The sequence below is a fragment of the Bos taurus genome, chromosome 23, assembly GCF_002263795.3.
Source record: "Bos taurus isolate L1 Dominette 01449 registration number 42190680 breed Hereford chromosome 23, ARS-UCD2.0, whole genome shotgun sequence".
Lineage (NCBI taxonomy): Eukaryota > Metazoa > Chordata > Mammalia > Artiodactyla > Bovidae > Bos > Bos taurus.
In genome coordinates, this window is record NC_037350.1 from 7567076 (window position 1) to 7690722 (window position 123647).

Below are 123647 nucleotides of genomic sequence, written 5' to 3' on the forward strand. Positions count from 1 at the left end.
CCTCTGCCTTTTCTAAAACCAGCTTGAACATCTGGAAGTTCATGGTTCACGTGTTGCTGAAGCCTGGCTTGGAGAATTTTGAGCATTACTTTACTAGCATGTGAGATGAGTGCAACTGTGTGGTAGTTTGAGCATTCTTTGGCATTGCCTTTCTTTGGGATTGGAATGAAAACTGACCTTTTCCAGTCCTGTGGCCACTGCTGAGTTTTCCAAATTTGCTGGCATATTGAGTGCAGCACTTTCACAGTATCATCTTTTAGGATTTGGAATAGCTCAACTGGAATTCCATCACCTCCACTAGCTTTGTTCATAGTGATGCTTCCTAAGGCCCACTTGACTTCACATTCCAGGATGTCTGGCTCTAGGTGAGTGATTACACCATTGTGATTATCTGGGTCATGAAGATCTTTTTTGTACAGTTCTTCTGTGTATTGCCAACTCTTCTTAATATCTTCTGCTTCTGTTAGGTCCATACCATTTCTGTCCTTTATTATGCCCATCTTTGCATGAAATGTTCCCTTGGTATCTCTAATTTTCTTGAAGAGATCTCTAGTCTTTCCCGTTCTATTGTTTTCCTCTATTTCTTTGCACTGATCACTGCGGAAGGCTTTCTTATCTCTCCTTGCTATTCTTTGGAACTCTGCATTCAGATGGGTATATCTTTCCTTTTCTCCTTTGTTTTTCACTTCTCTTATTTTCACAGCTATTTGTAAGGGCTCCTCAGACAGCCACTTTACTTTTTTGCATTTGCTTTTCTTGGGGATGGTCTTGATCCCTGTATCCTGTACAATGTCACGAATCTCAGTCCATAGTTCATCAGGCATCCTATCCTCTTTACCTATCCACTGTTGGTTTTTTCTGGTTTCCTTCATCACTGCTCACTCTTCAGGCTCCTTCTCCTTGTAGGTTTCCTAGGATTTCAAAGGTTGGGGGATGTTGACAGGGTTTTTGAGGCACTGTGTTTCCACACAGTCTGCTCCCCTCCACAAGCACAAGTTTGAATTCCAGTCAAAGCACTGAATTAGAAGATAGGTGGCTTGAATTCCAGTTTGGTGTGTCTCCAATTGCCTTTTCATACTGTTTATGGGATTCTCAAGGCAAGAACAGTTAGAGCTGGACATGGAACAACAGACTGGTTCCAAATTGAGAAAGGAGTACGTCAAGGCTGTATATTGTCACCCTGTTTATTTAACTCATATGCAGAGTACATCAAGCAAATCGCTGGGCTGGATGAAGCACAAGCTGGAATCAAGATTGCCAGGAGAAATATCAATAACCTCAGATATGCAGGTGACACCACCCTTATGGCAGAAAGTGAAGAAGAACTAAAGAGCCTCTTGATGAAAGTGAAAGAGGAGAGTGAAAAACCTGGCTTAAAACTTAACATTTGGACAACTAAAATCATGGCATCTGGTCCCATTACTTCATGGGAAATAGATGGGGAAACAATGGAAACAGTGAGAGACTTTATTTTTTGGGGCTCCAAAATCACTGCATATGGTGGCTGCAGCCATGAAATTAAAAGACACTTGATCCTTGGAAGAAAAGCTATGACCAACCTAGACAGCATATTAAAAAGCAGAGACATTACTTTGCCAACAAAGGTCCATCTAGTCAAAAGCTATGGTTTTTCCAGTAGTCATGTATGGATATAAGAGTTGGACTCTAAAGAAAGCTGAGTGCTAAAGAATTGCTTTTGAACTGTGGTGTTGGAGAAGACTCTTGAGAGTCCCTTGGACTGCAAGGAGATCCAACCAGTCCATCCTAAAGGAAATTAGTCCTGAATATTCATTGGGAGGAGTGATGCTGAAGTGGAAACTCCAATACTTTGGTCACCTGATGCGAAGAACTGACTCAATGGAAAAGACTGGTGCTGGGAAAGATTGAAGGTGGGAGGAGAAGGGGACGACAGAGGATAAGATGGTTGGATGGCATCACCCACTCGATGGACATGAGTTGGGGTAAGCTCTGGGAGTTGGTGATGGACAGGGAAGCCTGGCTGTTGCAGTCCATGGGGTCGCAAAGAGTCAGACACAACAAGGGGAATGAACTGAACTGTGTCTCCAATTATGCATAAGACAAAACCCTTAAGAATCCGCTTTCAGTCTAATAAATAAAATCCCTGCCCTGCCTACCCCCAGGATTGGTTGGTGACTAGGGGGTGGTAGAAACACTCTACAAATTATTCACAGGTCAGGGGTTGTTGCTGTTACTAAGAATATTAGAAGTATTGTGAGATAACCGATATACCTTGCATTTTGAAGCTAGTGGAATCTAGATTCAATCACACTTCCAATCAGCAGTGTGGTTCCTTACTTGTGCACTTGTTAACTTAACCTTTCTGAACCTGTCTCCTTTTTCTGGTTTGCGGATAAGAAATGGAAAGCACTTGACACATATTACTGCTACTGCTAAGTCACTTCAGTCGTGTCCGACTCTGTGCAACCCCATAGACGGCAGCCCACCAGGCTCCCCCGTCCATGGGATTCTCCAGGCAAGAACACTGGAGTGGGTTGCCATTTCCTTCTCCAATGCATGTAAGTGAAAAGTGAAAGTGAAGTCGCTCAGCCGTGTCCGACCCTCAGCGACCCCAGGGACTGCAGCCTACCAGGCTCCTCGGTCCATGGGATTTTCCAGGCAGGAGTACTGGAGTGGGTCGCCATTGCCTTCTCCTGACACATATTAAGAGCCCAGTAAATGGAGCCATTTATCTGAAAAGCATTAAAATATTCCATAAACGGAAGCAGTAAATCCTCCGTGCGTTCTAGCCTCGGAAACACTCAAGTCAGTTCTCCAGCACCAGTAACAGCGCCCAGGTACACAGAGGAGGTAAGGCGTAAAGGGTGACCGCAGAGAAAAATCCCCTTCCTCTGTACCTCGAATCCCCACCGTCGAGCTTCCATGCAGCGGCCAGCAGTACTCAAGGTCCTGAAATGTGGTGAGAAACGCCAAAGAGACCGGGGAAATGAGCAGAATCATTCACTCTGACAACAGCAAGCGGGATCCAGCTTCGGGGATCAGTTCTCAGCAGCGCGGGGACGTCGCGCAACAGCCGCAACCCCACTGGTCCAGTTTTTGGCTCGCGAACGCGTTTCCTACTGCCGCCACCGTTAGGAGGCGCTAGTCCGGTCCCGCGCCCCGCACAGGTACTTCTGCGCAGGCGCGCCTCCTCGGAGCCGGCGTCCCCGCCCCCACACGAGTTACGCTCGGGCGGCGCGTTCCCGGCCATTTCTGACGCTGCGAGCGGTGGCCGGGAGCCGAGCGGAAGCGCCGCGCGCCTCCCGCTGAAGGAGGGGTGGGGTGAGGGAAGAAGAAGGGTGCCGGAAGTGGGGCTCAGTCTCCTGCCGCGGCGGGAGGGGGGAGAAGGAGGGAGGCGGTGGCGGCCAGGCGGGGTGTGGCCTCGGGAGGCGGCGGGCGCTGCGATTGGCCGTGGGTTGTGGCGACGGCGACGATTGGCCCCAGCGGGCAGAGCGAGGTGAGCCCGGGTGGCGGCCGTTGAAATTCAAAAGTGGCGGGTGTGGCAGCGCAGGGGCCCGCAACGCAGGGACCCGGAGCGCGCGTACCCTGTGTCGCGAGCGCGCGAGAGAACGCGGGTCCCCAGAGCCCCGGCTCGGTGTCCTCTTCACCGCGCTTGCCCGGCGTGCGTGGCCCCGAGCCGGACATGGAGCCGCAGGTGAGTGGCGGGCGGCGCGGGGACGACAGCCGGCTGCCGCACCCCTCAGCGCTGACCGGCCGGAGGCCTCGGTCCGGCCGGCGGGGCCCAGATCCGCTCCGTGGGAGGGATGCGGAGTGGAGAGCGGAGAAGGCAGGCAGCGGCCCCGGAGGGCAGGGGCACGTCGGCCTGCCTTCTTGCAGCTTCAGGGAGCCCCCGCACCCTTCCTCACTTTCATGTATCCAGGATTTCCCGTTTCGAATCCTCAGGCTTGTCTGAACACGTTCCCTCCCGTTCATTCAGTGTGAGTTCCGAGATGGCCCTGGGGAAACGGTGACTGAAGCCGAATCCTTGCTAATGCCTTTTCGTGTCCTTTCTCTCCTTTTTGCAGCCGCTTGGGGGCATCGGAAGGGAAGAGGGATGGAGTACTACTCTGAACTGAGGACTTTGCATTATCTCTCCTTCCCCAGGTTTTGCAGAGATCTCTGCTCAGTGGGACTGGTTAACTTAATGTCTTCTCTCATCAGTACCCTGCGGCACCCCAGGACCTCCTGCAGCCTCTTCCCTCCTGCGGAGAGAAGTGTGTTTGTGACAGAGTGGATTGACGTCTGGTGCCAGAAAAGGGCTCCTGCCAGAATCCTCTGTTTACTAGTGTTTGGCATTCAGATTTACCCAAAGTCAAGTTGCTACAAAGAGATAGTTTTTGTATCCTGCCAGCCAGACAGTGGAGCAGTGTGTTGTGACAATGAAAAAGAATAGAAGCCGTCTCATATTTATTCATCACATATTTACCAGGCACCTAACGATGTGCTTGGGAGGCAGCAGAGATCCCTGTCGTCATGGAGCTGCCATTCTTTGGGGAGACAGACAATATATGATAAGTAAATCGTCTAATGCTGTTAAGGTTTTAAGGGCTATCCAGAAAAGGAAAAGTTTGAGCAGATTAGGAGGGGAAGAGGGGAAGCTAGCTGGCAAGTCTTAGTAAGCTGGGTGGTCTTAGTAAGCTCCCAATGCAGAAGGTGAGAGGTGAATCAAGACTTGGAGGAAGTGAGGGAAACAGGCAAGGGGTTATTAAGATCATTCCAGGCAGAGGGAATCCCCTAGAGCAAAGTCCCTAGAGTTGTATAGCAAAGCCGGATTGAAATGAGCAAGAGGGAATGTTATGGTAAGGGAAGTCAGATAACAGACTTCTTGCACAGGCCACTGTGAAGACTTTGGTTTTTTTCTCTGAGTGAGGTGGTGAATCACTGGATGGTTTTAAGCAAAGAGAGACAAGATCTGTCTTACATTTTAAGAGGACCATTCTAGCAGCTGCATTGAGATTAGCCTGTAAAGGAGCAAGGATAGAAACAAGGAGAGCTGTTAGGAATGGGGCAGGTTTTCTCAGCTTTCAACATTATTGACATTTTATTGGGGGTTGAGGGCTGTCCTATTCATTGGCTGATTAGCAGCATTCCTGGCTTCTACCCATTAGGTGACAGTTGCAACCCCCACTTAACCATGCCAGTCAAAGTGTCTCCAGACACTGTCACACATCTCCTGGGGATGAAGTCATCCCTAGCTGAGAACCAGTGGAGTGTGATAATCCAGGTGAGAGATGATGGCGATTTGAGTCATGGGAGTGGCAGGGGAAGTGCTAACAAGTGGTCCGATTCTGGATCTATTTGGATGATAGAGTTGGCCACATTTGCTGACATTGGACTTTGTGGTATATAAGAGAATGAGAGGACTTTAGATGTATTTGCTTGAGCAGCTGAAAGAGGGAGTTATATCAACAGATGGAGGAAGCTGCAAGGTTGAAAGGATTAGATGTCAGGCGGTCAGAGTTTGGCCTGTTTACTAGGATTCCAAGTGGTGACATTGAGAAGGCAGTATGACTTCAGAGTCAGTCTGGGCTGAAGGTGTAAAGTCAAAGTAAGTTTGGGCGGTGGCAGCATATGAGTATGCAAAGCCATAGGAGTGGCCTAGAACACAGAGATTAGAAAGACCGCTGTTAAAATTTGGGGAGATGAAGAGGATCTACCAGAGAGGTAGGAAACCAGGAGAGGATGGTCTCCCAGGAGCTAAGTGAACTTAGTAAGAGGGACTGATCAACACAGGGTGACTTGTGGCCTTGAGAGCAGTTTTGGTGGAATGGTGGGATTGAAATCCTGATAGGGTTTAGGAGAGAAAAACTCTTTTTGGTCGGAAGCAGTAACAGCATGTGTTGTATACTGACTGGAAGGATCCGGGAGAAAGGGGAAGTGATGGTGCAGAGAAGGAAGGATTGACTGGGTGCTCTTCTTGAGTGGATGAGGGGTGGGAGCAGATGTGCACATGGATAAGTTAGCAGTAGGGTGCCCATCTCCGAACCTGGGAAGTGGTATAGGAGGGGTCAATGAAAATCTGCTTTTATGTTATGGAAGGTGATGTTATGGAAGGAGCTTATGTGGAAAGTTGGGAGTTGTCCTGTGCAGCTTTATAGATGGGAGAAAATTAAATACTGTGCTCTTTGGAGTTGTCCTGAGTAAACAAACCTTTGAACACATTTTCTGAACCCACACAAATTCCCAGGAGATAGGTCTTTCGGTGATCCACTATATTAGCATAGGGAGAACAATGGGCACGGCTGATTAAGAAATTGAATGTTTGACTTTGAAATACTGAAAAGAAAAATTTAATTTTCATGTTACATTTAATTAAAAATTAAAATCAGTATTTTTTGTGCAAAATTCTGCAAGTGGCAGGAAAAAAAGAATGCAACCTCTTTTTTTTTTTTTCGTTTTTATTTGTATATGAGCCAGTAGTTTGAATCTCTGCTGGTAGATGGGCTTCCCTCATAGCTCAGTTGGTAAGAATCCACCTGCATTGCAGGAGACCCTGATTCGATTCCTGGGTCAGGAAGATCCGCTGGAGAAGGGATAGGCTACCCACTCCAGTATTCTTGGGCTTCTGTTGTGGCTCCGCTGGTAAAGAATCCGCCTGCGATGCGGGAGACCTGGGTTAGATCCCTGGGTTGGGAAGATCCCCTGGAGAAGGGAAAGGCTACCCACTCAAGTATTCTGGCCTAGAGAATTCCACGGACTATATACTCCATGGGGTCACAGAGAATTGGACACGACTGAGCCACTTTCACTTTCACTGCTGGTGGCTATCTAATTTCATTCCTTTAAAACTGTATTGAGTCCTACCGTACAGCAGACATTGTGCTAGACACTCTGGTTCTGTAGCTGTAAACAGAGCAGACATATTCTTGTGATGCTCACAGTCTAATGTAAGGAAAGATAATAAACCAATAAACTTCAAACAAAAACAAAAAAACAGGATATCAGATTGTTTCAGAGTTTTCTCTGTGAGCATCCCTGAACCTCTTTGTATCACAAGTAGTTCAGCCTCACTTCCCTGAAGTTCAACTTAGCATTTCTTAAAAATTAGCCTTCATGTACTCTCAGATCTCTTCGTGTTACTTCCCACAACTGCATGTGAATCAACAATATTTAAAAACGAGAAGTTTTACTGAAAAACAAACACAGCTTTTCCTCCTGTGATCTTGGGAAGCAGGGCAGGCTTCTTAGAGTCAGCCAGACTTGGTCTCCTTCATTGCCTGCCCTCTGCTCCCCGGCCCCATGCTACCTCTGCTTAGCCCTCAGACTCTTAGAATATCCCCTCTCTACTGAGTTCTGGGGAAGTAAGCTCTAATGCCCTCAGGCATCTTTGTATCTAATGAATTAACTTTTCTCTTGAGCTGTTAGAATGGTGAGAGCTGTTTACATTCTTGGGAGAATTGAGAAGACAGTTCATTTTCTTTCTTTGTTTTTTTTTTCAACAAATACATTTATTTATTTCTTGAAAGTGAAAGTGAAGTTACTTAGTCGTGTCCGACTCTTTGCAACCCCTTGGACTGTAGCCCACCAGGTTCCTCTGTCCATGGGATTTCCAGGCAAGAATACTGGAGTGGGGACAGTTCATTTTCTGTAGAGCTTTCTCTTGTACTCCAGTTTGGAAAGACTGCCCTGGAAAGTAAGCTATGGGCAGGCAGGGACTTTACATTCGTTACTCTTGCCCCAGGGCCTACAACAGCATCTGGTCCAGAGCATCGTTCAACAAACCTAGTAGGACAGACCCATGATGAATGGATGGATGAGGGAATGATGCCATCCCTCTGCTGTGATAACCCTCATCTTCTATTTCCATTCATTCTTTGCATTGGACACGGTTTGCTTTAAAAAAAAAAAAAAAACTTTAAAAATATGCCTTAGTTTATCTTTTTTTGTATAATTGTGTTTATTTATTTATTTTTGGCCATGCTGGGTCTTTGTTGCTGCTCGGGTTTTTTCTCGAGTGGTGTGTGGGGGCCACTCTCTAGTTGCTGTGTGGGCTCTCATTGTGGTGGCTTCTCTTGTGGAGCTCGGGCTCTAGAGCGCAGGCTCAATAGCTGCCAGACCAGGGATGGAACCTGTGTCCTGCACACTGGCAGGCGGGCTCTTCACTACTGAGCCACCAGGGAAGCCCCTAAACCTTTTTAATGTTTTTATTCTTTGGCTGCACTGTGCAGTATGCAGCACCATAGTTCCCTGACCAGGGATCGAACCTGAGCCCCCTGCAGTGGCAGCACGGAATCTTAACCACTGGACCACCAGGGAAGTCCACAGTTCACTTTTTCAGTACAAATTGAATCATACTGTTCTCCTGACTAAAAATGTCAGAGTCCTCTTGCTTTCAGTAGACCCCAGACTCCATGCTGGCATCCCAGCTGCTGCAGTCTTTCCCTCCTGCCTCTACCCTCCTCTCCCCACTTTCTCTGCACATCCCTGTGTTCAGCTGAAAAGAATAATCTGTCGTTCTTTGCACATCCCTCTCCTTGCTTTCTGCCTGGAATGCTCCTCCTTGGCCCAAGCCCATCAAGCCAACTCTTTCTCATCCTCAAGGCTCAGCCTAAAAATACTTTGTAGGATTGTGTCTAACGCTCTCTCCCCATCTAAACTGGATGCCCACTCCCTCCTTTGGGGTCCTTTTCTGATAGCACTTAGTAAGATTTAACCATCTCTTTATGTTTTACTTGCCTACCTTCCTGTGGCCATCCTGAGGACAGGGACCACTGTTACTCCAGAATCCAGATCATTTCCTGGCATGTAATAGGCATTTTAATATCAATAACCTCAGATATGCAGATGACACTACCCTTATGGCAGAAAGTGAAGAGGAACTAAAAATTGATGAAAGTGAGAGTGAAAAAGTTGACTTAAAGCTCAGCATTCAGAAAACGAAGATCATGGCATCTGGTCCCATCACTTCATGGGAAATAGATGGGGAAACAGTGTCAGACTTTAATTTTGGGGGCTCCAAAATCACTGCAGATGGTGACTGCAGCCATGAAATTAAAAGACACTTCTCCTTGGAAGAAAAGTTAGGACCAACCTAGATAGCATATTGAAAAGCAGAGACATTACTTTGCCAACGAAGGTCCATCTAGTCAAGGCTGTGGTTTTTCCAGTGGTCATGTATGGATTTGAGAGTTGGACTGTGAAGAAGGCTGAGTGCCGAAGAATTGATGCTTTTGAACTGTGGTGTTGGAGAAGACTCTTGAGAGTCCCTTGGACTGCAAGGAGATCCAACCAGTCCATTCTAAAGGAGATCACCCCTGGGTGTTCTTTGAAAGGAATGATGCTAAAGCTGAAACTCCAGTACTTTGGCCACCTCATGCGAAGAGTTGACTCATTGGAAAAGACTCTGATGCTGGGAGGGATTGGGGGCAGGAGGAGAAGGGGACGGCAGAGGATGAGATGGCTGGATGGCATCACTGACTCAATGGATATGAGTCTGGGTGAACTCCGGGAGTTGGTGATGCACAGGGAGGCCTGGCATGCTGTGATTCATGGGGTCTCAGAGTCCGACACGACTGAGCGACTGAACTGAACTGAATAGGTATTTTGTAAATATTGAATGAATGAAGGAAACTGAAGGGCAGAGAGAAACTGGCCTTGGAATTAATAGTTATCCATAGTGAAAATCAGAAATTGATCTATCCGTGGTGCTTTCCTGAGGGGATAGGAGAAGGGTGACCACGTGTCCCAGTTTGCATAGGAGTGACCTGGTTTTAGCACTGAGAGTCCTGTGTCCCAAGAAACCCCTCAGTCCTTGGCGAACCAGGATGGTTGGTCTCCCAAGGCAGGAGTAAGCAGAGGTTGGGCACGATCCCCAGACCCTGAGCTGGGCTGCTCAGAGGAGAGGCTCTTCCTTTCCCTTACCCCCACTGCATCCCTGTCCTTGGTACTCTCCAAACTGGTCATGCTGCTACTTTCTTATCTTCCCCTTGCCAGTCAGCCTACTTCCACCTCATTATTATTATTTATAACAACCTCTTGTGTATATTTTTTCACATGCCTTATCAGAAACTGTATCTGACTCTCCATGCATGCAGGGCCCAAACCTAAACTCCTTAATGTGGCATCAGTGCCCTATGAGACGGTGTGGTCCAGTGGTTAAACACACAGCCTCCAGAACCAGACTGTCTGGCTTCTAACCCCAGCTCTGCCTTTTATTCATCAATGACCTTAGACCAGCTCTTTTACTTCCCAGAGCCTTCCTTCTCTCATCTGCAAGATGGGGCTAATAATAGCATCTCCTGGGTGGGCTGCTGTGAGGTTTAAGTCAGTTGATACAGTAAAACGTTTGAAACTGTTCCTAATAAATGTTACCTACTCCTCCCACCCAGCCTCAGCCTGGTCTATTTTCTAAGTCACTCCCTTGTTTATGATTCTCAGCTCTCACTAAAGAGTTTATCGGTTTCTCAGCCATGCCATGTGCAGGCCGAGTTTTTGCCTTCCAAAAGGAGGGTTCCTTCACTGCTTGTTTAGGTCCTCCCCTTAAAGTTAGCTGAAGTCCAGCATGTGTCTGTCTGTCCTGTCCCTTAGGGACTGTGTCATGTCCCACCTCCCTCCGTGGTTTTTGGCTGGCACTTCATCTGAGAGCCCCAGGGTGTGGCCCCAGGGGTACTGACTTAATGCGTGTTGGAGATGATGTTGACAGTCAGGCTCAGGGGCCATAAAGGGGAACTCTGGGACATTGGGCCTCGGGGTGTGGTCTGAAGGGCCTCTCTCTTCCCAGCAGAGGTCCCCGTTGTTGGAAGTGAAGGGGAACGTAGAGCTGAAGAGACCCCTGGCTAAGGCTGCTTCCCGGCTGCCTCTCTCGGGACGCAGGCTGAAGAGGGGGCCTGACCAGATGGAGGAGGCCTTGGAGCCGGAGAAGGTGAGCTGGGTTTGGAGATCCATGGATGTGTGTGTGAAACCATCACGGATGGAGCTGTGGACCCCACCCAACCCTTGTCTTTCCCCAGAAAAGAACACGAGGCCTGGGCACCAGAGTGACCACGACCCACCCCAGAGCAGCAGCCCTCAGCTCCGCGCCACAGACACAAGGCCAGACCGCAGGTGGGCTACAGGGCTGGAGAGAGAGCCGGTCCACAGCTCTCTTGAGCTCACGTCTGTCTTTGTCTTTTCTTTCAGTCGTAGCTGATTTTGAATAGGTAACACGCTTCACGGGTTTCAAAGTCCCAAAGGCACAGGAGTTCTTATGCAGTGAGAGCCTCCCTCCTGCCTCTGTTCCCCAGCCAGCCAGCCCCCTCCCTGGGGGCAGCTGCGAATCCTGCCAGGGGTGCTCCGTGGGTCTGCAAGCAGATATGGGCATGCTCCCCAGTGTGTTTTACACACATTCTAACATACTTCACACGTCGTTCACCACCCCCCGCCCTGCTCTTTTCGCTTGTCTTGGTCCAGCTTGTTTCTTGGCATGTTGGTCCTAGGAAGGATATCTTTAGGAGTTGGTCAGATTTAGAGGAAGAGGAAGGTTATCTTATTTATAATCTTCTTAAAAAGCAACTCCTCTGTCTTTGGACGCACTCCCATCCTTGCGAGTCATGACTCTGCTTTTCCTCTCCCCTGTCTCCCAACAGTGCCCAAAGCTCCCAGGAAGCCAGCACCCCGATGTTCCACGGCTGTTGCCCCAGGTAATAATAGTGTGTGAGAGCCAGGGCTGAGAAGGGGTTGGGGGTGAAGGGAGGTGGGTAGAGGTGGAGGGACTCTGGTGTTATCACCCCTGATGCCACCTTCCTGGTTCTCTAGTGCTGAAGACTCAGAAGCCAGGTCCTGTTGTTCCCGTCCAGAAGCCTGGAAGTAGGTAACAAATAAGATCTTGGGTGAGAGGCTGGGCTGGGGAGAGGAGGTGTGCCCAGAAAAGTCCTTTTGGTCCTTTCCCTGCCTGAAGGAGGAGCCGGAGCCTCAGGTGTGGAGCCCTAAGGCGAGGAGGGAGGAGGGAGACAGAACTGGGGCTGCCCTGACGTTTGTCTTCTCTGTGTCCATCTTAGCGACAGCCGCACCTCCCATGGTGGGAGGGAAGAAACCCAAACGTCCGGCCTGGGACTTAAAGGGGCAGTTATGTGACCTCAATGCAGAGCTGAAATGCTACCGTGAGAGGAAGCAGGTGCTGGACCAGGAGAACCAACAGCTGCGGGACCAGCTCCAGGAGGCCCAGCAACAGGCCTTGGCCCTGGGGGCAGAGCGTAAGACCCTGGAAGAGGAGTTGACCAGGGTGCGGGCCCAGGCTGAGCAGGGCCAGCGGGAGCTGGGGAACCTGAGTGCCCGTGTCCTGGAGCTGGAAGAGCGGCTGGGCACGCAGGAGGGCTTAGTGCAAGAGCTCCAGAAGGAACAGCTGAGATTGCAGGAGGAGCGCAGGGGACTGGCTGCCCGGCTGGGAGAGCAGGAGGTGAGGGCTGGCTTCTCGTCTAACGCCACCCTTCTCTCTAGGTGGCCCAGAAGTCGCTTGGGGCTTTGAAGTCCTGAGCGCCTCTGTCCAGCAGCACCGTCCCCCACCCTGCTCACTGCTCGCCCCCGCTCTGCGCACTTCTGACTGTCTTGCTTCCTGCCCCACTTCATCCCATTCTGTTGCCATAACCCACCCCTCTCCCATCTGCATCTCCTCTACTTTTCCACCTCTTTTCTTTCTGTCTGTCTTCACTGATAAAGGTCCCCATGCATTCTCTCTCCTGCTTGTCATCCATTTGGCTCCTTGGTGAGCACCAGCTAAGAATGAGTTACTTGCAGTCTGTCAAATGACTCGATTCTCAATTCAGGGCATTTGGCGTGTGCACATCCCTCTTTGTGGAATATTCTCTCTGCACCCCATCCTTTCTTGGTTTACTCCCACGCTTTGGGGTGTCAGCCTAGATATCCTCGTCCTTGTGCCCTTTCTGGTGCTCCATGTACTCCTTATTCTAATACTACGATTTACATTCACTTATCTCTTCTTTACCAGACTCTGAAGTCCTTGGGGTCAGGGGCCAGCCTACCTCTCACCCCCAGTCCTATCGTGAAACTTCTTACTCTTGGTTGCAGCGTCTCACCATGCATGTATGTTCTGTTCTGGACAGCGGAGGCTGCAGACCTCAGAAGCTTCTCTGTCGGACAGCCAGGAAGAGGTGGCATCTCTGCGCCAGGAGGCTGCAGCCCGGGAGGCCATACTGGCTGAGCGGGAAGACCGTCTCCACGGGCTCGAGATGGAGCGCAGGCGGTTACACAACCAGCTGCAGGAACTCAAAGGCAACATCCGTGTGTTCTGCCGGGTCCGCCCCGTCCTTCCAGGGGAGTCCACCCCATCCCCTGGCTTCCTCCAGTTTCCCTCTGGCCCCTGTGGACCCTCTGACCCTCCAACCCGCCTCAGCCTCTCGCGGTCTGACGAGCGGCGTGGGACCCTGAGTGGGGCGCCAGCTGGCCCTACCCGCCATGAGTTCTCCTTTGACCGGGTGTTCCCACCAGGGAGTGGACAGGATGAAGTGTTTGAGGAGATTTCCATGCTTGTCCAGTCAGCCCTGGATGGCTATCCAGTGTGCATCTTTGCTTATGGCCAGACAGGCAGTGGCAAGACCTTCACCATGGAGGGTGGGCCTGGGGGAGACCCCCAGATGGAGGGGCTGATCCCTCGTGCCCTGCGACACCTCTTTTCTGTGGCCCAGGAGCTAAGTGGCCAGGGCTGGACCTACAGCTTTGTGGCAAGTTACGTAGAGATCTACAACGAGACTGTCCGAGACCTGCTGGCCACTGGGACCCGGAAGGGCCAGGGGGGTGAGTGTGAGATTCGCCGGGCAGGGCCAGGCAGCGAGGAGCTCACTGTCACCAACGCGCGCTATGTTCCGGTCTCCTGTGAGAGGGAGGTAAGCGCTGAGGGCCACTAGGCCTGGACATGGGGTTGGAGGGCTGGGGCGCAGGCAGAGCGACACAGGACACAGGTGGGGGAGCGGGCCAGGATGAGGAAGGGCGAGTGGCGACGGTAGATCGGATGTTTGGCTTTGGCTGGCGGGCTGTGAGGTGCATCCACCTTCATGGAACCAAGGCGTGGAGAGCAGTGGCGTGCCTCATACGCAGGTGACCCTGGGCCCCGCACGGTGAGCTCGGTCTCATCTCCGCCCATGCTGCTTGTTCGGTTCACGACACCCTTACTGGCCTCTGGACTTTTCCTCAGCCTGCTCATCACACCCTTGAATCAGGGCTTTGTACCTCCTCTCCATTGCCTGACATGTGGTCTTACGTTCCTTTCCCAGCAGGGTTAGATTGCTCCCTCACCACCTTAAAGATTTTAAGGTGTTGAGGCCATCCCTGACCATCTTTTTTTTTTTTAAATTTTGGCTGCACTGCATGACTTATGGGATCTCAGTTCCCCAACCAGGGATTGAACCTGTGCCCTGGCAGTGAAAGCTCTGAGTCCTAACCACCAGACGGTCAGGAAATTACTGCTGGTTATCCTTTCTAAAATTGAAACCCTCACCATCGCACACTGCTTTTCTATTTTTAATTCCTTGATACTCTCAGATACACTGTGTATTTTAATTATTTAGTCTTTCACTGGCTAGAAAAAAAGCACCAAGAAGGCAGGTGCTGGGTCTTGCTTATTGCCATATCTGACCTGTGGGTTCCCAAGTGGTTCAGTGGGTAAAGAATCTGCCTGCAGTGCAGAAGATATAGGATACGGGGGTTTGATCCTTGGGCTGGGAAGATCCCATGGAGGAGGGCATGGCAACCCACTCCAGTGTTCTTGCCTGGAGAATCCCATGGACAGAGGAGCCTGGCAGGCTACAGTCCACAGGTTGCAAAGGGTCGGACTAGACTGAAGCGACCATGCATGCCTGACCTGGCTACGTGCTCACCACTGCCTGACTGCACCTCTTGCTGCCCCAGGTGGAAGCCCTGCTCCATCTAGCCCGCCAGAACCGCGCTGTAGCCCGCACAGCCCAGAATGAGCGCTCGTCGCGTAGTCACAGCGTGTTCCAGCTGCAGATCTCTGGGGAGCACGCTAGCCGAGGCCTGCAGTGTGCGGCCCCCCTCAGCCTGGTGGACTTGGCTGGGAGTGAGCGGCTAGACCCCGGCTTAGCACTCGGCCCTGGGGAGCGGGAACGCCTTCGGGAAACACAGGCCATTAACAGCAGCCTGTCCACGCTGGGGCTGGTCATCATGGCCTTGAGCAACAAGGTAGGAATGGGGGTGGGGGCAGGTGGGCCCTGGGAAGCAGCTGAGGCTGGCTGTCCCCAGCCCTGTCCTAATTGCCTGTCCCTCTATCCTGTAGGAGTCCCATGTGCCTTACCGGAACAGCAAGCTCACCTACCTGCTGCAGAACTCTCTGGGTGGCAGTGCCAAGATGTGAGCAGAAGGGGTGGGCTGGGAGCCACTGTGTCAGGGTCAGGGTGGGGGCAGCGACGTACTGGAGACCTGGACACTGATTCTGGGGTTTGCCCCCCCTCTCCTCTGTCCACAGGCTCATGTTTGTGAACATTTCTCCCCTAGAAGAGAACGTCTCCGAGTCCCTCAACTCCCTACGCTTCGCCTCCAAGGTGCGGTCACTAGCAGCCCCGTCCCCGTCAGGCTTCCTGCTGACTGTAGACTTCTGCACCCTGGTCCTTGGGGCCAGTGGCACGTGCATCCTGAAAGGATGTACATTTGCCAGGCATTTAACTATTGACTTCTGGGGGGGGTGTGAATTAAGGTTTTAAAACTAGGTGGTTGAAAGGTCAAACCTACGTAGAAAGCTGTATACAAGTGAGCTTTAGCCTCTGCCCCGCCCACCGCGTTCTCCCTCTCCTAGTAGTCGTTCTCATCCTTTATCCTTTTACTTCTCTTCTCAGTGTTTCTTTTTGCAAATACAAGCAATATGCATGGGATTCCCTCTTTCTTACAGAAGACATCTCTTCCCCTCTCTCTCATGTATTATATGTTGTCCTGCCTTTTTTTTTGTTTTTGATTAACAAGACAACCTTAAGGACAGGGCGGTGGCCAGGGAGAGTGGGGGAAAAGAAGAAAATCAGACAGCCCCAGGATGATTCCCCACCAGCACACAGAGATCATCCCATTATTTTTACATTTCTAGGACTCCACTGTGTGGATGCACCAAAGTTTATCCACCAGTTCCCTCTACTGGACACTTGGATTCTTTCCACCCTTTTGCTAGTACAAACAAGCCTATGTTGACTAACCTTATACATATCATTCTATATTTGCTTGGTTACATCTAACTATCCAGAGAGAGATTGTTTGAAATGGGATTCCTGGATCAAAGACATACAGGTTTTTCAGGCTATTCCAAATACACAGCATGAATTCAGGCTCCAGTCCCCACAAGGGTCAGCTGTGTTCAGGCTATGAATTCTCTAAGAAATTTAAGCTCCCTCCACAAGAGTTAAGTCAGGAAGTTTCTTTACAGACTGCCTTGGAGAGTAATGGAGTCCTCTGATAATTCATTTTCTTGAGGATATAGCCTTGAGATACTTTCTGGCTTTGCTCAGGGCCTCAGATTGCAGATGTTCTTCTGCACTCTTGCTGCTGTGGAAGTAATCGACCACCTTAGCGCCCTGCCGTGGTCTTCTGCTTTAATCAGGATTTCCCTTGCTACCTTACAAGTTCAGTTAAAGTTCTACCAACATCATTAATACCCAAAAACATGAACTCTTTGATATCCTCTAATACCCAGTTTATATTAAATTTTCCCTGATTGTCTCAAATGCCTTTTATACATTAAGATTTGTTCCATTCAGGATCAAAGCAAGGACCACCCTTTTTAGTTGAAATGGTCTTTTGAGTTTCTTTTAATCTGTAATAGTCTCACCCCCACATTTATTTGTTGAAGTGGGGTGATTTGTCCTATAGAACATATCATATTCTATATTTTGGCTGGTTGCTTCCTCTTTCCTCCACAATTTTTGTTTTCTTGTAATTAGGTTTGGAGGCTTGATTTGAATCAGATTCAAATTTCTTAGCAAGAAAATGGCATGATACATTTTATTGCATCATATCAGGAAGCACCTAGTATTGAGTTGTTCCATTTTTTCCCCCTCCTGCTAGTTGTTTCACCTTTAATGATATAAAAATTGATCATTGCACTTGGGTATTGTCAGCCCAATCTATCCATTTAGAAACTCCCTTCAACTTTCCCCCCTAATGATTTTATCAGCGATGCTGTCTAGATCTATTGTTTGTTGTTGTTCAGTCACTAAGTCATGTCCAACTCTGTAGTCCACCTGGCTCCTCTGTCCATGGGATTTTCCAGACAAGAATATTGAAGTGGGTTGCCATGTCCTTCTCAGGAGATCTTCCCGATTCAGTGATTGATCCCACCTCTCCTGCATTGGCAGGCAGTTCTTTGCCACTGAGCCACCATGGGAGCCCTAGATCTATTATTCAGTTCAGTCGCTCAGTCGTGTCCGACTCTTTTCGACCCCGTGAATTGCAGCACGCCAGGCCTCCCTGTCCATCACCAACTCCCGGAGTTCACTCAAACTCACGTCCATCATTAGGGAGTTTTAAAATGGTGATTTTCTAATTTTCTCAGCTGTTCTACATTTATTAATCACAATTCTTGAGAACTCTCCCTTGTCATCTATTTGGTTATTCTGAAATTCAGTCCATATAGGTAAGATGGGATAAATGCTATATTCTTCATCAATTTCCAAGTTGGTATCCTGGCAACTTCCAAAGGTGACCAGTGAGTTTTTATCCAGGAGGTAACATCTTATCTGTACTTTTGATATATACCCTTTGAAATCATTCTTTCTGATGCCAAATTGCCCGCCTTTGGCCAGTGGAAGCTCCAACTTGGCTCCTGTGCCCTTTAGACAAGTTCCCAGTAGTCCTTTCTCCTTGTACATTTTCATCTTGTACATTTCCTGCCATAGACTGAAGATCATTAATTTTCTAAGGAACTTTGGTTCCTATGTTTATGTTGACGTGTTATCTAGCTTATTGAGCACTAGTCATGGGAGGGCTTTAGGGGTGTCTAGGAGAAGTGCTCTCTCTGCTCCTGTGAGGGGCTTCTGTCCCTTCTCTGGCCTTTCCTCCTCTTCCAGATCTAGTGTGCCCAGTGGGCGCGGGAGAACTGGGACCAGCCTGAACCTGCTTTCAGAGCCCTTATTTCAGGACTCTAAGGGCAGCCCTAACACTGAGGGTTCAGAGGTGGTTTTGGGGAAACTGTTCTTTTGGTTGCTCTGAAAATTTTTTATCCTGTTTGTCTAAATCCCCTGCCCGCAGGTGAACCAGTGTGTTATTGGCACTGCCCAGGCCAACAAGAAATGAAGATGGATCTAGATTGTGTGTGTGTATGTGTGAGACACACGGCGGGGTGGGAGTGGGTGGGTGTGCTTTATTGGGAGTGGACGCTGATACCTGGGCCTATCAAATAAAGAAGAGAATTTTTTTGTTGTTTTTAAATAAAGGTTTTATTAGCGGTTGTCCAATAAGGGGGATATTTGTCATATCCATGAAGATGGGAGCTGTGGCTCTTCCATTCTGCCAGACGTCTGTTTCACGGGGACAGGGCTTCAGCTTTTCTAACGGGTCACTCCAGAGTCAGGGTAGCCCCCTGCCCCTCTCCCGTCCCTATCCACTTTCTGGGGGGTGTGCGCACCAGGTCTTCAGTCACTAGTTCCGCTTCCTCCGCCACAGGCCACCCTCGCCCGGGGCAGGAACTCGGTGAGTGCGGGAAGGTGGGAGCCCGAGTCCGGGGTGGGGCCGGCGCGCCCGCCCACAAGCTGCGGGCTCTCTCCTCCCGCTCTTTCTCTTCCTTCCCTTTCGAACCGCCGGGGCTAGCTCCGCCCGCCGCCATTGGCTGGCTCTCGGCGGCGTCACCGCCTCGGTCCGAGCTCTCCTAGTCGGTGCACCCGCCTTGGCCGCGCGGGGCGGGGCGCATGGGCTAACTCCCTCGCGCCAACCGCCGAGGGCCGCCGCCCCGTCAGAGGAGGGCTGGGTCTTCCCAGGTGCCGCGCGCGCGGGAGGGGTCGCGCGTGCGCAGAGGCGCGGCGACAGTGGGCGGGGGTTGGGGCAACTAGCTCCGGGGAGGGCGGGGCCGGGGCAAAGGCGGGAGGGGGCGGGGCCCGCGGGGCGGGGGCCATGGGACGGGTGAATGGAGGGCGGGGTCGTGAACTAGAGCGCGGGGCGGGGCCCGGAGTGACCCTGCGGGGCCCGGGGCAGTTAACGGATGTGGCGCGGGGCGGCGGCCCGGCCGGCGGCCTAGCGGGGGATTCCCTCCTGCCCCGAGGGCAGGCCTCCCTCCGGAGGAAGGGGCTGCGGGGATTCCCTCTCCCGCCGGGTCCGAGAGCCCGCCCGCCCCATCCGCGGAGACGCTTCCCCTCGCTCCGCGCCCTCCAGGCCCGCTGGCCGTGAGGGAGGTGGGGTGAGGAGGTGCCCGCCCCCCCCGGCTCCTCCTTCCCCCCGGCCCTCCCCTCCCTCCCCCCTCCCCCCGAGCCGGTTTGTCCCTCCCCTCCCCTCCCCTCCTTCCCCCCGCCGCCTCCTCCTGCCGCTGCCGCTGCTTTGGCTGCTGCGTCATACGCCCCAGAGCCGCCGGGACGGAGGGGCTGGGCCTGGGGACCCCCCGGTCTCTGCCTGCACGCCCCCCCGACGCCCAGCCGTGCCCTCCCCGCGCGGGGGTTTCACCTCAGTCTCCCACGTCTGCCTCTGCCCGGCTCCCGGCGGCCCCAGCTGTCACTGGTAAGGAGGCGGCGGGAGGCGCCCGTGGGGGGGCAGGGAGCCGGGGGTCGGCGCGCAGGGCGCGGGCGGGAGAGCCGCGCTGCCCGGGCGGCGGGTCGGGCTGGGCCGACTCAAGTCCCCTCTCGGACTCGCGGTCCTGGGGAGAAGAGACCCGGACTGGGACACGCCCCCCTCCCGGGGCACTCAGGGAAGTTATCTAACCCGGGGGCAGGGAGCCCCGAATTTGAGGGTGACCTGACATAACCTAGCACCAAGATGATTGTTCTGAATGAGACACGGGGGCCCAGGAGGCAACCTTTTCCACTCGAAAACATCTCCAGAAAAAGCTCCCGAAACACATCTCTGGGAAACAGCACCCCAATTGTAATCCCTCTGTAAACAGCGGTAGAAGGTGACAGCAGAAACTGAGTGGCAACCTTTGCCTCTGCAACCATCGTTTCTGCTAAAATCTCAAGGCCGGGATACAACGTCCCAGGGGAACTCTGGCAGCTGGGAAACTAGAGAACTAGGTTGGTGGGGTGGGGGGACGGTGGGGAGAAAAGAACCAGTGATGACTGTTGGGAGAGCTGGAGTCAGGAAGGCCGGAAGGGGTGCCCAGGGGTTTCCTACCCAGGTGTCTCAGGGAAATGGAGGTTGGGCACACCTGCTCAAGTCTTTGACAGAAAAACAGGCAAAGAAAATGGGGGCTGGTTCCTCAATATTCGTAACTTTCTCCTACCGTCTCACCTCTAACTAGGCCCCCCCAGGATGCAATGGCACAGCCCCCCCGGCTGAGCCGCTCTGGTGCCCCCCCACTTTGGGACCCAGCTTCCCCTGCTCCCACCTCAGGCCCCCGGCCTCGACTTTGGGAGGGTCAAGATGTGCTGGCCAGATGGACAGATGGGCTGCTATACTTGGGGACCATCAAAAAGGTAAGACCTCTGACCTGTCACATTTTCTCATTCCCCTTATCTAGTCTGATTTCTGTTCCATCTTCTGTGCTCACCCATTCCAGGTGGACAGTGCTCGGGAGGTGTGTCTGGTTCAGTTTGAGGATGATTCCCAGTTTCTGGTTCTATGGAAAGACATTAGCCCTGGTGAGAAGCCTGAGATTGGATCCAGTGGAAAACAAGCCTGGCATGGGGGACAGAAAGGGGCTGGAGGCCAGGCCCTCTGACACTCTGTTCTCTCACAGCGGCGCTCCCTGGGGAGGAACTCCTCTGCTGTGTATGTCGCTCTGAGACTGTGGTCCCTGGGAACCGGCTGGTCAGCTGTGAGAAGTGTCGCCATGGTGGGTGAGAGGGCAGGACACCTGAATGGCCTAGCTTGCCCTAGGTCTGCCAGGGTGCCTCTGACCCTTCCCTCCAGCACTGGTCCTGATACTGTCTGTCTTGGTCTGAGTCCCCAAGCTACTGCTCTGGCCAGTCTCCACAAGCCTGTAACCTCACTCCCTTCCAGCACAGGGAGAGGCGGCCTTGGGATAGGATGTATGAGCTCTGCGGGCAGAGGGTGTGAATGAGCAAAAGTCTCTCAGTTGTGTCTGACTCTTTGTGACCTCATGAACCGTACAGTCCATGGAATTCTCCAGGCCAGGATACTAGAATGGGTACTCTTTCCCTTTTCCAGGGAATCTTCCCCACCCAGGGATCAAACCCAGGTTCCCCACATTGCAGGCGGAATCTTTACTAGCTGAGCCACAAGGGAAGCCCACGAATACTGGAGTGGGTAGCCTATCCCTTCTCCAGGGGAACTTCCTGACCCAGGAATCGAACCGGGGTCTCCTGCATTGCAGGTGTTCTTTACCAACTGAGCTATCAAGGAAGCCCCAAATGCAGGCAGAGGGTAGTTCCAGTACGGCTTTTTCTAACCATTTGACCTTGGGCAAGTCCCTAAACTTCTAAGAATCACAGCTGCCTCACCTGCTTTTAAAATAAAGGTAATACGCCCACCCAGCAGGACCATGGTCAAGAACAAAATGAGATGGAGTAAGACTTTTGTCCCAATACGTAGCGCACACAGGTATGCAATGCAATAAGTGGTCTACTGTCAATATTCTCATTATTTAGCTTATCACCAGGACTGCCATGTTCCAAGGGCCCCAGCCCCTGGAGAGGGAGAGGGCGCATCCTGGGTCTGCCGCCAGTGCGTTTTTGCCATCGCCACCAAGGTAAGGGCCCCTTCCTGTGGGACCTCCCACCCCCAGCCTCTCCTGAACCCTTCCTTCCCCCACCTCTGAGGCCACCTGTCTGTTCCACCTGCAGAGGGGGGGTGCGCTGAAGAAGGGCCCCTATGCCCGGGCCATGCTGGGCATGAAGCTCTCCCTGCCGTATGGACTGAAGGGGTTGGACTGGGACGCTGGGCATCTGAGCAACCGGCAGCAGAGCTACTGTTACTGTGGTGGCCCTGGGGAGTGAGTAGTGAGGGGCGGGGGTTAGGGAACAAGTGATGGGGGTGGGAACAAAGGAGAATTGGCAGGGTGGCGGGAGTGCTGAAGCGGCGGGAGAGTGGTGAGCAGGGTTTGGGGCAGTTAAGGAGGGCGTGTCTGGGGGTCGCTGGTCCCGTTTCCCTTCAGGTGGAACCTGAAGATGCTGCAGTGCCGGAGCTGCCTGCAGTGGTTCCATGAGGCCTGCACCCAGTGTCTGAGCAAGCCCCTCCTTTACGGGGACAGGTGAGCCTGGGCAGACCCTCCAGGAGCTCTGCCCCCCATCCCAGACCAGGTGTCTTCCTGACCTCTGAAGCCTTGCTTACCGGTTAGCTCCATCCTTGCTCGGAACACCCCTCCCTCCCCCGTGGGCAGGTGTAGTTTCCTGTAAAAGTGTATTCTCTTCCTCTTGTCTATGTCCAGGTTCTATGAGTTTGAGTGCTGTGTGTGTCGGGGGGGCCCTGAGAAGGTCCGGAGGCTACAGCTTCGCTGGTGAGCTGGATATGGGGCACGACCTCAGCATCACTCCTCTTTCCGTCCCCCTAGTTTTTCACTTTACAGGCCCCAGCCCCCTACCTGGGGGACACCCCTGCCTGCCCCCTGTCTTGTAATGCTTCCACCACCTTGACAAGTCAGTGTTTCTCCAGGGTGGATGTGGCACATCTTGTCCTGTACCATCTCAGTGTTTGCTGTAAGAAAAAATACTTTGATTTTGACCGTGAGATCCTCCCCTTCACCTCTGAGAATTGGGACAGTTTGCTCCTTGGAGAGGTAAGGGGTGGTGAACCTCTGGGGGTCAGGGTGGGCCAGGGAGATGTGGAAAAATGGGGGAGGGAATCACTGCTCTCCTGACCCCATTTCCTATCCCCTCCCCCAGCTCTCAGAAACCCCCAAGGGAGAACGGTCTTCCAAGCTCCTCTCCGCTCTCAACAGCCACAAGGACCGGTGAGTCGGAGGGAGGCTCAGGAGGAGATGGAGATGTGGAGACGCAGCCTGAGAGGGAGGGGCTGCAGCCCACCTGGAAGATGCCCTCTGAGGACTGACAGCACAGGAGGGTCCCTTTTCTCCAGCACTGACCCTGTATCATTTCTCTCCTCATCCCAGTTTCATTTCAGGGAGGGAGATTAAGAAGAGGAAATGCTTGTTTGGTCTCCATGCTCGGATCCCTCCCCCTGTGGAGCCCCCTCCTGGAGACGGAGCCCCCACCAGGTCACTGGTCCAGGGGGCATGGGGAAGTTCTCAGGGTGCATGTATGGAGACAGGGAGGTCTCTGGGGTGTCCGGGAGGGGGCTGGGGGGATAAGGAGGCCTCTTACAGCTTCCCTTCAGGGCAGGGCCCTGGGGGAGGGGTCTCACGTCCCCTGGGGAAGCGCCGGAGGCCGGAGCCAGAGCCCCTGAGGAGGAGGCAGAAGGGGAAAATGGAGGAGCTGGGGCCACCCTCAGCAGTGCGCAACCAGCCCGAGCCCCAGGAGCAGAGGGAGCGGGCTCGTCTGCAAAGGGCACTGCAGGTACAGGGGCAGGGGCACCCGTGGGCAGATGGTGGTGTGGGAAGGAATCAAGGATGATCTCTCAGTCCTTTGTTCCTTCTAGGCCTCAGTGTCTCCACCACCCTCCAGCCCTAACCAGAGTTACCAGGGCAGCAGCGGCTACAACTTCCGGCCCACAGATGCCCGCTGCCTGCCCAGGTCAGTGCGCCTCCTCCCTCCAACCAGACACACTCCCTTGGAACCTCTCTTCCAGTTGCCTACAAGCTTCTGGATTTCCTCACCCAATATTCTTTTCCCTCTCCCCTTTGGCTGCCCACTTCTTTACCTAGAGACTTCGAGACCAGTGTCTGCTCCCCAGTATTCTAGAGCCGGGTTCCTTGAGGATAGTGTTTGCGCTCTGCCCTTCCCAGGGGGAGAGGGTCCTATTCCCCTGCTTTGGGTCCTGACTTTCTTCCTTCCCAACCCAGCAGTCCCATCCGGATGTTCGCTTCCTTCCACCCCTCTGCCAGCACCGCAGGGACCTCTGGGGATGGTGAACCCCCAGACAGGTGAGATTTTACTCCTTTACCTGTGATACCTCTGTACTCTTAACCTCCTTGGTCTCTTAAGCATTTTTGTTGTTGTTCCTCTGATCCCCACACGGCCTCCGTTTCTGGTCAGTCTTTATCTCCATCTGGACTGACAGTTGCTTTCTTTACCTAGGTCACCCCTGGAACTTCACATTGGTTTCCCCACAGACCTCCCTAAAAGTGCCCCCCACTCGATGACTGCCTCATCTTCCTCAGTCCCAGCCCCCTCCCCAGGTGTTCCCAGACGCTCAGCACCCCCTTCTCCCCTGTGCCGTAGTTTGTCTCCTGGGGCTGGGGGTGGAGTCCGAGGTGGGGTCGGTTACCTGTCCCGTGGGGATCCTGTCCGGGTCCTTGCTCGGAGAGTGCGGCCTGATGGCTCTGTGCAGTACCTGGTTGAGTGGGGAGGTGGGGGCATCTTCTGAACAGCCTGCCTCTGCCCAACTGCCCATTGACACACACCGGCACTTTCATACCCTGACCTCTGACCTCACCTACAGCTGGGATGTACCTGGAGCACTAGGAGGGGTATGTCCCCCTACTGTCCAGGCTGGAATCCAGGTTGGGGGTTGGGGAAGAGGCTCACTCTCCTCTACTCCCTTCACGGTTCCTGACCCTTCCCCCCAACCATTCCCTCATTTCCTTTGATGTTATTTTGTTACAGCTTTTTAAATATTTTTTAAAATTATTTAACCCCTGGGGACGGAGACTGAGGAGGGGAGGAGAACAGATCCTGGGCTCTGTATCATTGAAATAAAGATAAATAAACAAACTAAGCAGCCCTGAGTCATTCCAAAAAACGAGAAGAAAAGGACTAGAAGCACTTCTGATCTTCCCAACCAAATTCACTTTTTGACAAAGAAAAAAGAAAATGGAAGAGAGAACTAAAAACGGGATTTATTAAGAGTCCAGTCATCACAAGGTAGGAGTGTTGATATTTATGAGGGAAACCATGGCAAGAACAAAGGTTCATCACAGCGGGGCTGTACTGGAGTCAGGAACCGACTCTGTAACCTGGCGCACCCACTGCAGGTACGGGGAGTTCCCCTGCTCCACAGGCAATGCAATCACCTCAGCCACTTCATAAGGGTGCACAGACCTGTGGAAACGATAGGGGATCAAAGACTTACCCAAAGGAGTCCATCCCCTCAGACTGCCCAGGAAGGCTCACCCCACAGTTTACACCCTCACCTCTACCCACGTCAAAGTTCTCACCGAACAAAATCCGTCAGAGCTGGAACCAAGGAACTTTGGGTTTTGATCATCTGAGGGGTGAAGATAAACATGGCTGAATCAGGGGGTGAACTTGATTCCAGGATCTGGGATGAGGGATAAGGGGTCAAAGTAAATGGTCAGGGAATTAAGTTTTTGTCAGGTAGGAAACATTTCTCACCATCAGCACTTCACTGTCCTCTTCAATCTTTCCTTTCCACTCATAGCTGAAAAGGTCAGGGAGAGAGTGTTGTGGGAGCAAAGATTTCCCTCAAGGTAAAAGACTACCAGTCAGCCCTTTGAGTTAGGTTAACCCTCCAACCCCTAATTGACTCACATGGATGTAATCTGAGGGACAAGGTTGACGCAGGCTGCTAGGCGCTTCTCCACCACAGCCCTGAAGGTGAAGAGAGAGCACCGTTTAAAGGCCCCATGACCCGATTTTTGCACTGGCAAAAATTCCCAGAGACAGGCGGGAAGCAGCGGGAGGCGCTCCCCCAACTCTCCCTTCATAAGCACCTTTCCTCGCTTCACACTAAAGTCCCCACCTGGCGATCTCCTTGGCGACCTTCTCGTTGGGGCAGGTGACAAAGGCCGCAGAGACCGAGCCGGGGACATAGGCGGAGCCCGAGGCCGACGAGGGCTGGGCCGGGGGACTTCCTGAAGCCATGGACAGCAGGGCTCGGGGTAGCAACAGAAGGCGAGAGGCTGCAGGCAGCAGTGTCGGCATCCAAAACAGCGACAGCAGCAGAGCGGCCTAAGGGCAGGGGGTGGATTCGGGGTCGTATAAACACCCCAGCAAAACTGCACCCCGGAACACTTAGCTTGCATAAACACTCAGGCCCTCCCTCTTCTGCATCCCGAAGGAAAATATTCCTGAAACCAAGAGAAGCTTGGAAAATTTAAGGCAAAATACTCAGTTTTCACTCTCTCCTCGGAGGCCAACATCTGGGTTTTGGGGTACGGGTCATGGGCAAAGCTTCGAGGACCGGAAGGGGCGGGGCCGGTCACTCACCCCTCCGCCGAGCAGGAATGTGGGAGCCCGCCCCCGCCTCATGCAGCCTATGCTGGGAGGAGGGTTGAATATCAGAGACCACACGTTACGCGGAGAAAGAACCCCAAAGCCAGGAAGAGCGGCCTCTTCTTACCTGGGCAGCAGCCACGTGATAAGAAAACAGCGCAGACCACGTGACAGTAGAAGCCGGACAACCCTAACCTCCAAAGCCAGCCAATCCTTGCTCCCACGTGGCCCGGTTTGTCCCGCCTCCGGGGGCGGGAGGGGCGAAGAAGGATCCAACCAATCAACACCTGGATCTGCAGACGTGCACGGAAATGGAGCGCCCATTTCCGTGTAAACCGGAAACGGCCAATTGCAGGCTGAGGCGAGCCGCAGCGGCGTTCCACTGTCACGTGAGGGGGCGGGTCGCCTCAGGCAGCGGTACCTCAATGAACTACGCGAAGAGACCAATCGCGGGGCAGCCCCGCAGGCCACATGATGAGAGCCCTAGCGCTGGGAAAGGGGGGCTGGAGACCCCGCAGAATCTATGCGTCAGGTTGTGGAGTCGGGGCTCATCCTTAAACCCCGGAATGTGCCTAGTAACAGCCCTGTTCCTGAGGCCTTAAGGAATGACAGGGTCTTAGGAGATTGAACCTCAGGGCCGGGGGGGGCGGTGGCGGGGGGGGTGGGGGTTGGGGGGGTGAAGAGAGCGCCCCCTGCCATTTTGGTTAGGACTGACAGATTCTTGAGTTGGGGAATGCACAAGTATAATCTGAGAAACCATCTGTCTCTGGTTATAGGAGGAAGTGATTAGGCAGGCAGGGCATGGCAAGACCACGGCTAGGTGGAAAGATGCATTTTAAAAGAACGGAGTAAGACCCTGTAAGTGGGATAGACAGTGATTAAAATGGGGCGCCTCAGCCTTAACTGAAGCCCCAAAACTGCAGGCAGACTTGTGAATCGATAGAGGGGGTGGGGGAGAGGAGGGTTGCAGGTTGGGGGTATGAAGAAGACACCAGGAAGTAGTGATGGTCCTTTTATCCCTTACCCCTTCCTATTTCACTCTCTGGGTCTGGTCTACGTCTCAGCCTTGGGTCTCCTTCCCTTAACCCATCCCCCTAGGAGCCAGGACCTGCCCTACATAACCTCCCTGGGGCCCAAGCACATCCTGTGACCCAAAAATGGAGGGGCCAATGAGAGGAGAAATAGGTGAGAGGAGGCAGGGAGAAAAAGGCTCTGCCACTTTCCCTACCTAGTATTCCCCCTCCTTCCTGGGTCTGGGGTCTCTGGTCTGCTGGATGGGTATAACTGGGCATTTCCCAGGCTGAGTTCTCTCATACCTACCACTCTGGGTTGGAGGTCTCCCTGAGATCTCTGTCTCTGGAGTTTGTCTCTGAGGGATCTCTATGGGGTCTTTTAGTATCCGTATCTTTTATGGGACTGAATGTCCTTGTTTTTTGTTTGCGGGGGGAGGTTTCTGGGTCTGCAATCACCCTCTCTCTGAAGTATTAAAATTTCTTTTTTATGTGTTTGGGGTCTCTGAGTTCATCTCTGGGCTAGCAGAGTGTCTCTTTTGCCCCCCACCCCGCCAACCAAGGTCTGGAGTTTCTGTGTCTTTGAGTTATCAGCCTCTGAGTCTGCAGTTTCTTTTCTCTGAGATCTAAGTCTGGGGTCTCTGATATCTCTCAGTGGGTCTGAGTTCTCAAAGACCTAATTTCAGGTCTGGATTCTTTCTGAATCTGGTCTCATCTTTTCCTTTGAGTCTAGGTCTTAGATCTCAGTCCCTGAAATCACTGTTTAAGTCTGGTGTCTTAAGATTTCTGTAGCTATGAAGAAGCTTTTTGAGACTGAATGCTCAGATTTTGACCTTTGACCCATCTGGGGGGGTGGTCTGGGGTCTGTTTTCTGAGATTGGGGCCTCTTTTCCTCTAGGCTTAGGGTTTGTGCCTCAGATTATCCCCTGCGCCACCCCCCCCCCACCCCCAGGTGGCAAGGTATCTTTGTGGGTCTGGAGCCTCCCCATATCAGGGTCTGGGGTCTGCATCTTTAGAACCGTTCTCTTTCTGTCGGGAGAGTTTTTGAGTCGGGGTCTCTCCCTCCTTGGCTCTCACTGAGTAGGGGTGGGGGCTGCAGGGACTCTCTCTCCTCCTCCTCCTGCTCTCCTCTCGCTCGCTCCCCCGCCCCCCCCCTCTCTCTCTCTCTCTCCCGGCTGCCGCTGCTGCCGTTGGCTCCTCTTCTCCTCCTCCTCCTCTCTCTCCACCTCTCTGCCTCTCTCCGCTCCTCTCTCCTCCTCTCTCCTCCTCCTCCTCCACCTCCTCCTCCTTCTCCCCCTCTCTCTCCCCCTCTTTCTCTCTTCTCTTTCTCCCCTGGCCCCCCCGCCCCCTCCCCCCCAGGCCTGATGAGCAGGTCTCGCGCCTCCATCCATCGGGGGAGCATCCCCGCGATGTCCTATGCCCCCTTCAGAGGTACGGTGGTGAGGGGAGGGGGAGGACCAGTTGGGGGGGAGAAGGGGGGAGGGGCGGGGGGGGCTGGGCAGAACTGGGGCCAGGGAGGGGAGCAGCTGAAATGGAAGGAGAGAGGAGGACTCGGAAGGCAGGGATGGGAGCAATGGGGAAGGAGGGATTGGAGGATAGGGGTAAATAGGGACCGGAGGGGCCAAGAAACAGGCCTTGAAGGGGGCTGAGGGGGAAACGATGAAGGGAAAAGAGATCGCCAGAGAAGGTGGGAAGATAGAAGGGTAGGGTTGGGGGAAGAGCTGCAGAAATAATTTGGAGGTGGGAGCTGAGAGATGAGGAAAATATCAAGGAAATAGAATGACAGAGTCTTAGGAGAGGGACTAGGAGGGGAAAATGAAGAAAATTAAAACATAGGGGTGAAAATAGCAGCCAAGAAGATGAGGGCTAGGATCTGGTGGGGTCTCAGAGTATGGTAGGGGGTAGAAAAAGACAGGAGATGGAGGGAGAAGAGAGGGGGCCAGATGGAGAGAGAGGGAGGCAGTAGGGGGGTGGCGGGGAATGGAGGGTCCAGATGGAGGGAAGAGAGGAGAGAGAATGGGGAATGGGTTTGGGGGAGGAGAGACCAGGGCAGGGGGAGGGCCAAATTAGGTATGTGTTTATTGGTGGGGAGGGGGGCAATACAAGTAAAACTGAGTGCTGGTAGTAGGGGCAGATTAAGACCCGGCCCCAGACTCAGGCCCTCATTAAGGCCCTTGAGCATTGAAACGTAATCCCTGGGGGCTTATCCACTTCCTTCACTTCACCACTTTCACCCCTCCCCCACCTCCAGTCCTTATTTCCATTCCCCCTCCCTCTGGTGTCCACCACCTATATCTTTCCCCACATATGGTGTCCGTTCCTTATATGAGTCCCCCTTCTGTCCTTCCCCTGTATCAGTCCCTGCTCTGGTGCCCCTTCTCTCTCTCCCTCTCTTCCGCCTGGTAGTCCTTTATATCTCTACCACCTCTCCACCCCCTCCTTCTTGGCCCCCTCGTCTTAATGTCCCTATTATGTCCCCCTCACTTCCTTTGGGCCCTTCTGGTGTATTCCCTTGTCCCTAAAGATTTACCATCATCTCTGACTCTTACTCCCTTAGATCCATTCCTGTTATTTCTTCTCCACCCCATCCCTTCTTCCCCACCCCATTCCCTATCTTATCACAAGTCTGTGCCTACTTACTTTCCCCTAAGACCCCATCTCTTATCACCCATTCCTCTTCTCTCGTCTCCTCTCCTTCCTGGGCTGTTGGAGATTTGGGGAGCAAAGACACCAGTTTTGACAGTTGGAACAGGACCTACAAGAGATCCCCATCTGAGCCCCATGGAAGTGTTCATCCTAGCAAACCTTCCCCCTTTCTTAACTGCGTCCTTCTGTCTCTTGCATCTGCCTCCCAGAATCATCCTGCGTCCAGGCAGTGTTTGTGTATGTGTGTATTCCAGAGTTGCTCCTAAGTGAAGTTCCCCGTGTCCTTCCCCACTCCCAGGAGGAGGGTGTCCCCTGAAGTCTAACTGTCCTCCCTGTGGCTGCTGTCTGACCCAGTCCCTCCTATAATGATGATGTGAATCAACAGATGTCCCCTCTGGGAGTCCTCGGGGTCTGACTGCAGTGGGCATGTTTCCTGCAGTATCTGCAGTCTCAGAGTCTCAGAGTTTTGGTGATCTCTTTATCTAAAGGGTATGTCTCTGAGGTGGCACTGACAGAGTTTCAAGAGGATTGGGGTTTTTATATACCTGTGTTCAGGGAGTTCACCTCTGTCTCTGACCTGCAGATTGGGTAAATTTGAACCATGTTTACAGACAGGGGCTAGATTTTTTAACACTCTGCTACTCATAGCTTTTAGTTGGAATGAAGTTCACTGGCCAGTTCTTTTCCTGCAATATTCCCATGATTAATTATCCTGGAAAGGTAAGGGGATTTGATCTTTTTCCTCTAAACTCTCTGTCACCCTCATTCCTTAAGCTTCTTTTCTATCACGCTGATGTCATCAATTTGATCTCTCTGACTTCTAGAGGGCCTGCCCACTATGCCGCCATGATGGTGTGTAGCACTGGGGTTTAAAGGAGAGGCACTTTGCACGCACAGGGGTGTGGAAGAACAGCAGAATCAGGGGAGGGGCGACCCTTAGTCTACTACTTGTGGAAGTTTTGTCCCCATCCCCAGCCTCTATGTCACAGGCCTGGGTCTTTCATTCTTCCCTCCCCTCTTCCTTCCTCAGGCTTCTCACGGTGCCTTGGGGAGGTTCCTACTTGAGGAGTTGGCTTCCATCCTGTCCATGGAGACTGGGGAGGTGGGATAGGGGACAGTATTGAATCTTTGACCTCTGGGCATGGAGTAGGGGAAGAGATCAACTCAGTATTCATGCAAACAAGGGCATATTTCCTGCCTCCTCAGTCCCCAACCCTTCCACAGCCAGATACCAACAAGACCCATCCTTCCTCTCCCACCAGCAGAAGCAGCTCTTTCCCTGAAGGATAAAGCAGAGTTGGGCTGGGGAGGAGGGAGTGAAGGAAAGCAGAGAGGCAGGAGAGGAGGCCCTCTCAGGATTCTGACCCTGGGAATAAGTCAGTTGCTCACTCCCTTTCTTTTCTAGACATTTAGCTTTTAGTCTCATGACCCAAATGTTCCTACATCCCCATCCTTCTTCCCATAGCTCTGTAGGCTTCCGTACTCTCTTGCAGATGGGTGGGGCCACCTTCCAAATCCTCGTCTTCTGCAGCTATCTGGTTGCCCTTCCTCTTCCCAGACACTTGCCACCAACCTTCTGGTATTTTTCTTCCGCCAGTTTTGCTGGACCCTCCGCCTTTTGACTTTTCAGAAGTGGATGGAGAGCTCCTTCCCCTTTCTCTGCCTCCAAACTCACACTCTGTCAGGATATCATTCCCCTCTGAACCACTTCTCTGTATTTTCTTCTGCCAAGTCTACTGAGCCCCTCAGCTCCCACCGCCCCAGCCAGAGAAGCTTTTCTTCTGTTCCTCTATAGTTTTCAGGGGCCTCACCCCCTTCTATGATCTCCTTAAGGTGGGTGGGGGCCCCTTGTTCCCCTTTATGGACTCTTCTGTCCCCTGAACGCATAGAGCTTCCCTTACGGTTTCTGTGTATCTCTGCCCCCTAGATGTACGGGGACCCCCTATGCACCGAACCCAATACGTTCACTCCCCGTATGATCGTCCTGGTTGGAACCCTCGGTTCTGCATCATCTCGGGGAACCAGCTTCTCATGCTGGATGAGGACGAGGTGAGCAGGGTGGGAAGGCTGGGAAGAGACCTCTGGGTCGCATGGGAAAATGTGAGAGAAGGATGGGAGAATCCTCATTTGCAAAGGGACGTGAGACACAGAGATGGCAAAGGGAAAGATACTGGCAAGTGGTGGGAGGAGGGTGGCCTTGAGACTTGGTTGAGACGTCAGAAGGGGCAGGGGTTCTTTCCCTTGGCCAGGGGGGTCTTTGAGGGCCATGTGCAGTGATGGGGAGGAGCTATGGTTCTAAAGATTTGGGGGTGCCTTCTGTTTTCACCCTGCTCCTATTGTGGGATAGGTTAGGCTAAGAAATGGAAACAAAAGGGCTTGGAGGAGGGTGAAGACATGGATCACTTTGGAGGGAACAGCTCCCTCTCCTCTCTCCATACTGAGCAAGCCTCATCACTGACCACTCCCCATCCTTTCCCTGGCATGGGGCAGAGTGCATGGACTCAGAGTGGGGTCTCTGAGGGAACTGGGAAGGGGCTGCAGGGTACAAGGAGAGATGATGGAGAGCAGTAGGTCTGGGCCTCGATGGTGGTGAAGACAGGGAAGCCTGAGATCAGGGTTTAGAGAGATGCTGAGAGGGCTTTTGCCAGGGACACGGGGAAGGAATATGAGAGAAGAGATACCTGGGGGGTGAGGGGAACTGGGAATATGGGAAGTTGTCTAAAGGAGTCAGAGTGGGATAGAGGCAAGGACCAGCCAAATTGGAAGATGTGAAATGAACAGAGCATCCTTGGAGGTAGCAGCCATGCAGTATGATTAGAGATCCAGGGGAGTGTGGGTTCTGGTTTTGGAGTCAGGTCAGCAGTAGAGCATCCATCGGAGGAAACAGAAGATGTGACTCTGAAGAATGGATCCCCAGAGGTGTGATTCAGGCGGTGGGGGTGACTTAGGTAAGCTTTAGAGAGTGATAGGATAACCTGCAAGACCAGAGAGGTGGTGAGAGATATGTCCCAAAAGCTGTCGGGAAGGGTGTAGTGAGGCAGGGTTAGAACTGGAGTTGAGGTTAACCAGAGTTTCGAGGAATCTGGGGGGCAAGTGAGTGTGGAGAGAGGCCTGGGTAGAGAGCTTCCCAGGCACAGAGTCAAGTTGAAGCCTCGTCCAGGGAGGACATGGTGACTCAAGGGAAGGGTGCTTTGGGGAGTCCAAGTGTTAGGCACTGGGGGCCAATTTGAATGGTCACTAGTCGTGGCCAAGCGTTTGGGGTCTGTAGGATGAATGGGGGGAACTGGAGACTGTGTGAGAATGAAGAGGTTGGACAGTGGGTGGGAGAATGAAGGAATGAGAGAGATGGGGACAGACAGGTCCAGAGGACTGGTGGCTAGAAACTGAGGTAGGAAGGGTGTGGAGGGGGGCCTGGAATGGCAGTGTGCAGGGCCACAGGGAACTGGAATTGGCTGGGTTGTGGAGCCCAGGCTGGGACTAGTGGGGTGGGTGGTTCTTGAAGGGGTGGAGATTGGCGGGGTGGAGAGGGGAAGGTTAGGAAGGAGGTGGCCAGGGAGACTTGGGGATGAGGCTTAGGGAGAGGTAATGGCTAAAGCGAGGTGAGCTAGGCTGAAGGGGTGGCCATGGAAGGCGATGAAAGGTGGGGGGGAGGTGACCAGGCCCTCAAGGGGGTGGGGAGATTGGGTCCCATTCTGGCCGCAAGCCTGGCCGTGGGAGGGAGACAAGCTGTGGATCCTGATTATAAATGCAGCTTCTGCTACCCCCGTGACAGCCACGGAGGGAGGGAAGGGGGTGAGGGCGGTGGGAGGTTGGGAGGAGAACAGGGAGAATGGAGGAACTGAAGGTCAAGGGGAAAGTGGATTTGGGGAGCAGCAAAGGCCAGAGTGGTTGCGGGGATTCCCTGGAGGGTGTTTCAAAAGACATGGTGGAAGAAAAGAGGAGGGTGGGACGGGAGGGGATAAGCAGACTCGGAGAGAGAAAGCAATGAGAAATCCACTCACCCCGAGACACCTAAAAAGAGTACGGAGGGGCGGGGGCAGGTGGTCAGACTGGTGGGAAGGGAGGCTCAGCCTCCTCTGGTGGGGAAGAGAAAGAAGAGGGACGGCCTGGGCCCGCGAGGTCTGACGCCCCCCCTCCACCGCATCCCCTAGATACACCCCCTTCTGATCCGGGACCGGAGGAGCGAGTCCAGTCGCAACAAACTGCTGAGACGCACGGTCTCCGTGCCGGTGGAGGGGCGGCCCCACGGCGAGCATGGTACGGCGGCCGAGCAGGCTCTCGTACCCCGAACAGGCGCGGGGAGGGGGCTGCGGGGGCCTGGGTGCAGGGGAGGGGGCGTCCGGGGCCGGGAGGGGGCGGAGACGAAGTCTCGCACCGTGTGGGAGCCCGGGCAGAGCCGGCGCCCTCGTCTGGGGTCTGAGCGGGACGCAGGCTGTGGGTGAGAGGCCTCAGCGGTCCTCGCTGTTTCGCTCTCTTTTTCCTCTCCAGCAGCGAAGTTTGACTGTTTCCCCGGTGCTTGTAAAAATAGTCTGCTTAGATCTTTCGCTTCCTGTCCGAGTGTGGCTGCCCCTGCCCCTCCCTGGCCTGGGTCTGGGATCTTGGAGAGAATGACCTAGTTCCCGCCCTGCCCCCAGACCTCTGCCCCACCCCCCAGGCTCCTGATTCTTCTCCCAGACCTTCTGGCCTGGGGACCGTCCCTCTTGCCCCCTTTTCTTTTTCTCATCAGCTGTTTTTATTTTTCTGCAATTCTGTCACCCTCTTCTGCTTTCCTCCCTGATTTCTCTTATTTTCTCTGTCGCTCTTGGGTCGTCTGCCTCTCCCCTGTGTTCTCGGTGGAACTCCGTCAGACCCCCATCTCATCTCCTTTCTGTCTGTCTGTGGAGCTATGTGCTCAGTCTGTCTCTCCAACTCTCCCTCTCTCCATCTGTCTCTTCCCCTCCCTCCCTCTTTCTGCCCCCCCCATCCACCCCCCTCTTTAGTCATTTAAAAAAAGATTTTTGTCTTCCTGAGAAGTTCGCTTAAAAGGTTTCCATGGGAACAGTGAGGGGAGATGAAGGCAGAGAACAGAGATCTGCAGCCAAGGTGCAGAGAGACGCCCTCAGCCCCCAGAAACCCCCTTGTCACTGCCCCCTACCACTGTGTCCCCCTGCCAGGACCAAGGGTCCAGGTCCTGCATCCCCTCAATCCCTGGTGACCCCTTTATTCTACCAGCACCCCCCTCCCCTCAGGGATCCAGGCTTCCAGTTTCTCTTCCGAAGAGCTAGTGGCCTGTCTCCATCCTTTGGCTCCCTTCAGCCCTCTCTGATAGGCTCAGGCCTTACTGCTCTTGGGGGCCAGTTCTGGGACCCTGGGTGGATCGCTGGCCAGGGGTGTGTGTCATTGTCATGGAAACTTGTGACCATGGGGGCGTGTGGGTAGCACATTTCTGTGAGGCAAAGCCAGGTGGTGCTGCTGGTGGTGGTGGAATGTGTATAGAGAATGTGTGTGATGTCTGTCACATCTGTGTGTGTGTGTGTGAAAGAGAGAGTCAGTCATGTCCATGCCTGGGAAAGGTTTGTGTCCATGTGTGCATACCTGTGTGTCCAGGCCAGAATGGTCACATGCTCATGGAGCATGTTTGTTATATATCTGGTGGTGGGCGTCTCTGCCCACATATTCCCCTTCTATCTTCTTACTGTCACTCCTCAGGGTCTGGGGTCTCTCGTGTGGGTCTCTTGTGTGTTAGGGAGGAGGGCACTCATGTATGTTTGGAACTGGGGATGGTGTGTGGAGGAGTTTGTGTTGGAAGTTCAGTAAGGGCTGGGAGGGGGTCCAGGGATATATATATTTGGGGGGAGTGTTTAGTGAAAGAGTTGCTGGCTGGTGAACGTTTGGGGTTCTCAGGGGGACGTGGAGTGTGTAAAGGGAGTGGAGAATGTGCAAGGAACCTAGAAGTTTTGGGACCCTGGGGGCCTGGGTCCGAGGTCTGTGTAGAGGCTGTGGACTCTCGAGCCCAGGAGAGGTCGCCGGACCTTCAAGGGGCATCGGCATTCAGGGCTCCTCCTCTCCTGGGTGGAGCCGCCGCCCCTCATTCCCTCCGTGGTTTCGATGGGGGGTCCAGCTCAGGAAGGGATGGTGGGAGGCCCGGTTGGTTTTGGGGGTCCCTTCGCCCCCCTCCCGCATCTCTCTCGCTCTGTCTCCGGGCGACGGGGCTCGTGACAGAGGCGGCCACGGCAGCAGCGGTCGCCTAGCAACGGCGGCGGGGCCCGGGCAACGGCGGCAGCGGCGGGAGCGGCGGCGGAGGGAGCCGTTCCCGCGGCCGTCACCGCGCGGCCGTCCCGGCCGTCCCGGGCCCCGCCGCCGCCCCCACCGCGCCGGGCGGCGCGAGCCGGGCCGCGCCGCCCCCTCTCCTGCCGCACCCGCCCCTCCCCCGCTGGGGAGCCCCCCCTCCCGACCCTCCGGGGGGCGGTGCGAGGTAAGGGCGGGGCCGGGCGGACGAGGAGCGCGTGGGGGGGCGCCGCGCTCGAGGGGGCGCGCGTGTGCGTGGGCGCGGGGCGGGGGTGGGGAGGCCGCGGCGGCGGCGGCGGCTGCTCCCTCCGCATGTTCTCGCTGCATCTACCGAGTGGGGGGAGTTATGGTAACTGGCGGGGGGCAGCGGAGGCGGGGGGTCGGAAACTGGCCTCGTAGGACCAGTCTCCGGAGCGCGCGGGGGCGGCCGGTGTAGGGTGGTCTTGGAGCCCCTCGGTGGAGGCGGCAGCCCTGGTGTCCGCGTGTGTGTCGGTGTCCAGGCTTGTGTCTCCTGTGTGTTAGTGCCATGTGCACACGGGGCCCATTCCTCGCGTGCACATGTGCAGCCAGCCTTTTGCAACCTGTCCTGCCCTCGGCTTGCTTCCTACCTAAGGCTTTGCTGGCTGCCCCGGCTTGGGGGGCAGCCCTTGGCCATACTGGTCCCTGTCACCTCTGACCCTGAGAATGCATGTCCCTGGCTGGGGCTCGCCTTCTGTCAGTCTCCTGTGTGTGGGGATGTGTGGCTGCATGAGGAGGATTTCTGTGTCCCTGGTGGCAGGTGTGTGTCTTTGCATGTGTGTTCCATCATTGGCCTGGGGATCTGTGTCAGTCCCAGCATGGGTGTCCAGGGTGTGTCTGGATGTGGGTGGTATGCAAGTGGGGGGAGAGAGTAAGTGTGTGTGAGTGTATTTTTTGGAATCCTACCATGTATGAAACACCTTTGGGCTAGCAGGTGTGAGCCCCTGCTCCGTTAGGGAGTGAGGACAGGAAAGCTAGCTGAAAAGGGAAAGAGTGGGGTAAAGACGAAAAGCGGGGAGTTGGGGGAGAGGAGGACTGAGAGAGGCTTGGCGAGGAGAGGGAATGGCTGAAGAGGATTTGGGCAGGTGGGACTTGGTGGTGTCAGGTTGAGAAGAGAGGAGAGAGAAGGTGGGGAACTGGCTGGAGCTGGTGGAGAAGGGGCCTGGGAGTGGGGGGGCAGCGCAGGGGCAAGAGAGTCAGGCCTTCCCATGAAGCGGTCGCTGAGAGGAGAGTGGCGGCTAGGCCTGGGGCTTGTGTGGGCCTGTAGGATCGGGCTTGGCTGGCTCAGGAGAGGCCATCCTAGAGGCCGGCTCCCAGTGAGGCCTGGCACAGCAGGACCTGCTGGTAGAGGTGCCCGTTCCTCTCCAGCTCTGTTCCTCCACCTGCTTTGGCAGCCTTCCTCCGGGGCTCCCCTTGAGAGCTGCCAGCAGGGTGTGACGGGGAAGAAAGGCCAAAGGGAAGGTTAGCGGTTTGGGCGATTGGAGGATATGGGGAGATTCTGTGGGTGATGGCAAGATTAGAGAGGTTGGAGAGGTGGGAGTGCAAGCCCTTGCTGTGTGTGTGAGTGAGTGCAATTGTGTGTGTATACAGGGTGTGTACATGTGTGGGTGTGTGCACAATGCCTGTGTTACGGGTCTGTGTAGGTGGCTGTTATGCGTGTGCATGCGTGTATACATCGTGCAGGGATGGGACACGGAGGCCCAGGATCTCGGTGTGTGCTTTTCAGGTTTGCTCTCTGCGTGGACATGGGCCTGTGGCATGTGTTCTGAACATGTCACTGCATGCAGCACTAAGAACAGGATATCCTGTGTTTCTGGTTTTTTTTCATTGTGGCAGTGAGGGTCTTTGTAAGCATATGCGTATGTGGTCTCTGTGTACGTCTGACTTAAATGAGTTTGTGCCTCTTAGTACTTAGTTATATGTGTAAGATTATATTACTTCCAAGAATCAAGCAAACCAATTAGCAAATCCATTCTCCTGTTAATTCTTTAGTTCTAAAGCAGAATTTTAGTGGATTTGAAGTTAGACTTTCTGCCTTTATTACAGGATCTTTTATATGAACATAATGGCTGAACTGCATTATTTGGCATAGAATGAGGCGAGCAGACCTGAGAAAAGCAAAGACTTAGGAAGGAAATACCCTGAACCCTTAGATGCACTGTTGAGTGTGTAACAGAAGGGTAGTTAATACATTTGTTCCTTGATTTTTCTTTATTCTGGTAGCAACACAGGGACTCCTGTGTTGGAGTCAGGAAAGGGCTGGGGAAGAAGGGGTTGTCCTGAGATAGAATGGTTGTGGTTGTACTTTTCCTGTGAATGAAAGATGCTTGTGCTTTGGGGGTATGGGGGTACCTTGATGCAGTCAGAATCTTGGTTTACTTAAGCATGTGTCTTAGAGGTTAAAGTGGCCCCCTCTGTGTGGGGGCCCTGTGTGGGTCTCTGGGTTAAATGTCCTTTTCTGTAATGTGCTGCCTACATAACTGCCCCAGGTCCACACCAGCAGCTCTCATGAGTGTCAGGGTCAAGTATGCACTCCCCTGCTGCAGTGCTCACATATGTCTAAGCATGTGTCCTGTGGGGTATGTGGGCCCCAGGGCCTCAGGATGTGGACCTGTGGCACCGCCACCTCACCATTCTCTGCATGTCTCATAAGCACCTAGATTCCTCTTAATTTTTCGTATTGTGGTTATCATGTATATATGTCCCCCTCCCGACATAGCTCAGTGTATGTTTCTGTGCTCTACACATGTGTTGCTGAGGGACTGACAAGGGTTTCCATGTCATGGGATCCACATTTTTGTGTGTAGATCTCCTAACACCTGGGTTTTAGAGGCATAGGGAAGCTGGGCAATTTGCAGGCGATTTGCAGTTCAGGAAGCTGACAGTGAAGCTATGGCTGTGGCCCTGGCCCTCCCTTGTTTTGGACGCTAGAGGGTTAACAGGCGGCTCTTCCGGTCCCCCCCACCAGCCTGTAGCTTCTTGTTGCTGTGGAGATGGTAGCCCCGCCCCTGATGCAGCACCTGCCCCCCCATTGGCTGCAGTGGTGACTGTGGGGCTGAGGGGGGAGCCCAGGCCTGGGCAGCCATTCTGGAGCTGGAGCCCGAGCTTGGCATCCCCCCACTTTCATTCTCCTCTAGCTCCTCAGCCCCTCTCAATTCCCTGGCAGCAGAGCCTCAGCTTCCCTCCTCCGAGCTGCCACCCCTCCAGACTCAGAGCCATCCGAGCTTCCTCCGCGTTCACCTCCCCTCCTCCTCTTCGCCCTGCCCTCACTTGGGAGTCTCCCGAGTGCCCACTGCCCATTCTCCCCGCTCCCCTGCGTTTTTCCCCTTCCCCTTCCCCCTTCCCTTCTGACTCCCTGCATCTGCAGTGCACGTGGAGCCAGCCCCTTCTCCCCTCCCCCCTGCCCTTTGCTGTCCCCAGGCTGCTTCCGCTTCCACTCCGCACAGGTCCCTTCCAGGACCTCCCCCTCCAGGCCAGGGAGGGGGTCATGGGAGGCAGTCCTGGCCCTCCAGACAGACAGGGCTTCCATGAGTGGGGTCGCGGGGGAAGATGTGCCCAGTTGAAAGAGGAGGAAAGCCTGCCTCTGGCCCATGACCTTTAACCCGACTTCCCCCCCAGCTGACCCCTTCCTGGGGGTGTGGGCACCAAGAACCTAGGTGCTGTGGCTCTTCGGTGTCCTTTATTCCTGGAGTTTAACTGATGCTCTCAGCCATGCCCCTTTGCTGACTGCCAGCCCCAACCCCAGTCATGGGCCTGAGGCCCCCCACCCCGTCCCCCTCTGGGGGCTCCGGCTCAGGTTCCTTGCCCCCTCCTTCCCGCCGCCAGCCTCTCAGCCGCCGCTGCTCTTCCTGCTGCTTCCCGGGGGGTAGGTGAGGCTGGAGCTGAGGGGCAGAGGGAGGGGGCTGATATGCTGGGGCCAGGGTGGACCCGGGGCTCCAGTGACCCCCTCCCACGTCCCTGCTGGCCCTCTCCTCCCCTCCAGAATACCACTTGGGTCGCTCGAGGAGGAAGAGTGTCCCAGGGGGGAAGCAGTACAGCATGGAGGCCGCCCCCGCCGCACCCTTCCGGCCCTCGGTGAGTGAAGGCCCTGCCAGATGTGGCTCAGCTGGTCCCCTCCCCGCCAGTCCCAGCTGGAGCCCCTGGACTGTGAGAAAGGGGGCAGGAGAGAGAATCTGTGCGTGTGTCCCCCCACCTCTTTGGTTCCCCCCTTCCTGGCTCTGCCCCCCCTGCTTCTCAGACCAGCCCTCCCACCTTCTCTAGGCTGGTGTGTGTGTGTGTTTGTGTGTGCACTCGCACCCGTGGGAGCAAAGGAAGACAAACTGGTAGCAGGGCTCCTGTGCCCTTTTTCTCACCCTGGAGACTTCCCTTTCCCCCAATCCCGCCTTCATCCAGGGGCTCTTTACCAGCTGAGCAGTGAGCAGGTGGAACTGACCCTACCCCAGCCCACCCCTATCCCCATTTCCCCCCACCCAGCAAGGCTTCCTGAGCCGGAGGCTAAAAAGCTCCATCAAACGCACGAAGTCACAACCCAAACTTGACCGGACCAGCAGCTTCCGCCAGATCCTGCCTCGCTTCCGAAGTGCTGACCATGACCGGTATGGGGTCTGAAGTGGGCTGGACCAGGGTGGGATGATTTGGATGCAGAGTAGGGGGCTCTGGAGTGCCCACTGCCCATTCTGTGGGGGCTATCAGAGTGCAGAGCTTGATGGCCTCAGATTGACTGAGAGGTGTTATGGGGCAGAAGCCAGAATGGAGGGGCAGCAGGAGGTGGGGAGTGGGGGCGGGGAACGGGAGCGGCCGAAAGGGGATGAAGGTGAAGCCAAGGAGGGGCTCTCCTGGCTGGGGAAGGATGGTCTCCAGGCTGGGATGGACGGAGCTGCACAGAAGGACAGAGATGGAGTGACAGCCCGGGAGAGGACAGGGAAGGGGTGGTGGGCTGGGAGGGACTGGGGGATCTGGGTGGAGGGTCCCAGGGAAGGGGGGGCGGGGTGGGGCGGGGCGGCACGTGCATGTGGAGCGTGTGGAGGAGGGCAGGCAGCACAGGTGTGCAGGTCCACAGCCCGGGGAGTGGGGGGGCGGGGGGGGGGGGAGGCTGGAGGGTTCATCACGGACTGAGCCTGAGGAGGAAGGCCGCAGACAGGCCAGAGGGCACCGTCGCCAGGGCTGGGCTGGAAGGAAACGTCGTTTGCTCCTGGGCTCCTGGGGTCTGCTTCTTGGGGTCCCTCTTTGGGATCCCCCCTCACCCGGTTCCTCCCAGGGGAGAAACCTGTCCTTCCTTCCCCCCGTCTGGCCGCCCCCGAGGCAGGGCAGGTAGGGAGTTGGGCTAGGTGAGTCACACCTTCCCCTCCCCCTCCGTGTCCCCGGAGCTGGATTTGGGGCCGGCAGGGGGTGAGGGCCTGGTATTCCTGGCCGCGGGGGCGGGGGGCCGGGGGAGCGTCGCGCTGACGGCAATGGAGCCCAAGATGACGGGGCTGCTATAAATAGCTCCACGGAGGCTCCCACACCCGAGCTCCCCCTCCCTTCCCCACTGCTCTCTACTCCTCAGCCCCTTGCTGGCTCCCAGAGCTTGGGTCCTGTGACTCCGGCCTCCACTCCCCTCAGCGCGTGGGCCTCTGCTCTCCTGAGGGGTGCTCCCAAGTTCCCCCCTGCTTGCCCTCTGTGCCCTCAGCCCGCGCTGCAGGGCCCCTGCTCACCTTCTGCCGCCCTGTCTCCACTCTTCCCTTTCCCTCTTCGTCTTCTCCTTTCCCCATCTCTTCCTCCCTAGTCCTCGTTTCCAGACCCATGCTCCTGCTCTCAGTTTTCTGCCCACAGCCTTCTCGCGTTTCTTACTATTTTCCCTCATTCGTTCCCTCAGTTTTGCTAAAATGTGTTCTCTTACCTCATTCATTCTTGGATTTATTAAGTGGTTTTTAGGTCATACCTATGTGGCAGGCCCAGACCAACATCTTCGTACTTGTAACGTTGACTCCCAAGAATCAAGACTCCCATAGCTGTGGGGTTTTTTAGGGGGGTGATCACCTAGAAGTCCCATCTAGAACTGTCCAAAGCCCACCTGTTTACTTTTTTCATTTCTGGCTTGAGATACTTCTGGGTGTCCCCAGTATTCAGAACCCCTTAGGTGGTGGACTGAGGGGAGGGGCTTTGTCTCACACCCCTTGTGTCCTTCCCTGTACGGGCTGGGTTTCTGTGTCTGTGGGAAGTGGGTGTAGGAGCGCTTTCCCCAGGTCTCTGTCCCTCCTAGAGCCTGCTTGGTGATGCAGCCGTCTGGGTTTGTAAGCAGGCTGGGCCCTGATCCCCCCTCCTGGACCCCCACCCTGCCAGGGCCCGGCTGATGCAGAGCTTTAAGGAGTCGCACTCTCACGAGTCCCTGCTGAGTCCTAGTAGCGCGGCCGAGGCCTTGGAGCTCAACTTGGATGAAGACTCCATTATCAAGCCAGTGCACAGCTCCATTCTGGGCCAGGAGTTCTGTTTTGAGGTACTGGCTGTGTGGGGCTGGGGCAGGCCCAAGGGTCGGGGTCCAGGAGGGAGAGGCAGAGAGGCCTGGAGAAGGTGGCAGAGGTGGGATGTCAGGCAAACAGAAGCCTCTGGGGCTGGGAGGAAGGTGGAATGGGCCGGGAGGAAGAGATGGTGGGGTGATCCCAGCCCTGGGAGTCCTCTCTCTTCTAGAGCCCCTCTGACCCTGCACCCCTCTTCAGGTAACAACATCATCAGGAACAAAATGCTTTGCCTGTCGTTCTGCCGCTGAAAGGGACAAATGGATCGAGAACCTGCAGCGGGCAGTGAAGCCCAACAAGGTACTGCGTGTCTGGGGCTCCAGATGGCATGGGCAGGGTGATGTCCAGGGGGCCGGGGTCCTTGGCGAGAGGGGAGGGGGGCAGGTGGAGGAGTAGAAGGAGACCCCCCGTTTCTTTTTGTTTTCTTCTGCCTTATGATGTTTCCTTTCCATAGAAATCATAGATAGAGAGCTGACAGGGCTCTGGAATTTCCTCCAGTGCATCTTCCCTGCAAGCAGGGATGTCCCCCTAATACCCTGACAGGTGGGCGCTCAGCCCCGCTTGCAGTGTTTCTGTAGCACACACAGATTGGTCACATAGCTGAATCTCGAAACCATGGTTTCTTCTCTGTACAACTGGTAGGAGTGGGGTTGAAGTAGAATATCTCTAAAGTTCCTCTGGCTCAAAAATTCTGTGAGTCTGTGTTCTTCCCAGGAGAAACGCTCCCAGTTCCGTCTGCTGTTCTCTGTGTCCCAGCTTCCAGTGAGCTCCTCTCTGGAAACCCTTGTTTGTCAATGTCCTCCTTAAAACCTAGACCCAAGATGCTGCAATCTTCCCTGCTGCAGAGTCCAGATACCAGGCTCTTTTCACACTGAAACCTCACTGGTCATTGTCAGCCTCCAGGCCCTTTTTGCATTAACTGTAGATTCTCACCTTTTGCATTTATGCCTTTTTTTTTTTCAATTAACTTCTGATTGTCTTTGAAAGACTCCTCAGTTCTCCTGTTCAAATCCCACCTTAATATTTTGGGTTTATTATTATAACTTAAAATCTTTTCCCAATACGAATTCTATCAACTGATGTATGAGCTCAGTCTATATCTATTTGCTCTGGCTGCTATAACAAACTCCCACTAACTAGGCTACTTCAAATAACAGAAATTTATTCTCTGGTAGTCAGGAGACCAGAAATCAAAAATTAAGGTGTCAGCAAGGCCTTGCTCCTCTGGAAGCTCTAGGAAGAATCCTCCCCTTCCCCTTCATACTGTCTGGGGATTGCCAGCAGTCTCCAGCATCCCTTAACTTATAGCTCCATCTGCAAAATTTTTACTTCCATCTTCACTGGGTCTTCTCCTTTCCGTGTGTATCTGGTCTCAAAATTTCCCTCTCCACATAGACCCCAGTCATGGGATTTAGGGTCCATCCTAATCCAGTATTGACCACATGTCAATGTGATTTTATCTGCAAGGACCATATTTCCAAAACAGGTCACATTCCCAGGTTCCGAGTAGACCGAATTTGAGGGAGACAAAGTCCAGTTCCATACACACCTTCTCAACTCTGTGATTGCTGGTCTCAGAGACTGGGTTTTTGACTGTCTCTCCTCTTTTGGTGTCTCTGGCTCTCTGGCCCTTCCCCTTCACCCACCCTACCCTGCCAGGACAACAGCCGCCGGGTAGACAACGTATTGAAGCTGTGGATCATAGAGGCCCGGGAGCTGCCTCCCAAGAAGCGGTACTACTGTGAGCTCTGCCTGGATGACATGCTGTATGCACGCACCACCTCTAAGCCCCGCTCAGCCTCAGGGGACACCGTTTTCTGGGGTGAGCACTTCGAGTTCAACAACCTGCCAGCCGTCCGGGCCCTGCGGCTGCACCTATACCGTGACTCGGACAAAAAGCGCAAGAAGGACAAGGCAGGCTATGTCGGCCTGGTGACTGTGCCTGTGGCCACCCTGGCCGGGCGCCACTTCACAGAGCAGTGGTACCCTGTGACCCTGCCGACGGGCAGCGGGGGCTCTGGGGGTATGGGGGGCTCGGGTGGGGGAGGGGGCTCTGGGGGTGGCTCAGGGGGCAAGGGCAAAGGAGGTTGCCCAGCGGTGCGGCTGAAAGCGCGTTACCAGACGATGAGCATCCTGCCCATGGAGCTGTATAAGGAGTTCGCTGAGTACGTCACCAACCATTATCGGATGCTCTGTGCGGTATTGGAGCCCGCCCTGAACGTCAAGGGCAAGGAGGAGGTCGCCAGTGCTCTGGTTCACATCCTGCAGAGTACAGGCAAGGCCAAGGTGAGTGCTGGGCCCTCAGGACAAGGTGACCTGGGCATGGGCGCTCGCTTGTGGGGACAGTAAGGGGAGGGCATGTGTGTCTTCATGAGCTTGGGTTGAACAGAGGCTGACCCCTGGCTCTTCCTGGACTCCAGGACTTCCTTTCAGACATGGCCATGTCCGAGGTGGACCGGTTCATGGAACGAGAACACCTCATATTCCGCGAGAACACGCTCGCCACTAAAGCCATAGAAGAGTACATGAGACTGATTGGTCAGAAATACCTCAAGGATGCCATCGGTACGGCCCTCCTGCAGGCCTTCTCCCCAAACCTACAGACACCCGGTCCAGCCCCAAACACAGCTCCTCCAGACCCCAAGTCCACCTTGCCTCAGCTCGGTGCTTCCAGACCCAGAGTCCCCAGCCTCCAGCCTGATTCTGAGAATCCCCAAACCCCAGTTGTCTCTGCCCTTTGAAAGTGTGACTGACCCCCACTGTGCCTCCAACCCCGCAGGGGAATTCATCCGTGCTCTGTATGAATCTGAGGAGAACTGTGAGGTGGACCCCATCAAGTGCACGGCATCCAGTTTGGCTGAGCACCAGGCCAACCTGCGGATGTGCTGTGAGTTGGCCCTGTGCAAGGTGGTCAACTCCCATTGGTGAGACTGGGAACTCTGGGTTGGGGGGCCAGGGTTGGGGGAGTCGTGTGTTCATCTGTTCATCCATCTGTCCATCTTCAAAGAGACCCAAGAACCAGTTGTGGGCAGAGTGCTGTGCTCAGTGGTATAGAGCAGACAGAGAGCTGCGAGGCTTGGCCTCTGCCCTCAGAGGCCCTGCACCAGAGGGGGCGGGATATCAGAGATGCAGAAAGCCAAGGGGCAGTGTAGTATGTGTTAAGTTCCAAGAAGGGGACCCTCCATCCCGCCTCCACACATAAGGTCAGAGAAGGCAGAGCTTGGAGATGAGCAGAGACAGCTTCATGGGAGAGGTACTCCTGGGATGGGCTTAGAAGATTGGGCCAGGTTCTGACCTATAGAACATGGTGGGTTGAGAAGCTGCCTCCGGAGAAGGCTGTGGAGCAGACCTATGCGTGAGGGCGAGAGGTCCTGGGGCAGCAGGCAGAAGTGGTTTAGTGGAGCGTGTGGCTCACTTCAGTGGGGAATGGAGGGCCACGTGGTGGGACGGGGTGAGGAAAGTTAGCGTGTGAAGGCCTCACTGCCCAGTAAGGGAGCCTGAGTTCTCAGTAGGTCAGGGGACGCCTGTGACGGTGTGCAATATCGTGACCGTGAAGGTTAGGCCTTCAGTAGAAATGGGCGCAGAGGCGGTTGGATAGGGAGATGAAGTCCAGGCTAGTTGGGGGCAGTTGTTACTGTGTCAGGCATGGAAATCAGATCCTGAGTCAGGATCTGGCAGGAAAAGTAGAAAGGGGCCTCTGTAAGGACCCTCTGCAGAGAGGATCACCGGGTGTCCTCAGCTAATTGGAAAGGAAGGGCTGTGTCTGGGGGGGTCCTGAGGCCGTGAGGCTGGTGGCTGGGCGACCAGTGGCCTAACTGACAGAACCAGGGAGTCAAGAGGGGGAACTCAGCGGAGGTTGGAGGTGTGGGAGCAACGCTCAGCTCTACTCTCCATGGTTCGAAGTTTAAGGTGTCAATGGGACATTGCAGAGGAGGGCCTGGGAGTGGGGGGGGTTTGAACTCTGAGCTGTTCCAGGGATTGGGGCCATGCCTGGGGTGCCTCCATCCCCATTTCCCTGGAATCCAGAAGAGTTGGGGGGTCCGAGCTCCCTGTACCTCAAGTGACCCTCCATCTCTCTCCCATCTCTGTCTCTCCCGGTGTCTTCTTCTCTTCTCCTGCTCTCCTCGTCTCTCTGGCACACGCGCTGTCTCCCCGTGTGTCCCTGTCCCCCGCCTCCCCCTCCGGCCCGCTTTCCGCCGTCTGTCCCCGCCGCAGCCCTTTTCCTCCTCAGCCCCCATCCTCCCCCCACGCCCTCCCTCATGCCCTGTCACTCTCACCTCTGCCTCTGCACCCTCGCCTCCTAACACCCCCCTCAGCATGTTCCCTGGAAGCTGAGGGTCTCTGGGGCTCAGTCCCGGTCTCTCTCTCTCTCTCTCTTTCTCTCTGTCTCCCCGCCCCTCCCCGCCAGCGTGTTCCCGAGGGAGCTGAAGGAGGTGTTTGCGTCCTGGCGACTGCGCTGTGCAGAGCGGGGCCGAGAGGACATTGCGGACCGGCTGATCAGCGCCTCGCTCTTCCTGCGCTTCCTCTGCCCGGCCATCATGTCGCCCAGCCTCTTCGGGCTCATGCAGGAGTACCCAGATGAGCAAACTTCGAGAACCCTCACGCTCATCGCCAAGGTCATCCAGAACCTGGCCAACTTTTCCAAGTGAGGGAAGCCTCAGGCCGGGGGTCGGGTGGGGCTGGCAGGAAGGGTCTCCTGAGTCCCTAGAGTCAGGCGTGGGTTGGGGCCTTCTGGGTGTGACCTGTACCTTCTGGATACTTTGGCCAGGTTTACCTCAAAGGAGGACTTTCTGGGCTTCATGAACGAGTTTCTGGAGCTGGAGTGGGGTTCCATGCAGCAGTTCCTGTACGAGATCTCCAACCTGGACACGCTGACTAACAGCAGTAGCTTTGAGGGTTATATCGACCTGGGCCGAGAGCTCTCCACGCTGCACGCCCTGCTGTGGGAGGTGCTGCCCCAGCTCAGCAAGGTCAGCATGGGCCCCTTGGCGGATCCTTAGGTCTCCAGAGGCTCCTGTGGCCCAGAGACCATCCCCTGAGCAGATTCTGCTGCCTGTCTGATCCCGGACACGTCACAGCCACTTCCTGGGCTCAGACACCTTTCCCTTTCTGAACTCTGAGGCCCCCAGGTAACAGCCTCCCTCTTCCAGGAAGCCCTCCTGAAGCTGGGCCCGCTACCCCGGCTCCTCAATGACATCAGCACGGCTCTGAGGAACCCCAACATCCAGAGGCAGCCGAGCCGGCAGAGCGAGCGGCCCCGGCCTCAGCCCATGGTGCTGCGGGGCCCTTCGGCCGAGATGCAGGGCTACATGATGCGGGACCTCAACAGGTGAGCCCCGGGAGCCCCCGGCTGTGCCCTAAGAGCCCACACGTCTGTCCTGGATACACTCCTGGGTCCGTGTGCCTCTGTCAAGGACTTGAAAGAAAGGAAAGAGAAGCGTTTTCTTAGAGAAAACCGTAAGGAGACAGGTCCAGTGGTTAGGTTGAGAGCCTGTTTAAGTCAGAGGAAGCAAGCAGCACAGAGCATCCCCTGCCGAAAGCATCCCTCCAGCTCCACGTGCTAGGAGCCTGGGGGCCTTCAGCCTGCCCGGGCCTGCCCTGGGTCGGGGCTCAGCCAGGACACTGGGACCAGCCACCTGGTGTCAGGACGTGCAGATGGCTCTGTCCTAGTCTCCTCCGGGACCCCGCAGACCCTGCCCGCTCTGGCCCTGCCTCGCAGGGCCTCCCCTGCGCCGCCGGGCACTGCCCGCCCTGCCCCTCCTCTCCATGACACCATTCCCATCCGCCACCCCGCCCACCTCCACGCGTCCGACCTCCGCCCCCTCTCTCCTTCTCTGCCTGTGCTCGCCCCTCTTGCATCTTTCTCCAGCTCCATCGACCTTCAGTCCTTCATGGCTCGAGGCCTCAACAGGTGAGGGGCTCTGCGCTCCCCCGCCCTCTTCTCTCTGCTGTCTGCCGCCTGCTCCCAGCCTTCTCCATCCCTCATCTCCCCAGCGTCTGCCCAGACCCGGCCTCATCCCTCCTCCTGCTGCCCCATCTGCCCCTGCTGCCGGAGGCCCGTCCCACCCTGTTCCTCTCGCATCTCTGCCCCCTGCCCGCCGCCCTCTCTTCCTGCCCTGTGGCCCCCTCTTCACCCCAGGCCTTCACTGACCACAGAGGCTCACCTGCCGGTGGCCCGCTCTGACCTCCCACTCGTGTGCTCCCTTCCCTTCCCACAGCTCTATGGACATGGCTCGCCTCCCCTCCCCAACCAAGGAGAAGCCCCCGCCACCACCGCCTGGTGGGGGGAAAGACCTGTTCTATGTCAGTCGCCCACCCCTGGCCCGGTCCTCCCCCGCCTACTGCACGAGCAGCTCGGACATCACAGAGCCGGAGCAGAAGATGCTGAGTGTCAACAAGAGTGTCTCCATGCTGGACCTGCAGGGCGACGGGCCCGGCGGCCGCCTCAACAGCAGCAGCGTGTCCAACCTGGCAGCTGTTGGGGACCTGCTGCACTCGAGCCAGGCCTCCCTGACCGCGGCTTTGGGGCTGCGGCCTGCGCCTGCTGGCCGCCTCTCCCAGGGGAGCGGCTCGTCCATCACCGCGGCCGGCATGCGCCTCAGCCAGATGGGCGTCACCACAGACGGTGTCCCTGCCCAGCAACTGCGCATCCCCCTCTCCTTCCAGAATCCTCTCTTCCACATGGCCGCTGATGGGCCAGGCCCCCCAGGGGGCCACGCAGGGGGCGGCGGCCACGCCCCACCCTCCTCCCACCACCACCACCACCACCACCACCACCACCGAGGCGGAGAGCCCCCAGGGGACACCTTTGCCCCGTTCCACGGCTACAGCAAGAGCGAGGACCTCTCCTCAGGGGTCCCTAAGCCCCCTGCCGCTTCCATCCTTCACAGCCACAGCTACAGTGATGAGTTTGGACCCTCTGGCACTGACTTCACCCGTCGGCAGCTCTCACTCCAGGACAACCTGCAGCACATGCTGTCCCCTCCCCAGATCACCATTGGTCCCCAGAGGCCTGTCCCCTCAGGGCCTGCAGGCGGGAGCGGTGGTGGGGGCAGTGGTGGGGGCGGCGGGGGCCAGCCGCCCCCGTTGCAGAGGGGCAAGTCTCAGCAGTTGACAGTCAGCGCTGCCCAGAAACCTCGGCCGTCCAGTGGGAACCTGCTGCAGTCGCCAGAGCCGAGTTATGGCCCTGCCCGCCCACGGCAGCAGAGCCTCAGCAAGGAGGGCAGCATCGGGGGCGGCGGGGGCAGCGGTGGTGGTGGCGGCGGCGGGGGGCTCAAGCCCTCCATCACCAAGCAGGTAGGACGGGCGGGAGGGCTGGCAGGGCAGTGAGCGGGAGGGGAGGAGGAGGAGATGGGTCGAGGGGAGCACAACATTCTGTGGTCTGAAGTCACAGTTTTCTCACCTCCTTTCGTTCATTAAGCAAAGTGCACAGAGGGCCTGCTTTGCTCCATGTGATGTTCTGGGCACTGTGTGCTTGTCAGTTAACAGACAGGCCTCCCTGCCCTCTTGGGGCTCCCAGGGCAGATGTGATGAGAACAGCATTCATGAGGGGATCAGTCGGGGGACTCCCATTTCCTTGGGCCGTGCTCCCTGCCTTTCAAAGCGCCCACCTCCTTCCGCCTTCCCTCTCCCCTGCCCCAGCATTCCCAGACGCCGTCCACGCTGAACCCCACGATGCCGGCCTCCGAGCGGACGGTGGCCTGGGTCTCCAACATGCCTCACCTGTCGGCTGACATTGAGAGTGCCCACATCGAGCGGGAAGAGTACAAACTCAAGGAGTATTCCAAGTCTATGGACGAGAGCCGACTGGACAGGGTACGGGGGGCCCTCCCCACCCTGAGCCCTGTCATTACCCACAGGGCAGGCTTCTAGTCCCTTCCAAGGGCAACACCTGGGGCCAAGTAGTTATGAGAAGAAAGGACAAAGACCCGATCCCTTCTGAGAAGCCCTCATTCTTTCAGGGGATGCAAGATACAATCAGTCCATTGAAAAGCCCTGTTCAGCTCTGTTTTGTGGGTTCCACACATGGTAGATTGTCGGGGGAAGCATGCTCTGTATTAGACCGCCTCTGTGTTCCTCCCCAGGGAGAGCATAAGCCCTGGGTTCTGTGACTTCTCAGGAGGGGAGTCACTGCAGTAGCAGTGGGAGCTGAGCCACTGGGCGAGGGCAGGGCAGTTACACCACGAGCCATGCACGGCTTCCCCCATCACTGTCCCACAGGCTCCGGTGACGGGTAGCCATCAGAGGTCTCGTGCAGGAAAGTGGCGCACGTGGGGAAGACTGTCCAGACTCTCAGCTGCCGGTGGCCCCAAGCAAAAGTTAGCCGAAGCTCTGGCCTTTACTCGTTTAGCAGAAAGCTGCTTGGGAGCCATTGCTTCAAGGACCCTGAAGAAGAGGGTGACTGCAGGGTTAGATTGTACATACAGGATACATGATTCCAACCTGGGGAGCAGAGAGGGTTTTGGGGAGAAGTAGTCTGAGCAAAGAAAAACGTTGGGATTGATGTAGATAGACTTGCGCTAAGAGAATATCTCTAGGCCTATTATAAACTATTTCCAGCACCATTTAACAAACCAAGGGCAAAGTGCCTTCCGCCTGTGTCCGTGAGTCTGTCTAGGCTTCAGTGTTGGTTTTCCTGTGTCCAGGTGCACGCGTGAGGGCATGTGTATACCTCTAGGATGGGGGAGTCCACGGTCTTGTTACGTCTTGACAGAGCCTCAGCCCCATGTGAGGACTTTCTTAAAAGTGTGTGTGTGAGAGAGAGGTAGGGGGGCAGATCAAGAGCCAGGGAACAGCTGGAGGAGACTGGTGAGGATCCCTTACCACACGGTGCTGTGCTTAGCAGGCAGGGTAGAGGCTGGGTGCACGGTCAGGCCCAGCCCCCCTCACAGTGCGGGGTCGTGTGCCCGGCGGGCAGGTGAAGGAGTATGAGGAGGAGATCCACTCGCTGAAGGAGCGGCTGCACATGTCCAACCGGAAGCTGGAGGAGTATGAGCGGAGATTGCTGTCCCAGGAAGAGCAGACCAGCAAAATCCTGATGCAGTATCAGGCCCGGCTGGAGCAGAGCGAGAAGAGGCTACGGCAGCAGCAGGTGGAGAAGGACTCCCAGATCAAGAGTATCATCGGCAGGTGAGGAGCGGCCCGGGGAGGGCTGGTAAGGAAAAGCCTGAGGCTGAAGAGGGTCAGCGAACCCCGCCTCCAGTCCCACCCACTCCCCCAGCTCAGGACACCTGGAGGAAAGCCCAGGGCCCTCCTAGGGATGCCACCTCCTCCACCATTTACCAGATCAAGAGAAATCTCATGCTTAGTGCATTAAATGTCCCTTTACTAAACGTTGCTCTCTCTCCTAGTAGAGTAATGTCTGAAGCCCTTAGAAATGTACCTCTTACTGTCCAGCCATCTCTGTGTGTCTGGACTGGCCTAGGCTGGGACTCCCCACTGGTTATTCTCAAGCCAGCCTATGATGCTCACCCCAAATCTAAGCAGAGGTCCCTTAGCCACAGTGGCCCCTGACCTTCCCATCCTGGAGAGGTGTTCCATCCTGGAGTGAACGATGCTCGCTCTCCCTTGCGCTCTGCCAAGCCCTGAGCTCCAGAGGAAGTGTCTCAACAAGGGGTCAGTTAGCTTGAGAGCTGGGTAGGACCCCACACCCCACTCCAACCAGGGCCAGTTCCATTGCCATCTATTCTCAGTGTATTTTTCAGGAAGATTAATTAGAAAAGCTTGACTTGAAACTTTTTTGCAAACCACTACTGTGATATCCTTTATGAGAAATCACCTTGAGAACCTTCTTTGAAGGTAGAGAGAAGCTGGGAATGATGATTGTAGAGACCCTCTTGGGCCAAGGGTGTCCAGGGGCTGCTCTGGAGACAGTCTCGGTTCCGTGAGGTGGCGTAGGGGATGGAGGAGCCAGATCTTCAGCTGCAGTGTCTGCGGAAGGGCCTGCTCATGGATAGAGTGCTGAGTGCTGTGTGCCTGGTCGGGGGGGGGTGCTCCCAGGGCACAGAGGTCCTCCTTAGCAGAGAGATGCAAGCATTCCAGAAAGCGGGTCGGAGGAATGGAGGGATTCTAAGTGCAGGGGAGAAAAGTGCCAAAGCTTCTCGAGAGAGTGGCAGGGCCCCCAGGGTCGGGATCTCCCTGGGCAGGCTCCCCGCCTGTGCCCGCCACTAACCCCACTGAAGCCCGTCCCTTCAGGCTGATGCTGGTGGAGGAGGAGCTGCGCCGGGACCACCCCACCATGGCTGAGCCGCTGCCCGAACCCAAGAAGAGGCTGCTCGACGCTCAGGTGGAAATTACAATGTCATTTATCTTCTCCGTGTCCCATCCCCATCCATCCCACTGTCCTTCGTGCGGTCACTGCGCCAGCCACCCCGGGCCCATTGCCGCCGTCTCTCCTGTCGTCCTCCGTTCATCCAGCGGCTGCTCCCGGCCGTCCCCGCGACCCCATCTTCATCCCGTCGTCTGTGCCTTCGTCACTCCCGGCAGTGTCAGCCCCCACCCTGCCCTGTGCCTCCCCACCCTGCCTCCCCTACTCAGCCGCATTTCAGGACCTCCAGCTAGAACCTCAGCCTCTCTGCCCCCAGACCTGAGTCCTGGCCCCGGCCCCTTCTGGGCTGGCCCCTGAAAAAGTCAGGGGGCACAGTCTCCCTGCGCCTCTCAGGCCAGGGGGCCGGAAGCGGTGCTTCACCAGCGCAGAGCCCCAGGCGCTAGGGGTGCTTGTGTCCTGGGCTCCAGCCGGTGCCCTGGGCGTGCTCGTCACCACTGCTTCCTGGGCCCCTCAGTTCTCCTTGTCTTTGACAGCTCGCTAGGCCTCTTCCCAGCTTCTGGGATCTTGAAGCCCACCCCCCGGCCTCACACTCTGAGCCCTCCCCTCCTGCCTGTGTTTAAAGCCCAGCCCGCCTTCTTCGGCCCTGCACCCCCTCTGGTCCTCATACCTGCCCAACTGCCCCAGCTCCCGCCATCCGCCCTCTCTCCCCGCAACCAGCTTTTAGGACTTCCCTCCCGTTCTCTAACCCCTTGTTTCCCTCCCCCCAGTTCGGCTCACTTGCCCACCCGTGCTTCTCTCTCCTCTGCTCTGACCTCCAGGCTCCCCCCTAGAACCACCAAGGCTCCTGACCCCTTGACCCCACTCTCTCCCCCTGCAGCTCCTCATCAGGTAATTCTCCTGGTTCCGCTTTGACCACGGGCGGAGGACACAGGGGGAGGTGACTCCGGACCACTACAGGTTGGTCGTGAAGCCCACTCCCTCTGACTCTCCAGAGCCCCTCCCCGGTTCACGGCTGCTCCCCACACCTGAGGACCTCCCCAGATGCGACCCTCCGGACACCTGCACAGACCCATCTTCCCAGGCACTGCCCCAGAGCACTTCCCTGCCGCCTCCTAGAACTGTTCAGGGATCCCTGCCCCCTACCAAGCACTTTACCCTAGATGCCTGCACACCCCTAGATCACAGTGCCTCCCCACACCTCCCCCGACCCTGCCTCCTCTAACCTCTCCAGTGTATGTCTGTCACCCCCCATTTCACCAAAGCGTTCTTGGGGGTTGGGACGTTGGGGTAGGGTTTGTTAAGGAGGGGTGGTGATGCTGGGTTGGGGGGGCGCTGGCTAAAGGGGCTGTGAGGCTGCAGCAGGTAGCCTGGGGTTTCCTCTTCCTTCTCCCTTCCTCTGGTTCTGTGGCGAGCTCTCCTTCCTTCCACCCCTCACCTGTTTCTCTTTTTCCTTCCCTACATCTGTGAGGTAGACAGCATCTGGGGCTCCTATTCGGCCCTGCTGGGTGGGAGTTAAGAGTGTGTAGTTAATGCAGGGAGACTTGGGGGGGCTTGGAAAGGGTGCCATTCGGATGTCAAGACAGTAAGGGTGAGTGGAGCAAGGAGAAGGATCAAGAAAGGAGACCCTGATAGATGTTAGGATGTGGACCTGCCCACGTGGTGTGGGAGTTGGCAGTGGCAGGAGATGTCTTCCTAGATAAAATCATGGGCTGGGAGCCGTGCTGATTTCAGGCAGAGATGCTAGGTTGGCTGCTGATGCCATCCACTCCCCGTCTCCTGCTCCGCAGTGGCCTTGCTGGACACAGAACCCTACCTGAAAAGCCAGTAAATGGGAACTGTCAACCAGCGACATCACTTCTGAGAGGCTTTATTTTCTGCAGGATGGATCTGCAGTGGGCAGTGGCTCCTCACTCTGTAATTTTAACTCTCTGCCTGCCCAGTCTCTCTGTCAAAGTAGTTAGTGAGCTGAAAACAGATGCTGCCAGGCACCAGGGGCCCTCACCATTTAAAGGACTCCTGTGGCGAATTCTTTTGTAAAATGAATAATGGCACCCTAATTTATCTCCTTTCTAAATTTGGGTCCCTGAGGGTGTAGGGGGCATGCAGACAAGCAGAGGGAAGGGAGTCTGAGGTTTCCTTCCCCTGCTCTCCCGCCACACTCAGGATGCCCTACTGCACGTGACTTCCTCTCTCGCTGACTCCTGGAAAGTGTGGGAGATACTCCGTAGCTAAGAGGGCAGCTTTGCTTAAATCTTGGGTTTGGGTGACCTTCTGAGAGGTGAAGAAGACTAATCCGGGAGCTTCTGCCTGGAATGTTGTTAACGTCTTTAGCGATTTGGTCAGACACAGCTCGGTTGCTAGGCTTCAGTGCTGTATATCCCAGGAAATAACTTGGACACTTTTTATAAACCCCCTTCAGGTTTTGGTCCCTCTGCAACTCAACTATTAACATAAAAATTAATTTTATGTCTGTATTTTTAAAAGCCAAATGAGCGACCTGAAGCATAGAATACATGGTGTTCTCCGCTCCCAGCAGAGGAACAGAAGCCAGAGCTGAGGGGAGGAGACAGGAGTTGGTCCAGGAAGGGTAGGAAGCGGTAGAATAGGACCAGGGGTGGGAGTCCCGCTCACCCTGTAACTGGGAGCCCAGGGTGAGGGAACGAAAGGAACGTGGGGGTGGAGAGGAACGAAGTCCTTCTGCTTCCTGGGGACGCAGAGCTTGGGGCATGCTGCGTCTCTGCAGGAGCTCCTGGTCCTTCCTTTCTGACATCAGCATGAGAGAGAGGCAGCCCTCCCACAGTATTTTTCCCTTCCCACATTACTTCCCTGAATCCTGTTCCTTCACCCCAGTACAGTTAAACCTCTCTAATTTAGAATGTTGTATTTGAGGAGATGGCCACTCTGAATAAGTGACAAAACTGAATGACAGTATCTGTTTAATGAAATGCATGTCTTCAGAATATATACAGTAAGTAGAACTCCATGAACGAGGCTTTTCCACTCGAGGCCCTCAGGGAGCATGTGTTAATGAATGGATAGGATTGAAAAGCCTATTTTCTGATATAGATTAAATATTCCCTCCCACAGACATGTTTCTACTATTAATTTGCTTAGCACACTCTTTCTTCACAGATAAAGGAAAACTCAAGCCAGTTTTTGTTCAAATTATGAAAAAATTCCAGTCCATGGGGGTTTGGATTAATGAGGTTTTGCTGTACTGCCTTTCCTTGTTCCCTCTGCACTAAGTTCCCACCTCAGGTTGGTGGTGGCCTGGGAGGGGGCCCTGGGCAGTGGAAGGTGCCAGGGTTAGCTTGGGGGTGAGATAGGAAACTGACCTCTTTTGAAATGGGTTCCTGGTGTGACTCCTGGGGTTGAAGGCCCCAGTTAGGAGTCGGGGTGAGAGTCTCTTCTCCCTGATTCCAGATGATGTACCTTCTCCTGCAGGTGAGAACAAACGAGGAGGATGTGGGTGGGAGGGGTCTCCTTGGGGAAGGGGGTGGGACAGTTGGTGGAGGGGGCCGGCTCTGGGGGAGGCCACTGCTTGGGGGCTGGCAGCCAGGCCCCCGCGAAGCGTCTCAATAAGTCCGCGCTCTCCTCTTTGGTATCTTGCAGGAGAGGCAGCTTCCCCCCTTGGGTCCAACAAACCCGCGTGTGACGCTGGCCCCACCTTGGAACGGCCTGGCCCCCCCAGCCCCACCTCCCCCACCCCGGCTGCAGATCACTGAGAACGGCGAGTTCCGAAACACCGCAGACCACTAGCCCACCCAGCATCTCAGACCTCCTCCTCCCTCCCTGTGCACCCCACCCTGGAACGGCACCAACCACCAGGACTGGACGTCGCCGAGGGACAGCGGGATCGCCTCCTTGAACGCCTCCTTGCGGGGCACCAGTCCCCCACCCCCACTGCACCATTTCTGGGAGGGAGAGCGGGGACCCTCAGCTGCCCCCTTTTCCTTCCTGCTGGGGTGCTGTCCCCTGTGACCCCAAGGACCCTTGCCCCAGGACACAGACCCCTTCACTCCGGGGTGCTATCCCCATCCTCTGCCTCATCGTTCCCCTGAGCACTGGGGGACAGACCCTCACCCCCACCCTGGGGGTGCGGCACCTCCAAACTTTCAACTTCAGGGTGATTTTTTAGCAGTAACCAGAGCTGACAATCTAACTCCCCTCCACCGCCCCATTTTGGCCTCCCCTGTCCCCCTTGTTATGGGGAGGGGACCCCAGGTGAGGGGGTCCTATTACCCCTTGATTTCTCAGGAGCGTCTGGGGGGGCTCAGCACGCACAAACTCCTTCTCCTCCTACCACTCTCAAATACTCTCCCTCCCCACCCAGAACCCAGATGGGGTGGAGGGGCCACCGGGGCAGGGAGGGGGCGGCAAAGGGGGAATGGGACTTGTCTCCCTTTCTTCCCATACCTGATCTGCTCTTGGCTGGTCCCAGAGCGGGGTGAGGGGGCTCAGGCCCCCCCCTCCCCCAGTGTGTTGGGTGGGGTGGAACTGAGGTTCAGGGGAGGGATTAGGGTTTAGGAGGGGGGTGTATGTTGGGGAGGACAGACTAGCTGATCTGCCCTACCCTGACACACACAGCCCCCCTGCCCCCCACCCTTGGTCTCTACTCCCAGGGGGAGGGGGGAACTTACTCTAGGAAAAGCCATGTCTCTCTCCCCCAGGGAAGGGGGACCTGTGTTGGAGGAGGGGTGTTGGGGGCCCCCTTCCATGACTCTGTCCCCTGGGGGAGGTAGGACAGGGCTGGGCTTCCCTCTCATCCTCCCCCCCCCAATCTCCCTCCACATCTCTCCCTCCCGCCAGCTCCACAATTTTTCGGTGTTTCTCTGTACATAGCTCTCTGGCGGGATAGGGGAGGTAGGATGGATGGGGTTTGGGGTGGGTCGGTCATAGGAGGAGAGAAGGCCCTCCTTGGCACCCCCTCTTCCCTGACTGCTGTCCTCTACCCAGCCTTGCCCCCTCATCCCTTCTTGCGTTTGGTATTGAGACTTCTCGGACTCCACCCTTCTTTCTTTTGTATGGACAGTTCCCCTTCAGTCCCATCCCCCTACACACAGACACCCAGCCGGGGCCAAATTTATACTTATATAAAAGTTGTAAATATGTGAAATTTTATCCCTGTGCCCTTCCTTGCTTTCCCAACCTCAGACCCTACCCCTGGACCCCCTTTCCTCTTCTGTTCTTTGGCTGTTGTAATTATCTGGGATTTGTACTGTACATATCCGGGGTGTGTGTGTGTGGGCTGGGGGCAACCCCTCTGTACAGCGCTTCCTGGCCCCCTCCCCACCACGATTCTCTCTCCCCTCATAAGGGTAGGGAGATGTTCTTCCTACCTGTTTTATTTTGTTTTCTCGTTCTCCCTCCCCACCCCACCCCACCCCCAGCCTACTCTCTTCCCCCACCACTGCCCCTTTTCTTCCACTCCCAGCCCCATTTCCTTTTTTTCTGGAGTGTGTGGTGAAACAGAAAAATCATGTTTAATAAACGGAGATTGTTCTTTTATCGCGGTGCTGACTTTCCTAGTCTCGGACCTCCGGGAGGATCAGCATGGTGACAGGAATTGCTTTCTGAGAGGAAGCTGACAGCTTGGGAGAAATTATGTATCCTTGTGTGCCGCCATAGTCTTGGCCCTAGAATATCGCTCTCCCAACCAGCACTGTAGAGTAGGGGTTTTGCACAGGCCAAATTTCCCCCATGTGTCTCACCACTGCGCCACTTAACCCCAAGAATAAAGAGGTTAAGGAACAGCAGCAGTATCTGATAAAACACAAGTGTACATCTACATGTCCCTTAAAAATAATTACCTAGAAGTGAAGATTATTTCATTGTTGGTTAAAGTGCTCCCGTACGGAACGGAGGAAAGAACTTGGTGCCTCAGCCTTGTGGAGTCGGCCTCTGGGCCAGCACTTGCCGTCTCGGCTTTCCCTGAGGAAAGGATGGGAACTCCTACCTCGCGGGTGGCAGGTCGGGGGAGGGGGCGTGGGATAGAAGGAGATGCGAACAATACCTAGCCCATATGCTAGGTGCCCTCTTAATCTCAGCACCTATCGGGGGCAGGCGTTGCATTTAATCACTGGCATGGCTCATTGGTCGCGCCCTCGGTACCGGCTGCGCCTTCTCATCCCTTCTGTGGCCTGGGCCCGGTCTACTGCCTCCCGCCCGCACCGCCTTCTAGCCGGCGTGACCAATCGACGTGAGGCTTGTAGGCCGGCGCCTTCCTATTGGCTGCCTCCCTGGCCCCGCCCAACTCCCCGGGGCCCACTTCCGGCGGGGAGGAGGTGGCTTCCGGCAGAGGCGGCGCGGTTGCTGCAGAGCCGCTCTGGACGCAGGACCGCGTGTGTATCCGTGGGGGCGTGGCGGCAGGAAGGGCCAAGTGGCTGGCGCTTGCGGTCCCCGGGTGCCTGCCAGGGAGTTGGACTCTGCGGGCACGTGAGTTGGGAAGCAGAACGGCGGGAAGAAGCCGACCGGGCCGGCGGGATCCGGCTCACGGCTGAAGGACCTCCTCCTCGCCACAGGCCCTGCAAGTTCAAGCCCCGGTTGGTGTTTTGTTGTGGTTTGTTTTAGTTTTCTCGGCGGGGGAGTGTGTGGGACTGTTCTGCCCGAACCACCGGCCACCGAAAAGTTCCCACACGTTGGGGTGCAGCGGAGGCGGACGTTGCTTGGGGAGATACGATTTTCCTTATCCAGAGCTTCTGTGACCCCCTCTTTCCTCCACAGCCCTCGTCGCGCAGGGGCTCTCCCCCTCCCCTCATCTCTTGTACCCGACCCTCTGGGGTCTTTTTCTTCCTCAGGAGGCCATGGATACCTCGACGCCTTTGCCTCCCGTAGCCCCCTCCCCAGCCTGCAACCCAGCCCCACGGACGATCCAGATCGAGTTCCCTCAGCACAGCTCTTTGCTGCTGGAGGCCCTGAACCGCCACAGGCTGGAGGGAAAGTTCTGTGACGTCTCTCTCCTGGTGCAGGGCCGCGAACTGAGGGCCCACAAAGCAGTGTTGGCAGCCGCTTCTCCTTACTTCCACGACAAACTACTTCTGGGGGATGCACCGCGTCTCACCCTACCCAACGTTATCGAAGCCGATGCCTTCGAGGGGCTGCTCCAGCTCATTTATTCGGGGCACCTCCGTCTGCCCCTGGATGCTCTCCCTGCGCACCTTCTTGTGGCCAGTGGCCTGCAGATGTGGCAAGTGGTAGATCAGTGCTCAGAGATCCTTAGAGAACTGGAAAACACCGGTGGTGGGATTTCATCCCGAGGAGCGACCCCTTTCCACACACTTCTTTCCACCACAGGAGGCTGGTGCATCCGCTCTTCCCCTTTCCAGACCCCGGCACAGTCTTCTCCTTCTACCCAGAGCCCGATTGGAGGGGAGGGGAGTGAACTGGGAGATGTGTTACAGCTTCAGGTTGAAGAGGAAGAGGAGGAAGATGAGGAGGACCAAGGGTCAGCAGCACCCTCTCAGACTCCTCAGCCTCAGAGAGAATCAGGGAGTTTTCCTCGCCCTCCTGTATCCCACCCCCTGCCCACATCCACTACTCCTTGCAGGCTTCCAGAGGGTGAGAGTGCCCCACCTGAGCCTCCCGCTCCTCATACTGCATTGCCCCCCAAAGTCTTCTACATCAAGCAGGAACCCTTTGAGTCCAAGGAGGAGATAGCAGGAGGCGGAAGTCAGTCTGTAGGAGCAAAGGAGGAGACCAAAGTGTTTCCAGCAGGGAACACTGAAGAGAATGGAGAACTAGGGTTCCTACTGCCCTCAGGAGCAGGGACAACATCTGGAGGAGGTGGTCCATCCTGGAAACCAGTGGATCTTCATGGTAATGAAATCCTATCAGGGGGTGGGGGACCTGGAGGAGCAGGGCAGGCTGTGCATGGGCCTGTGAAGCTAGGTGGCGCACCCCCTGCAGATGGAAAACGCTTTGGTTGTTTGTGTGGGAAGCGCTTTGCAGTGAAGCCAAAGCGCGACCGACACATCATGCTGACCTTCAGCCTTCGACCCTTTGGCTGTGGCATCTGCAACAAGCGTTTCAAGCTGAAGCACCATCTGACAGAGCATATGAAGACGCATGCTGGAGCCCTACATGCCTGTCCTCACTGTGGTCGCCGGTTCAGAGTCCATGCTTGTTTCCTTCGCCATAGGGACCTCTGCAAGGGTCAGGGCTGGGCCACTGCTCATTGGACTTACAAGTGATTGCTGAGGCCATATGCTAACTTTCAGGACAAGGGAGCCACTGCTGCTGCTGGATACTTATTACCCCTCACTACCACAGTACCCTGATCCTGTATCTTGATGTTGGTGTTGGTGGTTTTTCTTGGCTATACCTCGTAGCATGCCACCAGGGATTGAACCTGCACCCCAGCAGTGGACAGTGCAGAGTCCTAACCACAGGACTAGCAGCAACGTCCCATATCTTGTTAATTATTCCACAAGGATAGATATATTACGGATCTCTTCTTGGGTGTGGGCCTCAACCTGACATATTTGCAAGTTTTTGCTAACTGTCCTACGGGAACTGGTTTACAGGCTGTAGATATACTGATCAGTTGCCTGTAATAGATGTTTTCGTACAGGAAACTGGATTAAATTTCCAATTAGAAGGTATTTGATGAGAGAGGAGTTAGAGCAAGAAAAATTATGATAAATGTTTAATTCAGTCTCTATGAGAAGTTAAGGGAGCTGGTCTCCATCTAGAGATGTGTTTGATTCAGAGTTCTAGTAATCCAGAGACTAAGCTCTAAGCTTTACTTTTCTCTCATCATTGCTGAAATTTTACGAGTAAAGGTCATCTTATGTACTTTTTTTTTGTTATGATTTTCTGGAAACCCTTCAGTCTATAAATTACTTTCTCACCAGTAGGTACTTTTTCAACACCTTTATTTTGTATGTTGTAGTTGAGCACTTTAACAAATTGAGAATTCCATGAGTCACTTAGAACCCTCTTTAATAGAGGTATTCCCTCCACAGTCTGTGCCTCTTGTCTACCTTTGACCACCACTCATCACTCACATTGATCACAGGGACTGAAATGTGATCAGTGAACTCAGGAGATGGCCGCTGACCTAATACACTCTCAGGGTAGTGCCACTGCTCTGAACAAGAGGCCGAGGTTAGAGGGACTCAGGGCTGAGGTGGCACATGCTGAAAACTAGAGAAATAACTGCACAGTGGGACCATACCTCCTCCCTGTCCATCCTCACCCACATTACAGCCCCTTGGTCCACACATAGAAGGGTAGATGTTGGAATGGGGAGATTGTCGTAGTTCTCTTTATTTCTTCAAATAAACTTTGCCATGAAATCTAAGCTAACTGTGAACTGAATTGAGTCATTTATATGGGAGAGAACATGTGAAAACAGTTGCAAAGACCTGGATGTATTCCTTATGCAGCTGGGTTATGTCAGTGGGAAGAATCAGATAGTTTCACACTGATGCAGAGAACACAATCCTGAACATTGGTGGGCCAGATTCTCAGTCCTCACCTGCCTTTTTTTTTTTTTTTTGAGGTGTGGGGTGTTATGTACCTTCTAACTGATTCTTTGGTTTTTTGTTGTTGTTTCTTTAGGGATTTTTCACATGATTTTATAATGTTGCCTCCTGACTGCATATATTATGTGTATTGTTTGGTTTGTTCAACATTTATTGCAAAGCACTGTATTCAACCCTGACTTACACTCTTAGCCTTGAAGAGTTTGCAGCTACTACCAAAGCTAGACATAATGACAATGTGGTATAGTAAGTCCATGATGGGGGACAGTACAAGCTACTGTAGTGGCACAAAGGAAGCTGAGTAAAGAACCTATTATAGATCACCAGAGGTTTCACAAAGACCACATTGCCAGAGTGTGGCAGTGGGGATAGGTGGCCGAATTGATGTGGAAATGGTGAGCATGAGAACTGTAGAGCCAAGACTGACAACCTTTGCCAAAGCAGGTACCTCGGAAGTTATTAGGTATGGAGCCTAAAGGGGCTAAAACTATGACCGTGGCTGAGAAGGTGAGTTCTAGCTGGGATCTGTCAGTCTTTCTAGAACCATCCCCACTATAAGGGCTGTGACCACACTGGGTACAGGGTCAGGGCTGGAGGCTGCCGCCCTTGGATCTACTGCCATGCCACCCACCTATCATTCTTCGGCGCACATTCTGTGAGTGAGTGTATCTGTTGGCTAGGATCCTTGGATTGCAAGCAACGGACGCTGGCTCTGACTAGCCTTATCAAAACAGGAATCTGAAGGGTGGGGTGGCTCCTGGAACGGAAGGAAGGGCTAAAAGACCAGCCTTTGGAAGGATGAGACCTGGGTCAGCTCCAGGGCTTCAGGGGGCAGAAACTGGGGATTTCTTGAGGTCGTATGTTTTGGGAAGACCCAGTCAGTCTTATGTCTCGTGTCTCCCGTCTTATGATGAAATTTCCCAGGAGTGGACTCTGCCTCAGGGCCGCCCTCTGGCCAGAGCACGGTGACCATGCATTTCACTGAGGCAACAAGTCCTGGAATCCTCAAGGGTAAATTGAAGTTCTGGGACAGAAGAGTGGGGAAGGGGGCCCATCCAAAAACAGAGGTCCACCCATACAGTCTGCACATGTTTCCCATCTCGGGATCTGTAAAGCTTCAGGTATACCTAGCACTTAATAGATGTCTAGACATATAGCAGAATTGCCTCCTCCTGCTCCTTATTCCCCCCAGCTCTTTATTACTTCCTATGAAGCCCATTAAAACTCCATGTTAGAAGTTTTTTTTTTATCAAGTTATTAGAATTATAGAGAAATCGAGTTCCATGATGAAAGGTTGTGGTTTAAACTCACGTAAACGTGCACTTCTCTGCCTCTGTCTTTTCCTTTTTATAGTGGAGGAAATGTCCCTTCTACTGTGCACGGCTAGGCTCCTTGCCAGAGCCTTTGCTCTCTTAATTATCCTCTCTATCCTGTATCTTCACTCTTCTGTCTCTAGTTTCTCATTAACAGTTAATATGTTCATGGTATTGTGAGAATTAATACATGTAAAATGCTTAAAACAGTGCCTTGTACTCAGTAAATTCAATAAATGTCAGCTCTTATTATAGAGTGAGAGCATCAGTTCCCCACACTCAGGGATCAGTTCTCTCAGGGAGCATTCACATCCATAAAGGGAAAATGTTTTCAACTAAAAGGGAAATGAAGCATACAGCACTCAGTAAGGATTAGATGTTACCATTTTAATTACTGCCTTTCTCATAAATGCTAGTTTTTCAGGGCTCTTCCCCTGTCTTCTAACTTGATAAACTCCTGGATGATTTTATCCACTTTTCTGAGTTAAAGCATTTAAATACTGGTGACCCTTAGTTTTATATATCCAGTTTTCCTAACCCCCAAACCACTTAGATTCTTCCCTCTTTATTCCTTCAACAATAAGCGTCTACTGTATACCGGGCACTGATGAAAGCAGAAAGTATCACAAGGACTTGGGCCTGGATTTTTGCTTTAAGAGACAGATGTTTAAACCATTGTGTACATACTTCATAGATGGAAAGGAAATACAACAGGCAATAAGATGGAGAGTAACAGGAAAGGAAGGTATACTGTACATATTTATCTAGTATCCAAAGCAAAAGAAAGACCCAGACTGTTGCTCTAATGGTCCAGGAGCGAGTGACAAGAAGAAAGACAGAGCATGAAACCTGGTGCAAGGGGTCAGGGGACCTGTGGCCTCTATTGGACTGAGGTGCAGAGTCTACTCTGAGTCCAGCTTTTATTCATAACTGCAGACCTCAAGACTTTCTCAGATCTTATCTTTCTCAACACACAGGCCATATCAATCACATACTCCTAAACATCATGGACTACGCTGACACAGTCCAGATCTCCGTGTGTTTACCCCAGGCCATTCCCTTCTGGGCTGGTCTCGGGAGCCGTTAGCAAGTGCATGGGCAGCATTCATGCCTGACACGGACTGGGTGTTCCAAGGTCCACGCTTTCATGATCCCAGTCATAACCCCTTCTGGGTCTGACCCTGGGGTTTGTAACAAGGCTGTAATTCTAAGAAAGACATGAAAAATAATCATCAATATAGTTTCTTAATACATGCTGTTTTTCCAGGTACTATTTCTGTGAAATTTCTGAAGGCTGTGAAGTACATTATTAGGAATTCCCACTACACCAGACGTGCAAAACAGGGCAAGGAAAGTGGTTCCAGTTAAGTATTTAGCAGTTGTAAAGGCCAAGGAAGAGATAGGAGGTGTATTTGATGAGAGTGGGAACCTGGAGAGGAATGAGATGTTGTCTTAGTCCATTGTGGCATCTCTAACAGCACCACAGATGTGGTGACTTATAAACAAAAGAATTATTTCTCCCACTTCTGGAGGCTGGAGTCTAAGATCAAGTGCCAGAAGATTTGGTGTCATGAGGACCTGCTTCCTGACTCATATATCTTGCTGTATTTTTACACAGTGGAAACAGAAAGGGAGCTCTCTCTGAAGTCCCTTTTTTATAAGGGCACTAATCCCATTCATGAGGTCTTCACCTTCATGACCTAATCTCACCAATGCCCAGCCTTCTAATGACACCACTTTGGGGATGGGATTTTAACATGAATTTTGGGGAACATAAACATTCAGTTCATTGCAGATGTGATTGAAGAGGTGGACTGGACTATATGAAGCCTTGATTATGATAAGGAATTTGGATTTGATCCTAAATGCATTGAGAAAGCAATAAGGGGTTTAGGGAAATAATAATCTTTTCACATTTTAAAGAGATTCCGGGGCTTCCCTGTTGGCTCAGATGGTAAAGAATCTGCCTGCAATGCAAGAGACTCGGGTTCGATCCCTGGGTCAGGAAGATCCCCTGGAGAAGGGACTGAGTACCCACTCCAGTATTCTTGCCTGGAGAATTCCGTGGACAGAGAAGCCTTGTGGGCTTCAGTCCATGGGGTTGCAGAGTTGGACGTGAGTGAATAACTTCACACTTTCACTGGACTTCCCTGGTGGTCCAGTGGTAAAGACCATCTGCCAATGCAGTGGCCGTGGCTTCTGCCCCTGGTCCAGGAAGATCCCACAGGCCTTGGGGTAGCTAAGCCTGTGTGCGGCTACTGAGCCTGCGCTTGAGAGCCCGTGCTCGGCAGCAAGAGAAGCCACGGCGATGAGAAGACCGTGCACCTCAGAGAAAGCCAGGACGCAACAACAAAGACTCACTGAAGCCAAAAATAAATTTTATACAGAGGGCAAGAGCGGGAGCAGGGAGACCAATTAGACTATTTCATTAGTGCAGACAAGAAGTGAGTAAAAGCAGATATGGAGAGAAGGAGATGCATTAAAGTTACAATTTTTCGAGGCAGGACTGACACACAACATTTTAACAGCTTAATGTAGAGATTGTGGGAAAGTAAAATACCAAGATTTCTAGAGTTTTGGCTTGAATTAGAGGCCATTTAATGAGTGGGAGACAGGAATAGAACTTGGGAGAGATCACAAGCAGCTGGATGTATTGACAAGTGTTCTTCTAGACCAGGGGGTGGCAAACTTATTCTATAAGGGATCACATAGTAAATATCAAGCTTTACATGCCAAGAAGCAAAATCAAGGATATATAGGTACATAAATTAAGGAAAACACATTTCCACAATTTCTTTGTATTATTAACAAAATTCAAAATAATAATTGAGTACAAATTTTTGTTGTACAAGTCAGCTGCTTAATTGGGGATCAAAGTTACTGTTTCCTAGGACTTTCCAGGGTGATCCGGTGGTTAAGACTGTGCTTCCAGTGCAGAGGACATGGATTCAACCCCTGGTTGGGGAACTAAGGTCCCATGTGCTGCATGGTGCAGCTAAAAAAAAATGAGAAGCAGTGTTTCCTATCATTATAATCAACTGCAAGCATTCATCTGTTAGTGCTGATCTATAGTGAGATTTTTTATATTTGATCTTTGAAAATGTCTTCACATAGGTAATACTGCCAGAACTGGTATCAGTCTAAGAGCATGTGATTTTAATTGAGCATATTCATCACTTGAAAGGCATTTATAGACTTCTATCATTTATATTCTCTTGATAACTTGCCTTTTATCATATCATTACATTGTCAATTCAGTTCAGTTTAGTCACTCAAGTCATGTCCAACTGTTTACAGCCCCATGGACTGCAGCACGACAGGCTTCCCTGTCCATAACTAACTGCTGGAGCTTGCTCAAACTCATGTCCATTGAGTTGGTGATGCCATCCAACCATCTCTTCCTCTGTTGTTTCTTCTCCTGCCTTCAATCTTTCCCAGCATCAGGGTCTTTTCCAGTAAGTCAGTTCTTCTCATCAGGTCGCCAAAGTATTGGAGTTTCAGCTTCAGCATCAGTCCTTCCAATGAATAATCAGGACTGATTTCCTTTAGGATTGACTGGTTGGACCTCCTTGCAGTCCAAGAGACTCGAGTCTTTTCCAACAGCACAGTTCAAAAGCATCAGTTCTTCGGCACTCAGCCTTCTTTATGGCCCAACTCTCACAGCTATACATGACTACTGGAACAACCATCACTTTGACTATATGGACCTTTGTTGGCAAAGTAATGTCTGTTTTTTAGTATGCTATCTAGGTTTGTCATAGCTTTTCTTCCAAGAAGCAAGCGTCTTTTAATTTCACGGCTGCAGTCACTATCTGAAGTGATTTTGGGGCTCAAGAAAATAAAGTCTGTCACTGTTTCCATTGTTTCCTCGTATATTTGCCATTAAGTGATGGAACTGGATGCCATGATCTTAGTTTTTTGAATGGTGAGTTTTAAGCCAGCTATTTCACTCTCCTCTTTCACTTTCATCAAGAGGCTCTTTAGTTCCTCTTTGCTTTCTGCCATAAGGGTCCTGTCATCTACATATCTGAGGTTATTGATATTTCTCCCAGCAATCTTGATTCCAGCTTGTACTTCATCCAGTCTGGCATTTCGTATGATGTACTCTGCATGTAAGTTAAATAAGCAAGGTTACAATATACAGCCTTGACATACTCCTTTCCCAATTTGGAACCAGTCTGTTGTTCCATGTCCAGTTCTAACTGTTGCTTCCTGACCTGCATACAGATTTCTTAGGAGACAGGTAAGGTGGTCTGATATTCCCATCTCTTTAAGAATTTTTCACTGTTTTCCACATTGTCAATTAAGCACATCCAGTTGAAGGATAGGTGGAGGCTCTCCAACTGCACAGTTAAATGAAATATAGGAATTTCCTTTGCACTTGCACTGAGGTCTGAAAACTATTGCTGGAACCACAGTTTGAGTTCAGAATATGTATCTGTTGCAAATTTGTGTGGGGATGGAGATCTTGCTTCTTGTTCTTGACTCTACCTGTAATTCAGACAACTTTAATGATTTTGCTGAGGTTTATTGATATGTTTCCATATAAGCTCTTTTTGCCTTTTAAGAAATGGTACCACATCTACAGCCTGTCCACTGATTGATGTGTGGATGATCAAAAAGTGGTATTTATATACAATGGAATGTTACTTGACCTTAAAAAAGGAAGAAAATTCTGACACATGCTCCAAAATAGGTGAACCTTGAAGACACTATGCTAAGTGAAATAAGCCAGGAACAAAACGAAAAATACTGTTATCATTCCACTTATATAAGGGACTTAGAGCAGTCAAGTTCATAGGTAAAGTATAATGGTGGTTGCTAGAGGCTGGGGAGAGCAGGAAAGGGGAATTATTGTTAAATGGGTACCTAGTTTCAGTTTGGATAGATGAGAAATGTTCTGCAGATTGATAGTGGTGATGGTTTCACAACAACATGAATTATTTAATGCCACTGTACACTTAAAAATGGCTTAAATTGTAAATTTTGTTAGGTATATTAGCCACAGTAAAAAGTAAATGAACACTTAGTGAGCTAATGGATCTAGACATTGAGCATCAGTGGTGGCTAACACCATAAAAAAAGAAACAACCAGACAATAAAAATATGTTGGTTTTTTTAAAAATTTATTTTAGTTGGAGGCTAATTACTTTACAATATTGTAGTGGTTTTGCCATACATTGACATGAATCCGCCACAGGTGTACATGTGTTCCCCATCCTGAATGCCCCTCCTGCCTCCCTCCCATCCCATCCCTCTGGGTCATCCCAGTGCACCAGCCCTGAGCACACTGTCTCATGCATCAAACCTGGACTGGCGATCTGTTTCATATATGATAATATACATGTTTCAATGGTATTCTCATATCCCGCCCTCGCCCTCTCCCACAGAGTCCAAGTTCAGTTCAGTCACTCAGTTGTGTCTGACTCTTTGCGATCCCATGAATCACAGCATGCCAGGCCTCCCTGTCCATCACCAACTCCCGGAGTTCACTCAAACTCACGTCCATTGAGTTGGTGATGCCATCCAGCCATCTCATCCTCTGTTGTTCCCTTTTCCTCCTGCCCCCAATCCCTCCCAGCATCAGAGTCTTTTCTAATGAGTCAACTCTTCGCATGAGGTGGCCAAAGTGCCAGAGTTTCAGATTTAGCATCATTCCTTCCAAAGAACACCCAGGGCTAATCTCCTTTAGAATGGACTGGTTGGATCTCCTTGAAGTCCAAGGGACTCTCAAGAGTCTTCTCCAACACCACAGTTCAAAAGCGTCAATTCTTCGGCGCTCAGCTTTCTTCACAGTCCAACTCTCACATCCATGCATGACCACTGGAAAAACCATAGCCTTGACTAGACGGACCTTTGTTGGCAAAGTAATGTCTCTGCTTTTCAATATGCTATCTAGGTTGGTCATAACTTTTCCTCCATGGAGTAAGAGTCTTTTAATTTCATGGCTGCAGTCACCATCTGCAGTGATTTTGGAGTCCCCCAAAATAAAGTCTGACACTGTTTCCACTGTTTCCCCCTGTATTTCCCATGAAGTGAAGGGACCAGATGCCATGATCTTAGTTTTCTGAATGTTGAGCTTTAAGCCAACTTTTTCATTCTCCTCTTTCACTTTCAAAAGACTATTCTATACATCTGTGTCTCTTTTGCTGTCTCGCCTATAGGGTTATCGTTACCATCTTTCTAAATTCCATATGTCTGTGTAATATGTTGCTTTTGGAGAACACTGCCACCACCTATTAGTCTAACCGAAAGTATGGAACCTGAATGTGATCAGATCTCAAGATACAACTACCAATTCACAGATGATGCAGAAGGCAGGGAAACATGTTAAGCCATACCACAGTGATGCAGTCAGCAAAATTAAGACTGTATGAAATTGGGGATTAGACAACCACTATTCTTTAAAAATTGCAAGGGGAAAAAAGGGATGGAAGGAAACCTGCAGTTTAAAAGATTTTAAAAGACTAAGTAATCGTAATTTGGGGCCTTGTTTGGATCATAGTTTTTTATTTTTAAGATTTAAAAAAATATATTATCACCTTTATGAGACAACTGATTAGACATTTGAAGATATCAGAAATTATTGTTAAAAATTTAGTTGTGATAATGGTATTGTGAGTTTAGAAAAATAGGGAGCCCTTTCTTTGGTTATTTACAGAAAAATGCATGTATCCATAGATGTAGACTGAATAAAAATACCAAATACACATATGCATTCTAGAGAATTGTATTAATTATAATTTTTGTATATATAGTCACTTTTTAAAAAGAGTGAGAAATTTGGAAATAGTTAATGCACATTAAGAGCATCTAATCAATCACCAACTTGATGACATGGGTTTGAACAAGCTCTGGGAGTTGGTGATGGGCAGGGAAGCCTGGTGTGCTGCAGTCTATGGGGTTGCAAAGAGTTGGACACGACTGAGTGACTGAACTGAACTGAGTCAAGAATCTTGTTTTACAAGCACATTCTGGTTGGTGTTCTGGTCAAAGTTAATAAAACTTTCTACTTGACTCTTAAAATAATTCATTGCTCTCTTTATTGATTTAGAGTGATCTCCAGCATATATTGCGGAGTGTAAAAAGCAAAGTGCAGGATGATATATTAATACATAATATGCTATGTTTTGTATGAGAGACAGTAAACAGAGACATTATTTTGCCAACAAAGGTCCGTCTAGTCAAGGCTATGGTTTTTCCAGTGGTCATGTATGGATGTGAGAGTTGGACTGTGAAGAAAGCTGAGCGCCGAAGAATTGATGCTTTTGAACTGTGGTGTTGGAGAAGACTCTTGAGAGTCTTCTCTCAAGAGAAGGAGATCCAACCAGTGCATTCTAAAGGAGATCAGTCCTGGGTGTTCATTGGAAGGACTGATGTTAAAGCTGAAACTCCAGTACTTTGGCTACCTCGTGCGAAGAGTTGACTCACTGGAAAAGACTCTGATGCTGGGAGGGATTGGGGGCAGGAGGAGAAGGGGACGACAGAGGATGAGATGGCTGGGTGGCATCACCCGACTCGATGGACATGAATTTGAGTGAACTCCGGGAGATGATGATGGACAGGGAGGCCTGGCGTCCTGCAATTCATGGGGTCGCAAAGAGTCAGACATGACTGAATGACTGAACTGAACTGAACTGAAAGGTAGAGAGGAAATAAGAAAGGTATAATATTTGCTTACATTTGTAAAAATAAGCACTCCTAGGATAAATAAGAAAACAGTAAAAATGGGAAAAGAAGTTGAGGTAAGGACAGAAATGACCATATGTGCTTTAAGACTCCTGTAGGTGTACTTTGGGGTTTTTTGCTTTTATTTTGCTGTATGGGGTTTTAGTTGTGGCATTCAGGATTGATCTTCTGTTTTTTCAGTTTTGGCATGCAGGATCTATTTCCCTGACCAGGGATCGAACCTGGACCCCTTGCTTTGGGAACATGGAGTCTTAACCACTGGACCACCAGGGAAGTGCCTGTGTGTTTTTGAATTATGTAATTTAATTACCTAATCAAAAAATAAAAATTTTAAAATTCTTTCAATTTGAGAACAAATGAACTGAACCATATCAACTTGGCAATATAATCACAAAGAGAGTTAGTTCTGAAGACTTTCCATCCTTAATGGGATGTACTCTTAAGGACAAAAAAATCCCTGACTAAAAGTTTAAACTTTTAAGCCCTTAAATGTGAAATTTTCTTAAGCTTTAAACTTGTCTCTGAAATTATGTTGTTTGAAGTATTACCAATACAGGAATTTAAAAAATAAAGTATTTTCCAATAAATAGGTCAAAAGACATGGTTATATTAAAAGTGGGAGCAGTCGGTGTTTTTATTTGTTTGTTTTTGGCTATGATGGTCTCCATTGCTGTGTGAGGGTTTTCTTTAGTTGCTTCAAGCAGAGGCTATTCTTCCTTGCAGTGTGCAGGACTCTTACTGCTGCAGCTTCTTGTTGCAGAGCACAGGCTGTGGGCACACAGTAGTTGGGGAAGTTGGGCTTTGTTACCCTGCAGCGTGTGAAATCTTCAGGGATCGAACCCCTGTCACCTGCACTGGCACGTGCATTCTTAATCCCTGGACCACAGGGAAGCCCCTGAGGAGTCAATGCTTTTAGCATAAGAGAAAAGATATACAATTGTATAACCAAGGAAACCCACTGAAAATAATGTTTAAAACGAAAAATCAGGAGGAACTTATGAGTTTTCAAATATATATTTTCTGGTCTTGTCCACTGAAAGGGACTAGAAACAATGAGCAACCCTAGTGCCTACTAAAAGAAGGCATGGCTTCTTGAAGAAATTGCTGATTCCACATCTAGAAGTAGGCATTTTTCAAAGTGCACCTGAGACACCTTTTTGTGTTAGGAAGCAAGAAAACTTTAGAAGATAAAAGTTTGTCATGTCAAAAGAACCCAGAAGCCTACATGAAAATGTCCCCACTGAACAAAGTTATCACAATCTCAGTAACTAAAAGAATAATGATCAAATTGAACACATTGGTTGAATGAAATTCATTATTTTATGATGATACTCAAAATGAGAATAAATCAAGAACTCTTCACTCATTGCCATTTGGGGTAACTTTTAAAACATTTGCTTTGAAAATTGGTAATTAAAGGGAAAATTGTTGTTATTGTTTAGTCGCTAAGTCATGTCTGACTGTTTGCAACCCCATCACCAGGCTCCTCTGTCCATGGGATTTCCCAGGCAGGAATATTGGAGTGGGTTGCCATTTCCTTCTCTGGGGATCTTCCCAACCCAGGGATCAAACCTGTATCTTTTGGTTGGCAGGTGGATTCTCTACCTCTGAGACACGTGGGAAGTCCAAAGGGAGACTATTAAGCATTATTTTGCTCTTCTAGTAAAAGTTTATTTTAGGAAAACCACATAGTCCCAGTTAATGAAGAAAACCTTCACAGAATTCTTGTAAACAGTGTAAGGAAACAATCAGAAAAACATAATTTAACAAACTCCAATGAAATTGTTGATTCAGGTAAGGATTATCAACTGGTATTAAAACCAGATGATTGATTGTTGTAAACATTCATATAGAGCCACCGCAGAGATAACTTTCCAATCTCAAGAGGGAAAGCATTAATTGTAATCAGATGATCAATGTTAGCATCACTGGTGGCTGAGCATGTGTCTCTAATGGACTGCAATATTCACAACAATGTAAAAACAATATGATTTTATTCTACTTAGTATCTCGTATTCTAGTTCAGGCATCCCTCAGAGATTTAATCCATTCCTAAAAACATGTTAGATAGTGAATTTTTAAGAAGGGGAGTCTGTACATCATTGTTCTAAATAGAAAAACATACATATTCCCAGCACATCTAGAAGCCCCAACCAATTTCTTTCAGTACTTGAAACACTCTAATACATATATGTATATAACAATCAACCAGGTTTTCTGCTTAAAATAAAGCCTTTAAAACACCAGCTCTCTAATTGTTCAACACTTAATTAACTCATTAATGACTTTGTGCAGTAACCTTTAGGGTACAAATCATGTTTTCCTTTTAACTGTAACAAATGTTTGCAGTAATGTAAATGAACAGTGAAATAATACGTTAAAGACACATGACCATGCTGCAAGGCAGGCGAGATCTTAGTTCCCTAACCAGGGATTGAATCCATGCACCCTGCCTTGGAAGTGCAGAGTCTTAACCACTGGACTTCCAGGGAAGTTCTGAAAACTGGATACCTTGATAATTACGGGTAACAACAACAACAAAAAAAAAACCAGAAAATGAAAATTACTCTCTAGGTCTTTTTAGGTTGGCTCTGGCTTGAGAAAACTTCAGTGTTTAACCAGGCCATTTACAACTCTTTCTTAGCTTTCACTTTCAGCATCTGAGACAGACGCCTTGTAAGTGACACCTGCCCTCTTCAAGATTTGCCTGCAACTTCCTACATGACTTCTAGGCTAAAAATTTGGATCTTTTATTATGGCCCAGCTGGGGAAACACTGACTCTACTTTGGAAGAAAGGAAATTATTCACCAGAAGAGTTGCAGAACCTGGCTAATATGTACCAGTAGGAATTGGGAGCATGTACCAAGGGAAGGGGATCTTAAGGGTGCTGAAGCAAGATTGGAATATAAGACTGGATAAGGAAGCATATGTTAATAAAAAGACACTCTCTTCTGACTTAGGATTTAATATCCTGGCAAAGACACCTGGAACTGAACCTATTACATCACTGAGAAAGCTCCTTGAAGGCTCAGGAAGGCAACACCCCATAGTGAGAGAGGAGGAGATGCTAGAACTTCCTTGGAAAAGTTAAAATGTAGACATGCTAGATTAAATTTGCTTTACTGTCAGAGAACATAGGACTTCCCTGGCAGTCCAGTGGTTAAGATTTTGGGCTTCCAGTGCCAGGGGAGGGTTTGATCCCTGGTCAGGGAACTTTGATCCTGCATGCCATGGAACATAGTCAAAAATAACTAAACAAAAAAGCGCTGCTTTATCAACAATCAGAAATGGAAATTAAAAAAAAAACTCCTCAGTTGACTGTGTTTCCTGGAGGCCAGAGGCAACTCCCCTCAATAAAGCAATAAGTCTGCTAGAGATGAACACTGACATTGTTGAGATTATCAGTAGTAGCTGTTCTTTGACAGCTAGGATTCATCTCAGAGGAGGCTGATGTGGAACTGGAGTCCCCAGTGTCAATAGAGAGATACAATTTTGAAAGAGTAGAGGCCCTGACTTAATTGTCAGGGGCAAGGCAGGCGTAATTACCATGATAGGCAGCAAAGCATAATGGAAACTAGAGGGAAGAGGCAGATAGAGGTCTGTGTCAACAGCTAATAGGTCAGGGTATTCCTGCTGCAAGGTAGATAGCCAGGTAGGACATTACGCAACCTACATAGCCAAAACAAAAAGATCAAGAGTGAATGAGCCAAAGGCTGATGTTTGCTACTGAAGAGAAGAATCATGATCCCTCACTCAACTGACAGATCAGAGCCAGTTCTCAGACCCAGAGAATTATCTTGAGGAAAAACTCTATGACAACATCCTAGAAGTTCCTCTAATCCTAATAGGACCTGTTCTAATTTATTAAAGGAACTGTACATAGGAAAAAGGAGGAACACAGGATCTTCTAAGAGATGTGGGTTTTAGAATGTGAACTGACAGTGGTATTAGGGTACCAAAGCAACATCATGGCACCCGTAGTAAGTGGTATAGGGAAGCTGAGCGATAAATGGAGTCCTGGCCTAAGTATTTCTCACAGTAAGTCTCATGGGTCTATGCAAAAATCCTCTGATGATATCAGTAATTCCCAAAAGCATAGTTAGAAAGGATCTATTTAGACTCTGGTAGAACCCTCCTAGGAGTTCCCTGATCTATGGAGTAAGAGCCATAATGGTAGGAAAAGACAAGTAAAAGCTCCCAAAACAGTATCGTCTACCCCTACCAAGCCAAGATCAATTAGAAGTAGTTTTGCATCCTATGTAGAATGGCAGACATTAATATCATCCTCAAATACTTCAAAGAATGTGGTGGTTATATGGTTATATTTCCTCTTATTTTTTTTCACTACTATGGTTCCTATTCACAGGAAGCACTGATGCTGAAGCTGAAATTCCAATACTTTGGCCACCTGATGCAAAGAAATGACTCATTGGAAAAGACCCTGATGCTGGGAAAGAGTGAAGGCAGGAGGAGACGGGAACAACAGAGGATGAGATGGTTGGATGCCATCACTGACTCGATGGACATGAGTTTGAGCAAGCTCTGGGAGTTGGTGATGGACAGGGAAGCCTGGCATGCTGCAGTCTGGGGGGTCACAAAGAGTTGGACATGACTGAGCAACTGAATTGTAACTTTAATGGCTCCTGTAAAAACCAGATTGATTATGGTGGATGGTGGTGGACTGTTTGATAATCCAACATAGCCTCTGGCTCTTGGTATATTGCCTTTATTTGTAAGTATTTATTTACTTCTGACTCCGCTGGGTCTGGCTGTGCGAGCTTGTCTCGTTGCAGAGAGCAGGGGCTACTCCCTAGTGGTGCACGGGCTCCTCACTGCAGCGATTTCCCTTGTTGCAGAGCACAGACTCTAGGGGGGAAGGGCTTCAGTAGTTGCAGCACGTGGGCTCAATAGTTGTGGCTACTGGATGCTAGAGCACAGGCTCAACAGTTAAGGCACACAGGCTTAGTTGCTTTGAGGTGTGTGGGGGTCTTCCCAAATCAGGGATTGATCCTGTGTCCCCTGAACTGGCAGGCAGATTCTTCACCACTAAGCCACCAGGGAAGCCCTAGTATATGGCTTTTGACCTGATAATTATATTTTTTTCTATCTCTATCAGGAAGGAAGATCAGAAACAGTTTACATTCACACAGAATAGACTTCGGTATCCAGTCATGGTCCTTCCCAGGACTACTCCCTTGCACCCTCTCTTGCTCTCTCTGTCAAAATATAGGCTAACATGACCTTGATCATCTAGATATTCTCCAGAATATTATACTGATCCTTTAAATTGAAAACATCTTACACCAGGGAGTAAGAAGTACCCTGGATGCTGCCATAAGATACAAGTATACCAGAAGTGAAGAGATAAACTAAATACAGATTCAAGGGTATCTCATATTGGTGCACAATTATGAGTCCAATAATTCTGGACATGATAAACGTTATTGCTGAAGTGGAGAAAGCTTTAGTGGTCTCAAAAGATCAAATCAGCTATAGTTTGATCAGCAAAGCCCTAACTCTCTTCAGTTCTGTGAAAGCTGAGAGAGGTGAGGAAGCTGAAGTTTGAAGCCAGCAGAGGTTGGTTCATGAGGTTTCAGAAAAGAAGCCATCCGCATGACATAAAAGTGCCAGGTGAAGCAGCAAGTGCTGATGTAGAAGCCGAAGGAAGATCTGCACAAGATCTAGCTAATTCATAGAAATGGCTGTGCTAAACAAATAGCCTTTTCAGTGCAGACGCATAGCCTTACACTGGAAGAAGAAATCCATCTAGGACTTTTATAGCTGGAGAGGAGAAGTCAGTGCCTGGCTTCAAAGTTTCAAAGGACAGGGTGACTCTTGTTAGGGGCTGGTGCAACTGGTAACTTTAATTTGAAGCCAGTGCTCATTTGCCCTTCTGAAAACCATAAGGCCCTTAAGTATTGTGCTAAATTTATTCTGCCTGTGCTCTATGAGTGGAATAACAAAGCCTGGGTGACAGCACTTTTGTTTACAACATAGTAAAGACAAATACTATATGATATCACTTAAATGTGGAATCTGAAAAATAAAACTAATGACTATAGTAAAGACACAGACTCACAGATACAAAGACAAACTAGTGGTTACCAGTGACAAAGGGGAAGGGGGAAGGGTCAAGATGGGGATAGGGGACTAAGTGGTACAAAGTACTATGTCTAAAATAACTAAGCTAAAAGGATATATTATACAACACAAGGAATATAGCCAACGGACCATAATGAAAGCTGAGCACTGAAGAATTGATGCTTTTGAACTGTGGTGTTGGAGGAGATTCTTGAGAGTCCCTTGGACTGCAAGGAGATCCAACCAGTCAATCCTAAAGGAAATCAGTCCTGATATTCATTGGAAGGACTGATGATGAAGCTTCAATACTTTAGCCACCTGATGCAAAAAAAATGACTCCTTGGAAAAGACCCTGACGCTGGGAAAGATTGCAGGCAGGAGGAGAAGGGGACGACAGAGGATGAGGTGGCTGGATGGCATCACTGACTTGACGGAGTTTGAGCAAGCTCCAGGAGTTGGTGATGGACAGGAAAGCCTGGCGTGCTGCAGTCCATGGGGTTGCAGAGTCAGACACAACTGAGCAATTGAACTGAACTGAACTGAGGTTCAGTTCAGAAGAAGAAGAAGGAGAAGGCGATGGCACCCCACTCCAGTACTCTTCCCTGGAAAATCCCATGGACAGAGGAGCCTGGTTCGCGAAGAGTCAGACACGACTGAGCGACTTCACTTTCACTTTTCACTTTCATGCATTGGAGAAGGAAATGGCAACCCACTCCAGTGTTCTTGCCTGGAGAATCCCAGGGACGGGGGAGCCTGGTGGGCTGCTGTCTATGGGGTCGCACAGAGTCAGACACGACTGAAGCGACTTAGCAGTAGCAGAACTGAGGTTTGTCATAACTTTCCTTTGAAGGAGCAAGCATCTTTCAATTTCATGGCTGCAGTCACTGTCTGCAGTGATTTTGGAGCCCAAGAAAATAAAATCTGTCATTGCTTCCACTTTTTCCCCTTCTATTTGCCATGACATGATGAGACCGACCAGATGCCATGATCTTAGTTTTTTGAATGTTGAGTTTCAAGCCACCTTTTTCACTCTCCTCTTTCACATTCATCAAGAGGCTCTTTAGTTCCTCTTCACTTTCTGCCATTAGAGTGGTATCATCTGCATATCTGTGATTGTTGATATTTCTCTCTGCAATCTTGATTCCAGCTGTGATTTGTCCAGCCTGGCATTTCACATGATATACTCTACATATAAGTTAAATGCAGCCTTGTCATATTCCTTTCCCAATTTGGAACCAGTCAGATGGTCCGTGTCTGGTTCTAATTGTGGCTTCTTGACCCACATACAGGTTTCTCAGAAGACAGGTAAGGTGGTCTGGTATTCCCATCTCTTTAAGAGTTTTCCAGTTTGTTGTGATCCATATAGTCAAAGGCTTTAGCATAGTTAATGAAGCAGATGTTTTTCTGGAACTCTCTTGCTTTTTCCTTGATCCAGTGAATGTTGGCAATTTGATCTCTAGTTGCTCTACCTCTTTGAAACGCAGTTTGCACACCTGGAAGTTCTCAGTTCATGTACTTCTGAAGCCTAGCTTGGAGGATTTTGAGTATAACCTTGCTGGCATGTGAAATGAGTGCACATGTACAGTAGTCTGAACATTCTTTGGCATCATCCTTCTTTGGGATTGGAATGAAAATTGACGTTTTCTAGTGCTGTGGCCACTGCTGACTTTTCCAAATTTGCTGACATATTGAGTGCAGCACTTTAACAGCATTAGGATTTTAAATAGCTCAGATGTAATTTCATCACCTCTGCTAGCTTTGTTCGTAGTCATGCTTCCTAAGGCCCACTTGACTTCACACTCTAGGATGTCCAGCTATAGTTGAGTGACCTCTCCATCATGGTTATCCCAAATTTAAGACCTTTTTTGTACAGTTCTTCTGCGTATTCTTGCTACCTCTTCTTAATCTCTTCTGTTTCTCTTAGGTCCTTACCATTTCTGTCCTTTATCATGCCCATCCTTGCATGGATATTCTCTTTGTATCTCTAATTTTCTTGAATAGATCTCTAGTCTTTCCCATTCTATTGTTTTTCTCTGTTTCTTTGCATTGTTCCTTTAGGAAGGCCTTCTTATCTCTCTTTGCTATTTTCTGAAACTCTGCCCTCTATTGGGTATATCTTTCTGTTTCTCCTTTGCCTTTTGTTTCTCTTCGTTCTTAACTATTTGTAAAGCCTCCTCAGACAACCACTTTGCCTTCTTACATTTCTTTTTATTTGGGGCGGTTTAGGTCACTGCCTCCTGTACAGTGTTATGAACCTCTCTCCATAGTTCTTTAGGCACTCTGTCTACCAGATCTAATCTCTTGAATCTATTCTTCACCTCTACTGTATAATCATAAGGTATTAGAGGTCATATCTGAATGGCCTAATGGTTTTCCCTCCTTTCTTCAATTTAAGCCTGAATTTTGCAATAAGGAGCTCATGATCTGAGCCACAGTCAGCTCCCGGTCTTGTTTTTGCTGACTGTGTAGAGCTTCTCCATCTTTGGCTGCAAAAAACATAATCAACCTGATTCTGGTATTAACCTGGTGATGTCCATGTGTAGAGTCATCTCTTGGGTGGGTGGGAAGGTGTTTGCTATGCCCAGCGTGTTCTCTTGACAAAACCCTGTTGGCGGGACTTCCCTAGTGGTCCAGCGGCTGAGACTCCATGTTCCCAATTCAGGGGGCCTGGGTTTAATCCATGATCAGGAAGCTAGATCCCACACAGCAACTAAGATCTAGTGCAGCCAGATAAATAAATTTTAAAAGAACAAAACTCTGTTAGCCTTTGTCCTGCTTCATTTTGTACTTCAAGGCCAAACTTGCCTATTATTCCAGGTATCTCTTGACTTCCTATTTTCGCATTCCAGTCCCCTATGATGAAAAGGATATCTTTAATATATAGCATATAGCTCTATATTTAAAAATCATTAAATACAACAATCCTTGGGGAATGGAAAATTATATTTATTGCAATTAGTTATATATCTGGATTTGTTACTATCTTATAATGAATATTTTATATTGTGATTTTCCTAAATTGCTACTTTCTGCTTTCCTGCTTGCATTTGAAATGATTGTATTTTCTTTTTCCTTTATTACTTCTGTAATGATTTGGAAGTTATACTTCCTATTTCTTCTATTCTTTTAGTAAGTTCTTTTCTATTTTAATGTGCATACTTGATAGTCTAAAGGAGGTTATTTATGTACCTTTTTCCATAACAGTAAAGGGGCTTCTGATTGCTACTACACTGACCCTCTCCCTTCCATATGGTACATTAATATGTCCAGCATTCAGATATGGCTTATTTTTAGATCCTCCATATTGATGTTATTATTGTTGCTTTATGCAGTCAAACCTGTTTAAATGTAAAGTCCTTATTTGTAAGCTCTTCTCTCTCGCATTTCAGTGTTCTGTTTCCTTCATCCAGAAATATATCCCTTAGGAATCTTGCACTGAGACTGCGTAAGTGATAAACATTGAGTTTTTCTCAGAGTGACTTTATTTCACCCTCACCTAAAAAATTAATTTACCATGAAATCTAAGATACAAATGAACTTATTTACAAAACAGAATCACCAATATAGAAAACAAACTTATGATTACTAAAGGCAAAAAGCAAGGGGAGGGATAAATGAGGAATTGGGGATTAACCAATACACACAATTGTATATAAAATAAAAAACAAGGTCCTACTGTATAGCATAGGGAACTATATTCAATCTTATAATAATCTATAATGGAGAAAAATATTAAAAAAAAAAATAACCGAATCACTTTGCAGTTCACCTGAAATATTGTAAATCAACTATACTTCAATAAAAAATTAACTTACTTTATATTTTAAAAATCCATAATTTAGATGTCTTGATATTCTAATCTTAAATGTTTGTGTCTACATTTTTAAAAACTTTTGCTTACATAGCCAAATTAATGTTAACATATCTAACAAAATAGTGATTTCTTAGTGTCATCTAATATCCATTCCATATTCTGATTTTCTCAATTATCCCAATAATATCTGGTTTTCCAATCAAATCCAATCGAGAACCACATACTGCATTGGTTTCTTTATTGTATCCCTTAAGCCTCTTTAAGTTTTGAACTGTCCCTTTTTTCATAACACTGATTAACTGAATTGACAAGGCTGGCTTTCCTATGACGTAGCCCGCTTCCTGGGTCTGATTGCTTCCATACAGGGGTGTTTAGCATGTTTCTCTTTCCTCTAGATTTCCTTTAAACTGCAAGTTAGATCCAAAGGCTTGTTTAGATTTAAATCAAACTTAATTGACTAGATCACATTACAGGTGATGCAATATTCCTATCAGAAAACAATAATATCTTACTTATCCATCTGTTATGTGGAGAAGGCAATGGCACCCCACTCCAGTACTCTTGCCTGGAAAATCCCATGGACGGAGGAGCCTGGTAGGCTGCAGTCCATGGGGTCGCTGAGGGTCGGACACGACTGAGCGACTTCACTTTCACATTTCACTTTCATGCATTGGAGAAGGAAATGGCAACCCACTCCAGTGTTCTTGCCTGGAGAATCCCAGGGATGGGGGAGCCTGGTGGGCTGCCGTCTATGGGGTCGCACAGAGTCGGACATGACTGAAGTGACTTAGCAGCAGCCATCTGTTATATAAGTATTCCTGTACATAGTTATATGCTAAGATTGTATTGTTAATAATTTGCTTTAGACTTTTTCTAGACAGATATTCTGTGTGATAGATTTCAGTCAGGATACAATAAGAGACTGTGAAGAGGGTTGGAAAAATGTATGCTAAAGATGGCGGGCATATACATTTAACTTCTAACTAGCATGAGTTGGGACCACTTGGAATAGGCTTCTGCACAGGTAGGAGAATTTTTCTATGATACAAATCTGACTGGGTAGGAGGAAATTGTATCTTCAGCTTTATCAAATTTCTTTGATACCAAGTTACTCTCCAACTAGCCCATTTACTCCTCTACCACCAGCATCTAGACATTTGTTTTCCTCAGTGCTTGGTATTTGCTGATTTTTCTTCCTTTTTTTTTCATTACTTTTGCCAATATCATTATGTAAAATAAGATCTCATTGTGATTTTTTTAAGTTATTACACATATCATGACATTTTGCCCCTAAATTCTTGAGTATTTATCTTATAAAAATAGATATTTCCTACTTAACCACAACTTCCTTATCACTAATAAAATAATAATTCTTTGCACCATCTAATACTAAATCTATATTCATATTTCTCCAACTGTCTAAAAAGATCAGTAAGGATTTAGGTAAACCTGAACAGGAGTCGACTGTATCCTGGGGGTTTGTTCAAGTCAGCTTTATTCTCAGATGATAGTTCACCTGGGTGTAATGGTGTAAGTTGCCGGATATTCCCTCCAGGACCTAGGAAGGCAGCAGTGCCCTGTCTTCTTGTTTCTATAGTTGCTGTTGAGAAATTTGCTATTTGTCCTGGATTCATTGCTTGTGGAACACACGTTTTCTTTCTTGTTTCTTTTAAAATATCCCCCCATCCCCCCCGTCTTTGAGTTCTTTAGTTTCTTTCTGATGTATCTGGGTGAGGATTTAGTGTATCTTGAGACTTATTTCCTGAGACTGAGAGAGAATTCTTGTGCAAAACCAGTTCTGGATGATGATCAATCATGATCTGTTCTCATCATCTCATTATCTGTTTTAAGAGCCTAAAATAGTGCTGGCACGTATTAGGTGCTTATAAATAGTTGTTGAATGCATTTGTAAATAAGTGAGCATTTTTCTCCACTCCCCCTCATTCTCTCTATTCTCTCCTGCTCAAAATTTTTTCAGATATTTGTTAGAACATTTCATTCTATCTACCATGCCTCTTCCTCTCCTTTACACATTTTTCATCTCTTTATCTTTCTTGTCTACATTTTAGATACTTTTGTCAGATTTATCTTCTAGTGCCCAATTCTAACCTCAGCTACTTCTAACCTGTTTAACCCATCCATTGAGTTTATATTTATATATTGAATTATATTAGTTATTTGTAATCATTGATACCTAGTTAATCTTTTTATAATATTCTGTTTATTTCATGCATTTGATTTCTCTGTTTTATGACTAATCGTTTTTATCACACTTATAGTTTGAATCTTGTAACTACTGTCTGTGCTTTGGGAGTCTAATCCTGCTATTTGTTACGTAGGCAAACTCTTACTCAGTGTGGATTATTTCCTTGTGGGTTTTCTAATTTTGAATTGTGAGCTTATGTTGATGGCCTTGAGACAGACCTTCATAGGCTATTGTGAAGACTGGATAAATTAACTCATATGATGGTATGTCTCAAGTACACGTGAAAATTAAATCACGTTGAAAAGAATAGATTGAAGGGCCAGAATGATCCACCTGGTCATGCTGTGTAAAAATAAACAAACAAAATAAAATAGAGTTACATGCTTAAGCCATCAAACCCTGGCAAGAATCACACAAGGGAATAATATCAAAAACTCTATCCCAGACACCAAGCTCTTTACTCACATTAGCTTTACACTTTATAACAACTGTGAGGACGGTGATATTCCATTTTATGGAACAGAAACAGAAACAGGGTCATTAATTTATAGCTGATTGGGGAACCCCAGTTAAGACCCAGGTCGGAATGATTGTAAAGTTCATGCTCTTTTAAATTCACTCCATTATTTCTCAAAACAATTTTTAGGGAAAAAAATAATCATTTGTACTACATATGTATTTTTTTCCCCCAGTTTCAGTTCAGGCCAGTTACCCCCATGGATCATTAAATGTGTTAAATAATTAATGAAAAGGGGAAAAGAACACATAAAACTAGAAAAGAATTGCATTTTAAGTAGAAAAAAGTTAGTTTTCATTTTTCCAATTTGGGATTTCATTTATGTACAAAAAAGGCAACAAGAAGCTTACTTATGAGAAATACCTACAGCTCTGAGAATCTAATAAAAAGATATCTGAGCTGAGCATTCCAAAACCAACCAAGCAAACAAGTGTGAATTTAATTCCTGAATAAGGAATTTCCAACATAGCCTCAACATATATTATTTTACATCAACAAGCCAGGCAGCATTAAAGCCGACTGGTGCCAACGTATTTCAGTGTATGTTACCCAGCCCCACACAGGCTGATGGGATGTGCCCACTAGGAATGTTAGGTTCTGGGTCTGCCCGTCTTGTCTGTCAAGCTCTTTCCAGGATCATCTTCCAAGGAAGAGCCAGGATGTTCAGGAATTACCAACTGTTTTAAATATTGTCAACATAAATTGTACCTAGCATTTGGAGTTAGGTGATTTGATTTTCATAAGGTAGACTCAATTCACTATTTAAAATATATGGTATGAGTTTATTTAAGGTACTAGTCTTGGTCTCTTGATTTAATCAACAATCCACCAACTGACTATTTGTCACTAGTTGGTACTTGTCATTTGGTATAAACTTGATTCAAGACTTCTCTGGTGGTCCAGTGGTTAAGATTCTGTGCTTCCATTGTAGGGGGCACAGGTTCAATCCCTGGTTTAGGAACTAAGATCCAATATGCTGTGCAACCAAAAAAAAGAGTTTAAAAAAATTTAATATCTTCACATCTCAGATTTGGCTGTAGGTTACATTTTATTATAAGGACTTTAAAATGTTTAATGCTGTTAAATAATTAACTAAATAATTAAAGTTAATCATTAACTTTGCAAAAGTATACACAGAAGAATGGAAAGATGATTTTGTTAACGTATTTAGCAAAAACAGATGATGCAAATAAATAGAGTCCTGGGAGGTTAACTCTCTGGAACTAATTGGTCAGATTTCCTTTTTGGCTATGAGTTTATTTTTGCCAGACTCTGAGAAGATCAACCACCATTCCCCCCCCCAAAAATACTGACATTATTTTATTTTTCTAAAACAGCCATGCCATATAATCTGGATTATTTTTTCTATAACAAATGTGTACTGACTTTAACAAAACAAATTAGATGATTTTAATACTATGACAGCAATACAAATAAAATATTTTTAAAATTGAATTTTGTAATCATCTCAATTTAAAAAATCACCTTGGCTTCCTATTTAGTCGGAATCCCTTAAAGACAAGCCTTCTTGGGACTTTCCTGGTGATCCAGTGCTTAAGACCGCATTTCTAAGGCGAGCAGTGTGGGTTTGATCCCTGGTCTGTGAACTGAGATCCCACATGCCATGTGGCATGGCAAAAAAAAAAAAGCCTCTTCCTTTTTCAATTTCTACAGGCTATAGTATCAGTTATCCCAAATGAAAACTGCTTTCCACATCTGCCTTAATAAAGCCACCGCCAGTTGCATGAGGGCCACATCCCAGCTGCTTGCAGCCCGTGTGAGGCTGGGATGGTGGCCCTCAAGGTCATTTCCACACTGGCCCGTGCAAGGGTTTCTCTGAGCTCTGACCCCAGGGTTAGTACTGTTAGGTGACAGGGCATATGTGTGCCACTGCACAAAGTATTCCAGGTGCCTCTCCAGAAGATAGTTTTCTACTCATATCCACAAGCCCTGGCCAAGGATCTGAGTTCCCCGAATCCTAGCCAGTGTTGAATATTTCCTTCCCGTCTGACTTGTCTCTCTGATTGGTATAGTGGTTATCTCACTGGAATGATTTCTCATTTCATTTACTGCATTTATCATTTCTAGAAGTCCCACTTGGTTCTTTTTCAAACCCACCATATCTCTTTTTCTAATTTTCTATTTCTCGCAGATGTGTTCACCCTATTTCTTTATGATCATACACTTCATTATTTTACAGCCTGTATAAGATAGTTTCAATGTCTAAAGTCTTTGCATGGGGCTGCCCCTAGGCCACAGGATACCTTTAAGCAAATTAGAAAAAGTGGCCCTTCTTCAAGCATGTGGTCCTCATGGCTCAGATGGTAAAGAATCTGCCTGCAGTTCAGGAGACCCTGGCTCAAATCCTGGGTCGGGAAGATCCCCTGAAGAAGGAAATGGCTACCCACTCCAGTATTCTTGCCTGGAGAATTCCATGGACAGTGGAGCCTGGTGGGCTAGAGTCCATGGGGTTGCAAAGAGTCAAACACGACTGAGTGACTAACACTTTCACGTTTCTTCAAGCACACTTTTGGAAAAGTGAGAAGATTATCAGAAAACCTGACCAGCTCTGCCAGGGAGAACTTTCCTGCACTCTGTGGCATACACACGCACCCACACTGTCACCCCCTCCCCAGTCCCTGGGTTCTGGGCACATTTGCTGATGGCCAAGCGCTCTGTGCCACCTGTGCCCCGAGGTGTCTGGTTTGGAGTCTAGCAGAATTTGGGCTTCTACGGCAACAGGCTGGAGCCTGATTTCCTTGTGCCCTAAGTTATTTTTGACTATATGCTAGTCATTATATTGGAAAAATTGTTTGTAGGGATAATTTGAGCACCAGGATGAAGGTAATTTCTTCCATAGAGAATTTCTTTTGCTTCTTCCAGGAGCCTGGGTACCTTGTCATACTCAGCCACACAAAGTCAAGGCTTGGGATATCCTGGGTAACCCAGGTAAACAGAACCAGGCTGTCTTTCTGGCAGGTTGGTCCACTTTAAAATAGTTTATCCTAAAAAAAAAAATAAATGAATAAAATAAAATAAAATAGTTTATCCTCATCCTGCCTTATTCGGGGGAAAGGGTCTCCTGTTTGACTTCCCACCGGGCAGGCCCCTGGGCTGTGATGGAGACCCATTCTTCTCCAGATGTCATCAGAAGGGAAGGTCAGCCCTCCCCTAGTGGACAAAGGCCCTTCCTTAGCAGGACAGCAGCCTCTGGGCTCCTCCCACCTTGGTACTGGTGACCTACAGACTGAAGCTGTCCGCCTTGTGAGTTCTTTACAGAGGATGTTTTCAACGTCTTGTCCAGCTTACTTAGTTGTTTTCAGCAGGAAGATGGCTGGAGAGCGTTATCCTGCTATTACCAGAAAGAGAAATCCTGTTGCTCTAATTTGCATTTCTTTGATTAGTGGTGCATCCCAGCATCTCTTCTGAAGCTGGTAGCAGTTCAAGTTTCCTCTTCTGTGAAATGCCCTCTTTTCTCTTGGCCTCCTGCCTTTCTCGTGTTGATTCACACGTGTTCCTTAAATACTCTAGGTATTCATTCCATTTAATATATGTTTTTCTAATCTGCCCTCCATCTAGTCAGTACCTTGATGGTGTCCTTCACTAAACAAAATCTTGGGTTTTGATGTGGGCAAATTTTCTGTACTGTCCGCCTCTAGAGTTGTGTCGGTCTCATCCTTCATGACTGTTTAGACCAAGCCGGTTCTTCCAGCCTCCTTTGACCTGCACCATGTAGAGGGGCGCTGCCTTCCCTGTAGTGGTGACCAAGCCGAGTCTGCAGTGTCAGCAGCCTCACTGCATTGGTGCTTCATTTGTTAGCTTCCCATAAACCCCCCATGTCCCTCACATGTGTTGCTGTTAAACCAGATCCTGGGTTTAGGAAGTTAAGTTTTAGACCTTCAGGCAGGATACAGATCTCTATTATTTTTCATCCTGATTCAGCCCACCATTCCAGGCTGCTGAGTTATTTTTGGGCCCTGATTCTGTCATCCGGTGCTTTGGCTGTCCCAGTTTTGTGCCACCTGAAACTTTGATAAATATGTCATCCATTCCCACGTCCAAGTAACTGGTGAGAATGTAGAACATGAGAGGATTCAGGCCAGAGCCCTGGACCATGTCCCTGGAGTTCTCTTTCAGGCAGCTATTGATCAATTGATGGTCACATTCCACCAAGAATGACTGAGAAGCATCTCAATGCCTGAGCCTGCTCTTAAAAAAAAGAATGGATATATATATACATGTATAACTAACTCACTTTGCTGTCTAGCAGAAACCAACACAACATTGTAAATCAACTATACTTTAAAAATTAATATAAATGAATAAATGAATGCCTGAGCCTGGGCTAAGCCCTGAGAATACAAAGGTGGCAAATGAAATAAGTTCTCCAGTCTCAGAGGGTTCACATTCTAGTGAAGGAGACAGATGCATTTAAATATGGTATAAATTCTGGGCATCCCTGGTGGCTCAGTGGTAAAGAATCCGCCTGCCAATGCAGGAGGCTTGGGTTCGATGCCTGGTCTGGGAAGATCCCACATGCCGCAGAACAGCTAAGCCTGTGGGCCACAACTACTGAGCCTGTGCTCTAGAGCCCGGGAGCTGCAACTACTGACCCACAGTTACTGAAGCCTGCGCACCTAGAACCCGTGCTCCTCAAAGAGAGACGCCACCAGAATGAGAAGCCCACTCATCACAACAAAGAGTAACCCCCCACTTGCCACAACTAGAGAAAAGCCCATGTAACGACGAAGACCCAGCACAGTCAGAAATAAATACATAAATAAAACTTTTTTAAAAAATAAAAAATATAAATTCTAACACACTTGTTTGGTACTTTTGATTTTACATAGAACTCCCTGCAAGGACTATCTCTTTTGAGCCCTGTTTAGGATAGGCAGCCAACTGGGAATACATTTCTTTATGTATGAAAAGATTTTATTTTTTTAATTTTTTGTTTTATTTTAAAATATAACTTTATTTATGTATTTCTGGCTGTGCTGGGTCTTCGTTGCTGCACAGGCTTTTCTCTAGTTGCAGTGCCCGGGCCTCTCACCGCAGTGGCTTCTCTTGGTGCGGAGCACGGGCTCTGGGGCGTGCCGGCTGCAGTGGTTGCGACTCCCGGGCTCTAGAGCACAGGCTCAGTAGGCGTGGTGCACGGGCTTAGTTACTCTGCGGCATGTGGAATCTTCCTAGATCAGGAGTCTAACCTGTGTCTCCTGCAGGCGGATTCTCCACCACTGAGCCACCAGAAAAGCCTGATTTTATTTATTTTTTAAGAATATATTTATTTACTTGGCTGCGCCGGGTCTTCATTGCAGCATTCAGGATCTTTTAGTTGCGGCATGGGGGATCTAGTTTCCCAACCCAGGGTCCAACCCGGGGCCCCTGCATTAGGAGCACAGAGTCTTAGCAACTAGACCTCCAGAGGAATCCAGCCATCCCACATTTCTCATGTTCTCCTGAGGGCTGTTAGGATATTAGTCCAACACTCTGCTGAAGTTCAGGTGTCTACAGTAACAGCAGAAGTATTTCCACCGGGACAGAGACCTGTTCCTTGTGAATGTATGCAGTGCCCCTTTGTAAGTGCTTATTAAGGATTTGTTCATAATCCACTCCCAGTTTTGTTGGTGGCAATTCCTCCAAGATCTCTGAGGCAGTTCTCTCACTCGGCTGGGATGTAATTCATCAGGGCCAGGAGATTCAAGAAGACTTGCAGCCTTCACTGTTTATCTGAGGAGGGTATTTATCCTTCACACCAGCAATCACTAGCCTGGTAAAGCCCTCTTCAGAGTCCAGTCCAGCCTCTCTGCTTCTGGAAGGCAGTAATACAGTGTTTTTCCAGTGGGAGGGGTGGGGGGCAGGAGGGGTGTCCCTGCGCCTTTAATGAATTATGAAACTCATTAAGCAGGTCGGGACCAGTGTTTCCTTTTACATAAAATGCAAAGGATAGAAAGAATCAGAGAGCACTGTAGCTAGCAGGAGTACATGTTTTATAAAATTTCCTTTCAGTTATACCTATGTGTTCTGGATCTAAAATACATCTCTTTTACTGAAGGTCATCCCCAAAAGTTTAAAAGTTACTGGCATAGTGATTAAATCGGTTCTCTCAAGTCAGCCAGGGGACTCTGGGCAAATTACTCAACCTAACAGAATTTCCTCATCGGTCAAACAAGATTGGGGCACCCATCTCCTTGTGTTGTTCTGAGGATTAAATGACACAAGAAGTGAAAACTGCTTGGTTCAGCACCCGGAATGGAATGTGTACAGAAGATGCTTTAAAGACAAGCGCGCCTGGCCTTGTTCGTTTCTCATTCCCAGCGCTGTTAATTCACTTCCTACCTTCTATTTTCGGCAGTCTGGAGAAGAAAGTCTGCGACTTTCTAGCAATCCTGGATTTTATGGATGTTATCTTATCTCAGAGGGTTTCAAGGCTCGTAAACCTGCTTCTTCCGCGGCTCGAGGCTGGCGCCGCCTGCACTTTAGGGGCGGTCCGGCGCGCCTGGCCCACCGTCTGCAGTTGGAGTTCAGCCTTCCGGGGCCCCTCTGGTTAAGTGGGTAGGGGTGATGATGACTGCTTTGTTTCAAACCTAGGTTTTCTCCTTCCTTTTCCTCTGACGGAAGCCCTTCCTCCCATCCTTGTAAGCTTTCTCCCGACTCCTGGGGTTCAAGGTGCTTCTTTCTCCTCCTCCCAGCATCCCAGCCCCCTGGCGCGGGCTGGCGGGCTGAGGTGCGCTCAGCCCATCGCCCCAGCTCGATTCAGGCACCGCCCTCACTGTTATGGGGCTGGGGGCGCTGGAGGGCGCCCAGCGGTAACCCCTCTCCCGGCCCTGCGGGGCAGGAAAGTCTGACTACAAGCCCACCTCCTCCCAGGAGCAGGCACCTGGTTGGTGCTTTATGGTCCACGTGAAAGCTCCTGCCTAACTCAGCCTCTCATTCAATCAGGGACTTCACATGAAGTGCTGAGGATACAAGGTGATTAAGAATGGATCCCTGCTTTAAAAAAACTCAGTCTTTAATGCCGCCGCTCAAAATATTTAAGCAGCTGGTGTGGTGGATACAGGCTTCTCAGCCTGCCAATGCAGGAGACGTGGGTTCTGTCCCTGGGTTGGGAAGATCCCCTGGAGAAGGGAATGGTTACTCACTCCAGCACTCCTGCCTGGAGAGTTCCATGGACGAAGAGCCTGGTGGGCCACAGTCCATGGGGTGGCAAAGACTGAGAGACTAACACGAGAAACCATAACGGAAAATAATATTTTTAAAAAGAATATATAGGAACTCCCTTGGTGGTCCGGTGGCTGAGACTTCTCATTCCTAATGCAGAGGCCTGGGTTCCATCCCTGGTCAGGGAACTGGATCCCACATACCGTAACAAAAGATTCTGCATGCCACTACGAAGACCCAACACAGCCAAATAAATAAACATTTAAAAAATAATAATAATAATGTTTTTTAAAAAAGAATGTATATATAACTGAGTCACTTTGCTATACAACAGTAATTAACGCAACATTATAAATCAAATATATTTCAATTAAAAATGTTAAAAATCAAATATGTTAGCATTTATAAAGTAAGGAACAGAATCAGGATCCAAGAAATTTAAGGGGCAAAGTTTGATTTTTAAAAGGACTGGTACCGTTTCAAGGGTTTTCCTCTTAAGTTGTATATAAAACAGGAACAATCCTCATTTTTATTTTCAGATAACATATTTGGTACCATGTGTTGAGAGGGTCACAGGATGCTGGGGCATCACTTGGAGGCCATGCCGAATGCAACATCACACCAACAAAACCCTGCGTTATAAAGAAGTCCACTCCACTTCTGGAGACAGGTCCCTAAAAGTGACTGTGGGGCTTTCTCCTCTCTCCACAGCTAGCCAAGGAGCATCACTTAGAAAAAGCTTTGCAATTGGTGTATCAGTTGGCAATGAAATGTATACTTCTCAAATAATCCAAGGCTATACACCTTCTTTAAAAAATGCCATAATAAAAGTTTGAATTCAACAGGTATTGTAAGGCTTTTTAGTTTTTGCTAAATGATGGATGTGCTTTTGCATCTCATGATTTTACTTTGTATTTCCTTGATTACTAAAGAGTTCAGCATGTGTCTTTTTTATGTTTATTGGCCACTTTTTTATATATAAAGATCTGATCAAGTCTTTTTAGGGCTTCCCAGGTGGCAGTATTGGCACTTCATGGCACATAGATGAGGAAACAATGGAAACAGTGACAGATTTTATATTCTTGGGCTCCAAAATCACTGTGGTTGGTGACTGGAGCCATGAAATTAAAAGACACTTGCTTCTTGAAAGAAAAGCTATGACAAACCTGGGCAGCATATTAAAAAGCAGAGACATTACTTTCCAACAAAGGTCCATCTAGTCAAAGCCATGGTTTTTCGAGTTGGACCATAAAGAAGGCTGAGCTCCAAAGAATTGATGCTTTTGAACTGTGGTTTTGGAGAAGACTCTTGAGAGTCCCTAGGACTGCAAGGAGATCCAAACAGTCAATCCTAAAGACAGTCCTGAATATTCATTGGAAGGACTGATGCTGAAGCTGAAACTCCAATACTTTGGCTATTTGATGCAAAGAACTAACTCCTTGGAAAAGACCCTGTTGCTGGGAAAGATTGAAGGCAGGAGGAGAAGAGGGCAACAGAGGATGAGATGGTTGGATGGCATCTCTGACTCAATGGACATGGGTTTGAGCAAGCTCAGGGTGATGGTGAAGGACAGGAAAGCCTGGCGTGCTGCAGTCCGTGGGTCTCAAAGAGTCGGACACGACTAAGTTACTGAATGACAACAAGGTGTTGTTACTGCAATAGCAGGAAAGAAGTCTTCCCTGGTATCAGCTGGTAAAGAATCTGCCTGCAATGCAGGAGACCTGGGTTTGATCCCTGGGTCTGGAAGATCCCCTGGAGAAGGAAATGACAACCCACTCCTGTATTCTTGTCTGGGAAATCCCATCAACAGAGGAGTCTGGTGGGCTACAGTCCATGGGGTGGCACAAGAGTCAGATGCGACTTAGTGACTTAACAACAATAACAACAAATTATTTACTCTTTAACTTATTGGAGCTCTTTACATATTATGGATTCCCGTTCTTTATTACATGAATTGCAATTGTCTTTTCTCATTTGTGGCTTCTCTTTTCATTTCCTTTTTGGTTTCATGTAGAAATTCTTTACTTTAACATAGTCTAATTCATGAGTTTTTCCCTGTATGGTTTATGCTTTTATGTGAATTTTTAGATGACTCCTTCCTAGATCATAAACATATTCTCCTATATTGTCTTCTAAAACCCTTATAGGTTTGCTTTTCATCCTTGGATTAAAAATTCTTAGATTTTTAATTCTGAGTTTGGTGTGGGGTAGGGATTCATTTTAAGTTATTTTTATGTGAATGCCATTCCTCCCTGCACTGTTTACCAAAACTTCACCTTTCCTCAATTTCTCTGCAATACCACCTCTTATATCAGGCGTTCATATGCGTGGATCTGTTTCTATGGCCATTTGTCTCTGTACCAGTTCAACATTGTCTGAATTTTGTAGCTTCATGAAAAGTCTTGATATCTTTAGGCCAACTCTCCTCTCATTGTTTTTCTTCTCAAAAGGCATGGTTAGAGCTAGGCTTTGATCTTTATAAAGTAACTATTTGATTAGATATTTATCTAATAAAAATAGATATTTTTCTACAACCTTTCTTTAGCCAAAAATAGGTTATGTTTAAAAAAAAATCTGTGCTTTACCAGTCATGTGGACTTTGTGTGTCACATTCAGTTCCAAAAGAAATTGATGTTCATTATGTGAAGATCAGCTGAGCAGAGACCTAATGCTCTGCTCAAACATTCGAGTTGAGTCCCCGGCCTATCTTATCCTCAGTAAGAAGTGTATATAACATGAGGTTGACTTTAAAAATAGTCACAACCTGAATGTTAAGAGTTACATTTTATTCAGTGGGGATTTTTATGACTTCAAGCCCAGGAGACCGCATTTCAAGTAACCCTGGGAGAACTGCTCCCAGGAGACGAGAGAAGGAATCAGGTTATATAGAAGTTTGTTACAAAGGGCAGGTAGTCTGAACGTCAAAAGCATTTTTATGAATTAAAGAAAACCAGATACCTCAAGTTAAGGAATTTAGCACTTTTCTATATATGGGAAGATGCAAGAGTCTGGGCTCACTGATATCATTCCTTTCACATGCATCTCAGCTATCTGGGGTCAGTGTCCTGTGATTTTTCACATCCTGAGTTCCTCAGTGCTCACCGTAGGGAGTGGCTGCAGCTAATGGCTGCTGATCACGCAGGTCTTCTTCTCCTTCCTGAGTGCCCTGGAGGGCTGGAAGCGCTGATGACTGTGACATCCTTGTTTACTGCTATGGCAGGAAATAGTCCGTTTCTTAATAAGTAGAAGTGTTTGTATCCATTTCATGGCTTAAAGTGTATCTGAAGGTGGGAGGATGGAAGGAGGTCACGGGGCTGGCGCTGGTACTGGAGGTGACATACCACCAGCCCCTGCAGCATTTCTTCAGCTTGGGCTGGCTGAAGGGGACAGAAGAGAAAACTGAGGGGAGGGGGACTCAAAGGACACCCTTCAGTTTGGCATCCTTCAGGCTGGGAATGAGGACAGAGAAGGGGAAGAGCTGGGAGGTGGCAAGCGATGGCTGGGGATGGTAGAAAATGGCAAGACAAACCTATGGCAGGAAGGTGGCATGCAGTCCATTGTCAGAGAGTCAAATAAGGCCAGATACCCTCCGTCTGCGTCTCCCCACCCCCGCCCAGTGCTGTGCAGGGGCCGGAGCTCACAGGACAGCTCCTGTAGCTAGCTGGTGGCAGTGGTTCTCCTAGACATTACCTAGCAACTGCTCAGAACAAAGATGCAGAAGAGAACTGATTGTTTCTCCCTTCCTTTCTCCTCCAGTTTGTTCCATCAGCTGTGTTAGACAGGATGGTGGCCGATCCTTGCCATCACGGAGTTACCTTCATAGCCTGATGATGGGCCCCAAACAAGTGGATTGAAAGAACAAGGTATGCAGCTTACTTGGGGGTGTGCCTCAGAAAATCTTTTTGAAAAAATTAAATTTCAACCAACTTGAAATACATCCTCCCCCACAAGCCATTTTCCTCCAGGTGCTATCCCTTTCCAGTGAGTCATTTTATCCTGGCATCAACATCTTTGTCTGCACATCACAACCTGGCCTACTCTGGCCACGGCCCCTTCTTAAGACCTGCTGTTCTCTTCTGTTCAAGGCTGAGAGTCACGCTACCATTCCCCAAAGGGCACCCCTGTTTGAGTCCCTGTCTAAGCAATCCTGTGCAAAGACCTGGGGTGGGCTTTTACCATTGGAGATCTGGACACTGGCCTGAATGCCAAACCTAGTGTAGGTGTCCTGCAGGTAAGACCATCTCTTTCTCCTGGAAGCTGGGGAAGTGGGTGTAGTCTGGGAGGACAAGTCTCTGGCTGCAGGAGGACATGCAATCTATTTTATGGATGACCACCTCAGTACCAAAGGCAGTGCAGTCTCTGCAAGCCTTCAGCATAGTCTTCAGGGCTTCCCGAGGTGCTCACAGGAGCTCCGGCACATTTTACCTTTGTTCTTTTCTAGCTCCTGCCCACCTGCCCTGCCAATGCTGTCTCCCCAACCCCCAGCCAAGCTCGTGTGGCTTCCAGGTGTCTAGAGACCTGACGCCCACTGCAGTGGCTGATTCCAGAAAGGCCACGGCTGTGCAACAGGAATACCGTGCTACAACTGCCTCCCCGCCGCCTCCTTCTCCTCCTTCTGAGAACGTGTGTGTGTGTGGGCGCTGCATCCGACACAGAGAGGTGGGTGAGACAGGATCCTTGCTTTCATCAGGCAGGCGTGACTCAGTCTTAGCCTCTAGCTCTACACACGCTCGCCGTCTGCACTCCCTCTGCCCCCGTTCTCTCTGGAACAGCTCACATGCTTCACTACCATCCTTGCACTGACACAACCTGTAGTGAGTGGGTTGAATGGTGCCCTGCAAAAGATGCCTCCACATCCCAACCCCAGAAACCTATGAATGTTAACTAATCTGGGGGTAAAAAGGTGTTTGCAGATATAATTAAGAATCTTGAGATTGTCCTGGATTATTGGGTGATCTCTGAATCCAATGGTGAGTGTCCCGAGAGACACAAGCAGAAGAAAGGGCCTTGTTGGGACTTCCCTGGGGGTCCAGTGGCTACGAATCCCCCTGCCAACGCAGGGGACACAGGTTCCATCCCTGGTCTGGGAGGATCTCACGTGCCTCAGGGCAACTAAGCCTGCACACCACAACTACTGAGCCTGAGTACCCTAGAGCCCGCGTTCTGTAAATAAAGAGGAGCCCCTGCTCACCCCAACTAGAGAAAGCTGGTGCGCAGAAACAAAGGCCCAGCGCAGCCAAAAATAAATTTTAAAAAAAAGAAAGAAAGAATAGACGGCCTTGTGAAGGAGGAGGAGAATGGAGCTCTACAGCCACAAACCAAGTGACATCTGGAGCCTCCAGGTGCTGAAGGAGGCAGAATGAGACCCCCTAGAGCCTCGGCAGGAGCCTGGCCCTGCTGGCACCTTGGTCTTGGACATCTGGCCTCCAGAATGGTGAAGATAAATTCCCGTTGTTTTAAGACACCAGCTGGTAGAGATCTGTCACGGTGGCCCCAGGGAGCTAATATGCTACCCTTCGACAAACCCGGTGTCCCAATCCACGCCCTGCCCTGAGCCACTCGATGGCAGCACATGGGGGTGAGTGCCCCACCCTTCAGACACTCCTTTCACTCTGCTTCCCGACTCCACAGAACACTTTCACAATCTTTCACGCTGGATCCCTCATTTCCTCATCCTGACTTCTAAATGTTGGGGGCCCCCAGCTCAGCTTTCATGCATCCCCTCGGTGAGAGACTTCCCTGGTGTTGCAGTAGCTAAGACTCTACTCCCAATGCAGGAGGCCAGGGCTTGATGCTTGGTTGTGGAATTAGGTCCCACATGCCGCAACAAAGATCCAGTACAGCCAAATAAATAGTGTAAATAATTTTTTTTAAATGCCCTTGGTAAAAGCACCCAGTTCCTGACTCTAAACCATCTGTGTGATGACTCTTCCAAACTTACCTCGGCAGGAGCTTGGCACACAGTAGGGGCACTACTTGGAGGGGTTCCCTGGTGGCTTAGTGGTTAGGGTTCTGGGTTTTCACTACCATTGCTCAGGTTCAGTCCCTGCCCAGGGAACTAAGACTGCAAGACTGTATACATTGCAGCCAAATAAAGAAAATCCAAAAAATAAAGCTGAAAAAAAAGAAAAATCCTTGAAGAGTGGGTCTTTTCACATAAATCGCCATTTTTATGTGTTTACCACATTCACTTTGAAAGCACTTTTAGATATCCTGTCTTGCTCTTCTCTGACAAGCCCTTGGGCACCAGCCCTTCAGCGATTTTGTGGTAGAACCCAGGTGGTGGGATCGTCCACATGTGGCCTGCTGACCTGGACCCCCTCTGGGAAGGTTCTGCTCCGCTGATCAGGCTCTTCTAGGATTTCTCTGCAGAAGGAACCAGTCGAGCATGACTCCACCTTTGGATCATTAAGGCTTCTAAGAGGCTTTCTCTACAACACGGGTTGGCAAAGTATGACCTGTGGGCCATCTGGCTGGCTGCCTGTTTCTGTAGTTTTCCTGGAACGCAGCCGCACTCATCCGTGTACTGACTGTCTGGCGGCTTCCACGCTCCAACGGCAGAGCCCACAGGTCTAGCATGCTCGCTCGCTGGCCCTTCACTGAGCTCACTGGCCTGCTCTGGGACAGGTGAGCCACAGTGGAGGCTTTCCACTCCTTGTTCTGTCTGTCCTTCCATCTCCGACATCATTTCTTGGCTAGAGGAAGGTTCAACGTTCTTCCCCTTCCCTGCTCATCACCCTTGTGGGATTTGAACTCATGGGAGACATGAATCCTGCCATGTCAGTGAAGGTCTCCATGATTACTGGCAACCTTCGCACCCTCCTCCCTCCTGGCCGATGCCTCTCCCCAGAGTGGAATCTTTGATGATCCATCAGGTGGGTGTCCGTCCACGTCTGCTCTCCCGGGATTCTCTCCTGGGGGACTCTTTGATGGGCCCCGAGAGTCCAGTTTTGGCTAAGGGCTTTTCTACACCATTCTTAAGATTTCCTTATAGTATAAATTCTCTGATGGGCAATGCCATGGGGTCGATCCCCAAAGGGCTTTCCCTGCTCACCATGCATGCAAGGCTTTCCTCAGAGTGAACACTCAGAAAAACCAAGCATTGGGAGCTTTTGTACTCATGGGGCTTCTCTCTCCTGTGAACTCTGCAGTGACCAGAGGTTAATATGATATATATGACAGCTCTTCCACACCTATGATATGCACATGGCCTACTTGGGGTGTGAACATGGGTGTGTGATGAGATGTGCCCTCTCTCTGAAATCTCTCCTACAGTCTTTATGTTCTGTTCAGCTTCTCTCTTGTGTGGACTGTTTGACCAACAATTAGAGTAACCTCCTCCTCCTGGCAGATATATTCCTTCCCAGAAGGCTGAGCACTGAAGAACTGATGCTTTCGAACTGTGGTGCTGGAGAAGACTCTTGAGAGTTCCTTAGATCAAACCAGTCAATCCTAAAGGAAATTAATCCTGAATCTTCATCGGAAAGACTGATGCTGAAGCTGAAGCTCCAATACTTTGGCCACCTGATGTGAAGAGCCGACACATTGGAAAAGACTCTGATGCTGGGAAAGATTGAAGGCAGGAGGAGAGGGGGATGAAATGGTTGGATGGCATCATTGATTCAATGGATATACGTTTGAACAAACTCTGGGAGATAGTGAAGGACAGGGAAGCCTGGCAAGCAGTCCATGGGGTCGCAAAGAGTCAAACACAACTGAGTGACCGAATAATAATCCTGTGTGCTCGTTGATGAGAAGAAAGGGCCTCATGTCTCAGAAGGTTCTTTCACACTTGTGACACCAGTGAGCATTCTCTATTATGAAGCACGGAAGGGCAGCTTGAGTGGTGGCTTCTGATGCTTTCTCCACACCCTCAGCACTCAGACTTGTCCCCACACGGTTTAGGCTGGGGACCAGGGCTACAGTTCTGCCACATTACGCACACTCTCAGGCCTTCACTCTGCAGGGGACGATCACAGCACTAGCCTGGAAACATTCCCCACACTGGCTGCTGGTGTGGGGTTTCCCTCTGGCGTGAGCACATGGATGGTGAGAACACATGTCTGTTTCTCAGCACTTTCTCACACCCCTCACATCTACAGGACTCTTTGCCAGTGCAAGTCCTCTGGGCTGCAGGAACAGGTACAAACAAACCTCTTTCCAGTGAAGCTCCTCTGCCAGGCAGCAAGTGGTGACTTCCTAGTGGATCCCTTACTGTACACACTGTATTTGCAGAATCCTTTCTTCTAAGACCTTTTGTGGTTTCTTGGGACCCATGAGATTCTACAAAATTAGCCCTCTGGGGCCTTGCTTCTAGGGGTCCTCCTGATGTCTTGCCTCCAGACCTTGTGTCCTCAGAAACACCCTGCCTTATTAAGTTGATTCCTGGTCTGCTCTCACCATCTGACAAATAACACGTGACTTGATCCTGATCCTGAGCAAAAATCAATGTGAGAAGAACAGAATAATCAAGTACAACCAAGAGAGAATGACAGCTTCAGCACGTATCTTCACAACCCTGACTAGTAAGGACAAGGGATGGGGCCAAAAACAGAAACCTCCAACAACCCACAGACAGTGTGTAGTGGTGCTACATGAAGAATAAGAGGGAGGAGACAAAGGACAGGATGAAACGCATGGGGAAGAAACAGGGATGTTAGCAGATATGCAGAAATCAAGTCCACTGCCAGCAGGAAAGGAGACTGGCTGGGAGCCAAAGGTCCTTGGCGTCTTCACCACCTGCAGACTGACCAGGCATCAGGCCACTGTCCCCTCTGTGCAGGCAGCTAACCCAGAGGAGGGGAACACATGGTGAGGTGTTTCTGTGGAGGTGTCCATCAGATTCCCATCTGCTGGCTTAAAGACCAAGCAGAGACAGAGACTCATCTGAATTAACGCTCTACGATGGGTTCCTCAACATTGTAAATGGCACAAGGGAAGGAGCTGCCACAAGGTGGGGGGTCTAGCAGACCCCCCTCACCTGTGAGTGAGGCTTTCCATCCTCAGCTGCCTGCAGGTGTAGCACCCAGGATGCTTCCCCTTCTCCCAGGAGGATGATCAGTTTAGGTTGGGAAAAAAATGAAATTCCATTCATAGCACTGAAAACAAGAAAGGGGAGATAATGGATCACGACCAGCCTTAACCCTTCTGTCAACAGGAACCTGATGTGGCTGGAGGAACCAACAGAAGTAAGACTCCCAGGGGCAGGGTGTTCAGTACAAAGGCTGATGACGCAAGTGCCAGGGAGGTGAGGGCAGACTCAGAGCACAGGAGAGCTGCCCACCCCAGTGAGGAAAACATCCGAGCAGAACATGAGGGAGAAGCAGAAACAGCCCTCATCAGAAGGGACCACGCCGTCTACAAGGAGTCAGAAACGAAACCAACTAAACGGACACTTCAGACCACATCACTGGCACATGGGTGGCAGTAAAGACTTGGTTAGCAAGGGATGAGCTGAGTCAGACCACATTCCCCTGAGTCTCCATCACGTCCTAATGGAGGTTCTTCTCAGAGGGGTCAGTGCCCGTCTTCATGCGTGGAGGGTTATAACCACGGCCCCACTTCCTCAAATGATCCTGAAGCACGTGGTTTCTAATGCACCAGGGGGAAGAACCTGAGGGGCACAGCCAGATTCAGCAGAGTAGGGAGCGGCACTGAGTCTCGTGTTTGTGTCTGATGAGCAAGAACTCTGCTACAAAAAGCCGGGGCTCACGTCTAGGAAGACTCTTCCACAGAGAGGGCCACGGTCAGGTCTGTGCGCTCAGCAAATGTCCCAGCAAAGGAAGGTCAAGGCAAAAATTCTGTTTTCCTTCTCTATTCTCAACACCGCTGGTCACCAGGTGTGTGTGGGAGGGAAGGATTGGGTGGAGTGGGGTGTTCCTACGGCAAGCAGTTCTCACCCCACAGTTATCTCAGTTCTGACACTACCTCTACCTGGGACAGGTCAAGGGCTCTGTCCCAGAAGACCTCCTCCTCTTCCGACACCAGTCTCAAGTCCAGGCTGTCTGTCATCGGCACTTCTGATTGAATAGCTATAAACCTGAGCTTCCCACGAACCCCTCCTTATGTTGGGTTAATTTGCTAGAGCAGTTCTTGGAACTCAGAAGAACAGTAAAGGGCGTTAAAAGATAAGAGACAAGACACATAGGCAGAGCGCAGGCGCTTCTGCCCCGGGTAGACCTCGGCAAGCAGCCCTCCTGTCACGTGGGTGTATTCTTGTTCACCACCTTCGAAGAGCTCATCACATCTCACTGTCCAAGAGTTTTTAATGAAGCCTAAGATCCAGCACCACCCCCTTCTCAGCGGTGTGACCTAATCACTTGGTCTTTCTGGGGTCTAGCCTCATCCTGAGGCCATCTAGGGGCCCCACCCTAAGTCACCTCATTAGCATAAACCCCAGTGTGCTCAAAAGGGGCTCCTTCAAGCTAACAAAAGATACTCCTTTTTTTTTTAATTTTATTTTTAAACTTTACAATATTGTATTAGTTTTGCCAAATATCGAAATGGGTCCGCCACAGGTATACATGTGTTCCCCATCCTGAACCCTCCTCCCTCCTCCCTCCCCATACCATCCCTCTGGGTTGTCCCAGTGCACCAGCCTCAAGCATCCAGTATCGTGCATCGAACCTGGACTGGCAACTCATTTCATTCATGATATTATACATGTTTCAATGCCATTCTCCCAAATCTTCCCACCCTCTCCCTCTCCAACAGAGTCCATAAGACTGTTCTATACATCAGTGTCTCTTTTGCTGTCTTGTACACAGGGTTATTGTTACCATCTTTCTAAATTCCATATATATGCGTTAGTATACTGTATTGGTGTTTTTCTTTCTGGCTTACTTCACTCTGTATAATAGGCTCCAGTTTCATCCACCTCATTAGAACTGATTCAAATGTATTCTTTTTAATGGCTGAGTAATACTGCATTGTGTATATGTACCACAGCTTTCTTATCCATTCATCTGCTGATGGACATCTAGGTTGCTTCCATGTCCTGGCTATTATAAACAGTGCTGTGATGAACATTGGGGTACACGTGTCTCTTTCAATTCTGGTTTCCTCAGTGTGTACGCCCAGCAGTGGGATTGCTGGATCATAAGGCAGTTCTATTTCCAGTTTTTTAAGGAATCTCCACACTGTTCTCCATAGTGGCTGTACTAGTTTGCATTCCCACCAATAGTGTAGGAGGGTTCCCTTTTCTCCACACCCTCTCCAGCATTTATTGCTTGTAGACTTTTGGATCGCAGCCATTCTGACTGGCGTGAAATGGTACCTCATCGTGGTTTTGATTTGCATTTCTCTGATAATGTGTGATGTTGAGCATCTTTTCATGTGTTTGTTAGCCATCTGGATGTCTTCTTTGGAGAAATGTCTATTTAGTTCTTTGGCCCATTTTTTGATTGGGTCGTTTATTTTTCTGGAGTTGAGCTGTAGGAGTTGCTTGTATATTTTTGAGATTAGTTGTTTGTCAGTTGCTTCATTTGCTATTATTTTCTCCCATTCTGAAGGCTTGCTCATTTTCACCTTGCTAATAGTTTCCTTTGATGTGCAGAAGCTTTTAAGTTTAATTAGGTCCCATTTGTTTATTTTTGCTTTTATTTCCAATATTCTGGGAGGTGGGTCATAGAAGATCCTGCTGTGATGTATGTCAGAGAGTGTTTTGCCTATGTTCTCCTCTAGAAGTTTTATAGTTTCTGGTCTTAGGTTTAGATCTTTAATCCATTTTGAGTTTATTTTTGTGTATGGTGTTAGAAAGTGTTCTAGTTCCATTCTTTTACAAGTGGTTGACCAGATTTCCCAGCACCACTTGTTAAAGAGATTGTCTTTAATTCATTGTATATTCTTGCCTCCTTTGTCAAAGATAATGTGTCCATATGTGCGTGGATTTATCTCTGGGCTTTCTATTTTGTTCCATTGATCTATATTTCTGTCTTTGTGCCAGTACCATACTGTCTTGACAACTGTGGCTTTGTAGTAGAGCCTGAAGTCAGGTAGGTTGATTCCTCCAGTTCCATTCTTCTTTCTCAAGATAGCTTTGGCTATTCGAGGTTTTTTGTATTTCCATACAAATTGTGAAATTATTTGTTCTAGCTCTGTGAAGAATACCGTTGGTAGCTTGATAGGGATTGCATGGAATCTATAAATTGCTTTGGGTAGTATACTCATTTTCACTATATTGATTCTTCCAATCCATGAACATGGTATATTTCTCCATCTATTAGTGTCCTCTTTGATTTCTTTCACCAGTGTTTTATAGTTTTCTATATATAGGTCTTTAGTTTCTTTAGGTAGATATATTCCTAAGTATTTTATTCTTTCTGTTGCAATGGTGAATGGAATTGTTTCCTTAATTTCTCTTTCTGTTTTCTCATTATTAGTGTATAGGAACGCAAGGGATTTTTGTGTGTTGATTTTATATCCTGCAACTTTACTATAATCATTGATTAGTTCTAGTAATTTTCTGGTGGAGTCTTTAGGGTTTTCTATGTAGAGGATCATGTCATCTGCAAATAGTGAGAGTTTTACTTCTTCTTTTCCAATTTGGATTCCTTTTATTTCTTTTTCTGCTCTGATTGCTGTGGCCAAAACTTCCAAAACTATGTTGAATAGTAATGGTGAAAGTGGGCACCCTTGTCTTGTTCCTGACTTTAGAGGAAATGCTTTCAATTTCTCACCATTGAGGATAATGTTTGCTGTGGGTTTGTCATATATAGCTTTTATTATGTTGAGGTATGTTCCTTCTATTCCTGCTTTCTGGAGAGTTTTTATCATAAATGGATGTTGAATTTTGTCAAAGGCTTTCTCTGCATCTATTGAGATAATCATATGGTTTTTATTTTTCAATTTGTTAATGTGGTGTATTACATTGATTGATTTGTGGATATTGAAGAATCCTTGCATCCCTGGGATAAAGCCCACTTGGTCATGGTGTACGATCTTTTTAATGTGTTGTTGGATTCTGATTGCTAGAATTTTGTTAAGGGTTTTTGCATCTATGTTCATCAGTGATATTGGCCTGTAGTTTTCTTTTTTTGTGGGATCTTTGTCAGGTTTTGGTATTAGGGTGATGGTGGCCTCATAGAATGAGTTTGGAAGTTTACTTTCCTCTGCAATTTTCTGGAAGAGTTTGAGCAGGATAGGTGTTAGCTCTTCTCTAAATTTTTGGTAGAATTCAGCTGTGAAGCCGTCTGGACCTGGGCTTTTGTTTGCTGGAAGATTTTTGATTACAGTTTCAATTTCCGTGCTTGTGATGGGTCTGTTAAGATTTTCTATTTCTTCCTGGTCCAGTTTTGGAAAGTTGTACTTTTCTAAGAATTTGTCCATTTCTTCCACGTTGTCCATTTTATTGGCATATAATTGTTGGTAGTAGTCTCTTATGATCCTTTGTATTTCTGTGTTGTCTGTTGTGATCTCTCCATTTTCATTTCTAATTTTATTGATTTGATTTTTCTCCCTTTGTTTCTTGAGGAGTCTGGCTAATGGTTTGTCAATTTTATTTATCCTTTCAAATAACCAGCTTTTGGCTTTGTTGATTTTTGCTATGGTCTCTTTTGTTTCTTTTGCATTTATTTCTGCTCTAATTTTTAAGATTTCTTTCCTTCTACTAACCCTGGGGTTCTTCATTTCTTCCTTTTCTAGTTGCTTTAGGTGTAGAGTTAGGTTATTTATTTGACTTTTTTCTTGTTTCTTGAGGTATGCCTGTATTGCTATGAACTTTCCCCTTAGGACTGCTTTTACAGTGTCCCACAGGTTTTGGGTTGTTGTGTTTTCATTTTCATTAGTTTCTATGCAAATTTTGATTTCTTTTTTGATTTCTTCTGTGATTTGTTGGTTATTCAGCAGCGTGTTGTTCAGCCTCTGTATGTTGGAATTTTTAATAGTTTTTCTCCTGTAATTGAGATCTAATCTTACTGCATTGTGGTCAGAAAAGATGCTTGGAATGATTTCTATTTTTTTGAATTTACCAAGGCTAGATTTATGGCCCAGGATGTGATCTATCCTGGAGAAGTTTCCATGTGCGCTTGAGAAAAAGGTGAAATTCATTGTTTTGGGATGAAATGTCCTATAGATATCAATTAGGTCTAAATGGTCTATTGTATCGTTTAAAGTTTGTGTTTCCTTATTATTTTCTGTTTAGTTGATCTATCCATAGGTGTGAGTGGGGTATTAAAGTCTCCCACTATTATTGTGTTATTGTTAATTTCTCCTTTCATACTTGTTAGCATTTGTCTTACATATTGCGGTGCTCCCGTGTTGGGTACATATATATTTATAATAGTTATATCTTCTTCTTGGATTGATCCTTTGATCATTATGTAGTGACCATCTTTGTCTCTTTTCACAGCCTTTGTTTTAAAGTCTATTTTATCTGATATGTGTATTGCTACTCCTGCTTTCTTTTGGTCCCTATTTGCATGGAAAATCTTTTTCCAGCCCTTCACTTTCAGTCTGTATGTGTCCCCTGTTTTGAGGTGGGTCTCTTGTAGACAACATATGTAGGGGTCTTGTTTTTGTATCCATTCAGCCAGTCTTTGTCTTTTGGTTGGGGCATTCAACCCATTTACGTTTAAGGTAATTACTGATAAGTATGATCCTGTTGCCATTTACTTTATTGTTTTGGGTTCAAATTTATACACCGTTTTTGTGTTTCCTGTCTAGAGAATATCCTTTAGTATTTGTTGGAGAGCTGGTTTGGTGGTGCAGAATTCTCTCAGCTTTTGCTTGTCTGAAAAGCTTTTGATTTCTCCTTCATATTTGAATGAGATCCTTGCTGGGTACAATAATCTGGGCTGTAGGTTATTTTCTTTCATCATTTTAAGTATGTCTTGCCATTCCCTCCTAGCTTGAAGAGTTTCTATTGAAAGATCAGCTGTTATCCTTATGGGAATTCCCTTGTGTGTTATTTGTTGTTTTTCCCTTGCTGCTTTTAATATTTGTTCTTTGTGTTTGGTCTTTGTTAATTTGATTAATATGTGTCTTGGGGTGTTTCGCCTTGGGTTTATCCTGTTTGGGACTCTCTGGGTTTCTTGGACTTGGGTGATTATTTCCTTCCCCATTTTAGGGAAGTTTTCAACTATTATCTCCTCAAGTATTTTCTCATGGTCTCTCTTTTTGTCTTCTTCTTCTGGGACCCCTATGATTCGAATGTTGTAGCATTTAATATTGTCCTGGAGGTCTCTGAGATTGTCCTCATTTCTTTTAATTCGTTTTTCTTTGATCCTCTCTGATTCATTTATTTCTACCATTCTATCTTCTAATTCACTAATCCTATCTTCTGCCTCTGTTATTCTACAATTTGTTGCCTCCAGAGTGTTTTTAATTTCATTTATTGCATTATTCATTATATATTGACTCTTTTTTATTTCTTCTAGGTCCTTGTTAAACCTTTCTTGCATCTTCTCAATCCTTGTCTCCAGGCTATTTATCTGCGATTCTATTTTGATTTCAAGATTTTGGATCGATTTCACTATCATTATTCGGAATTCTTTATCAGGTAGACTCCCTATCTCTTCCTCTTTTGTTTGGTTTGGTGGGCATTTATCCTGTTCCTTTATCTGCTGGGTATTCCTCTGTCTCTTCATCTTGTTTAAATTGCTAATTTTGGGGTGTCCTCTCTGTATTCTGGCAGTTTGTGGAGTTCTCTTTATTGTGGCATTTCCTCGCTGTGTGTGGGTTTGTACAGGTGGCTTGTCAAGGTTTCCTGGTTAGGGAAGCTTGTGTCGGTGTTCTGGTGGGTGGAGCTGTATTTCTTCTCTCTGGAGTGCAATGAAGTGTCCAGTAATGAGTTATGAGATGTCTATGGTTTTGGGGTGACTTTGGGCAGCCTGTATCTTGGAGCTCAGGGCTGTGTTCCTTTGTTGCTGGAGAATTTGCTTGGTATGTCTTGCCCTGGAACTTGTTGGCCCTTGTGTGGTGCTTGGTTTCAGTGTCGGTATGGAGGTGTTTGATGAGCTCCTGTCAATTAATGTTCCTTGGAGTCAGGAGTTCCCTGGAGTCAGGGTTTGGACTTAAGCCTCCTGCTTCCAGTTATTGGTCTTATTTTTACAGTAGTTTCAAAACTTCTCCTTCTATACAGCACCATTGATAAAACATCTAAAGATGAAAAGTTTCTCTACCGTGAGGGTCACCCAGAGAGGTTCACAGCGTTACATGGAGAAGAGAAGAGGGAGGAGGGAGTTAGAGGTGACCTGAATGAGATGAGGTGGAATCAATAGAGGAGAGAGTGGGCTAGCCAGTAATCACTTCCTTATGTGCACTCCACAACTGGACCGCTCAGAGATGTTCACGGAGTTATACAGAGAAGAGAAGAAGGAGGAAGGAGACAGAGGTGGCCAGGAGGATAAAAGGGGGGAATGAAAAGGAGGGAGACAGATCCAGCCAGTAATCAGTTCCCTAAGTGTTCTCCACCGTCTGGAACACATAGAAATTCACAGAGTTGGGTAGAGTAGAGAGGGATTAGGGACGAGACACAGGCGACCTGGTGGAGAAAAAGGAGAGTCCAAAGGGAGAGAGAGCAGTCAAGCCAGTAATCTCGCTCCCTAGTGAAAAATGGGTACTGAAGATTGGGTTTTTAAAGGTACAAAATTGATAACAAATACATAAAAGCAAAAATTAAAAATCTAGAGTAGAATTTGGAATTTCACAAATATGATGTTAAAGAAAAGAAGAAGGAAAAGAAAGAGAGAAAAAACGAACAAACAAAAACAAACAAGGTTGTGAAAATTATAAAGAAAATATAGGTACAAAATTGATAACTAATATCAAAAAGCAAAAGTTAAAACCTAGAGTACAGTTTGGAATTTCAAAAATACAATGTTAAAAAAAAAAAGAAGAAGAAAAAGAAAGAGAGAGAAAAAAAAAAACAAAGTTGCAAAAATTATAAAGAAAATACAGGTACAAAATTGATATCAAATACCAAAAAGCATAAATTAAAAATCTAGAGTAGAGTTTGGAATTTCAGATATACAATGTTATATATAAGAAGAAGAGAAAGAAACAGAGAGAAAAAAAGAAAAAAAAAGTCACAGAAATTATAAAAACAACTATAGGTACAAAATTGATAATAAATACCAAAAGGCTAAAATTAAAAATCTAGAGTAGAGTTTGGAATTTCAAAAATACAATGTTAAAGAAAAGAAGGGAAAAAAAAAACAAACAAGGTCAAAAAGTTATAAAAAAAATATATATGAAGTTTGCTGTAAAAAGAAACAGGTCTTTTTTTTTTTGCAAAGTAATGGGTTATAAAAGTGAAAATTAAAGGAATAATAGAGGACTTAAATTTTTTTTTTTTTTTTAAAAGAAAGAATGATTGTAAAAATAGTAAAAATATACCTAGGACTTTCTCTGGTTTTGTTGTGAGTATTGTGGGTTCAGTTCATTTTTGGCTAGTTCCTTGGTCCGACTTATATTTCTCAAGATCTATAGGCCCCTTGCTATGTAGTCAGTAGTAACCACAGGGTTTTAATCTATTCCCTGTAGCTTCCAAGGTGGTTCCCTCTGTTATAGATTCTTCTGTTTGCTGGACTCTTCAGTGTCTGGTTTCTGCCCTGACACAAAGGTGACGGTGGAGGAAACTTTTTTTTTTTAGGCTCACTAGTTCAGTCGCGCTGAGGGGAGGGAGGGAGGGATGCTGCAAACAAATAACACTGGCGTGTGCTCGCAGTGCCTCAGCCACGCTGGGTCTGCCCCCGCTCATGGCGCGTGTAGCCTCCCTGCCCACACTGCTCAGGCTCTAGGTTGCTCCGCCAGGAACCATCCGTGGCCGGCCCTGGGCTGCCTGCACCTCCCAGGTCCAAGCCGCTCAGGATCAGGCACTTGGGTAGTCCTCAGAGGCACAGACTCGGTTGGGCCTGAGTTTTGTGCCCTTCCCAGGTCCGAGCAGCTCAGGTGATGAGGTGTTTGGCAAGCACAATTGCTGCAACTTATCGCCTCCCCACCGCTTGGTTATCTAGGTGTACAACTGGCGCATCTTCTCAGGCAGATGTTGACCGTCCAGACCCCTAAGAAGTTTTAGTTAGCAAAGAAGCCTGCTTACAGATTTATAGATAATGTCTCTCTGGGGCTGCGATTGCCCCCTTCCGGTTCTGCTGCCTGTCACCGGAGGGGGACGGTCTGCAGCCGGCTATCTCTGTTCAGTCCTTTGTTCCGTGCACGGGCCTGGCGGTGTCTTAGGTTAGGGCTGGCTTTTCGCGTGATAGATATCCCACAGTCTGGTTTGCTAGCCCAGATTATTTTGCTCAGATAGCGCTCAGGGTATTCAGGCCTGGTCCTTACTCTAAGCGATGCAGCCCGCGCCGTGCCTCCCTGCCCAGCCCCCACTTGCTAATGGTGTGTGCAGGCGTCTGTGCTGCTTCTTCGCTGGGGGAGTTACCATAGGGCTCGCAATCTGCGGGTTTTAATTGTTTATTTATTTTTCCTCCCTGTTATGTTGCCCTCTGTGCTTCCAAAGCTCGGCACAGATTCGGCAGTGAGGTTTCCTGGTGTTTGGGAACTTCTCTCTTTTTAAGACTCCCTTCCCGGGACAGAACTCCGTCCCTCCCTCTTTTGTCTCTTTTTTTGTCTTTTATATTTTTTCCTACCTCCTTTCGAAGACTTGGGTTGCTTTTCTGGGTGCCTGATGTCCTCTGCCGGCATTCAGAAGTTGTTTTGTGGAATTTACTCGGTGTTTAAATGTTCTTTTAATGAATTTGTGGGGGAGAAAGTGTTCTCCCCGTCCTACTCCTCCGCCATCTTGGCTCCTCCCCCCTAACAAAAGATACTCCTATCAATCAGGAAATTCCAAGGCTTAGAGATTTCTCTGCCAGGAACTGGGCACAAAAGCCAAATATATTCTAAGCACAGGAAGGAATGCAAACCTTGGTTGAGTGGCATAGCAAAGTTTTGGGAAAGAAACCACAGAAACAAGGCTTCCCAGACCCAAGTGCTAAGGTGGGAGCTGCCATGACCAGAGGGGAGGTGGGCACTTTGGGGTCACAACTGGTAGAGGCCGGAGCAAAAGTTTGGATGAAAAAAAAAAAAGCAGTCCCCCCACTTTGTACACTGACCAACTCCCATGACCAGGGAGGGGTCACATGCACAAAGCAGGAATATTTATGGGGGTGGGGTTGGGGGGAAGGAGTGTGCACAGCCCAGCAGTTCTGAACCCTCACCCAAACCCACTTCAGAAAGAAACTCTAAGGCTGACAACGCATCCCACCTCCCTCAAGTGGGAGGATAAGTTAGGTAGGCCTCACTCTTTAAGAATTTTAAAATCTACCCGTATACGCCCTAACCAGCCTAACTCAGGAGGCTAAACAAGTAAACAAAAGTATCACAAAGGATAAACCTCCATTGGTCAAATAGATATAGCATATCTACATAGTGAAATACCACGCACTATGAAGAGAATAAAGTAGATCTCTATAGAAAGACTTGGAAATGTTTTCATGATGCAGGAAGTTGCTCTAAGTGGAAAAACAAGGTTCAACTTGGTCCTTCTACAAAATATACATTCATATAAAATCTGGACGAATTTATTCTAAATTCCTGAAAAGGATTGAGAGAAGTATTCGCTTTCAGTATTTTTTTTTTTTTTTAAACACGAAGAACCTGTACTATTTTCATGCATATTTTCTGGCAGTCCAGTAGGTAGAACTTGGCGTTTTCACTGCTGAGGGCTCAGGTTCAATATCTGGTTGAGGAAGTAAGATTCCACAAGCCACATGGCTTGGCAAAATTTAAAAAAAAAAAAAAGAAGAAGAAGAACCTGTATTACTTTCATTAAAAAAAAGTTTTCTTTAAAATATTTTTATTATAGTGAAATAAAAACATCAGGATTTCCCTGGTGGTCCAGTGGCTAAGACTCTGAGCTCCCAACACAGAGGGCCCAGGGTGCGGTCCCTGGTCAGGAAACTAGATCCCACGTGCTGTAACAAATGACTCGGTGCAGCCAAATAAATAATAAATATTTTTGAAGATGTTTAAAAATATAACATGAAATATATTTACTCTTTAAACGGCAGCAAAGATTGATTTCTCACTCATATCACGTGAGGGCTGTAATTGGCTATGGCTTTGCTCCACGGCATCCACGCCGAAAGAACAATCCCAAAGCAGGCTTTGTCATGGTTGAACCCAACCAGTGATCACTCTTTTTTAAAAAGTTGTGGCAAAATGTATTTACACTTTAATGATGTTTAAGTGTGTAGTTAAGTGGCATCGGGTGCATTGCCACTGCTATAGAACCATCAGCACCATCCGATCTCGATAGAATTTTCTTCATCTTCCCAAAGTGAAATGCCTTTCTCATTAAGCAATAATTCCTCATCCCTTTTTCTTCTTGAAACTGATTGGATGTCATTTTGGGGGGCTCTGAAGAGCTCCGATACCATAGTCCTTTATGTCTCAACGCAGAAAAGATTTAAATGAGCAGCAGAGTTGTAGATAAGAAGTGATGGATTAGAATGGCACACTGGTGAGGCTTACAAGCCAACTGGTGGAACTTACTGGGTTACAGTTTTATAATCAAAGGAACAGTGGAGCGGAGGAGAAGACCTTTGTCTTTCCTGAGTAGACATCATGCTTCCATCATCAGCTCCTCCTCCAGGCTGGGCAGGGAAATTTCCTTGTTCCTACATGGTCAAGCTAGATCCACAAATTATTGTTTTTTTAATGTATGCAGGGAGCACGTCCTAGGATCACTAACTTGCTGAGCTCACGGGCAGCATGTGGGTCTCATACCACCAATGTTTTATTGTTTTGGTGCGTATCTCATGTTGCTAAGCAAGCCTGTATGGTTTCGTGGTTAAGCAAACCTGATTTCTTGAGTAATCATTAACTTACAGGGATCGCCCATATTTTTTCTACTTACAATTCCCTAGTGGGATTAACTATTTAATCTTAATCACCTATTTGTCCCTATCATTCTGAGTCCCTGGTAACCACCATTCTGTTGCAGGAAGAGGGACCCCTTCCAGGGCCTGAAACTGGGCTTTTATGTAACACTTGGAAATGAATTGTCCAAGGAGACACATGAGCTGACAAAGCAAGAGACTTTATTGGGAAGGGGCGCCCGGGCGGAGAGCAGTGGGGTGAGGGGACCCAGGAGGACTGCTGTGCCGCATGGCTCACTCTCGGGTTTTATGTGATGGGATTCGTTTCCGGGTTGTCTTTAGCCAATCATTCTGAGTCAGAGTCCTTCCTGGTGGTGCAAGCCTTGTTCAGCCAAGATGGAGGCCAGCGAGAGGGATTCGGGGAGGTGGTCGGACATATGGTGTCTCCTTTAGACTTTTCCTGAACTCTTCCACCTGGTGGTGGCTTATTTGTTCCCTGTTCTTTACCAGGATCTCCTGTCCTAAAGCAACTCATGCAAATGGTTACTAGGGTGCCTGGCTAGGGTGGGTGGGTGGAAGCCAGTGTGCTTCCCCTAACAATTCTATGTTCTGTCTCAAAAAATTTGATTCCTCTAGGTACCTCATATAAGTGGAATCAAACAGGGTTTGTCCTTTTGTGATTGTCTTATTTCAAGAGCATAATGTCCTCAAGGCTCACCCATGTTGTAGCATGTATCACAATTTCCTTCATTTTTAAGCCCAAATAACATTCCGCTTTTTTTGTTTGTTTATACATATATATATCACACTGTTTATCCAGTCATCTATTGACTACCTGGGTTGCTTTCACCTTCGGCTATTGTTAAAACGGTGCTATGAACACGGGTGTGCAACTATCTGCTGGAACCCCTGTTTTCAGTTCTTTTGGGTATCTACCAAGAAGTAGAATTGCTGGATCATATGGTAGTTCTATCTTTAATTTTTCAGAAGAACTGCCATACCATTTTCCACAGCAGCTGCACTAGCGCTGCTCAGGGTTCCAATTTCTCCACAGCCTCACCACCACCGGTTATTTTCTGTTTTTTTCATAATAGCCATCCTAATGGGTGTGAAGTGGTATCTCACTGTGGTTTTGATTTGCATTCCCCTAATGACTAGTGATGTTTAGCTTCTTTTCATGTGCTTATTAGTTATTTGCATATCTTCTTTTGGAGAAATGTCTGTTGGAGTCCTTTACCCATTTTTTTTAATGGAGCTTTTTTGTTGTTGAACTGTAGGAGTACTTTATATGTTCTGGATATCTTTCAATTTTTAAAAACTTCTAAAAAAGACTTTTGCATGGAAAATTTAACTGCAGCAGTAAACATTCTGCCATTCTTATTTCCTTTACCAGGTCTTTCTTTTTTTCTTTTTGGCATGTGGGATCTTAGTTCCCTAACCAGAGACTCAAACTGTGCCTCCTACATTGGAAGTGCAGAGCCTCAACCATTGAACCACTGGGGTGGTCCCCATCTATCAGATCTTAATGACTGAGAATATCTCAAAAAGATTTCTTACAGCTGGATCAGGATCTTGGAGATTTTTTTTTTTTTTTTTTTGCCCTTTATATTGACATAGTGATAAATCTACAAGGTATTAGATCTTCGTATCTGGAGTTAAAACAGCATCACAGGAAATTTCCTGGTGGTCAAGTGGCTAGGATTCCCCGCTTCCACTGCTGGGGACACATGTTCAATCCCTGGTCAGGGAACTAAAATCCTGCAAACTTTGAGGTGAGGTGAAAAAAATAGAACAAATAAAGCATCCAGGTGAGTTTTAAAAAAGAAAAATAACATTACAGGCTGAATGTAAAAGGAAAGCATATAAGCAAAGTCAAGCAGGAGAGCTGGTCTCTCTTAGCTCATCTTGGCCCCTCCTAAAGGCCACATTTTTCCACGAATCAGAATAGGAAACTCTAGGTAAGAGACTTTGTAGCCAGGGAGAATGCTAAGGTCCATCACTTAATATTACAGTTATTTTGGTTTCATGGAAAACATCCTTGGGAAAATATTTCTATAGTGGAAAGGCAATGGAAATTGCACTTTCTACCAAAAATGAACTGCAGCTATTAATGGGACAAAAATTTTTTTTTTTAAGTTTCCAATGTGATCTGAGTCACCTACTAATACCACTCTCTCCTTTCACACTAACAGAAACACATTGCATTCAGGGTGAGCAAGTGCTCACCTAAAAAGACCACATCTGGGACTTTCCCGGCGGTCCGGTGGTTAGGAATCCACCTGCCAATGCAGCGGACCCGGGTTTGCTTGTGCACCACAGCTACAGAAATCTACGTGCGCTGGGAGCCCGAGCCCCACAGAGCCACCGCAGTGAGAAGCCCGCACACCGCAACTGGAGAGTAGCCCCTGCTCATAGCAACAAAGACCCACCACAGCCAAAAACTAAGTAAATAAATAAATAAATATTTTTTAAAAAATAAAAAGACCGCGTCTCCCAGTCTCTCCCGTGTCAGAGCTGGTTCTAGGGTATGGTTCTGGCCATAAGATGAAAGCAGGAGTCACCGGATACAACTTGCAGAAAGCTCTTCAAAGCCTTTGAAATGTGATACTTTGTTAGAAATACAGAATCCTAGGGAAAATGCCAGCTCTTCACCTGGAAACTATCTACTATGTAGAAGGAAGACAAACCCCTGTGTACTAGTCAACAAAGGTATGGATGAGGAGACCCTGACATCCATGGTCTTTGATGCAGCTTGGAAGGCTGCAGTATAGACAGTTGTATCCAAACAGGTTTTAACAGGCTACCACCTGGCTTGCTGACCCTGCTTATTAAGGTCAAAGCCCCCTTTCTGAATTCAGTGATATAGTTTGATTTTCCACATACTTTCTTAGAGGGAAAGATGTGTGACCAACTTGCAGAAATAGTCTTGTTTGCTTGCCAGATATATTTCTCATTGTAAATCTGCAAGTTGGTGAACTATAACAGCTTGGAAGTTACATAAATGTCCAACAATAGGGAATCAGTTAAGAACAAAATTCATTATAGTGCATATATATAAGGCGATGCAGGCGTTAAAAAACATGACGTAAAAGAGTAGATACTGCCATGGGAAAATGTTCACAAATGAGGATGTTTAGAAAATCAGGTTATAAAACAGATGTACCAAATGATCCCAGCTATGTTTAAAAATATATATACTCAGGGAAGAAAAAACCTGGTAGAATCTTACTAACATGGGGTTATGTCTCAGGGTGCAGTTAGAGATGATCCGTGTTATTTTGTAATTTTATAAATTTATGTCTTTGTTTTTGTGTATTTTCCACTTTCTGTCATGAACAAGAATTACTTCTACAATTGGAAAAGAAGCAATTATGTCATTTTAAAATGATAATTTTAAAAATTATCATTTGGATGACTTTAGGCAAGATAATCAACCTCTCCATGCCAATTACTTTAACTGTAAAATAGGGATAAAAGCACCTCCCCCTTAAGGTTACCCAGACAGGTAAATGCTTCACTTAGAGCAGCCCTGGGCAGGCGGGCGTTGCTCAGCGATGGTTAGTGGGTAGCGCTGATATGAAAATAGCATAGTTTTGCGGATACACCAGTCTGTCTCACCTGGGGGGACCCTGCTTGTCAAACCAGGCCGAGAGACCAGCAGGCTTCTCCCTCCTGTGAACAACAAGTAACAGACAGAAAAGGAAGCTTAGAGCTGAGCTGACAAATTCGCAGTTCTTTAGGCTGTAAAGGTGAATGTGAGTGAAGCAGCTGGAATCGGACAAATTGGTGGGAGGTTATGGCTTCCTGGCAGAGAAGGCAATGGCACCCCACTCCAGTACTCTTGCCTGGAAAATCCCATGAATGGAGCAGTCAGGAAGGCTGCAGTCCATGGGGTCGCTGAGTGTCAGACATGACTGAGCAACTTCCCTTTCACCTTTCACTTTCATGCATTGGAGAAGGAAATGGCAACCCACTCCATTGTTCTTGCCTGGAGAATCCCAGGGACGGGGGAGCCTGGTGGGCTGCCGTCTATGGGGTCGCAGAGTCAGACACGACTGAAGCGACTTAGCAGCAGCAGCAGCAGTATGGATCCCTGGAGATCGGGGACTGCCCAAAAGTACCTCAGTTCAGTTTGCTTATTGACTGATTGATTGATGTATAGTTGATTTACAATGGTGTATTATAATTCAACTCATTTTGCTTCTTCATTTCTGTAAATTAATTCATTTACTGGCGGTGCTGGGTCACTGCCGCTGTTCGCCGGCTTTCTCTAGCTGCAATGAGCTGGGTCTACTCTTGATTGTAGTGCTCAGCTTTCTCATCACAGTGGTTTCTCTTGTGGAGCATGGGCTTTAGGGCACAGGGGTTTCAGTGGTTTTGGTGGCTGGGCTTAGCCCTGTGGCATGTGAGGTCCTCCTGGACCAGGAATTGAACCTGGGTCCCCTGCATTGCCAGGCATATTCTTTACCAAAACTGTCTACTTAGGTGGCGGGAAGAGTTCTCTTCAAAACACTGGATCTTAAGTAAATAACTCAAAGATGCATTTCAAGGTTCGACTGCACACAAGTTTGGGGTCTCCCTCTCTGGACATCCTGGACAGAAGGGAAGGCAGCAGTGATGAGCTGATCTGTGACTCTCAGTTCCTTGGTCCCTCCTGAGATTCCTGACCCCATACCAGCCTGGGGGAGGGCAGGAGAGGGTCTGAGCAGAAGCTCCACATGGACTCAGCAGGCCAAGGGCCACCCCATGAGCCAGCCTCTGCTCCCCTTTCCTCACTAGACCCCAGGGCTTACAGGTCAGCCACTGGCTCAAAACCCACTGATACAGCAGTGATAGCAGAGGTCATGATTACAGACCTAAAGAGCTTGTGAATGGCTGGGATCAGCTGGGGCTTAAGTTTGGTGTGTGTTCCACCTAACAAGAATCTTCCACATTTGACAGATGGAAAACAGGATTCCATTACATCCCCACGTTCCGTTTGATAATTATCCTATTCAGCCCTTTTCCTTTCTTGGTTGTGAAGTTTGAGCTTCTCAGATTTGCCTTTCTTTTCCCTCCTCCTGTCCTAACTACCAGAACTACCAGGATACCAAGTCTGACTTTGCTGGTGAAAAAGTCTCAGCAAGGGGAAAAAAAGTTTCTCTATTCTCCTATAGCTGCTGAAAAGCAAATACTATTCAGTATTGTAAAGCTGCTCTTGCCAAGGTTATTGTTAAGTAGTCTTTCAAGACCCCTGGACTTCAGAGATTGTTACTATTAATATATGCTGCGAAAGTGATCTTTAACTTTTAAAGTTTCTGATTCTGATTGGTTACTTGATAATTTGTAGTCCTGGAGGCACTGGTTAAACAGATATACAAGGTTTTCTGGAAGGTGTGATTTTCATTCTTAAGCCAGGAAAGGGTCAGTGTTGGCAACCTCCTCTACTCACAAGACCGTGGAGACAAAAATTAATAAAAACAATAACTTTATTAGATTTAGTTGTTAAAAGTCTAATCACTTTTTTAAAATATTTGTTTTTATTTATTTATTTGGCTGCTCAAGGTCTTAGATGCGGCACACAGGATCTTTGATCTTCAAGCTGTGGCACGTGGAATCTTTCGTTGCAGCATGCACACTCTTAGTTGGGGGCTTGTGGGATCTAGTTCCCTGACCAGGGATCGAACCCAGGCCCCCTGCACTGGGAGTGGGAGTCTTAGCCACTGGGCCACCAGGGAAGTCCCCAAAGTCTAATCAATGTAAGTCGAATGTTTAGGTTAACCTTATCAGCAATAAAGCCACAACTGTTAAATGGTGGTTGGAGTTATCCTTTACCTTTAGGAAACCTGTGGAGAGGGTGAACCCAAGTTGTCTCTCTTGCACAGGAGCACATCCGTCCTGCACTACAGCCAGGGCCAATTCCTCAGCAACCAGGAGTGCCTTAAACAGGTGAGGGCTCTTGGTCCTCCACAAAACCAGAGAAGGTCTCCATCTTTAAAGGCCAAAACAGCCTTTCCTGTTGAGAGAACTCTCCAGTCCTCTTCCCATTCCCCTGGAAACAGGATTTCAGTTACTGTTCAGAGATCCATGTCAGGCTGCGGCAGTGAGAGTGACAAATCCTAATCACGGGACACAGGGACCAGTGGCCAGTGACAAGGCCGTGACCCATCAACTGTGTAGAAAGGAATTTTCACAGAGGTGGGAAGTCCAGGTAGACAGACACACAGGTCGGCCAAGAGAGAAAGAGACACGCCCTCGTGGTTGTTTGACTCACTTCTGTGGGGCATTGCTTCCAGGTTCCTCTCGGCCAATCATCTTGCTTTGCCTGGTTCTGAGTCCATGTTTAGTGTATCTCAGGGGCCTTCCGTGTGTGCACACACATCTCAGCCCAGGCGGACTCCAGCGGAGAGGCCTGGGAGTAGGCTGCCATCACTTACTACAAGGTGCCGCTCTCTCCCTTCTTGACCATCAAGGAGACTTTCTGCGCATGTGTAGTCAGGAAGGTCTCCTTGACGTCAAGAATGAGGACTATGTGGACTTTCACCTCTTAACTGGGCAGGGCTGAGCTCTTCTCTCGCTCCTGCTATTTTGGAGTATCTGTTCACAAACTGTGGCTGCCCAGCCTGGGGTCCACCTACCTTCTGCCTCAGCTTCACCAAGAGGACAGAGGTGAGGAGGGCTGTTAGAGGTCCCGTCACCATCACGCAGACACCTTTTCTCAGTCCAGGGTCAGAAAAGAGACCACTGGATTCAGAACCAGCAGATTATTTGAACATGGAGGTTCTGAGAATGTGGGGATTCTCTATCCAAGAGCCATTCTCAACTCTGCTTCTATTTCCAAAGGAAACTGACAATGCAACTTCGAAATAGAGCACACAAAAACTGTAAATGCTACACTCTGCTCGCTTAGAAATCCTAAGTCCATTGGGCCCTGATGAAGGTGTTAAGAGACCCCACCTTGAGTCTTCCTTCATAGGAACCGTGAACCAGAGTGAGACCTGAGAGAGAAAGGCTGGATAATCACTGGCAACGGTAAGATCAACCAGGAGGAGCCTGTGTTCTTACGAATGAGCCTATATCCTTAACAACGGAACTCATGTTGCTTTGGAATTACTATAATCAGCACGAGTTGAAGGCAGGGCCGGTCAGTGGCCCCAGGACCTTCCTGCACTCACCCATCTGGCTCAGGTTCTTTGTCCAGCCCTTGTGTCTAGGCACACAAGGCCTCCCCTTTTTCCAAATGGCTTAACACTTCAGGTTTATAAACTGCAAATCCTATTTGTAAGTAAGGAAAAGGGTCAGTATGTCAAGAAATCAGGGTATCAGGGCAACTCTGATGGGGAGCCCCCTGATCCCAGGGCTCCAATTGAGAAGACTGTCCTCTTTGTCCCTGCTGCTAGCTCCTTCCTGCAGGCTCTAGATACTCACTTCCTTCCTTCTGTCCTTTCTCCCCAGAACAAGCTGAAGACTTTCCAGATTTTGGCTTTTCTGCCGTCCACTCTCACCTAAAAAATCTTAGATAAAAATTTTCTGCTGGTCACTATGGAAATACAGACAACGGGTAAGTAAAGTCTTGTCTTTATGGTTGACCCTTGAACATGGAGTTAGGGGCACCAATTCTCTGAGAGTCAAAAATCCCCTATAACTATAGAGTGAGGCCACACTATCCGTGGTTCCGCATCTGCGTATTCAACCAACCACAGATCAAGTAGTACTGCAAGAGGTATTTAGGGAAAGATCTGGCTTATAAATGAATCTGTTCAAACCCAAGTTGTTCAAAGGTCTACCGTATTTCTGGTTTTCATTTATTTATTTATTTGGCTGCCCTGGGTCTTAGTTGTGGTGTGTGGGATCTAGTTCCCTGATCAGAGATTGGACCCAGGCCCCCTGCTTTGGGAGCTCAGAGTCTTAGCCACTGGACAACCAGGGAAGTTCCCGGTTTTCCTTTTTTAAGATGCTATCCTGGGAATCTCTTATCACTCCATTCTTAACTACTTTCTCCAACTCTTGGCGTGGGAACTCACAGTAAGAGGGGCTGGCAAAGGAGTCTTCCACCTTAATGTCCCCCCCTCCATCTAATCTAATTAAATAATTCTGTTACATGATTACAGTAACAAAAGGCACTAAGGATTCGTTTTGTTTTTCTTTTTTCGGCTATGCCACACAGCTTGCAGGATCTTAGTTCCCTGACCAGTGATCAAAACTGTGCCCCCCTGCAGTGGAAGCATAGAGTCCTAAACAGTGGACTGCCAAGGAATTCCCAGCAGACATCTATTATATTTTGGGAATTTGGAAAAATATACTCTCTCTGGAGGGTCAGAATATACTGAGGCCGGGAAACCAGTGTGGTCCTGGTGAGCACATCTTTTTTGTATGACTGTGTGCAAGTATGTTCAGCAGCTCAGTTGTGTCCAACTCTTTTTAACTCTAAAGACTGTAGCCCACCAGGCTCCTCTGTCCATGGGATTCTCCAGGCAAGAATACTGGAATGGCTTGCCATGCCCTCCTTCAGAGGATCTTCCGGACCCAGGGATCCAACCTGTGTCTCCTGCATTGCAGGTGGATTCTTTACCCACTGAGTCACCTGGGAAGCCCTCTGAGTGCTTGGGATGACGTGAAAGACAACAGCCGTGGACAGCCACCCTAGAAACCTACCAGTTGCTCCCAGGCCTGTGATCCTGTTTATAAAGAACTGCAGGTATAAGAAAGGCAGTAACTGAGAATGCTCAAAAACTGCACACTTTTAACAGATAAGAATCTGGAGACATGAGTTGAGGAGTAGAAATATCTTGCCTCAGGGCCAAGGAGCCCCTCAATGGTTTCTGTCTTTCCTGGGGGATCAAGAAATGTACGGCTTCAGCCAGCAACACTCTCACCAGAGTAAGTGTGTGTGCGTGCTCAGTTGTGAAGCCAGTTGCCATTTCCTGCTCTGGGGATCTTCCCAACCCAGTGATCAAACCCTCCTCTCTCGCAATGGCAGGCAGATTCTTTCCCACTGAGCCACCAGGGAAGCCCTTATACCAATAAGTGGAAGTCAAAGTCACTCAGTTGTGACATTCTGAAGTGAGTGGGTAGCCATTCCCTGGATCTTCCCTGACTCAGGGATCGAACCCTGGTCTCCTACATTGCATGCAGATTCTTTACTGTCTGAGCCACCAGGGAAGTCAATAAGGGACACCGGCACATTCCAAGCCTTTTGCCTGACATAAAAAGAAATAAAGCAGAAAAGAAATACAGACAGAAAAAACAAATGCAGACCAAAAAAAAAAAAATTAGAAACTTAAGCTCAGAGGTCTACTTGGACAAATTCTGGAAGCTTTCCAGTCCCTGAAACATTTCATAGCACAGGAGAGGGGGAAGGCAGAAGGAAGATCCATTAGAAAAAAACAGTTAAGCCTTCCAGTTAGACCAATTGTGGGTCAGAGGAAAGTCCTTACTCAGTGTGATAACAATTCCAAAATTCTTGGGCATCAAGTCTATTGTAGAGGGCCTCTTGAGGGGAGTCCAGAGGCTTCCACTCTTTGTATCTGAAGTCCATGGCTACATCATCCAAGGTCAGGCTCCTGGAACTGGAGGTTTGTCCAGTATGGCCCAGGGTCATCCCATCACCTGCTTTGCCAAGGATCAGCAGGGCTGCAAACTTGAGAAGTGGGAGATGGACAGGGACCACTGAAGGGGTAGAACCCCCGTGACCCCAAGCCTGGGGGCTCGGGACCCACGCCCACTGTTACCTGGGGCACAGGCAGCATTGGGAGGCGAGGTCAAGGGGTGCATGGGGGTAGAACGCAGCCAGCCTGTCCTCTGCACGGATTCTATCAACGCCTGTCCAGTTGTCAAACGTGGTGTCACCAGCCGACCACCTCGGCTCCGCCCCCAGTCGACTTCCGGTCCTCTCCAGGGTGCCCGGAAGACCCCGAGTGTCTGTGGGCGGCGTGGGATGCGTGGGTACCGCAAGTCCGGGCCTTAACCTGAAACGTGCTGCCCGGACGCTGCTGCAAGCCTTGGCCTAGTCACATTTTAAGTAAGTCATCTTTCAAAATACTTTTACCCAGTGTAATTCCCACTGGACACCTTAAAAATAATAATAAATAGAAACAAAAAAGCAATGATATCCCTAACATATGGAAATAACGTATGTTATCTTAGTGAATTTTACCCTGATGATATTCTACACATAGTTTGATGTTTTTGTGTTTTTGTCATCTCCAATTTTCACACTTAATTCTTTCACGGGAGCACTCCTTCTCCACATCCCGTACTATGACCCAAGTAATAATTGCCCATTTACTGGATCATCATCCTTTGTACACAGAAGAACTGTACAAAAAAGATCTTCATGACCCAGATAATCACAATGGTGTGATCACTCTCCTAGAGCCAGACATCCTGGAATGTGAAGTCAAGTGGGCCTTAGAAAGAATCACTATGAAAAAAGCTAGTGGAGGTGATGGAATTCCAGTTGAGCTATTTCAAATCCTGAAAGATGATGCTGTGAAAGTGCTGCACGCAATGTGCCAACAAATTTGGAAAACTCAGCAGTGGCCACAGGACTGGAAAAAGTCAGTTTTCATTCTAATCCCAAAGAAAGGCAATGCCAAAGAATGCTCAAACTACCACACAATTGCACTCATCTCACACGCTAGTAAGGTAATGCTCAAAATTCTCAGGCTTCAGCAATATGTGAACCTAGAACTTCAAATGTTCAAGCTGGTTTTAGAAAAGGCAGAGGAACCAGAGATCAAATTGCCAACATCCGCTGGATCATTGAAAAAGCAAGAGAGTTCCAGAAAAACATCGATTTCTGCTTTATTGACTGTGCCAAAGCCTTTGACTGTGTGGATCACAATAATCTGTGGAAAATTCTGAAAGAGATGGGAATACCAGACCACCTGACCTGCCTCTTGAGAAACCTGTATGCAGGTCAGGAAGCAACAGTTAGAACTGAACATGGAACAACAGACTGGTTCCAAATAGGAAAAGGAGTACGTCAAGGCTGTATATTGTCACCCTGCTTATTTAACTTCTATGCAGAGTACATCATGAGAAATGCTGAGCTGGAGGAAGCACAAGCTGGAATCAAGATTGCCGGGAGAAATATCAATAACCTCAGATATGCAGATGACACCACCCTTATGGCAGAAAGTGAAGAACTAAAGAGCCTCTTGATGAAAGTGAAAGTGGAGAGTGAAAAAGTTGGCTTAAAGCTCAACATTCAGAAAATTAAGATCATGGTATCTGGTCCCATCACTTCATGGCAAATAGATGGGGAAACAGTGGAAACAGTGGCTGACTATTTTTCTAGGCTCCAAAATCACTGCAGATGGTGACTGCAGCCATGAAATTAAAAGACGCTTACTCCTTGGAAGGAAAGCTATGACCAACCTAGACAGCATATTAAAAAGCAGAGACATTACTTTACCAACAAAGGTCTGTCTAGTCAAGGCTATGGTTTTTCCAGCGGTCATGTATGGATGTGAGAGTTGGACTATAAAGAAAGCTGAGTGCCAAAGAATTGATGCTTCTGAACTGTGGTGTTGGAGAAGACTCTTGAGA

General features: G+C 49.0%; 5 protein-coding genes and 1 long non-coding RNA gene across 32 annotated transcripts; 4 read left to right on the plus strand and 2 right to left on the minus strand.

Annotated features, from left to right (window-relative positions):
* Positions 1 to 3497: 3497 nt before the first annotated feature.
* Positions 3498 to 18398, plus strand: KIFC1 (kinesin family member C1). Of its 3 annotated transcripts, none has more exons than XM_010818033.4 (11): positions 3498 to 3673; positions 10739 to 10879; positions 10968 to 11061; positions 11583 to 11636; positions 11752 to 11802; positions 11994 to 12391; positions 13056 to 13835; positions 14857 to 15147; positions 15242 to 15315; positions 15431 to 15506; positions 18193 to 18398. In XM_010818033.4, the coding sequence occupies exons 1-11, from the start codon at positions 3662 to 3664 to the stop codon at positions 18235 to 18237; spliced, it is 2016 nt and encodes a 671-aa protein (XP_010816335.1). In that variant the 5' UTR covers positions 3498 to 3661; the 3' UTR covers positions 18238 to 18398. The 3 variants fall into 3 exon arrangements, with proteins under 3 accessions (XP_010816335.1, NP_001095406.1, XP_059736275.1); NM_001101936.2 differs by having other exon boundaries at positions 3536 to 3673; positions 10742 to 10879; positions 18193 to 18372; XM_059880292.1 differs by lacking the exon at positions 3498 to 3673 and adding an exon at positions 3735 to 3956 and having other exon boundaries at positions 10742 to 10879.
* Positions 18399 to 19107: 709 nt separating this feature from the next.
* PHF1 (PHD finger protein 1) lies at positions 19108 to 24872 on the plus strand. 5 transcript variants are annotated; one of them, NM_001098914.2, is given in 15 exon segments: positions 19515 to 19647; positions 20384 to 20558; positions 20642 to 20723; positions 20822 to 20917; positions 21693 to 21793; positions 21888 to 22036; positions 22199 to 22294; positions 22472 to 22540; positions 22696 to 22819; positions 22926 to 22993; positions 23153 to 23257; positions 23366 to 23555; positions 23638 to 23732; positions 24002 to 24082; positions 24237 to 24872. In NM_001098914.2, coding segments are annotated over 14 exon segments (1704 nt in total). In that variant the 5' UTR covers positions 19515 to 19647; positions 20384 to 20399; the 3' UTR covers positions 24526 to 24872.
* Positions 24873 to 24977: 105 nt separating this feature from the next.
* CUTA (cutA divalent cation tolerance homolog) lies at positions 24978 to 26491 on the minus strand. Of its 4 annotated transcripts, XM_005223216.5 has the most exons (7): positions 26461 to 26491; positions 26328 to 26379; positions 25861 to 26069; positions 25650 to 25709; positions 25494 to 25539; positions 25316 to 25365; positions 24978 to 25199 (listed from the first exon to the last, which is right to left on the minus strand). In XM_005223216.5, the coding sequence occupies exons 2-7, from the start codon at positions 26367 to 26369 to the stop codon at positions 25073 to 25075; spliced, it is 534 nt and encodes a 177-aa protein (XP_005223273.2). In that variant the 5' UTR covers positions 26370 to 26379; positions 26461 to 26491; the 3' UTR covers positions 24978 to 25072.
* A 502-nt stretch (positions 26492 to 26993) lies between these two features.
* SYNGAP1 (synaptic Ras GTPase activating protein 1) lies at positions 26994 to 58543 on the plus strand. 18 transcript variants are annotated; one of them, XM_059880468.1, is made up of 20 exons: positions 26994 to 27191; positions 27432 to 27518; positions 31917 to 32038; positions 34141 to 34246; positions 40257 to 40348; positions 40748 to 40869; positions 42596 to 42749; positions 42970 to 43068; positions 44428 to 45054; positions 45189 to 45333; positions 45548 to 45692; positions 47177 to 47413; positions 47537 to 47738; positions 47919 to 48097; positions 48638 to 48679; positions 48987 to 50064; positions 50410 to 50583; positions 51686 to 51897; positions 52963 to 53053; positions 56648 to 58543. In XM_059880468.1, the coding sequence occupies exons 2-20, from the start codon at positions 27491 to 27493 to the stop codon at positions 56792 to 56794; spliced, it is 4002 nt and encodes a 1333-aa protein (XP_059736451.1). In that variant the 5' UTR covers positions 26994 to 27191; positions 27432 to 27490; the 3' UTR covers positions 56795 to 58543. The 18 variants fall into 18 exon arrangements, 14 of the variants coding, with proteins under 14 accessions (XP_059736451.1, XP_059736450.1, XP_059736449.1 ...); XR_009492485.1 differs by lacking the exons at positions 26994 to 27191; positions 27432 to 27518 and adding exons at positions 28541 to 28774; positions 53913 to 55622 and having other exon boundaries at positions 56168 to 56738; XR_009492484.1 differs by lacking the exons at positions 26994 to 27191; positions 27432 to 27518 and adding exons at positions 28541 to 28774; positions 53913 to 53992 and having other exon boundaries at positions 55520 to 56738.
* LOC112443859 (uncharacterized) lies at positions 55971 to 59246 on the minus strand. The gene is made up of 2 exons (XR_003032275.2): positions 58846 to 59246; positions 55971 to 56473 (listed from the first exon to the last, which is right to left on the minus strand). It is a non-coding gene; the product is annotated as an uncharacterized lncRNA (long non-coding RNA).
* Positions 59247 to 59514: 268 nt separating this feature from the next.
* On the plus strand, positions 59515 to 62339 carry ZBTB9 (zinc finger and BTB domain containing 9). Its single transcript, NM_001191462.1, has 2 exons — positions 59515 to 59577; positions 59833 to 62339. Exon 2 carries the CDS (start codon positions 59839 to 59841, stop codon positions 61222 to 61224), a length of 1386 nt encoding a protein of 461 aa, NP_001178391.1. The 5' UTR covers positions 59515 to 59577; positions 59833 to 59838; the 3' UTR covers positions 61225 to 62339.
* Positions 62340 to 123647: the final 61308 nt, after the last annotated feature.

Coding starts and splice junctions, on each gene's coding strand:
- KIFC1 (XM_059880292.1), top strand. CDS start 3,783: ATGCGGAGTGGAGAGCGGAGAAGGCAGGCAGCGGCCCCGGAGGGCAGG. Junction 11,637..11,751: donor TTCCACGGCTGTTGCCCCAG/GTAATAATAGTG, acceptor CTGGTTCTCTAG/TGCTGAAGACTCAGAAGCCA. Junction 12,392..13,055: donor CCCGGCTGGGAGAGCAGGAG/GTGAGGGCTGGC, acceptor TGTTCTGGACAG/CGGAGGCTGCAGACCTCAGA.
- SYNGAP1 (NM_001205466.1), top strand. CDS start 28,708: ATGAGCAGGTCTCGCGCCTCCATCCATCGGGGGAGCATCCCCGCGATG. Junction 42,750..42,969: donor GCCAGGAGTTCTGTTTTGAG/GTACTGGCTGTG, acceptor ACCCCTCTTCAG/GTAACAACATCATCAGGAAC. Junction 47,739..47,918: donor TGCTGCCCCAGCTCAGCAAG/GTCAGCATGGGC, acceptor TCCCTCTTCCAG/GAAGCCCTCCTGAAGCTGGG.
- PHF1 (XM_005223220.5), top strand. CDS start 20,400: ATGGCACAGCCCCCCCGGCTGAGCCGCTCTGGTGCCCCCCCACTTTGG. Junction 21,794..21,887: donor TTTTTGCCATCGCCACCAAG/GTAAGGGCCCCT, acceptor TTCCACCTGCAG/AGGGGGGGTGCGCTGAAGAA. Junction 23,556..23,637: donor GTCTGCAAAGGGCACTGCAG/GTACAGGGGCAG, acceptor TGTTCCTTCTAG/GCCTCAGTGTCTCCACCACC.
- CUTA (XM_005223216.5), bottom strand. CDS start 26,369: ATGAGGCGGGGGCGGGCTCCCACATTCCTGCTCGGCGGAGGG. Junction 26,070..26,327: donor CATTCCTGCTCGGCGGAGGG/GTGAGTGACCGG, acceptor CCCTGCCCTTAG/GCCGCTCTGCTGCTGTCGCT. Junction 25,540..25,649: donor GTCCCTCAGATTACATCCAT/GTGAGTCAATTA, acceptor TGACCTTTTCAG/CTATGAGTGGAAAGGAAAGA.
- ZBTB9 (NM_001191462.1), top strand. CDS start 59,839: ATGGATACCTCGACGCCTTTGCCTCCCGTAGCCCCCTCCCCAGCCTGC.